Source organism: Cervus elaphus, chromosome 14 (genome assembly GCF_910594005.1).
Source record: "Cervus elaphus chromosome 14, mCerEla1.1, whole genome shotgun sequence".
NCBI lineage: Eukaryota > Metazoa > Chordata > Mammalia > Artiodactyla > Cervidae > Cervus > Cervus elaphus.
In genome coordinates, this window is record NC_057828.1 from 41,197,146 (window position 1) to 41,341,324 (window position 144,179).

General features: G+C 39.3%; 2 protein-coding genes and 1 pseudogene across 17 annotated transcripts; 1 reads left to right on the forward strand and 2 right to left on the reverse strand.

Annotated features, from left to right (window-relative positions):
* Positions 1-18,349: 18,349 nt before the first annotated feature.
* Positions 18,350-113,422, forward strand: PRRC2C (proline rich coiled-coil 2C). Of its 16 annotated transcripts, XM_043924658.1 has the most exons (36): positions 18,350-18,480; positions 45,374-45,539; positions 46,444-46,621; positions 47,959-48,068; positions 49,159-49,284; positions 50,974-51,194; positions 53,999-54,081; positions 54,712-54,845; positions 54,926-55,013; positions 57,416-57,560; positions 59,082-59,135; positions 62,095-62,728; positions 68,941-69,110; positions 69,543-69,792; positions 71,050-71,260; positions 72,460-74,718; positions 76,941-77,164; positions 81,365-81,519; positions 82,572-83,391; positions 83,794-83,879; positions 84,947-85,135; positions 85,277-85,528; positions 86,837-86,929; positions 89,901-90,002; positions 94,010-94,211; positions 96,309-96,512; positions 101,799-101,911; positions 102,147-102,283; positions 105,078-105,309; positions 105,535-105,657; positions 107,174-107,392; positions 107,732-107,835; positions 108,213-108,339; positions 109,194-109,430; positions 110,975-111,027; positions 111,499-113,422. In XM_043924658.1, the coding sequence occupies exons 2-36, from the start codon at positions 45,428-45,430 to the stop codon at positions 111,569-111,571; spliced, it is 8,520 nt and encodes a 2,839-aa protein (XP_043780593.1). In that variant the 5' UTR covers positions 18,350-18,480; positions 45,374-45,427; the 3' UTR covers positions 111,572-113,422. The 16 variants fall into 16 exon arrangements, with proteins under 16 accessions (XP_043780593.1, XP_043780582.1, XP_043780599.1 ...); XM_043924647.1 differs by lacking the exon at positions 110,975-111,027; XM_043924664.1 differs by lacking the exon at positions 109,194-109,430.
* Positions 99,595-99,806, reverse strand: LOC122708021 (annotated as a pseudogene).
* A 13,836-nt stretch (positions 113,423-127,258) lies between the features above and the next one.
* MYOC (myocilin) lies at positions 127,259-141,097 on the reverse strand. The gene is made up of 3 exons (XM_043924071.1): positions 140,395-141,097; positions 130,766-130,891; positions 127,259-128,653 (listed from the first exon to the last, which is right to left on the reverse strand). The coding sequence occupies exons 1-3, from the start codon at positions 140,954-140,956 to the stop codon at positions 127,869-127,871; spliced, it is 1,473 nt and encodes a 490-aa protein (XP_043780006.1). The 5' UTR covers positions 140,957-141,097; the 3' UTR covers positions 127,259-127,868.
* Positions 141,098-144,179: the final 3,082 nt, after the last annotated feature.

Genomic DNA, 144,179 nt, shown 5'->3' on the forward strand with positions numbered 1-144,179 from the left:
TGAGCATTGGAAGAGAAAATAAAGGGTGATTGGCAGGGAAAGGACTGCTATGAAGGGTATCCTATCATCAGATGAAGGATCAGGCACCTGGTTCCAAATCACCTTTATTAAATGCAGATGTATATGAAGTCTAATTGTTTACACTTTCAACCAAAAGATCACTAGGGTCATTATTCCCAAGAAGCTAGATTCAAAGACACTTAGAACTGGAAGGGGATTATTGAGATCATCCAGTTTAGTTTGCTCGTTTTCCAAAAATGAAACTGAAGATTAGAAATGTGACTTGCTCTCAGTAGCCAGATCACGTGCTCCTTTTGAATCCCCTAACCTCAGCAGCAACTGCGCCAAGCATAAGTTATCCAGTAAATGTGCTAAATTTATATTCATGAAAAAAGGATGGGAAGGGTCATTCTCACGATGTTTATATTCTAGCTGTTCTTTTGGAAGAAGGTTTGCCAAAAGAAAGATTTCTAAAATAGGGAAAAGCAAGAATATGACATAGAATGTGTCACTGAGAAAAACCTTAAAAATTTTTTTATTGTGGAAATTTTTAAAAATTAATGAAAAGAGAATACAATGTATGTCTATGTATCCATCACCACCTTAAATAATTATTGACATTCTGCCATTCTTATTACAATGTGTATTGTTTTTTTTTTCTTTTGCTTTGTTTGGCTAGAATATTTTTAAAGCAAAACTGAGATATTGTATCATTCTATTTATAAGTATTTCTATATGTATCTATAACAGATGAGGATTTTTGAACAACATAACCACAACTGAAACAGAAGGCGGCTTCCTTGGTGGCTCATTGTTAAAGAATCCACCTGCCAACACAGGAGACACGGATTTGATCCCTAGTCTGGGAAGATCCCATATGCCACAGAGCAACTAAGCCCCTGTGCCACAACTATTGGGTCTGGGCTCTAGAGCCCAGGAACTGCAATTACTGAAGTCCATGTGCCCTAGAGCCCATACTCTGCAAAAAGAGAAGCCACTGCAATGAGAAGCCCTCATATAGCAACTAGAGAGTAGCCCCCACTCTCTGCAAAGAGAGAAAAGAAAAGCCCTTGAAGCAATGAAGACCCAGTGCAGCCAAAAATAAATAAATAAATAATTTTTTTTTTTTTTTTTTTTTTTTTAAGAAAAGAAACAGGAGAGAAGGGGGCAAGGAACAACCTTTAAAAGAATGACATAAAAATGCATGCATGCGGGCTAAGCCACTTCAGTCATGTCGAACTCTTTGCAACCCTATGGGCTACAGCCCGCCTCTGTCCGTGGGATTCTCCAGGCAAAAATACTTACGTGGGTTGTCATGCCCTCCTCCAGGGGATCTTCCCAACCCAGGAATCAAACTGGAATCTCCTGCGGTTCCTGCACTGCAGGCAGATTCATTACCCCTGAGCCACCAGGGAAGCCCGACATAAACACAGGACATGAAAAAAACTGGTTAGAACCAACTAGGTCCAAAATGGCAGAAAATCTGACTTGCAGTGGACCTTGAGCCTCATTATAAATTCATTATAATACATTAGCATAAGTTAAGTGACACACCCACCATTGCCAAGACATTCCAAGTATAACCATCAGAGATCAAAAAACGGGTGATTAAAAAAAAAAATGCATGGCAGCCCAATTCCTGTAAATCTCTGCCCCTTCCCCAAAACAGTTGGAATAACCCTCCCATCATTAACCTATGAAATTACCCAGTCCATAAAAACTAACAAAGTCATATTTCGAGACCTCTCACTTTCTGAGATGGCCCACACTCTATGGAGTGTGTTTCTCTCTAAATAAATCCATTTCTTACTTATCACTTAGTCTCTCACTGAATTCTTTCTGCAATGAGACATCAACTGAGCTTTAAGTCGTGAAACCAGGTGTGTGATCTCAGTTAAAAAACCATGGGTTCAGGTCCCAATTTGAATTGCATGGTTTCACAGTAATATTATCATACCCCTTAAAATTAACAATAAACCCTTAAAAGGCTAACATCTAGTCCAGGAGAAATTTAGCTGTATGGAAGTTTTCAAGAATGAATCAAGATTGCAAGTCTTTCAATAAGGCTTGATAACCTTTCAATAAGGCTAAGAATTCAGAAGAAAAGAACTTCAAAACTAAAGACTGCAATCTCATTTTTTTTCTTGTGCTGCTCTGCAAATATAAATCTGGACACTCAGATTCCAGAAGAAGATAAAAATAGTCTATGAATCAAAACCATTAATCATATCCTGTTATTTTTAGTTATGCTTCTTCCTGATATTTTAACTCAAAATCAGTTTAATATGTTTAATCACACTTTTATTTCAGGGAAAAAATATTTTAGGTTGAGGTGGAAAATTCTGACCAAAAGATACACTGAAAGCTAAATCAGGGTGGTTGTCAGACTCTGTATCCACGACCTTGGATGAAGCGTTACTTAGTCACTTGGAAAGTCTTGTATTAATAATCTGTCCTATGACTCAACTATCTGCCTCAGAGAGAGAGCACAAAACACCCTCAAAATATTCACACCTAGAAATGTAAAAATGTCACAAAAAATTAATGGTAATTGGGTGAGAGGTCACAATACCTTCCATACTAAAAGCAGAGCTAATAACAGAAATTTTGAGATAGCTTGTAAAAAAAAAAACTTTGGCTCTGAGTAAACTTTAGAGCCAAAGTACCAGTGTTTTACTTCCGTTGGAAGACCCCCTCCATCCACAGAAGGTGCTCAAGAATACCTGCTGACTGGGTTTAACACTGGAACCAAACTTTTTCAACATAGTAACTATTAAATTCCTGATTATGTAAAACGCAACAGGTATGTGTTACTTCACATTCTGGAGCCGAGTAGGAGAAAAGTTTTTTCTCATAGGTGTTTTGCTCTGCACTCAGCACTTTTTCTGCTGTCCCCAGTGTATACATTCATATTCAGGGTTCGTGCTGAATTTGCATCTGTGCGGATGGAGACTGAAGCATCTCTACTTCAACCCCACTCCCAAATTTCAGGAAAGTCAGAGGACTGTCCACGGGGTAGGCGGGCATTTTCTGGACACTGATACGAAGGTACTTGTCAACATTTATTTTTACACTAATTCTTCTGGATAGAAAGTCTACTCAGTAAGAACGTCAGACCTCTCCAGACAATTCTGCTTCATCTTTTCCTGACCTAGAATTCACTAGACCTAAGTAAACTTTACATTATCATGTATGCTTCTAATCACATACCAGCTTATATATAAACAGATTCCATCAGCCCACGTATCAGTCTGGGAGCACACCTTTACTCCCAACAGTAACATGAATTAAACAATAATAGCACTTGGCCTCTCTCTGAAGCTAACAATTTATATTACCCAGAGCCAAAATCAAACCAACCAACCAACCAACAAAAACTGATGTGGCTTGGGCTTCCCTGGTGGGGAGATCTCACATGCTGTGGAGCAACTCAGCCCATGTGCCACAACTACTGAGACTGTGCTCTAGAGTCCAGAAGCTGCAACTACTAAAGCCATGAACTCTAGAGCCTGTGCTCTGCAACAAGAGAAACCACCACGATGAAGATTAGTCCCTGCTCGGTGCAACTAGAAAAAGTCTGCACACAGCAACAAAGGTCCGGCACAGCCAAAAACAACTAATTGAATAAATTTTTTTAAAAAAACTGATGTGGCTTGACTAAGGTTTTCTTATTAGCTATGCTCCTTTCTCAGTCATCTTTGTGAATAGGAATAATGCCTTCGGTATATTTGCTTTCTTAGAACACTACATCAGAATCACAGAAAGAATTTCTTAAAAACATGAATCCCCAGGAACCCCCAGCCCTTTATCACAAATCCCAAAGTGTGAGACCCAAGAATTTGTGATCTTAAGTTCCTCAGATGCTTTTTCTGTGACCAGCACCAAGAGTGTGTGAGAATCACGGCCCAGAATATCACTCTATATACAGTTACTTTATATAATTTTTTTTAACATTTATTTGGCTACACTGGGTCTTAATTGTGGCATGTGGTATCTAGTTCCCTGACTAGGGATCAAACCCAGGTCCCAGGTCCCAGGTGCCCTGCATTCTGAGGGTGGAGTCTTAGCCACTGGACCACCAGGGCTATAAACACCCTACAAATGTTTTATACACACACACACATACACAGAGACATGTATTTGATGAATGAATAAGTCAGGATTGCGGAAATCAGCAACTCTCTGAGTTCTAACCACACCCAAGATCTACTGGTCTAGTCTTTTTTTTTTTTTACATGTATGATTTCATTTAACTTTCCTAAAGAACCTTTGATCTCATCCCTCTTGTACAGATAAGGTCTAGTCTCTTCTATCTTGCAACTTGTATTGTCTGACCTAGACAGATGCTGACTGAATTCTGATCTGTGTGACCTCACCCCATTCCACCCCAAGCAGCCACCAACAATCCTACTCAGCCAAAAAACAGCGATAAGAAAACTGCTTTATTTTTACCCCTCGAATGGTAAAGTAAATAGACTGAAATCATAAACCCTGGCCTCACAGAAATACCTCCTGATATTCAACAAAAGATCTTCATGACCCAGATAATCACAACGGTGTGATCACTCACCTAGAGCCAGACATCCTGGAATGTGAAGTCAAGTGGGCCTTAGAAAGCATCACTACAAACAAAGCTAGTGGATGTGATGGAATTCCAGTTGAGCTATTTCAAATCCTCAAAGATGATGCTGTGAAAGTGCTGCACTCAATATGCTAGCAAATTTGGAAAACTCAGCAGTGGCCACTGGACTGGAAAAGGTCCGTTTTCATTCCAATCCCTAAGAAAGGCAATCCCAAAGAATGCTCAAACTACTGCACAATTGCACTCATCTCACACGCTAGTAAAGTAATGCTCAAAATTCTCCAAGCCAGACTTCAGCAATATGTGAACTGTGAACTTCCAGATGTCGAAGCTGGTTTTAGAAAAGGCAGAGGAACCAGAGATTAAATTGCCTATATCCGCTGGATCATCAAAAAAGCAAGAGAGTTCCAGAAAAACCTCTATTTCTGTTTTATTGACTATACCAAAGCCTTCAACTGTGTGGATCACAATAAACTGTGGAAAATTCTGAAGGAGATGGAAATACCAGACCACCTGACCTGCCTCTTGAGAAACCTGTATGGAGGTCAGGAAGCAACAGTTAGAACTGGACATGGAACAACAGACTGGTGCCAGATAGGAAAAGGAGTAAGTCAAGGCTGTATACTGTCACCCTGCTCATTTAACTTATGTGGAGGGTACATCATGAGAAACGCTGGGCTGGAAGAAGGACAAGCGGGAATTAAGATTGCCGGGAGAAGTATCAATAACCTCAGATGCGCAGATGACACCACCCTTATGGCAGAAAGTGAAGAGGAACTAAAAAGCTTCTTGATGGAAGTGAAAGAGGAGAGTGAAAAAGTTGGCTTAAAGCTCAACAGTCAGAAAACTAAGATCATGGCATCTGGTCCCATCACCTCATTGGAAATAGATGGGGAGACAGTGGAAACAGCGTCAGACTTTAGTTTTGGGGGCTCCAAAATCACTGCAGATGGTGACTGCAGCCATGAAATTAAAAGATGCTTACTCCTTGGAAGGAAAGTGATGACCAACCTAGATAGCATATTAAAAAGCAGAGACATTACTTTATCAACAAAGGTCTGTCTGGTCAAGGCTATGGTTTTTCCAGTGGTCATGTATGTATGTGAGAGTTGGACTGTGAAGAAAGCTGAGCGCCAAAAAATTGATGCTTTTGAACTGTGGTGTTGGAGAAGACTCTTGAGAGTCCCTTGGACTTCAAGGAGATCCAACCAGTCCATTCTGAAGGAGATCAGTCCTGGGTGTTCATTGGAAGGACTGATGCTGAAGCTGAAACTCCAATACTTTGGCCACCTCATGTGAAGAGTTGACTCATTGGAAAAGACCCTGATGCTTGGAGTGATTGGGGGCAGGAGGAGAAGGGGATGACAGAGGATGAGATGGCTAGATGGCATCACCAACTCAATGGGCATGAGTTTGAGTAAACTGTGGGAGTTTGTGATGGACAGGGAGGCCTGGCGTGCTGCAGTTCATGGGGTCGCAAAGAGTCGGACATGACTGAGAGACTGAACTGAACTGAACTTGTTGGTTATCTACTATAGGCTGTATATGTGGCAGGCACAGTAGAGGATACAGAATGATTACAAGACTGATACTTAACCTTGAATATTCAAGTTGATAAGACAGAAGAATGCGGCACATCCTGTGCTGGGAGCCTTTTGATATCATCTTATTCATTCCTCAGAGCAATTCTACGGGGGAGAAAAGTGTTATCATCTCCAGGTTACAGGTAAAGAAGTTGAGGCTTAAAGAGGTTAAATACCATCTCACAATTATTTACTGAGAGCGTTTGTATTTGAATTTCTCTTCTTTCTGACACTAGAATTGAAGTTATAGATCCTAAACTACTATATATTGTTCAGTGGAGATTACTATCCATTCCATGTTATCCACTCCAGAAGTATGCCATAAGCATATACTACATACCAGGTCCTGGCATAGAGGCAGATACACAGGATCTCTGTCTTCATACAGTTTCTAGTTTAACTGGGAAAGGAGGTATTTAACAGTAAATGCAGTAAATGCAGTAAATCCTATTATAAGGGAGAACTACAGGATATTATTCAGGAGCTGATAACCAGGAGCTTATTTTGGTCTAAGGATTCAGGAAGTAGCCAAATCCTTCTCAAGTCAGGAACTTCACTTCCCAGCTGCAGGATCTGGGGAGAATTACACTTCCTTATTTGCAAAATAATGACAATAACACCAGTTACAGATTTTGTGAAGGTTAAGAGATACAGTGTATGTAAAGCACAGAACCGGACAAAAAGTAACCACTCAATAATCATTAATTAACAGCTATTTAAAATTTTCATTCATATTTAAGAATACACAAAAGCAGGGGTAAAACAGAGAAAAGAGCAGTAGGAGAAGGAAAATGCAGGGCAAAGGCCCTAAGGCAAGAGGGGCAAAGTATCACATAACTTTAAGATCCAGTCCTGGAGCAGGTCCCCAACCTTTTTGGCAGCAGGGACCGGTTTCATGGAAGACAATTCTTCCACAGGCCTGGGGAAGGCAGATGGTTTCAGGATGATTCAAGTGCATTACATTTATTATGTACTTTATTTCTATTATTATTACATCAGCTCTACCTCAGATCATCAGGCCTTAGATCCCAGAAGCTGGGGTCCCCTGCTGTAGAGAGCTCTGCCAGAGAAAGCTGGACAGGCAGGTGGGGACCACATCAAGCCTTCAGGTAAAGATGTTTATCTTTGTACAAAGGCAACTGAAGCACCTAGAGGAATTTAAGAAAAGAAGAGACTTGTTGAGATTCAAATTTTAAAAGGCAACTCCAAGGGAAGGTAGAGAGAATTTCTGTTTCATTATATGTATATATATATATGCTTCCCTGGTGGCTCAGTGGTAAAGAATCTGCCTGCCAATGCAAGAGACTCAGATTCTATCCCTGGTCCAGGAAGATTCCCCTGGAGAAGGAAATGGCAACCCACTGAAGTATTCTTGCCTGGGAAATCCCATGGACAGAGGAGGCTATCTGGTGGGCTACAGTCTGTGGGGTCACAAAGAGTGAGACAAGTCTTAGCAATTGAACAACAACTATATATGCATGTGTGTGTGTAATAATTTCCAATTAGTTTGCACACGCAGCTTTAGTAATTTCAGTGATGAGTGGGTTACCTTGATTGTGGTAATAGTTTCACAGGTATATACATAGGTCAAATTTTATCAACTTTTACACTTTAAATATATGCAGTATGTCCATGTGTGCTAAGTCACTTCAGCAGTATCCGACTCTTTGCGACCCTTATGGACTGTAGCTTGCCAGCCTCCTCTGTCCATGGGATTCTCCAGGCAAGAATACTGGAATGGGTTGCCATGACCTTCTCCAGGGGATCTTCCCTACCAAGGGATCGAACCCATGTCTCGTATGTCCTGCATTGACAGGTGTGTTCTTTACCACTGGCACCACCTGGGAAGAATACGCAGTATATTTTATGTCAAACATACCTTTCACTTTGACCCAGCTTTCTGGAGCTATTAGTAATTGCCCTCCGCTCTCCCCAGTAGCATATTGGACACCTTCTCACCTGGGGGGCTCATCTTCCAGTGTCATGATCTTTTTGCCCTTTCATACTGTTCATGGGGTTCTCATGACAAGAATACTGGAGCAGGTTGCCATGAACTTCAGCGAACCATGTTTTATCGAGACTCCTCTATGATCCGTCCATTTTGGGTGGCCCTGCACATAGCTTCATTGAGTTATGCAAGCCCCTTCACCATGACAAGGCTGTGATCAATGAAAGGGATTAAACATAATAAATTATTTTCTTAAAAAATAAGCAATTTTTATCAAAGATAGGAAGACAAATTAGCAGTGGTCAAAATACTTAGATGACGGATGGTGAGGGCTTTGATTATGATGGTGGCAACTGGAATGGAGAAAAAATCTTGATTCTTGATTGGATATGGAGGGTATGAAGGATAAAGTCTGAAAGAGAAGAATTTGGGGGTTTTCCAGATTACTAGTTTGAGCAATTTAGGTAGATGGTGGTATTGCAAGTTAAGTTCCCTAGAGAAGAAACAAAAACTAGCATGCAGAACTTTAACTAGACTGCTCTTGGGATCAACACCAGTGAAAGGGGGAGAAGAAAGCAGAATTAGACTGAGAATTAGCTAGCCCTTTGGGGAGCTCTGGAATGGAGATGGCCCTTCAAACAGTCCACAGAGGAGGTGGAAAGGTCAGACCTTTACACCATCACACCAAGGGGACAAGAGGAAGGAGGAGCAGCCTTGGGCAAAGCAGTTCTCTTCAGATGAGGCAATCCCCAAAGAGGACTCATATCTGCAGGCCACTGCCAGCCAGCCATCTCTCAGGAACTGGAAAAATAAGTCATTCCTTTCTAAAGGGAGATTTGGGCAGCATATATCAGGGTCCTCCACTGTTGGGGGCCCTCTCACTGAGAGACACAGGACACTTAGTTCTTAGACTGATAACAACTTTACATATAATGAAGGCCCAAACAGCACTCAAGGAGGATTCTATAAATAGTTTGATAACAAAGTCTAAATCTGATGGTTACAAAAGGGTTTTAGAAGCCTTACTTTCTGAAATCACACCACTGCAGGAAAAACTCTCCAATTTGTTAAGATGATAATGATGAAGTTTCTTTGGAAATAAAAACAATCTAAGAAGACTGACTCTGCCTATTTCTCTATTTCTCTCCATCTACACTGTAGGATTCAAACCCACCTCCCCACCCCAAGCCCTGACTGCTCCTTTGATTATCATTCTAGCCTCCTAAATCTGTTGCTCCTATGCCCAGCCAACCTGTTCTCTACCTTTCAAATACTAACCATTTATACTAACTATTAACCAGCAGCTAGCACAGCGCCTGGTGCATAATACCTGCTCAATTAACACTTATTGAAAGAAAAAAATGACTAAGGAATAATATACATTACACTGTATTCAATGTGTAATGCCACGAAAATTCATGAATTTCACCTAGACTAAATAATATCCCAGTGTAAATTCATCCAAAGGCTCCTCTTGCCCCTGGGGTAGAATCTGACCCAGTTTATAAGGCTCTTGGCAGGATAGTCTCTGATCACCTCTGCAGTTTTGCTTTTTACTCCTACCTCTCCTCTTTCTCCTTAAGTCCTCAAGGAGTCCTCAAACATGCCATGTTCCCTTTGGTTTAGGGGTGTGTTTCCACATGATGTTTCCTCCACCTGGACCATTCTTCACCCTTCTCTATATACAAGCCAACTGCCTCTCTTTCCCTAAACACTGTCCCAACCAAATATTGCCATACCTCCCCCATCACAGACACACACTCTCTCTTAACATACACCCACATATGTAGCTAATTCCTATACAATGTGAGGCTTCATCTTCTCTGACCAGCCGTCTCGGCAAATCTGGTTTAGGTGCCCATTCTTTCAGCTCACATGCTACCTTTTGATTCCCTCATCAGAGCATTTATCACCATTAGTTATAAATGTTGTAATTTTTGAACCTCACCCCTTTCTCACCCCACTTGATTATACTCTCCCTGAGAGCAGGAGTTTAGACTGTCTTGTTCATTTTTATCTCCTTTGGGGCTGGCACAGTGCCTAGAATATCATGCATGCTCAGTCATGTCCAACTTTTTTTGATCCCAGGGACTGTAGCCCGTCAGGCTCCTCTGTCCATGGGATTTCCCAAGCAAGAATACTGGAGTGGGTTCCCATTTCCTTCTCCAGAGGATCTTCCCAATTCAGTGATCAAACCAGCATCTCCTGCATTGGCAAGCGGATTCTGCACCAGTGTGCCACTTGTTAAGTTCTTAATAAATATTTGTTGAAGGAAAAAGAAAGCATAACATATATTAAAAGTTACTTATTAAAATCAAAGCAAATAATACAGATTCATGATACATATCATGACATTTACAAATAGACAAATAGCAAATATGCCATTTGAGTAATGTATTAAGAACTCCCATTCCATTTATTTTCTACTATCCACTCCAAAAAGGTGAATTCTTCCCATGACATGAGGTCATCTCATTGACCTAATGAAGTTCTACACAACACTTACTTGCAAGATTGATGTCAATTCTTTAAAGCAAAATTCCCTCTAGGCTGATTTAGGGAAACTTTCTTCTAATACAAGGTGACAATAGTTAGTTATGATTTGTTAACAATCCACTTCATCTTAATAAGCCCTTAAACCCTCAACTATTACCAGGGGCTGGCTGGTCAGCACAGAAGTCACATTGCTAGAGAACAGGCAACAAGTTGTTGCTCCTTGTTTTTTTTTCTCCACTGTACCTGGAAAAAACTTATCTTATGCAAATTTGAGTGAACAAAAAGTAATAATGATAATCTTGAGCCCAAATTTTCTTTCATACTTTGACCTTAGATAAAGGTCAAGAAGCTTTCCTGGTGGTCCAGTGGTTAGAACTCCTCACTTCCACTGCAAGGGCACAGGTTCACTCCCTGGTCAGGGAACTAAGATCCTGCATGTTATGTAGCCTGGCCAAAAAAAAAAAAAAAAAAGTCAAAATGTCAAGCAAATAACTAGAACTTATATTTGCATGGTACCAAATAAGCATAAATACTTTCTCATTACCTCCTCATTTCATAACACTGGTAAAGTTGGATAATTAATCATTGCTGAATTGTTGATTCAACTTGAATTTTAAGGAGAATGACTGGGGATTTCACTCTCTAAATCAATAAGCTAGTTCCTTCAGTGTTTTATTTGTATCAGACCCAATTACTGATGATGTATCACTTAATGATTTTAAGCAACAGTATTTCTTGCTTTTGGTGTTGACCTTTTAACAATGAATAGTATTTGTTCATGCTTATTCTTTCTGTGCTTTTTAAATAATCACTTTAAATCACGTCCTGTCATTGAGTTGAGGGACATTTCACTAGTAATGGTCATGTGGCATAATGCTCTACTGGTAAGAAAAGAGCCTAATCTAGTCAATAGCATCATCACTGTCCCTCCAGGTTAGACAGCAAGTGATGAAGAGATACAGTCCTTGAGTGAAGGGTCAGAGAAAGTATGCAAAGAGCCTTCCAGACAAGCTGGGAGAATGATGGCATCAGCCTTGCTTGAAGCTAGACCTAAGTTCAAACACCAACTCTAGCACCGATCAGCACTGTGAGCTCAAAGTAAGCCCCTGATCCTTGTGAGCACAGTTTTATCAACTGCATTGCCACATAAAATGATATGTGTAAACTATCGCATAATTGCACTCATCTCACACGCTAGCAAAGTAATCCTGAGAATTCTCCAAGCCAGGTTTCAACAGTATGTGAACGGTGAACTTCCACGTATTTAAGCTGGATTTAGAAAAGGCAGAGAAGTCAGAGATCAAATTGCCAACATCCGTTGGATCATCGAAAAAGCAAAAGAGTTCCAGAAAAACATCTACTTCTGCTTTATTGACTATGCCAAAGCCTTTGACTGTGTGAATCTCAACAAACTGTGGAAAATTCTTTAAGAGATGGGAATACCAGACCACCTGACCTGCCTCTTGAGAAATCTGTATGCAGGTCAAGAAGCAACAGTTAGAACTGCACATACAACAGACTGGTTCCAAATCAGGAAAGGAGTACATCAAGGCTGTATATTGTCACCCTGCTTATTTAACTTATATGCAGAGTACATCACGAGAAATGCTGGACTGAATGAAGCACAGGCTGGAATCTAGATTGCCAGGAGAAATATCAACAACCTCAGATATGCAGATGACACCACCCTTATGGCAGAGAGTGAAGAGGAACTAAAGAGCCTCTTAATGAAAGTGAAAGAGGAGAGTGAAAAAGCTGGCTTAAAATTCAACATTCAGAAAACTAAGATTATGGCATCTGGTCCCATCACTTCATGGCAAATAGATGGGGAAACAATGGAAACAGTGACAGACTATTTTGGGGGGCTCCAAAATCAATGCAGATGGTGACTATAGCCATGAAATTAAAAGACGCTTGCTCCTTGGAAGAAAAGTTACAACCAACCTAGAGAGCATATTAAAAAGGAGAGACATCACTTTGCCAACAAAGGTCTGTCTAGTCAAAGCTATGGTTTTTCCAATAGTCATGTATGGATATGAGAGTTGGACTAAACAGAAAGCTGAGTGCCGAAGAACTGATGCTTTTGAATGGTGGTATTGGAAAAGAGTCTTGAGAGTCCCTAGGACTGCAAGGAGATCCAACCAGTCCATCCTAAAGGAAATCAGTCCTGAATCTTCATTGGAGGGACTGATGCTGAAGCTGAAACTCCAATACTTTGGCTACCCGATGCAAAGAACTGACTCATTGGAAAAGACCCTGATGCTGGGAAAGAATGAAGGCAGGAGGAGAAGGGGACGACAGAGGATGAGATGGTTGGATGGCATTATTGACTTAATGGACATGAGTTTGAGTAAGCTCCAGGAGTTGATGATGGACAGGGAAGGCTGGCATGCTGCAGTCCATGGGGTCGCAAAGAGTCGGACATGACTGAGCGACTGAACTGAACTGAATTGAAAGGATTCAGAATAGTGCTGGCCCCCATTAAGCATGTGATAATTTTTTTAAGTTTTTATTGAATTTGTTACAATATTGCTTGTATTTTATGTTTTGCTTTTTGGTCACGAAGCATGTGGGATCCTGACCAAGGATCAAACCTGCACCCCCTGCATTGGAAGGTGAAGTCTTAACCACTGGACCACCAGGGAAGTCCCAGCATGTAATAATTTGCAGCTATAACAGGCTTATATGCAGTAGTTAATGCAGCACTAACAGCCAAGTGAGAAACACAGCACTGATGTGTTCAGTTGCTGCCAGGGGCTCCTCAGGCCAAACTTCTTGGTTTTCTGCAACCTGGCTAACTCCTCAAGATTAAAAGAACCTTCTCTGTTTATCAGACAAGGTTCCCTTCCTTTTACATGCATACATGCTAAGTTGCTTCAGTCATGTTTGACTTTTTGAGAACCAGTGGGCTGTAGCCCGCCAGGCTCCTCTGTCCACGGGATTCTCCAGGCAAGAATACTGGAGTGGGCTGCCATGTCCTGCTCCAGGGGATCTTCCAGACCCAGGGATCAAACCCATGTCTCTTATGTCCTGGCAGGTGAGTTAGTGGTCTCCAGAGAGGGCATCTTCTCAGCAGATCATAGAGATCAAAAGGAGACTTTAATGTAGAAGAACTTTAGAACTAAGATCTATGTCTCCGCTTCATTGTGGCCAGCATAGGGTAACTAACTGCCCCATTCTGCCCTGGACTGTTTCCTGGATCATGGGACCTTCAGTACTAACACCATGACAGTCTCATGCAAACTCAGATGACTCATCATCCTGGCATTTTCCAAGGTTGGGCAGGTGGCCTGATAATATGTAGCCTAACAGATGGTGGGATGGTTAGACAGCATCACTGACTAAATGAACATGAATTTGAGCAAACTCCAGGAGATAGTGGAGGACAGAAGAGCCTGGCATGCTACAGTCCATGAGGTTGCAAAGAGTCAGACATAACTTAAGTGATCAAACAGCAACAACAATAAATTTTATTAATATTATAATGATTAAGACTTTCCAATTAAAACTCCCATGTAGGTAATAATGAACATCGAAATGAAGAGTTTCATTTCATTGCAACTTACCCAGGCTGTTAAAAACTTTGAGAAGTTTTTTCTCAATTCTCTTTGAATCACTATTCCTCTTTTCTTTATAAAGTTAACAATGGTCCAATCCTTCGAGTATTGTGCTTACTATTAATTCCCATTTGAAGCAATTAACTCACTGATACTCTCAGCAACACAAAGAACTATTTCTGAAATAACTGTTTAATTAACCCCAGCAGAAATAAGAATGGAGAATACAAAGAAACAGAATCTGAACTGGGTGTGAAATTTTGTACCACATGAAATTCTCTTCTTCCATAGAAGCCTAAAGGTTATTCAAAATATCTAGTTCTAGTGCTAACAAAGAAATGTACTATCATGAAACAATGCCATTTGCAGCAACTGTAGGTGGAATTAGAGATTACCATACCAAGAGAAATAAGTCAGAGAAAGACAAATATCATATGATATCACTTATATGTGGAAGCTAAAAAAAAGATGCAAGTTAACTCATTTTCAAAGCAGAAACAGACTTAAGACAAAACAAACATGATTACCACAGTGGAAGGGGTGGGGGAGGGATAAATTTGGAGTTTGGGATTAACAGATACATACTACTTTATATAAAATAGATATATGAACTATATCTTATAATAACTTATAATGGAAAAGAATCTGAGAACACAGATGCATATATGTAAATTAAAAAAGAGAAATGTATTATCAACCTTACTTCTTCTCATTACTATGTGGCAATAAATGATTTGAATTCGTGGTTTCACTTACACATTTTATATACAACTGGTTGGGCAACAAAAAAGTTAAAAGTGACTTATACTTTCAGAAACGCTTCAGGTAGCAACCAAAGTTAAAATTTTAGACATGATAACTGAGTACTGTATTTATGTTGATCAGCAACATCTCAAATTTCTCTTATCTGGCCTAAAACATTTAGAAATCACCTTTTCTGTGTTTTCAATTACCACCTGCCTAGCTTCTTTGTAATCATTTCTACTTTGCATTCCCTAAATCTCTCCCTTTCCTTTTGGCCTCTGGATCCTTGCCCTATAACATTACTCACTTCCTGACTTCAGTGAGTAACTTCCAACCTGAGGCAAAACTGTAAACCAGTTAAGTCTCTTTTCTCCATCTCCTTCCTCTTCCCTTCCTTTTTTCTCCATGATATTCTCAGTTCATTAATGACATACCCTCTTGACTTAAATTCACCGCTCCAAGAACTTAGTTTCCCTTCTCAGCTAAGAAAATTCTGGGGGATGGACAGTAAATCCCAATTATTCAAATTTCTCTGACACACATCTTGCAATAAATGAACAATGCTTTTAGCCAAAATGTACCTTCTATTCCATTATAAAAAAAAGGGCCTGCTAAGCAAATTAATAGTAGTCTGATAAATAATGAAAATCTTTAAAGCAATATTCCATTATTTTACACATAATGGAATATTTTTATATAACATTCAATATATTTAGTATATAACTTCTTAGAAGTTCACAAAAGTAATTTTTCAAAGCACTGGCAATATATTTTCTTTATTGGCAAATTAAAATATCTGTTGAGGTTTATAAAATGAGCTTACAATTTCATTCAGTATTTGGGAATTATGGTTCTCATTACAACAGGCTCATACTATTTCACACTTTACTAAATATGATTTGCTGGTCTATTGGTGAAAGGAAAACTACACAAACATTTAAGAAACACCATTACTAATGAAGCATAAAACCTTCATTGGTTCTTTTATTTTTCATCTCATACCTCATAAATTTTCAGTATCTACAGGTGTACAGATTCAATCCCAATGAGAAGGGTAGAAACTCAATGAAACCATTAGCAAATAAGGCTGGACAATCACAAACAAAGTAGGTCATATTGTTTGGAGAATCAATTTGTTTTCAGTAAAAAACTAGACTGCCCTTATTTCATATATCAATTGGCAATTTGACAATGTTATCTTAATGTTTAAAAAGCAGAACAGAAAATTAAATGTATGTTTTCATTCAAACTGTCATGAAAACATTTTTGTTATGACACATTTATCTACACACCAAAAGGGTGTTAGGGGAGATTTGCAAATAATCCAAAGCAAAATAAAAATTTTTAAAGAGTACTATTTGGCTTTGGACATTGTACCCATACCTAGTGATGGCAGTCAGATTTTCCCCAAGATATCTGAAACAGGGATAATAAGACCGCTTCCTGAAAGTTAAACTTTAAGATTATATACAATGGATACAAGCAGAAGTAGGCAAAGTCACCTTTAAAATGCAAACTTGCCTGACTTGATTGTGACTTGATTTTTATTGAAGAATATTGCTAAAAGGTTTGGGTAGCCATGGAAACAGAGAAAAGAGCATACAGAGGCACTTGAGGGCCAGTGTCCATCCAAATGCTGTCAGGAGAGAAGAAGCCCAAATCAACAGAGCAGCAAGATGTCCCTACTGTACTGGAGATCAATATATAAAGCTGCAACTATTGGAAACTGAGTATTTCTATCTTTGGGACAAAACTGTCCTGTCATGGAGATAGATGAATCAAGAACAGTCTATACACACAACTCAGCTTGTTCTGAATTTGTGCTCATCAAGCAACCTTCTGATAATGTCTTTGGTTTCCTGAGTAAGTTTGTCTACATAGAAAATGCACTGGCTTTCCATCATGAGTATTCAGGTATACAAATTACAGCTCTTGGAAATTAATAACTGTTCTGGTTGCACATGCCAGTCTTGTGATCTTGGTTAAGGTAAGTTCATCTGATTGCTGGAGCTGTTCCATATTGCTAATGAAAGATACTTCTGTTCTAACATACTCCAGACAACATTCTAGAGTATTCTGGAAAATTCACCGAAGTAAGGCTTCTTGTCTGCTTGAAGGTAGCCAACAGGCCTTTCCCTGGCTACACCAGCCAAGCACTTTCATTTCAAAAGATCATTGAGATCAGTGGTGTGGGGGCTGAATGCCTGTGGTTTACTTCTCATTATTTTATGTGTTCCAACACTGCTACAGTGACAATTTCATAATCATAATGGTGTAGAAGACAGTTAACCTGTTTGAGCTTTATTTAAAGCCTAAAAAATGCAATCTTTTAAAATCGGAAACACAATGCTACATAGTTACACATGCATGCACACTATATATACATATATATGCACTGCATATATGTACACACACATTTATCATTTGTTTCTCATAACAATTTTATGATTCATGAATTTTTTTCATTACACATTGAAACTCTTTCTGAGACTTCTCCTGTGGTTCAGAGATTAAGACTATGCCTTCCAACATAGGGGTAAGGATTCAATCCCTGATGGAGTCCCACAGGGCCGTGGGTGCAGTCAAAAATTTTAAAACAAAAAAAAACAAACCATTTTTCTGACTGTAAAATCTGGGTATTATAGAAAGGTGAACATAACATTTTTTAAAAAATCTGATGGCTCTAAAAACTATTAATGTGTTTGCCATTACAAATAGTTCAGAATACATTTTAAAGTTTTTTTCTATAAATATGCATGTGTGTTTTTTTAATAGGTGTGTTTTTATAGCATATTTACGGCATAAGCATATTATGGCTTAAGCATTTCCCTTATCTTTAGACATTACTCAGAATTTAATGGCTTCCAAATATGCCATAAATAAATATATCATAATGCATTTATCTCTATATCTTTATCAATACACAGGTTTTGGTGTTTTGAGTACTGAGTGTTGTGTTTGCACCTTTCTAGAAAATACCAACATATTGCCAAATATCAAGGTTAAATATTCATGCATGCAGTTTTAATTAAACTACCAAACTGTTGTTTGAACCAAGTCACACAACTATCCAGCACCTACCAAGAGTGCTCACTTCTCTGAGGCCTAACAACCTGTAATTGAGATCTCTTGAAGAGTTCTTGGAGAGATCTCAGACAAAATCTTTACCCTGCAGCGCGAACTCTAATCGTAGGAACTCCCTCCGTCCAGCGAGAGGCGCCGCAGGCTTCCGCCGGGGTTGGGCCGCCACGGAGTCTTCACGTGATCCGGCCGTCTCCGCGCCGTGGGGGCGGTCTTGCGGGGATTCGCCTTACGCACGCCGCCGCATGACGTCGTACGTAGGGGCTGGCTAGCCGCCATCTTGCTTCTTTTTCTCGCTCGCTATCTCCCTCTCGGGCGGCAGCGAAAGTGCTTTGGCGGTTTGTCCATCCTGTAGCTTCGGCTTTCCGGGTCCCGTGGTCCTTCCAGCCGCCCCCTACCCCTATTTCCCCCTCCCCTTTCCCCGTATCAGAACTCGGCGGAACCCCTCGAAGTGCGCAAACCCACTCAGCTTGACACTCACCCTGGCGGGTAAGGAAAGCGAAGGCGTAGGAGCTGCGATCAAAGCGGGCCCCATCGAGGAGGGCTGGCGTGGGGCGGCCCGGGGCGTGGGAGCGCACCCCGACCCCGGTGCCCAGCTTCGGGGAAGCCGCGTGCAGTGGGGCCTTGGGGTCGGGCATCACCTTTTTTCTCGTTTACTACCATCGTCTCTGCTTCTGGGGGAGCCTCGGCCTCCTGTTCGGGGAGCGGGAAACCGGAGTCGGATCCGCCCCATGTGGTCTGCAGCGGGAGTTCCGGACCCGTCGGTCTCCTCCCACTCAGGCCTTAGCTCAGGCCCTGCAGGGGGATTACGCGTGTTGCCGGTTAAGGGAAGGGAGTTTTCCTTCCCGCGGGATAGACGGGTGCGCGGTCTCTTTTCGTAGTATGGGCACGCGTCCCCCAGACTGAAGGGCTCATGTAGGCCCTTTAATGCCTGCCTCTTCTCCGCGTTCAGTGAGGGTGAAATTTGCAATGAGTCGGGTGCGGGAGAGACCGGGTTAAAGATCGGCTCGATCAGGGGCTCTTGAGGGAATCAGCACCATTCCTACTTCCGCTAGGGACGTGCCGCCCCTCCTTCAGAGGCGGGTTCGGATAGCCTTTTCTCCCCTTAGGCCTCTCCATCCCCTAACCTGCAGGGTGAATCCCACCCTGCAGCTTCTTGTGTTTGAGATAGCGTTAGTATTGGTGTTACGTTAAAGGCCCCACTTTAGGACGTGAAGAAAAAGGCTTGTGGCGGGTGGGAGCGGGCAATAGGAATCCTGTTAAATTCTTCCTTTCCTCGAGGGGCATGTGTCTAATTCCTTTAAAGGGGTGTAGGAGTGTATATTTATTTTGACCTGATCTGAGATTCTTGTGAGGTTTCTGACATGCCTGATGTTTGCTGGCTTCTAAGGCTACCCGGATTTCCGCATTGACCGATCTTCAGCCTAGGTCCATAGATTCATATCTCGCCAGGGTACTTGGAACTGTACAGTAGGCTGCTGTGCTGTGGGATTTTCATTTGGAATGCCCTCAGAAGAATCAGGATTCTCGATTCGAGGGCTTAATAGCTTACTCCTGCAGATAGGAATGATAGGATGATAACTTAAGCGCCCACCAAGTCCAACTCCAGCATTTGTTAAAAGTAGATTTAACCGCCCCTGTTGGTAATTAAGATGCTGCTTTGACTGGAGCCATTTTTAGGTGTGTGCCATCAGATGCACTGCAGCATCTTTTCTGGCCCACCTCAGATGCATTGATCTCCTAAAAAGAGGAGGAATAGATGGAATTTGAGTTTCTAGCATATAGTCAACTAATAATTCTCTCCTTTTCTGTAGTGGAATTTTCGGAATATAGACTTTTAATTTTACTTTTTTATTTTGGTCGAGTGAGTTCTATATATGGTTGTTTTCCCACCTCCACTAGTTGACCTTTACTGAGCACAGAAATATGCTCTTTACAGACATTCTCTTTGTTAATCTTACAACAAGCCTTTAAGGGAGGTACTATCATCATCCCCATTTTACAGATGAGGAAATGAAATTTGAGAAATTAAAGTGGTTTGACCAAGGTCACACCGCAGTTTTTGTTGGTGCTGCATAGATTGAAACCCAGATTGTCTAAACAGAAAGGGGATGCTGTGAGCTGTCAAGCTGTCTCCCTGTTCCTTGTAATTTTGTAAACTATGGTAACTAAATAAGATACAATATTAGCCTAGTTTTTGTTTTGCTTGAGTCAGTATAGAAACATTGTTGCATGTGAAGGTTAAAGTGTTGCAAGATGTAAAAAATAGATTACAGCTATTCTGGGGATGGGGTAGAAGCTAATTTTTGTACTTACTATGTTTTGAAGGCCAATTGAGTAAAACTCTATGGTATAACATGAGTTTTAAATTCTGATATCTGGCCTTTATAGATCAAATATTTTCTCATCTGTAAACTGGAGATGATGATGATAACTCCTTCAAAGTCTTGCTATAGGATTATCATAGATAATGTATGTAAAGGACCTATTGCTGTGCTCAATACATACTAAGAGGTAACTAGCAGTGGAAGGAGAATGGCAGGATAATGGTAGAAGAAAACAATTCTCAGCAGAGGGTAACCTGTATATTTTCAGAATAGGGTATACCTTCTTTGAGAACTTAATAGTCCCCCCCCCCCCAAAGATATTTTTAGACCTAAATATGTTTCTTACAAAACACTTGTGTGTTAGGGTTTTTTTCTTAAAGATTTCTTCATGTTCTGGAGTCAGTACACCTGGTATCAGTATATTGGGCATGGCTGAAAGTACAGAAGTTCTGGCTCATCCCAATTCCTGTCTCTCCTCTACCCTTACCCCTCTGTCTTTACTGGTATCTTTGAAGACTATATTATGTCCTCCAAGACTATATTAAACCTCCAAGTGGTTTCCTCCCTCTGTCATCCCCCAAACACCATTTCAGTATGTAAGTCACTTGAGTAACTTGTGTTTCAAATTCTGTTTATGCCATATTTGTGTTAAGGCAAGGATTGATCACTGATAAAATGTTAACACAAATTGGTATAGAATGCTATTCTTACCATGAAGGAGATCCAAAAGTTGTGTCTGCTTGAGTTATGACTAATATACCTTCAGTAAAGCAAAACTTGTCACTTTATGAACTGGCTAGTCCCGTGAAAATTTCTCTCAGTCTGTGTTAACTGTTGTTTAGAAGTCTTGAGAATTGATATGTTAGTTTTGAGTCATAACATTTAAAAATTCTCAATAATGCCATTGATGCATCAGTCAGTACATCTTTTGGGGTAAAAGTGTTCTCTGGGGAGGCTAACTTCAGTAAACTTTTTATTGTGTGTCCACCACCACCACCACCCTCTCCCAAGGCTAAATATAGTTTGACCTTTTTGCCAGTTATATTTCTAGTCATTATTTTGCTCTTGATTGACAGAATGCCTGTCACATTTGGGGGCCTGTGTGTGAACATATTTGCTGGCAAATCAGAAGAAAGGCTGTTACTGAGTTTCAACAGTTGTCTGGTTGGCAGACAAAAACTTGTATGTGGTTAGTCTGTACCTAGAGTTGAACACAGGATAGCAATGAAATTATTTCTGTCAGTGTAGTATACTGATCCATATGTGGTGGTGCTAGGTGTTCTACATTAAAGAAGAGCAGGACATCATCAGCATTTGTGGAGCACTTCTAGTTTTAAAAAACATTATTGGGTATTATTTACATAACATTATCTAGTAGTACTCTGATTACTTGTCTGTTCTGATACTAGTCTGTTTTCCTTTACTAGACAGTTTCTGTGTTCTTAATCACTTTGTACAATAGTTGGCATATTCCTAGAGTTTACTATATGTTAATGAATGAGATTAGGAAACATAAAGATTAGACCCACAACTAAGGTTCAACTGACAAATAGTGGGGCAAAAGAATACCCCATCATCCCCCCCGCCTTTATTTACCTATTGGAATCAAATGCTTTCAGGTGGTTTGTGTTTCTGTACTGTACCTTGTGAGATTAACTTGCATCAGATTATCCTTCCTAATTTTTAGATTTATTCAACAAACATTACAGATTCTTTTAATTTTGTAAGGCACAGTGCATCAGAGGAAAATGGCTTTTGGTTCCTACTGCCAAGATGCTCACAGTCTTTAATATTAATTACTGTGTGATCTTTGGATTCATACTAGAAAATTAAAAATATACAGGCAGGCAGTGAAAATTTGGGCCGAAAATTCATATATGGAAAACTCTCTATAGTATAGGTCAAGTGTCCAGTTGATTACAAGTAAAGGCATGATGGCCAGAAGAGACTAACTGTAGTTATTAATATTCAGTGAGCACTTACCATGCCAGGCACTGAACTAAGAACACTTTGAGGGTTCTCTCATTCCATACAATAAGCCTACAATATGGATTATTTTATAAACATGACACAAGTAGAAAACTGGGATTTAAAGAGATTTAGTAATTTTTTAAAGAGATTTAGCTAGTAAGTGAGATTTGAATCATTGACCCAGGGCCTCAGTGCTTAACTTGTATACTACATGAATTTCCCAGTGGCCAGTGTTTCCCAAACTTTAGTCATGTACAGTTTTTGCTTTATCTTCAAACCATCTGTCAACATTTTTCTTTAATTCAGCTTACTGTCTTTTAATTAAATAAATTTGAAAGAAAAATTTACATGATTATTTGGTTAGAGTTTTCCCTCAACATGTGTTGAAGTAAACATGTAATTTTAAATATCCCTCCGTGGACCACTTAAAATCATGTGATATACCATCAGTAGTCACTTGTATTCCACCCTTTGGAACAAAACTGCTGTAAGAAATAAATACTGCATAGAATCAGGCAGCAGTTGGAACTTAATGAAGGCCAGAAGTGATGAAAGTCTAGAAATAGATTCATCAAACAGGAAATAGTAGCATTGCAGGAGTAGAGATATAAATTAGAACCTTAACTACATACTTGGGTCAGCCATGACCAGGATAAACTGCAAGGTGGAATGGGTTTATTTAGACAGAGAAATGTAATAGGATGTCTAAGACAATCTATAGCAAGAGAAGGAGAACACTAATGAGTAATGTCACTACAAAAATCAAAGTGGAAGAGAAAAGTCTGAAAATGAGGTTTTGTTAGAGCCAAATGTAGCCAAGTTCAGAAAAATATGTGGGAACTGGCCCTTGGCTTTGGCTTGAGTGATTGGTGGTGGACCCTAAGAGAATATAGGTCAGGTAATGAGGTTGAAAGGTTAAGCCTGGAGGAATTAGTAGTGAGACTTCTCAATTTTTAGGTGGGTTGAATATTCAAATAAGCTCTGGACTTGGAGTTTTAAAACTTAGGGTTAGTCCTTTTGTCACTTTGTGCCAAAAGCTGTTAAACTTTTGGGGCAAGTGACTTGGCTTCTTCAAATTGTAGATACACTGTATTCATCTGGAAAATAAAGATAATACCTGTTTTCCCTATCTTAGAGGATTGTTAGAAAGATCACATTAAATGTGTTTCCTTTGCTTTCTGAATGTAATATTCTTTGATACCACATCAGTCTTCCCTGATGACTCAGACGGTAAAGAATCCACCTGCTGGAGATCCAGGTTGGAAAGATTCCCTGTAGAAGGGAATGGCTACCCACTCCAGTATTCTTGCCTGGAGAATTCCGTGGACAGAAGAGCTTGGTGGGCTGCAGTCAGTGGGATCGCAGAGTCAGACACGACTGAATGACTAACATGAGTCTTAACCACATTTAAAACAGAAAAACATGAAAAATAGAAATTTGAAGTCTTCCACTGAGGATATTCTCAATGAGACTGGAAGATCTCCTCATGGATGTATGTGTAGTTAGAGAATGGGTGTTTACAGAAGTTAAAATTGATCTTCCGTCCTCATTCTTTCCTGATGTATAATCTGAAAGTGCAGGGCTGCTGTATATGGTTCTACCATTTGTGTGCTGCACAGAGATGCCAGGCTGACGGAGGTAGCAAGGGCTGAAGTCCATCCCGTCATCTGCTTGCAGAGTCCTGTGCCCCGTGTAGGCCTCCTAGGGGAAGTTGTGCCTCCTCTTCTCCCTCCCAAGGCAGCGACCCCCTCACCAAGAGGGAGTACTTGTTTCTTCCCAGAGGGTGTGTTTTTCTGTTTGCACAAAGGCCCTATAAAGGCCAGTGCTCTGAAAGGCTCCTTAAGGAGAGATGTTAAGGATGCGTTTAGAACAACGTCAAAAACAACTGGGAGACTGGAGAAATGGTCTCTAGGAACAGAAAGCTTAGAACTTATTACCAAGATGGGTTAAGTAGTTGTGCAACAGCAAGTACAGAATTCCAGTTCATCTAGTATATTTTAAAGATGGGCACTGTAGCTTATTAAATATTTGTAGTAATTTGGGAACAGTATATTAAAATATGCATAGATCATCAGCTTTCAGAGAGGAAAGAGCATACATGAGTAAAACTATACTTACTATTTAATCTTTAAAAAAAAAACTTAAATATTTTGGCAATATGATTATTGTTGCTTGACCTGTACTTTTAAGTAACTTAATGTTTGGTTTAAATTTTGTAGATCTTAACTGAAGAATATTACATGAAAAATTGCTTCTGAAATGGGACAGATAGAGGAATTTTATTTCAAAAGCAGGGAAAGGATGTTATTGAAATAAAGCTTTTTTGACAGAGATATGGAAGGCTGGTTATATTGCTGTGTGTTAAAATTTAGATTAAGAAAAATTGGATTTTTCAATGTACAGTTCTGTAAGTTTTGATATGTGTAGTTACGTGTAGCCACACAATACAGAATGTAGAAAGGTGAGATATCTCCCAGCTGTAGAATCAGAGACTTCTGACATTTTGGAGACAGACAAATTATCTCTCTTGATGAAGAAAGAACTGTTGAATATGGATTGAAAAGTCAGGAACAGCTTACTTGTGCTGATTGCTTGAAATCCTGACCTCACCATCACCACCACTGCCCTCCCCCCCAATTTTTTTTTCTTTGGTTGTATTTGTCACAAACCTGAAAACATAGTACAAAAATGGAAGTAGAAAGAGCTGGGTAAGTTAACATGTCTCAAGACAGATCGTTTTAATGGTGGAGGAATAGAGCCAGTGCTTGATGGGGAGGGATGCTAACCAGTTTTCTACACTTAAAAATTTAAACTTTAAAATCCAACCCGTAAAGGCAGCTTTTTAGACATATGAAAAGTTTTGAATAATTAATGATGTTGGATGACCATCTTAAGAGAGTGCTTCTCTTTTTCTTCCATAATACCCACATACTTAACCTTGCAAAAAAAGAAAATTGACTAAGAAATTATTTATGTGTTAGTTTTTATTTATTACATATAAGTTTGAAAGTGTTAAATTACCATTTATCAAGCGCCTTATTAAGTACTAGACACCATTTAACAGCTCTATACACACTATACAGGCCAGAAGATGTAGCCCACAGATGGGGAAAGAAAAATTCAGAATTACATTTAATGACAGAAAATGCTTATGTCATAATATGTATATGCCACAATTATGCTATAAAAATATCACCCAGCTACTAAATGTTACAGCTGAGATTTAAACTGAATCTGTTTTTAAGAGAAGTAATTGTGTAATAGGAACGATTTTAAAATATTTCAGGTTGTCCAAAAGAGTGCCCTGACAGTCACCTAACAGAGGAAGTGATAGGCACCCAGCTTCACTTTGCTGGTTTATAGTAGTTTATAGTACAGAGGATTTGATAGCTACATTTCTTTTCTGATTGTTAAGGCTTTCTTGGCCCCAGAGTCTTAATTTCATGTTTCAGTTACTAAGAACAGCCTGAGTGCTTCTACCATTTTGATTAGAATGCCAACAGATCTATTTATATTACACTTTGTTTTTTAAAATGACAGTTTTTAATGCTTTTCCTGTAGTGATATTGTAGTAGAGGCATTCAACATATGGCGATATTCTTAGCTTTACTATTATAGAAGCAGATGATCTTAAGAAATATTGGCTGTCACTCTTTGCTTTATTTTTTTAATTTATTTTCTATCAAAATGTCGATTTACAATATTTTTGAGTTGCAGGTGTACAACTCAGTGACTCAGTTATACATATATATTCTTTTCTATTGTAAGTTATTACAAGATGGTGAATATAGTTCCCTGTGCTATACAGTAGATCCTTGTTTATTTCTTTTATATATAGTAGTATGTATTTGTTAATCCCAAACTTCTAATTTATCCCCACCCCCAAACTCTTTTCTCATTGGGAATCATGTTTGTTTTCTTTTGTCTGTGAATCTGTTTCTGTTTGGTAAGTCAGTTCGTTTGTTATTTCCCTAGATTCCACATATAAGCAGTATCATATCCTTGTCTTTCTTATCTGAGTTACTTAGTATGATAATCTCTAGGCCCATCCATGTTGCTGCAAATAGCGTTATGTCATTCTGACTTTAGAATTACTGATTATGAGCCTCCCTGGTTGGCTCAGTGGTAAAGAATCTGTCTGCATTTCAGGAGATGTGAGTTCAATCCCTGGGTCAGGAAGATCCCCTAGAGATGAAAATGGCAAGCCACTCCAGTTTCTTGCCTGAGAAATCCTATGAACAAGAAGAGCCTGGTGGGCTACAGTTCATGGGGTCACAAAAGAGTTGGGTACGATTTAGCGACTAAACAACAACAAAGTGATTATAACAATTAAAAATGAAAGTGACCATAGAACTTGACCAGTTCAACCGCTCATTCAAAGCAGAAGTTACCTTTTAAAATATTTTTGATAAAGGCTTATCTTGCTTCTGCTTGAATGTATCTGGTGCCCATGAAGATGCTGTAGTCGACCTTTAACATTCATATTTTAAGATCAAAGTTTCCAAATATTTGAACACCGTAGTAGCATTCAGACCTCTTCACTTTCTCTTGGCTTCCATCATCTGCACCAGGATTTGGCTTTCTTTTCAGAGCTCTTCTTCCCCTCCCTTCCCCCGCAAACAGTTATGTATCTCTTCACAAGAGTTACTGTTTCTCTGAAAACCAAAACAAACCATGGGCATGAAACAACAGGGGAGATAGAGAATATCTTAGGTTTATTTCCTAGAAGCACCCTTCTCTCACATACCTCATGGTATTGGATGCACATTTTGTGCCTCAGCAAAAATACGTATCACTTCATTTCACAGCTCTTTGATTTGCTTGGCTAATGGTGGAAGTAGAGAATGAATTTAAGTTATAACTTGTTCCATCTGTGGATAAACTGAACAAAAAGTTTTTCTTTTGTATCCAGTTTAGTTTGTTTTTATTGCTTATCTTAATGAAGACAAGATTTGAGGAAATACTCTATAAACAGTGTGATAAGCACAAGATTCAGTAGAACTGTCACAATTCCAGAGTTGTACATTAAATTTCTGTTAAAGTAGCAGTTGTTTTTTTTTTTTTAAGTAGCAGTTTTTATAAAACAGTATCACACTGCTAGCTGTCACTAACTGTCCTTTTTTATATGAACAGACTAGATCTGTATTCTGTATTTATGAAAGTCAGTTCTTGAACTATGACTGTATAGCTATTTATTAGATCCAGTTTAGTTCTACTCAACATTTGAAGATCTTTTTAAATCTTAAGAAAGTCATTTAATACATTGTTACTTTTTCAGATGTATGTGTCATATGTGATATCTACTTTCCAGGTCTTTATTGAGGTTTTTGACAAATAAGAAAAGAAAGGACAGGGTCCAATATATTCATATTTCTGGTCCCATTAATTCATATTGACTGTTCAAATATAAAATAATTTCCAGCCTCAAATATTCTGTGAGTCTCATTTGTCTTGTATTTAAGGAGTACATAAAGATTCGTATTTTGATTAGTGTGTTTAAAGTCAAGTAACTGGAGGAGGGATTAATCAAAAGTACGCTTTTTAGAAAGATAGTATTTTACAACATTGTAAATCAACTATATTCTAATAAAAGTTAATTTTAAAAAGAAAGGTAGAATTTTGTGAATGCTAGTTGACCTGGAACTCAAGAGTGTGGTGAATGTCTTGACTCCTTTACTTTAAATAGAAGATCTAGTTAAAATTTGAGTGATGAATGCTGTTTTCTGAAGTTCTATATCAATCTTCTCTATCTTTGTTATCTCCAGCTACCATAAGAAAAATACCATAAGCAAGGTGGCTTAAACAACAGAAATGTGTTTACCACAGTTCTGGAGGCTGGAGGTCCAAGGCCAGGATGCCAGCATACCTGGGTTCTGGTGAAGTCTCCCTGGCTTGCACATGGCTGAATGCCTTCTAGCTGAGTCCTCACATGACTGAGAGAGAGCTCTAATGTTTGCTCTAATGTTTCTTCCTCTTATAAGAGTTCAGTTCAGTCACTCAATCATGTCTGACTCTTTTTGACCCCATGGACTGCAGCATGCCAGGCTTCCCTGTTTATCACCCACTCCTGGAGCTTGCTGAAACTCATATCCGTCAAGTCGATGATGCCATCCAACCATCTCATCCTTTCTCGCCCCCTTCTTCTCCTGCCTTCAGTTTTTCCCAGCATCAGGGTCTTTTCCAGTGAATCAGTTCTTTGCATCAGGTGGCCAAAGTATTGGAGCTTCAGCTTCAATCCTTCTAATAAATATTCAGGACTGATTTCCTTTGGGATTGACTGGTTTGATCTCCTTGCAGTCCAAGGACTCTCAAGAGTTTCCTCCAGTACCACAGCTCAAAAACATGAATTCTTCAGTGTTCAGCCTTGTTTGTGGTCCAACTCTCACATTCATACATGACTACTGGAAAAACCATAGCTTTGACTAGACTTTGACTTTGTTGGTAAAGTAACGTCTCTTTACTCATGCTGTGTAGGTTTGTTTGTCATAGCTTTTCTTCCAGGGAGCAAGCATCTTTTAATTTCATGGCTGCAGTGATTTTTGGAGCCCAAGAAAATAAAGTGTCACTCTTTCCATTGTTTCCCCATCTATAGGCCATGAAGTGATGGGACTCGGTGACAGGATCTTTGTTTTTTGACTGTTCAGTTTTAAGCCAGCTTTTTCACTCTCCTCTTTCCCTTTCATCAGGAGCCTCTTTAGTTGCTCTTTGCTTTCTGTCTTAAGGGTGGTGTCATCCACATCCCTGAGGTTATTAATATTTCTCCAGGCAATCTTGATTCCAGCTTGTGCTTCATCCAGCCTGGCATTTCGCATTATGTACTCTGCATGTAAGTTGAATAAGCAGGGTGACAATATACAGCCTTGATGTACTCCTTTCCCAATTGGAAACCAATCCGTTGTTCCATGTATGGTTCTAACTATTACTTCTCAACCTGCATATAGATTTCTCAGAAAGCAGGTAGGGTGGTCTGGGATTCCCTTCTCTTTAAGAATTCTCCAGTTTGTTGAGATCCACACAGTCAAAGGCTTTAGGGTAGTCAATGAAGTAGAAGTAGATGTTTTTCTGAAGTATTCTTGCTTTTTATATGATCCAACAAGTTTTGGCAATTTGATCTCTGGTTCCTCTTCCTTTTCTAAATCCAGCTTGAACATCTGGAAGTTCTTGGTTCATGTACTGTTGAAGCCTGGCTAGGAGAATTTTGAGCATTACTTCGCTAGTGTGTGAGATGATTGCAGTTGTGGAGTAGTTTGAACATTGACGTTGCCTTTCTTTGGGATTGAAATGGAAACCGACCTTTTCCAGTCCTGTGGCCACTGCTGAGTTTTCCCAATTTGCTGGCATATTGAGTGCAGCACTTTCACAGCATCATCTTTTAGGATTTGAAACATCTCAGCTGAAATTCCATCACTTTCGCTAGTTTTGTTCGTAGTGATGCTTCCTAAGGTCCGCTTGACTTCTCATTCCAGGATGTCTGGCTCTAGGTGAGTGATCACACCATTGTGATTATCTGGGTCGTGAAGATCTTTTTTGTACAGTTCTTCTGTGTATTCTTGCCACCTCTTCTTAGTATCTTCTGCTTCTGTTAGGGCCATACCATTTCTGTTCTTTATTGTGCCCATCTTTGCATGAAATGTTCCCTTGGTATCTAATTTTCTTGAAGAGATCTCTAGTCTTCCCCATTCTACATTTGTCCCATTCTAACCCACATATATATATGTTCCCATTCTATAGTACTTATAAGAGTACTAATTCCATATGAGACCCACTCTCATCACCTCAGTTAACCCTAGTTTCCTCCCAAAGGTACCAGCTCCAAATACCTTATATTAATTGGTGTTTAGGGCTTCACCATGTGAATTTTGGGGAGACACAATTCAGTTGGTAGTCACCCCTCCTTTTACAGTCTATAGTGCATTGATTCTTATGCTTTTTGCATTGTTATACTTCAAAATGATGTTTCTACAGCAGTTGAAATACATTTGTTGATTGAGATATCACTGTCTTGTTGCTTTAACTTTTTGATATTCAACTCTATTGTAATAGAGTAAGTTTTGATAATAAAAACTTGAATCTTTTAAAATCTCTTAACCTCAAATATTTATTATTAAATATTTTAAATGGTATGTATTATTACATGTTTGATGTTTATTTCTTCTGTAATGAAAGTTGAGTTCTTATTTTCATATGGTGAGTTTGCCTTGGTTACTGGCTTTGACATCAAGTCATCACTTCCTACATTATGAGTTTTATTAAAGCTGTTTATCAGTAAGTTTTGGTGACTTAGGCTTTGAGTTCTTATATCCAACCTGATATTTTTACATTCTGCATCTCTATAGCTCAGATTTAAGTAACAATTTGGCTTCAAGAGACATTACCAAGTTAGAATGTATAGAACTTGGATCCCTCTTTATGTTAGAAATGGGAGACATAAATATCAAAGATTACTCAGGGTTTTAAACTAGAGGTTAGGGGAAATGGTTATGGTAAAATCAGGGAGAAGAACATGTTTTGGAAAGCAGATAAACTTGTTTTGAAAACTTCTTTTAGGGGAGGGGGAATAATCTTAATCTCCCAAAAATGTGTAAAAACATTTCCAAGAGTGACTTCCCTGGCTAAGACTCCGTGTTCCCAATTCAGGAGGTCTGGGTTTGATTCCTGGTCGGAGAACTAGATCCTCCATGCCTCAGCTAGGAGTTTACATGCAACATAAAGATCCTCAATGCCACAGTGAAGATCTCAAAGATCCCACATGCTGCAGCTAGTACCTGGCGCAGTAAAATAAATAATAAATATTTTAAAAAACAGTGCAAAGAATTTCCAAAAAGTCTCTGGAAATGTTTGCAGTTTCTTTTTAATGTTAAACAATTTAAATGAGTGGGACGTTGTGCTGTGTTTCCTAGAGAAACCAATCACCATAAGAACAATGAGGGAAGAGAGGTAAACAGATCTTGGATACCTAGAAGCTCATGGAGGCCAGAAAGATTATAATTCTGTTGTTTAATTGAATTTTGCAGGTTGGTGATTTACAAAAGTATGAGGTTCCCCCCCCCCCAATATACAAGATGTTATGTATCACTTAATATTTTTGGTATGGAATACTTATAAATCCTTTTGTAATTATAAATCAAGTCACCTTAGAACCTTACAATTTTTGGCACTGAAGAAATTTTAGAAATGGTACCTAATCTTTTGATGTGTGGATATCCCTTAAGATTTTTTTCCCGCAAATAATTCAGCCTGCAGTACCTATCCTTTCATGAAAGCCATCTTTGTGTTACCATTGTTCCATTCTTCCATTTCAAAAAGTTGTTTATATTATGGTAAACTGCTGCCTTTCAAATTTCCCTTAAGACCTTTTGAATACAGACTGTTTGCTTTGAAAGCACTGGCTTCCTTTTTTCCTCCACTCTCCTCCATTTCTTCCTTTCATTTTAACTTTTTTTTTGGTTTTTGTTCAAAAAAGGTAACATATTCACTGTTCAAAATTTAGAAAATGTAGGTGAATGATTTGCTACATCTCATTTCAGTTTGAAAAACAAGTAGTTTCTTACCAGCTTTGCTCAGTCATAGAACTTTGAATTTAGATGTTTACTTTTTCTTTCCTTAAACAGAGAAAGAGGATATATTATTCACACAAGCTTTGTTTTTGCAGACTGACCCTCAAATCATAATGATTTAGACTTTTAAGTACATAGTAGACAGGGTAGTGATATTTTATATATATATATATGTGTGTGTGTATATATATATATAAATTTTAAAGATCAGTTTTAAGTCCAGAAAATGCAGATATTCATGGTTTATGATGTATAAACCATATAAAATATGTATATATTAAATATAAATATGTATGTATATTTGTATTTTGGCCTCAGTGTGCAGCTTATGGGAATCTCAGTTCCCTGACCAGGGATTGAACCCGAGCCACCATGGAACTAAAAACTATTCTTTGTAGTATACAAATGATAAAAAGCTTTCAAAATTAAAAGGGATACAAGTAGAGGATATAGTTCTTTGGTCTCTCATAACTGTCAATGTGTTTTTTTGAAATCAGAAGATAGCAAATTTGAAGAGAGTATTCCTCTTGAGCAGACAGCTTCAAAGTTTTTTTTTTCCCCCTTAATTACTAATTTATGTAAATTGTACCCTTTTACTCAAGATGTGGGTCTGCTGAATGCAGCCATGCATTTACTCAGAAATTCAGATTTTTGGGGGGATTCTTTTCTCCTCGATTGGAGAAGGAAATGGCAGCCCACTCCAGTATTCTTGGCTGGAGAATCCACGTGGACAGAAGAGCCTGGTGGGCTACAGTCCATAGGGTCTCAAGGAGTTGGACACAACTGAGCGACTTCACTTTCTTTCTTTCTTCATGGCATTTAGAATAAACACATGGGCAATACTGTTTATCTTAGCCTAAAATATTCTGCAAAATTTGACCTCTGTCTACTTGACTTCCTCTCCTGCCTTGTTCTCAAGATCAGAATTGCTTTGTTTTTCTGGTGGTTCCCAATCATAACTATCCTTTAGAGACACTTGGGGAGCTTTTTAAGGAATGCCATTGTCAGACCCAGCCCCAGAAATTCTGATTTAACTGGTCTAGCACTGAGGCCTGGACATATATTATCTTTCAAAATCTTCCTGGGTAAGTCTGTGCAGCCTACGTTGAGAACCACAGGTGGATTTTCTTAACTCATGTCACCTTGTGCATAGAGGTCTTTCAAACCTTCATCATCCTGTGTAAAGTCTCTTTCCTCTCTTTGCTATCTCTTTACCCAGTTTTTTCATTTCCTTGTTTTCATTTACTTGTTTATTGTTACAAGTTCCATGAACACAGGGGCATCATGGGGAGTTGGTAATGAACAGGGAAGCCTGGCATGCAGCAGTCCATGGGGTCACAAATAGTTGGACACAACTGAGTAACTGAACATTTAAAACATTTGGCAGTTTCTTAGTTCTCAGCACCTTTGTTACATAAATGTTGTTCAATGAGTATTGTCACTGCATCAATTGGGAGGTACTTCAGAAGACTTGTTGTTTCTAGTTCTCAGCACCTTTGTTACATAAATGTTGTTCAATGAGTATTGTCACTGCATCAATTGGGAGGTACTTCAGAAGACTTGTTGTTTCTAGGTAACCTGTAGAGGGTTGCTTTGCTAAATTATATTTCAGACTATGCTAATTACTCCAGCAGGCTTTAAGAGAACATAGGTTTCATTATTTCAGGTTTTAGTATCCAAGGACAACAGCACACAAGAGAGAAGATATGTCGTCCCTTGGATACAGTGTTGTTGATGTGGGTTAGGTTCTCATGCCAGCGCTCAAAAGGTAGAGGCATTTTTCATTACCACACTTGGAAGCACCTTTTACGATATAGGGAGGAATAATGACAATGGTGTACTCAATGAACACAAAGTATTTTCATACATGTATTTGGATATTACTTTTTTCTGATTTTTATTTGTTGTGTAAACTACAAAGCAGATCAGGAGAAGTCAAACAAACTCACCAGCTTCTTTTGCTTTCTTCCCCTGTGCATGCATGGTAAGTCGCTTCAGTCATGTCCAACTCTCCACCAGGGTCCTCTGTCCATGATTTCTCCAGGCAGGAATACTGGAGTGGGTGGCCATGTTATCCTCCATGGGATCTTCCCAACCCAGGGATTGAACTCACATCTCTTAGGCAGGTTCTTTACCATTAGCATCACCTGGGAAGCTTCTTTCTTCCCCCATCTCTAAATCTAGTCTTTCAAAAAAAAAAAAGTCTAGTCTTTCCACCTTACTTACTTAATGTCTAGTTTTTCACGCTTATCTTTTTCATTCTTCTTAGTGTTAACGTAAACTTTGACTCATTGATTCCTTGTCCTTGACTCCTCTTTCCTACCCTCCTGTGTCTAGTCTCCATTTTTCAGCCACAGCCTATCATCCCTAGGCTGTGACAGTCTGGTATCTTCATATTCCACATATGGGCCCCTGCAGTCCATTCTCCACGTTGGTGCCAGAATGATGCATATTTATTTATTTATTTATTTATTTTGGCCATGCCAAGAGGCTTGTGGGGATCCATTCTCCACGTTGGTACCAGAATGATGCATATTTATTTATTTATTTATTTATTTATTTATTTTGGCCATGCCAAGAGGCTTGTGGGGATCCATTCTCCACGTTGGTGCCAGAATGATGCATATTTATTTATTTATTTATTTATTTTGGCCATGCCAAGAGGCTTGTGGGGATCCATTCTCCACGTTGGTGCCAGAATGATGCATATTTATTTATTTATTTATTTATTTATTTATTTATTTTGGCCATGCCAAGAGGCTTGTGGGGATCTTAGTTCCCCCACCAGGGATTGAACCTGGGCCACGGCACTAACAGTGCCGAATCCTAACCCCAGGACCACCAGGGAACTCCCAGAATATCTTTAAAACAAAACGACAGCCTCTACTCAGGGTTCATTTGCTTCAAAGATAAGTTTTTAAATCCTAATGGTCATCCAGCCAACCCTCCCTTTCTTAATAGCTTCCACTTCACCACTTTTTTGTTTTTGAACATGATTACCAGTCCATCCTAAAGGAGATCAGTCCTGGGTGTTCATTGGAAGGACTGATGTTGAAGCTGAAACTCCAATATTTTGACCACCTAATATGAAGAGCTGATTCATTGGAAAAGACCCTGATGCTGGGAAAGATTGAGGGCAGGAGGAGAAGGGGACAACAGAGGATAAGATGGTTAGATGGCCTCACCGACTCGATGGACATGAGTTTGGGTGGACTCCGGGAGTTGGTGATGGACAGGGACGCCTGGCGTGCTGTGGTTCATGGGGTCGCAAACAGTTGGACATGACTGAGCAACTGAACTGAACTGAAGCATATCAGTGTGGGAGGGCCTTTGCATTTGTTTTTTCTTAAGCCTTGAAGCTGCCTGCTTCTCTGTTAGATTTAAGTCAGAAGTTCTCTCTCTAGAGAGGCTGATAATGATCCACTCATCTAAAGTACTTTAGTTCTACCGTTTCATACTTTTTCATGTTGTCCTATTTGGTTTTATTTATGGTATTTGTCACCATGTGAAATGATTTTATTTACCTGTTATTTGAGTTATCAAACTGAAAAGATTTGTGAGAGCAGATTCTTAGCCCTTATATCTCCAGGCCACAGAATAATATACATATTAGATGTTCAGTAAATGTTTCAACATTCAGAAAACTAAGATCATGGCATCTGGTCCCATCACTTCATGAGAAATAGATGGGAAAACATTGGAAACAGAGGCTGACTTTATTTTGGGGGGCTCCAAAATCACTGCAGATGGTGACTGCAGCCATGAAATTAAAAGATGCTTACTCCTTGGAAAGAAAGTTTGACCAACCTAGATAGCATATTAAAAAGCAGAGATATTACTTTGCCAACAGAGGTCCATCTAGTCAAGGCTATGGTTTTTCCAGTGGTCATGTATGAATGTGAGAGTTGGACTATAAAGAAAGCTGAGCACCAAAGAATTGATGCTTTTGAACTGTGGTGTTGAAGAAGACTCTTGAGAGTCCCTTGGACTGCAAGGAGATCCAACCAGTCCATCCGAAAGGAGATCAGTCCTGGGTGTTCATTGAAAGGACTGATGCTGAAGCTGAAACTCCAGTACTTTGGCCACCTCATGTGAAGGAGTTGACTCATTTGAAAGACCCTGATGCTGGGAGGGATTAAGGGCAGGAGGAGAAGGGGACGACAGAGGATGAGATGGCTGGATGGCATCACCGACTTGATGGACATGAGTTTGAGTAAACTTCGGGAGTTGGTGATGGACAGGGAGACCTAGCGTGCTGCGGTTCATGGGGTCGCAAAGAGTCGGACACGACTGAGCAACTGAACTGAACTGAACTGAAATGTTTCAAAATATGGATCACTTAATGACTGACTTAGGTTATAAATAAATTTTATCACATACCATATCATAGTGAATATCCTTATGTATATGTGTATTTTGCACATTAGTATTTTTTTAGGATAGATTCTATTTTTTTTTCCATTTTTCCCACTTTTCTTTTTCCATTTATTTTTATTAGTTGGAGGCTAATTACAATATTGTGGTTTTTGCCATACGTTGACGAGAATCAGCCATGGATTTACATGTGTTCCCCATAGGATAGATTCTTAGACTTTGGTTTAGAACCCAGCAGCACAGCTTAAAACATTCTTGGTTCCCAAGCCTTACAAAACAGGCCGCAGACTGGATTTAGCCATAGGCCTTAGTTCGCCAAGGCCTGCATTTAGTTCACTGTAAATAGCATGTGAATTGTCTCTGTTTAATGTCAGAATTCTCTTGTGAAATCACCTGGGCCAGACACTGTTTAAGTATGGGCAGTTTTTGAACAACCTTGATTTTTTTTTTTTTCCCTTACTGTTTTTGCCTGTTTATTTTGAGCCAAATCTGGTAATTTCTGTTTTCCTAGAAAATACTTCAGAGCATTCTCGTGTGTGTACTTTATTGTATTTATCTCATTCTTCTTAGTGCTTAACTTAAAATTAGAGTGATTCAGCTAGTTTCTATATTATTTTTTCCAAACGAGCCAGCTCTTGAATTTATTAGTTGTTGTTATTCTGTTTTTTGTTTTAATTTGATTTTTCTTTTCTGCTCTTTCTGAGGTAACTTAAAATGATTTGTCTGGTAACGAAAGTACTTTAGAGCATTCCTTTCAATTACATGATGTATGCAACATAGTTTGACAAGAGTTGTGTTTATTTTTCATTTCCAATTGATTTTCTTGTATGTTTCTAGTTTTGTCCTTTGGTTATAACTTTATAGCCACAAGAATCTTAAACTGCTTTCTTATCAATCCCAGAAACAAAAGCAGTTTGTTGATTTCTTGCTTATTATGTTCTGACATTTTCTTTTGCTCCAGTTCAGTTCAGTTGAGTTCAGTCACTCAGTCGTGTCTGACTCTTTGCGACCCCATGAACTGCAGCACTCCAGGCCTCCCTGTCCATCACAAACTCCCGGAGTCCACCCAAACCCATGTCCATTGAGTCGGTGATGCCATTCAACTATCTCATCCTCTTCCGTCCCCTTCTCCTGCTGTCCTCAATCTTTCCCAGCATCAGGGTCTTTTCAAATGAGTCAGCACTTCGCATCAGGTGGCCAAAGTATTGGAGTTTCAGCTTCAACATCAGTCCTTCCAATGAACACCCAGGACTGATCTCCTTTAGAATGGACTGGCTGGATCTCCTTGCAGTCCAAGGGACTCTCAAGAGTCTTCTCCAACACCACAGTTCAAAAGCATCAATTCTTCAGCTCTCAGCTTTCTTTATAGTCCAACTGTCACATCTATACATAACCACTGGAAAAACCATAGCTTTGACTAGACGGACCTTTGTTGGCAAAGTAATGTCCCTGCCTTTTAATATGCTATCTAGGTTGGTCATAACTTTCCTTCCAAGGAATAAGCGTCTTTTAATTTCATGGCTGCAGTCACCATCTGCAGTGATTTTGGAGCCCCCAAAAATAAAGTCTGACACTGTTTCCCCATCTATTTCTCATGAAGTGATGGGACCAGATGCCATGATCTTAGTTTTCTGAATGTTAAGCCTTAAGCCAACTTTTTCACTCTCCTCTTTCGCTTTCATCAAGAGGCTCTTTAGTTCTTCTTCACTTTCTGCCATAAGGGTGGTGTCATCTGCATATCTGAGGTTATTGATATTTCTCCCAGCAGTCTTGATTCCATTGTGCTTCGTCCAGCCCAGGCTTTCTCATGATGTACTCTGCATATAAGTTAAATAAGCAGGGTGACAATACACAGTGTTGACATACTCCTTTTCCTATTTGGAAGCAGTCTGTTGTTTTCATGTCCAGTTCTAACTGTTGCTTCCTGACCTGCATACAGGTTTCTCAAGAGGCAGGTCAGGTGGTTTGGTATTCCCATCTCTCAGAATTTCCCACAGTTTATTGTGATCCACACAGTCAAGGGCTTTGGCATATTCAATAAAGCAGAAGTAGATGTTTTTCTGGAACTCCCTTGCTTTTTTGATGATACAGTATTAGCCCTATTTTTTACATTGTTTTCATTATTCCTTATCAGGCCTACTGATTTCTCCAATTTCATATCTTGCCAGCCTATTTCCCTCCCTGCTGTCCCCGTCTTCTTCCCTTGTACAAATGAAAAACACTATTTTATGTCTCCTATACTTTTAATATTCTATTTTACTTCTGAGATTTCTGGTTGCCTTGTTGGGTAGGGGGAGAGTCCCCACACCAAGCAATTAGATTCTCCAGCCGTTATCTGGGTATCTTAATAGCTAACTCATTTCTGACCTAAGTACCTGGAGATGGCATCAAATCCCAGAGATTAGTACAGGCTCAGTCCCACAGGACTGTCCCTCACCCCCCCAACACTTTAAATGCCAGTCAAAAGTCCAGATTGTTACCCATGCTTCTGACTGGCCGGCTGGCCAGGACTCAAACCCAGGTCTCCTACTTTGCAGGTGGATTCTGTACTGTCCAAGCCACCAGGGAAGCCCTCTCTTCCTTAATTTGCCCTGGTAGATTTGTATGGTAACATTCTTGTTTGCTTTCAATCTAGAGGGTCTTGATCTTTTTAAAAATGTTTTTTATTGACAAGTAATAAACTGTATATACTTTAAGTGTACTATTTAATATGTTGCATATACACATCATGAAACTTACCACAGTCAAGTTAATGAACATATCAATCAAAATTTCCTTCTGTTCCTACCCATTCCCTGTACCATAGATACGTTTGCATTTTGTAGTGTCAACTGCAACCTGAAAGTTGAGAATTACATTTTATTTGGTGGACAAAACTGAAGACTTAAGTCTGGAAGTTAGCTTTTCAGTTGGCTCTTAGAAATCAGTCCAAAGAGGTAAGGGAGGAGCCAGGATACATAGAAATCTTAGAAAGAAACCCAGGTAGTTGGAACATCAAAATATCACTGTTACTGGCATGCTGCGGTTCATGGGGTCACAAAGAGTTGGACATGACTGAGCGACTGAACTGAAAGAAAACCAGACATCTCAAGTTAATGAACTTAGTGTTTTTCTGTGTGTGATTCAAGGGTCTGGGCTCATTGAAAGCATTCCTTTTATATGCACCTTGACTATCTTGGGCCAGTGTCCTTCTTTTCTTCACACTGAATCCCCTCAGGGTGCACAGTTGGTGTTGGCAGCTGTAGCTGCTGGCTTGATGGCCGTAACATCCTTTGTTTACTGATAATGGAAGGCAATATTTTCACGTTGAGATTTACCAGCAGTTCATTCTTTTTTACTGCTTGGGTGTTCACTTCTTTTATGTATATACAGCAATGTGGTTTTCCAGTCACCTGCTGAACAGTTGGGGTATTTCCAGTGCTTGCCTGTTACAAATAAAACTATGAACCCAGAGTACAAGTCTAAGTCTTCATATGGACATATGTTTTCATTTCTCTTATATAAACATTATTAGTGGAATTGTGACTGTATGGTTGTTGGATGTTTTTTCTTCTTTAAGGACCTCCAAACTGTTTTCCCAAGTGGTTATAACATTTTACACCCCCATGAGCAGACTTTGAGAGTTCAGTTCTTCCACATCCTTATCAACACTTGGTTTAATCTGTAGTTTTAGCCAATAGAGTAGAAGTATAGAGGTATCTTACTGTGGTTTAAATTTGAATTTCCCAAATATTAATGATACTGAAATGCTGAGCATCTTTACATGTGTTTATTTGCCACCTGATATCTCTGGTGTCAAATCCTGTGCCCTTTAAAAAACAATTGGATTGTACTGTTATTAGGTCTGAGAGTTCTGTACATGTTCTAGATAAAAGTCTTTCATCAGATACATGATTTGCAGATTTTTTTTTCCCAGATAGTAGCTTGCGTTTTCATTCTCAACAGTGAGAACTTTCAAAAGGCAAAAGTCCAATTTAGAAATTTCACCTTTTATGTATTGTGTTCCCCACCCCCGCCCCATGTGGCTTGTTCCCAGACCATGGATGGAACCCATGCCCTCAGCAGTGAAAGTTTAGAGTCCTAACTACTGGACTGCCAGGGAATTCGCTATAGATTATGCTTTTAGAGTACTAAGCAGTCTTTATATAGTGTAATCCAGGGTCGCAAAGATTTTCTCCTGTGTTTTCTCTAAAGTTTTATAGTTTCAGGTTTTACATTGTGTCTGTGGTTCTTTTTTTTTTTTTAATAGTTGTTATTGACATATGATACTGTGTAAGTTTAAGGTGTATGGTGATTATGGCTGTAGCATTAGCTAAACCCTCCACAAATCACATGCATAATTATCATTACTCTGAGTGTAGTGACAGCATTTAACATCTTAGCAGCTATGCAATACATATACAGTATTGTTGACTATAATCAGAATGCTGTACATTAGCTCTCTAGAACTTAACCCATCTTCTTTTTTTTTTTTTTTTAATTAAATTTTATTTGTTTTTTGCTGCACTGGGTCTTCGTTTCTGCCCCTGGACTTTGTCTAGTTGCAGTGAGCAGGCTTCTCATTGTGGCGCCTTCTCTTGCGGAGCCTGGGCTCTCGGGCACGAGTGCTTCAGTAGGTACCGCACGCGGGCTCAGCAGTTGGGGTGCAAGGGCTTAGTTGCCCTATGGCATGTGGGATCTTCCAGACCAAGGATCAAATTCACGTCCCCTGCATTGGCAGTTCGGTTCTTGACCACTGGACCACCTGGGAAGTTCACAATTCTATATATAAGTGACATCATATAGTATATGTCTTTTGCTTTCTGACTTCACTTATTATGACAGTCTCCAGGTCCACCCACCCATGTTGCTGGAAGTGGCATTATTTCATTGCTTTTTATACCTGAGTAGTGTTCCATTGTGTGTATATACCACATCTTTATCCATTCATCAGTTGATGGACATTTAGGTGTCTTGGCTATTGTAAATAGTGCTGGTATGAAGTTGTGGGGGGGGATGTCTTTTCACATTAGAGTTTTCTTGGCATATATGCCTAGGAGTGGGATTGCTAAAAGTGCCCACACTTAACTGGCAAACCATTATGGTGCAGTTGGCTTTTCTCATGTATCCAGCATTGTTTATGGCTACAAATTCTTTGTCTTTAGAAATGCATATTCTCTTATAGAAATGGATACATTGTGATAGTTTCATCTTGGAATTATCTTTTGTTAATTATCATTTGCACTAACTTCAATCATGTGTATTTGCGATTTACTTTTTGGGAGAGTTAGTTGGTACTTTCTTGGGTTTTATATTAGAGAGACTCCTATGCATATAAAAGAATAAATTCTCTGTTCTGTTGGCCTGAGAATCTGACTCTGTCCATCTTTCTTACCTCAGAATACACCCAGTATGTATTTGGTTTATCTGTTCGGTGAAAGAGCAAGCACTGAGTACCATATAGGCAGTAGTTTATTAATAGTGGAAGGAGAAACTCTGTTCAGAAGTTTGAACCTTAAAAAGAACTACTCAAACAGAATTTTTTATATATATTTTCAGGAATTTTTCTTTTTCTTTCTATTTGGAAATTCCTTATAATTTCTAAGACATTTTTTTGTTTCATTTTACTTTTAAGTAGGAAAATTAAAGTTCATTTTGTGATTTTTTTTTTCCCCCCCAAGCTCTAAATGTTTTGTGATGACTGAATTGAATTAGATATTCTATCACCCTATGGTTAAATTGTGTTATGTTACTTTGTTTTCCTTGTATAAACATATGGACAAATTGAACTGTCCTAACTTGTTAGTTTTGTTTATTTATAAAACTGAGCATTTCAATACATTTGCTTAGTGGTATTATTTCTCTAGTGAATTGTCTGTTAACATAGCATTAATAATCGGGTTTCTTCAAGTTTTTTTCTTCAGTTTGTGAGTTCTTGTATAACATTTGCATTTTGTCAAATGTTGAGATATTTTTCCTGTTGACTCAGCTTTTGGGGGGTTGAACTATGCTGGATCTTCTCTGTAGTACAAGGGCAGTGAGTGGACTTAGTTGTCCTTTGGCATGTGGGATCTTAGTTCTGCGACAAGAGATTTACACTTGTCCCTTTCATTGGAAGGTGGATTCTTAACCACTGGACCACTAGGGAAGCCCCCTCAACTTAATTTTTTTTAATTTATTTATTTTTAATTGGAGGATAATTGCTTTACGTTACTGTGGTTTCTGCCATGTATCAACATGAATCAGCATATGAATCAACATATGAATAGGTATTTGTTCCCTCCCTCGTAAACCTCCCTCCCACCTCACACCCCACCCTATCCAACACCCTCTAGGTTGTCACAGAGCACCCGTTTTGAGCTCCCTGCATCATACAGCGAATTTGTGGTAATTGTATATGTTTCAGTACTACTCTCTCAATTCATCCCATCCTCTCTTCCCCCCTCTACAGTTCCTCACATGATTTGTAAACATTCGGTTGGTCTGCATCTGAAACCCTTAATGTGAAATAGATACCTGTGTTCCAGGTAAAGTTGAAACACTGCTCAAAACAAAGGAGAAATGTAAACAGGCAGTGGGATTCTTTAGGAACACAGAATTCTGGGCTGGAGATACAAATTTGACATATGCATTTGGTGGTTGAAGCTTAGAAGTGGGTGGGATTTCCTGCAGAGACAAATTTAGATGGAGAAAGAAAGTAGTAACAGGGTGGGTAGCACAAAAAGAAGGATTGGTCTTCGATGGAATGTAAGGAAAGGTACACTTCCTTTATTGCAGTGATTCTGAAGACTGCTTACATGTTTAGAATTGCCTGAGGAGCATTTTCAAAATAAGAATTGATCATCAGATCCCACCTCACAACTCTAGAAACTGATATGTTTCAAAATCCCCAAGTGATTTTAATTTGCAGCAAAGGTTAAGGACCACTGCTTAGCATATATATGAAGGTGAAAGTCGCTCAGTCATGTCACCTGAGCCACCAGGGAAGCCCGTGAATACTGGAATGGGTAGCCTATCCCTTATCAAGCGGATCTTTCTGACCCAGGAGTCAAACAGGGGTCTCCTGCCTTGCAGGCAGAATCTTTTACCAGCTGAGCTACCAGGGATGCCCTAGCATATATATATATATATGCTTGTAGTAAATCATTATATTTTGAACTTTCGTGGTTTTTTTTCAATCACTGGGAGGGCTTTCTAAGGCACAGTGGTCTTATCCTCAGTTTAATTCAGTAGGTATGAGTTGGATCCTGAGAATTTGCATATCTAACAAGTTTCTGCATGATCCTCAGAAACACTTTCAACAACAGGTGAAAGAAAGGCAGCTCTTCAGAAAGATGGATGTAGATGCAGGTGGTCTTGTAGGTTTGCCCTAAGGAAATTTAAGTTTCTTAATGTTACTGCTTTTTTAATGATGTAGACAGGTGAGGGTCTCCATGAGTAGTTGTGGTATTGAGAAAGGTTTGCAGTTTCTTAGATGTTAAATTGCCATCCAATGAGGGTGAAAGAAGTTGTTGGCAGTTTTTATTTTACACCAGTTACCTTATTTTCATCTGAAGAAAGATCCCTTTGAATCTTAACTTTGTCATCTAGTGAATATGCACTGTCCTCTTTTTGTCCTTGGAGAGGAATATTTTTCCTGTATATCTTTGTCCATGTTATTGGTAAAAATGTGTCAACAAGAGAGATTCTCTGAGTATAGCTGTCCTCACACTGTCATCATTAGCACCCTTGGGATAAAATTAATTATATACATCCTTCCATCTATGATTGCAAGCGATCTATATGTTAATGTAGTTCTTCTGGTTGCAGGTGAGTGGTTTACACAATTTATTTCAAAGAAAGATGCTCTACTGTAAATGTATACTTGGAGAGGTTATAGGAGGCAGCATGGTATAAACTGACTGGCCCAGAAGCCGTAATTTCAAAGCCAGTCTCGTTTACCTATGAACATCAGTTTCCTCATCTGTAAAACCAGAATACTAACTATATCAAAACATTTTTCGTCTAAAATGAGATAATAGATGTGAAGATTATGGATAAACTTCTTGGAACTACATAAATACTGTATGTTAGTTGATATGAATGTAAAATCATACCTCTGGATGTGATGCTTATTCTGTAATTGACAAATGTAAAACCAATACATGAAAGGATCTTTATGATGATAGGGTCTACTCAGGCATTCCTTGACTTTGAATGCTTTTTGCATTATATCCTGTTCTGTATTGTCTTTAGCGCCCATGCTTTTAGCTATTATTGGTTTCTTGTTAGATTCACTACCTCCTGCCCTACTTCTGCCCTCAAAACAAATAAAGCAAACTCACACAAAAAAACAATTCCTAAGATTGATAATGTATCCCTTATTAAATTGAAGAGAAATAGTATGAGAGCTAATCTGTATCTCCTCCCCTGTGTATTATTAGGCTAGTTTTTAATTAAGGTATATTAATTCCAAAGATGAACATTCTCTTTTATATGAATGTTCATTAAAATACTGTTTACTTCTCATATATACAGAGACTTTTGACAAGTGTACACTATTTCTTGAACACTACTTTTTTCTTTCACTACTCTGTAGTGAAATAGAATATTGTTTTTATGTATGAGGGAGTGTTCTACCCTTTGCAGAATGCAGAGAAAATAGAATGTTCTTTCTATTCTAGATTGTTAAACAAATAGATTCTTCTTAGACACATATTGCCTGAAAACACAGGCATGCAGTTTATAAGAAAAGGATGTTATCCTTCTGTCATGTTTGGATTCCATATGTGTAAGCTGATCATGCCAGTCATCTCAGTCCTATTAAGTTAAATAATATTTGTTTATTAAATAGAAAGACAGTCTCCATCAATTAACTGTAGTTCAACTGTTCATCTCAGTATGGATTAAAACCCTTATTCTTTACAGAATAGTTAAGTGGTTACAAACCATAAATAATATACTCACCAAGCACATGGCAGTTTATTTTGATTAACTTTGTCTCATGTTGGCTGTTGGACTTTTACAGTATTAAACAGGCTCATGAAATTATTATTAATGTGAGCTATTAAAGATTGATTTAACTTCTCTTTTTTATTTTTCAGAATTTCTGTGAACATTTGAATTTACTAAATTTTTAGTAAACTAATTCTAAAATGTTCCTTCTTATTTCTCTTTCTTCTGTTAATCTTACAGACTGATTTTAAGGGGTGTGGCAGAAGGTTCTAGACTCGATGAGTTTCCACCGAAATGTCGGAGAAGTCAGGCCAGAGCACAAAAGCAAAGGATGGGAAAAAGTATGCGACACTCAGTTTATTTAATACTTACAAGGGTAAATCATTAGAAACTCAGAAAACCACGGGTGAGTAAAATCAAGAGGCTTTTATGTTTTTTGTAATTTTCATGGCTTCATTGTATTACTATAAGTGACACACTGGAGCTATTGCTGTTAGGATCTAGGCAAACCTGTGTTAAAGCAGCTGTGTTTGCATTGGGCTTTCTATGTACATACACATCTTTGAGGGGCTATGAAGTTTTAAAAGTTAAAATTGTATAAATGTATTAAAATATGTTTATTTCTTTCCAGTTTGTTGTCAGCAGAAAATAAGTTAAACTATATGGTTCCAAAAGGGAGACTTGGTTAATGAGATTAATAGGTATAAAGCTAAAATTATTTCAATCAAGTAGTTGATGTACAGTGTTTGTTAATTTGTGCTGTATAGCAAAGTGATTCAGTTATACATATATATATACACTTTTTTAATATTCTTTTTCCATTATGGTTTATCACAGTATATTGAATACAGTAGGACTTTGTTTATCCATTCTATATATACTAGTTTGCATTTGCTGATCCCGAACTCCCATTTCACCTCCTTCCCCCACTTCCCCTGGGCAACCACAGGTCTGTCCTATATGTTTGTGAGTTTGTTTTGTATCATATTTATTGTTTCATGTATGAAGTTTTGAGTTTAAAATCAATTCCTTGGAAAAAAGTACAAAACAGCACTGTCAGTGTTTTCTTTTTTGTAGTTTATAGAGTTAGTTCACTGTTAGAATTTTTCAAGCATCTGTTCAGTAACTTGATAGTTAATTTGAATACAACTTCTACCTTGGGTTATGTTGCAGGTTTGTGGCTTAGTTTAAAATTTTTTTTCTTAAAATATTAGAAAATAATAATTCAAGATTCCATTAATTCCTATTGTCTTTTATGTTGTTTTAAGAATAAAATAGTTACTAAGAAAGTTGATGTTACTGATCTTTAGTTGCAGCTCGCCATGGATTACAGAGTCTTGGAAAAGTTGGTATTTCTCGGCGTATGCCTCCACCTGCTAACCTCCCAAGTCTCAAAGCAGAAAACAAAGGCAATGATCCTAATGTGAACATTGTACCTAAAGACGGCACAGGATGGGCATCAAAACAAGAGCAACACGAAGAAGAAAAGTAAGTCAGAGTCTACTGAAAAATTAAATTGTTCCCCATTCTTTATGTTTGAGTCCCTTCTATGTGCTAGGTGTTAGGCTATGTGTATTACATGTATCATGCCCTTTAAAATGTTTTATGTATAGTCAACTCTTGTGTAATTTTTACTGTGAGTGGGTTTAGTGGCAGTATTTTCAGGTGTCAGGGTAGAACAGATGACAGAAATACTGATCACAACTTTCCTTTTATCGTACACTGTGTTAGGCTCCCTCCTATTCCTCACCAAATCAGGCATTCTCTTTCTATGATTTAAGAGTTGATTCTGTTAAATAATTTCCACAAAGCTTAAGAGTTTCTGTCTGCCTCATTCATTGAAACTACCTAATATACATCATAGGTAATCAAGTAATACTATTTGAGTGCATAAAGAATTAACAAGAAAACTGGCATGGAATTAGTAATGTCCTTCTTAATCATAATTCATTCAATAAATATTTAGTATTCTGTGTCAAGAATTATTCAGGGCTCTTGGTTTATTGAACAACCAAGCCAAGTAGTGGTAATTTTTAAAAATAAGACTAGAAAATGAAGTACTTGATACTTTTTGTCTATAACTATTACTAAAGCTCTGTATTCTGGGGAGCTTTATATGATAAATGCTACTACTTGGGTGAAACTTATCAAAGGCTTATTGTTCTCTACTTCTTAGTTAATAGAATTATTTTGTAGTAGCAAGTCAGTTTTAGGTCTGAGTATACCAGAAATATATTGCATTTCTTAAGTCTGTTAACTATTTTATTTTTAAGCCTTAACTCATTGCAAGGATTGAATGAAACTGTAGACCCTTGTAAAACACCTTTTACTCGTGGGGACACATCAGGCAGGTTGCTATGACTTCTTTTGATTAACAGTAATATGTAGTGGTGAACCTGTTGACTGCTGAATGGAGAGCTTGCTTATTAGCCTTAGCTCCTGGCTAATCTCACCAATCCAGACTGTATGTATGCCTATAATGTTATTTCTAATTATAAATGTTTACTTCTTCAAAAGTAATTTTTGGTAGCTATATTCAATAATGAGTGCTTCTATTTTGTCTCTCTCTTCCTTCCCTCTTCCCTTCCTTTCCTTCCAAAATTAAAAACAAAGCTGTCATCTCCTTGGGCTATTCAAGGGTAGAAATAAAAGAGGACAAAAATAGCTGTACTTCATTTAAAGGAATGTTGCAGAGGGAAAGCATGGGGGGGTGCATCTGAGTAGATATGTAGCCAAAATCATTTGTATACAGATTTAGCTTAAATGTAATATTTATTTTGTTTAAACATATAATATCTGAAATAATGGATTCATATTTTTTTAAGAGCACCAGAAGTTCCACCAGCACAACCAAAACCTGGGGTTGCAGCTCCCCCAGAAGTAGCACCTGCTCCCAAATCATGGGCCAGTAACAAGCAAGGTGGGCAAGGAGATGGTAAGTAGACGTTAGCTGGGGAAGCTGGTTAGGCTTGATAGTTACTGAACAGCCATACAGAAGATAAGGGACAAATTATACTGTTTTGGCAGGGGCAATGAACACTGTCAAAAGATATTATTAGACCCTTAAAAAAAAGGATCCTTTAAAAAAAAATCTCTTGGGCTAGTTAACATTCAGTGTTAAGACCTATGTATGACCAGTAATAGGAATCAAAGAAGTAGTCTTTAAGATACCCCAATCCCCACATTACTCTATCTTTACCCTCTGTAACCAGACAAAATCTTGTGCCTTCAGCTCTGAGTCAGAAAATACCCAGACATTAATGTTGATTGCTGTAAACCATATTAATCTCCATCCGTGCCCTTCAACCTTTTCTGTTTCAAACATGCTACTCACAGTTTCCACGGTAGAGCAGATCTAGGAGAATAGCCATCAAGCACAGTAGCTGTAACACTTCCCTCCCTGCTAGGAATGATGGACTCCCCAACAAAATTTAATTTTCCCACTTGCAAACATGTCTGTAAAACATTATATAGAGAAACTCATCTAGGCCCTCAAGCTAATAAAGTCAGTTCTTTTAGTTTATGCAAGTATAAAATAAATAGGCAGGCAGATGGACAAATGAGTGAATAGTGAGGTGCCACCAGTATCTCAGCAGTTAGTTAAACAAAAACATCTTAACCTCACCATATTTGTAGTGTTGATTCATAAATTCTGTTTTAGTAATGTTGTTTGAACTGATTCTTAGTGTTATTTATTAGCAAAGAAATTTAACTTGTGTTGAAAATGAAAGGAGTCATAATAAAAGAGAAACAGAAGTGAAACTCTCCTCGTTTGCCACACCAATTTTATTGAGTCTGCCAGAATGATGTCTGGCAGATTCCTTTCTCAGATTTTTTCTTCTCCTCATGGCTGTTCATTAACTTTCCAAGGGATTCTAATTCTAGATAAATTGAAAATTTTATGGATATGAACAGTCACCATTGCAGTGTGGAATAAATTACCAAAAAAAGGAGAGAGCTCTATCCTGGGAGGATTTTTGAATTATCTTCAGTATTATATGTATTTTTTTTTTTTTAATCTGTAGGAATCCAGGTGAATAGTCATTTTCAACAAGAATTTCCCAGCCTACAGGCAGCTGGGGATCAGGAAAAAAAAGAAAAAGAAGCAAATGATGACAACTATGGACCTGGACCCAGTTTACGCCCACCAAGTAAGAATATTTTCTCTTAATAAAAATATGGAGTGAGATTATATTTGTGTTCTACCTCAATATAACCTGCCTGCTGCTGTTGTATGTAGTTTGAAAAGGCAGACAGTAACTATAGTTGATTGCCACTCAGGTATGGTTTTTACATGAACAGCATTAACTTTGAGAACTTGTTGGAAGTATATGTCTTGGCCCTCACACCCAAGCTACTAAATCAAAAGTTAGCATTTTAACAAAATGACTAGGGAACTTACGTCAGTATTTGGTTATTTTTACAATAGTAAAAATTTATAGCAAACTTCCCCAGTATGCGAATGTTTATGTATAAATTATATCCATTCATTTGCTTTCTGCTAATATTCAGGGATCCCTTGCTTTCTGAATTCAAACTGAGGAACTAATCAGTTTGGATAGTAAGAGATACTTGTATTATGTGCATTATAAAGCAGAAACTAAAAATAGAAATGTAAAATCTTTTGAGAGATTTTTAAATGTCTTATTAGGTTATGTTGGATTCATAGTGTTGTTACCAGATATCTCAAAGGACCCTGGGCCCTGTACAGGGTATTACTCTTTACAGTAATAGTTACAAATCCATGTTTTTTTATAACCTGATACATTTTGTATTTCTTTGGTTCATTGCTTGTCAGGTCTGAGTAGATGATCTTTTTTTTTTAATTATTGTTACATGGTTGATGAGTTTATATTAGGAGCAGAGTGTCAGCTCCACAATTTTCTTGTTTAGTTTCTTGTCACCAGTTATCTGTTGCTGAGTAATGTATTTGGCAGCTTAAGGTGACAAACTGAACTGGACATTTCAAACAGCTCTGAGGGTTAGGAATCTGGCAGCCACTTAGCTGGGGGTTCTGCCTCAGGTTTTGTTGGTTCTCTCTCATCAGAGTTACAGTGAAGCCCTCATCTGATGCTGACTTGACTAGGGCTGGTGTGTCAAGCTCTCGTGGCTCATTTGTGTGTGAGCAACTCACAGCATGACTTCCTCAGAAAAAATAAGGAGGGACAGACAAATATCTCTCACCCAAGATGGAAACCCCTAGGCTTTCATAGCCTGTTTCCAGAGAAGACCGCCAACACATCTGTCTTACTGTGCAGGTTACACAGACCGATCCTGGCACACAGTTGAGAGGGGACTACACGGGGTGTGAATAGGAGGAGATAGGGACCACTTGAACCAAACACGTTTTCCTTGTAAAACCGATCATCTGTTTTATTTGATTACGTGTGGTTGAATCAGGTTACACAGGCACTAAATCTGTGCACTTGGGCACATGTAATAGGAAGTAATAGAAAATGAATCATGTGTCACTATCAGTCCTTTTGGGTTATAGAACTCCTTTCCCTCAGGACTGCTCTCGTATAACTGTAATTTTAATCTCTGTATCAAAAACTGGTGAAGCTTGATAGGGAATTCCTAATATTTTCTTCCCCAACCCCAGTGTTTGCTTCTGGAGGTACCCTCTGAAGTATATCCACTCTATTTTGGAAGCCACTGCTCTGACTACCTAAACACCTTCTATGCTTACTTGATTTCTAGTACAGACTAGATTAGACTTTACTATTCCTTCACTGTGCTTACTTGCTTAAATATTCTTGAAATATGCCTCACTTAGTTTCACTCTGTTCCATTTTGAGATTTCCTTTGTTTTCTTATTTTCCTGTCTCTCTTCATACTAGATGTTGCTTGTTGGAGAGATGGTGGTAAATCTGCTAGTTCATCTTTAACATCTGACCAAGATGAAAAGCCTGGCCAGGATGAAAGCACAGCTGGAACATCAGAGCAAAGTGATATCCTCAAAGTGGTGGAAAAGAGGATAGCTTGTGGTCCTCCACAGGCTAAACTGAATGGACAACAGCCTGCCCTTGCTTCCCAGTACAGAGCTATGATGCCTCCTTATGTGAGTGTTGTTGAATCCGCAAGGGGTTAAGAGGTTTTTGATCTGGATTCCAAGGAAAGAATTGGGATGGGAAAAGTTTAGGTCTTTATTTTCATTAACATCTAACTAAAAATTAACATTTCCTTTGATTATGAATTTAGGAATCAATCACAGCAGTACCTGAGTTTTACCCTTAATAGGCATCATAGATATTTTCATATAACATTGCATTGTTTTAAGATACTGCAAATATTTTTTATACTCAGCATAACTTCAAAATAGTTATTAGTGTTACTTACTGAAGCATGCATGTTACTGTATCAAAATTTTTTTTTTTATAATATCATGGTGACAATTTTAGTATAATTAATTTCTTAGTAATCCTGTGTCTTCAATTATGCATTTAAAAACATTTTTATGAGACGAGGTCCATAGGATTTATCAGACTGCTAAAGGGGTTGTTCATGGCACAAAAAAAGGTTAATACCTGCTTTAATTCTAAAGTTTTTATTAATATACCTTTAAGTGTTTTTAAAATCTTTTTATGATGAAATATTTTTAATATTCAAAAACAGAAACGATTAAAAGAAAGCATGAACTTTCTTCCTCCCATATCTGCCATACATCCTCAACAGTTATCAATTTGTGGTACATCTTGTTTCACTTATATTTCTCACCACCTAGGATTACTAAACAAGTCCTAGGTATATCATTTCATCCATATATATTTTAGGTTAGATTTTAAAAGAGAAAGACTAGGGGGAAACTCACAGTGCCATTATCACACCTAAAAAAAAAATTACTCTTTAAATACTAAGGCAGTGTTCCAGTTTCCCTGATTATCTCTTAATTATGATCCAGATACCACCTATTCTTGAGATTGGTTGATATTTTTCTTAGCAATTTTGTTATCTATGGGTACTTCTTTTCCTCCATTTCTTATTTTCTTTGGAGCGTATCTATTACAGTTTGTTACCCTATGGAGTTTCTCATAGTCTGGATTTTGCTGATTCTGTCCTTGTAGTTTCATTTAATATATATTTCTGAGGGGACTTCCCGGCAGTTCAGTGGTTCCACACTCCCAGTGCAGGGGGCACAGGTTTGATCTCTAGTCAGCGAATTAGATTCCACATGCCACACATTGCACCCCCACCTCAAAAAAAAAGAACCTAAGAATGGCAGGGGAAATTTAATTTTTAAAGTGTATATTAGTAATTATACTTCTGACCCCCATATTGCTTGTAAATTTGATGCCCTCTTTTTGTTTGCTCTTAGTCTGCTGTGAAATTACATGGTGAGTTACATGTGTTCAAGTAAATAAATTTACATTTTATTTAACCATTCTAAAATAGAGGGAAATAAATTGTTAATACAATTGCTTGTTGAATATTTTCGTTAAAAATTGAGGTGTATGATAAGATCAGTCTTAAATGCTAACCTGACCTTGAATAATGATTTGTATCCAAATACTTGTCTCCTGATGTTTTTCAAGTTGTGCTTCCAAGGACCCCTGAATTTCCAGATGTGGGGGTGGGATAAGGGAAGGTAAGAGGGAAGACCAAGTGATCTTTGTTACCAATTTCATCAATGAATTTATTCAAATAAAGGGTTTCACTAAACAAAAATTTTAAAAAATATTATATATTGAGAACTTACAGTTGTGTCTACAGTGTTTTTGAGGCAAATTCCTAAATTTTAAACATTTAACACCACCCAAATTAATATCTATGCCTAAGTAATCAGCAGAAAGATCTAATGCAACTTAACCAATACCATTTGCCTCCAATTATCTGTTTGCAAATTTCAGTGTGAAAGTGGGATGGAACCAAAAATTCTCTGGAGTATTCTCCAAACACAAAGCTTCCCCAGTTGAGTTTCAGCTGTTGCTTATCTTAATTAACTTTTGCTCCAACCCTGCTTGGAAATTTTTTCTTTACATAGCACAATCATACAAACATAGCTTCTCTTCAAGTATGAAGTAATTTCCTCATCTAATGGTGTTTTTGTTTTTAAAGAAAAACTACTCTATTTCAGGATCTAAATTATGTATTTAAGGTAATGCTATTTCATTTTTTTAAAACATAATTTAACCTGGGTATAAGCAGAGTAAATAACCAAGCACTGCTTGACATTTCTTCCCTTATAAATCATAAAATAGTTCCTTGGTATTACTAGTTGTCTTCATAATCTATCTTACAAATTCTCCTAAAGTCAGTTTCACAGAGCTAAGTTCTCATGAAGAGCATCCTCTTTGGGCCTTTGTATGTAACTACTATCTGTGTAATAACTTGACTCAGAATCCACTTATGCCCTACCCAGAAAATCTCTCAACTAGCTGCCTGCCCACTTCCTCCCTCACCTTTCTTGGGTTATGGGCTATCCTTGTATCTGAACTGAGTTCTTTACCAACAAATCTGCTCTCCATTAATCTACTCTTGCGTTAGGATGAGGTTTCACATTGTATCCTTTCACATCCTTCAACTTGGTTAAGAAAATTGAAGTTTCCTGAAGTGCATGCATGTTGTGTTTGTTATATTTTCAATTCAGTGCACAGTTATTTTTATGTAACTTTGTTAATGAGGTAACAGGAGTTCTTAATATGATGTGTCCTAATTCTTACATCTTTGTAATGACTTGGTAGAGGCAGTAGTTTTATAAATGGCTTGTTATTGACAGTGAATAATCTATACCAGTAGATAAAATTTGATATTCACAGTGCTATTTATTTTAATCATTTCTATTTATTATAATTTCAGGCTTGGGGTAACCTTCTTTTTTTAATAACTTAGTAGCTAAATTTACCAGTTTTTCTTTCCTTTATACAGATGTTTCAGCAGTATCCTCGGATGGCCTATCCTCCTCTACATGGTCCCATGAGATTTCCACCTTCTTTATCTGAAACAAACAAGTAAGACTATTAAATGATTAAAGTTTGCAGGGTATAAAGATTTTCAGGAGGTTGAGTAGATTGTGGGGATTTATTATTCTGTCCTCAAGGTACATTTGTCATCAACAAGGAATTGGTTAGTTTTCGTCAAGATAGAACAAAAATACTTTATTCTTCTAAAACATTAAATCACTTGACATAAAATTCTGAAAACTAAAAACTGTGGCCCCAGAAATAGATGGCACTTGCTTACTCCTCCTTCCTTCCATGACATTGATAAAACCCCCTTTTTTTCCCTTAATTGTAAGCCTTGAGCATCCTCCTGAATGATGATTTTCCTTCAAGTTCTTTATTTTGAGATGAGTAGTACTCTTAGCCATGTAGACTTCTAATGTATATTTGTTTTATTTTAAATGCTTGAAAATTTTACTGTTAAATATCTGCATAAGAAATATCATTATGTATTGTCTTAAATTTGTGTGTTAATCTTACAGTCTCTTCATGTTGATGCAGAATACTTTGTATATCACTGTGTAGAAAGTTTACTAATGTTGAATTGAAATTAACTAAATCCCAAGCTTTTAATATTTTCCTAATTTAGTATCATTAAAACTTGGTATCCTTTTTCTCTCATAACCTGTCCCTGCTTAGAGGCCTTCGAGGAAGAGGCCCACCTCCTTCATGGGCCTCTGAGCCTGAACGTCCCTCCATCCTTAGTGCATCAGAACTAAAGGAGCTTGATAAATTTGATAACCTAGATGCTGAAGCTGATGAAGGTTGGGCAGGTAGGAGACAAGATTAATAAAGCACTTTTAGATTTTATACACTTTGAAACAGTCAGTCTGAATTCTCCTTAATTTAATAGGTGCTCAGATGGAAGTAGATTATACAGAACAGCTGAATTTCAGTGATGATGATGAGCAAGGAAGTAGTAGTCCTAAAGAAAACAGCAGGTAAGTTGTGATATCTGTTACTAATAATAGTGTGAATTTGTTAATGTAACATGGACCATTTATTTAATTTTATTTTTGCCTGCACTGGGTCTTTGTTGCTGCTCACAGGCTTTCTCTAGTCATGCACAGGCTTCTCTTTATGGTGGCTTCTTCTGTTGCGGAGCACAGGCTCTGGAGAGTGCGGGCTTCAGTAGTTGTGGCCTATGGACTTAGTTGCCTCTTGGCATGTGGAGTCTTCCTGGACCAGGGAGTTCAGGAAGTGAGTCCATGTCCCCTGCAGTGGCAGTTGGATTCTTAGCCACTGGACCACCAGGGAAGTCCCACGTAAGCCATTTATGCAAAGAGTTTTCATTAATAGTTATTTCCTCCCTGCTTATAGAATTTCTTCATTCTACTCCGAGGATTTTTATTGAGTGGGAAGTTGATTGATGAGCCAAATTTTCAAAGTATGAATAATCAAGGAATTAAGGGTCTGATATTTCTAAAGAAAATACTTATTTTTTAAAAAGAAGCTGTTTATATGGCTGAGTCCCTACCCCATTCACAACGTTATCACAACGTTGTGAATTGGCTATGAAGCCTGTATGCAGGTCAGGAAGCAACAGTTAGAACTGGACATGGAACAACAGACTGGTTCCAAATAGGAAAAGGAGTAAGTCAAGGCTGTATATTGTCACCCTGCTTATTTAACTTATATGCAGAGTACATCATGAGAAACGCTGGGCTGGAAGAAGCACAAGCTGGAATCAAGATTGCCGGGAGAAATATCAATAACCTCAGATATGCAGATGACACCACCCTCATGGCAGAAAGTGAAGAACTAAAGAGCCTCTTGATGAAAGTGAAAGAGGAGAGTGAAAAAGTTGGCTTAAAGCTTAACATTCAGAAAACTAAGATCGTGGCATCTGGTCCCATCACCTCATTGGAAATAGATGGGGAGACAGTGGAAACAGTGTCAGACTTTATTTTTGGGGGCTCCAAAATCACTGCAGATGGTGACTGCAGCCATGAAACTAAAAGACACTTCTTAGAAGGAAAGTTACAACCAACCTAGATAGCATATTAAAAAGCAGAGACATTACTTTGCCAACAAAGGTCCGTCTAGTCAAGGCTATGGTTTTTCCGGTGGTCGTGTATGGATGTGAGAGTTGGATTGTGAAGAAAGCTGAGTGCTGAAAAATTGAGGCTTTTGAACTGTGGTGTTGGAGAAGACTCTTGAGAGTCCCTTGGACAGCAAGGAGATCCAACCAGTCTATCCTAAAGGAGATCAGTCCTGGGTGTTGATTGGAAGGACTGATGCTGAAGCTGAAACTCCAATGCTTTGGCCACCTCATGTGAAGAGTTGACCCGTTGGAAAAGACCCTGATGCTGGAAGGGATTGGGGGCAGCAGGAGAAGGGGATGACAGAGGATGAGATGCCTGGATGTCATCACCGACTCGATGGGCATGAGTTTGAGTAAACTCTGGGAGTTGGTGATGGACAGGGAGGCCTGGCGTGCTGCGATTCCTGGGGTCGCAAAGAGTCAGACACAACTGAGCAACTGAACTGAATACAAAATAAAAAAGTTAAAAACTACATAGATGCTTGTCATCTAATGGAGATACTTTGAGAGACAGTATCAGGGATCATTTGAAACTTGTTCCTTGCTTGATCTGATCCATATTTATAAAATTGGAGAAAAATTACTTGGATTAGAACAGCTGCTTCAAGTCTTTTTTTTTTTTTTTTTAACTTAGCAAGCCAAGGAGCAACAAGTTCTTGGGAAATGGGAGCTTTTCCTCGTTTTTTTTTTTTTTTTTTAACATGGGGCAGTGAGGTCAGGAATATGTGGGTCATAAAGCATAAAAATTGGGCTCTTAAACAGGAGTTTGCATGTACACATTGGTATAGTTTTTCAGCCATAATGTTGTAATACATTGCTGTTTGATGATCAGCTGTGAGATGCTTGTGATTTGTCATTACTTTTAAAATACTATAGCTTGATTGCTCTTTTTCATTAAATCAGAACAAGTTAGAGTAAATGAGAATACATTAATTAATTATCTGGAGTATTAGTTGCATTCAGATGAGAGTTTTGATTGGGAATAATAGAATAATAGAAAATGATGGAATCATATCGTGTGTCAAGTGTGAGTGTCTGTATTTGACAAGTATTCTGTTGCACCTTATATCTTGTGATAATCTGGCCAAGCCCAGGCCCCATCACATTATAGATAATAGTGTATATTTCTTGAATGAATAAGTTAGCACTGCTCAATTAAAAAGCCACCTCATTCCTTGATGCATTTTCCACTGAAGCTGTATGAAAGTAATGTCTTTTTAATGTTGAAAAAATGCATTTACTTAGCGTTTATATTTTGTCCGTTCTACTTATTATTTCACTTGGGTTTTGATTCTTCAGTGAGGATCATGGTACAAAAGCCTCTGAAAACACTGAAAACCGAAAAGAACCAGATGACGTTTCCAACACCAAATCATCTTCTCAGATACCTGCCCAGCCATCGGTAGCAAAAGGTCCCTATGGGAAAGGACCGCCATTTAATCAGGTTTGTTGGAATCATGAGATTCTTGTCACTGCAGACAAGGGACAAGGATGAGTTAATCTTATAATCATAGAGTTGGAAAAAGACTTAGGAAATGGAAACTATATATTTTTTCTTAAAGAGACATAAACCATAGATTTATTGCATATGAACAGGAACTATCAATACTATAGTAGCTAAAACTATCAAGTAGAAATTAAAGTTTCACTCTTTTCCTTCTTAGAGCAGCTTGGTCAGGTCAGAGTGGAAGGATAAATTGTTTTTCCAAACTAGCATAGCTGAAGTGCTCTACAGTTTGTTGGCTGCTTTGTAAATCCTAATTAGCATTCATGTGTGAAATTATGTTATCCCAGTCGGAAATCACTCTCGGGAGTAAAGAAATCTATGAAGTCTGAGCTATTTTGAAGAACATTTTTTTTTTAAAAGAAGCATATGGGCAATAGATACACTTGATCTTGCTTCTAAAATGTAGTAAGAACTACATTACAATGCGAGAATTTAAAGGGGCTATCTTCCAGAAAGCCTACTTTAGTAATTTATGGTATATTCAGCATGAATTTGTTGAATTCATACAAAACCAATGGAGGAATGGTGCCCTCAGGGAGGTTAAAAATAAGTAGCTAACAGTGCAGTGATAGAGTGCACATAGTTCTTAGAAACTTCGGTGTAAAAGATTTCATAAAAGACTTGCTGCTTAAAGCAAGAGATAGCCAGTACAAAAAGGGAAGGGAGCAATTCCAAAGGGAAGGGACCAATTCCTACTTCAGAGTAGAGAAGTATGAAAACTTCATGGAGAAAACATGGCCCTTGAAGAAGTCCCCAGCAGTATGATATCAGAGAGGAGTAAGAGAGCTGTGTAAGAACTAGTAGTTGTTAAGTATTATATGCTATACTTATGATATAGTATATATCATAAGTGAGTCACTGGAAAATAAATTTGTGAATTCTGGAAAAGTAGGTTTTTTAAAGTAATTCTTAAGTAAAATCTGTATTTTGTGTGACTTTTAACTGGCATAATAGGGAATGATGAAAGAACAGAAAAATATAAACAATATCTTGATATATGTGTGTGTGATACTGATATATAAAAACAAGTGAATAGTCTATTCATATCTGGTTCCAGTGTTTTAGATGTTTCTTTTCTTTATATAAACTTAAAAAGTTTAGTCTGCCATTAGGAAAAAAAGTTCCATAAAAAGAATTGGGCCTGTATAAATAAAAATATGAAATTAAAGGCATAATTCTCCACAGCCGGATTACTTGGGCTACAATTCTAGAATTTTTACACTAAGACTCTACTCTTAACAAAGTTATTTTGTGATTGTAACTTTATTGAAATACCTGAGTGAGTCTATAGAATGTAGTTATATTATAGGGACTGATGTACTTTTATTTAAAAAGGAAAAGAGTAATGATGTTTTACTTTTTGCAGTCTTTTGGTCTCACTGAAAAACATTACAGTCAGAAATATTTGAAGTAGATATTTTTTGCCTTATTCTGTAAAAATTCTTTCCTTTATAATAGGAACGTGGACCATCGTCACACTTGCCACCACCTCCAAAGTTGCTTGCACAGCAGGTAAATCTTAACTAAATGCTTGTTAATGGTCTGTAGGTATTGTTTGCCCTATTTGTTATAGTGGAAAGGTTCTGTGTTTCTATTGATAATTTTTATGAGATAGTTATCGACTTCACCTTGTAGCTGCACCTCTTTCTTTAGCCTTTCCCTCTTCCTTCTCAGCTGATTAGCATGCTCCTAATTTTTCTAAGAAAATAAGAAGCACCTGTTCTTCCCAATCAAGTACCTTTCCTGTTCTTACTTTTTTTCTGTTGTCCTTGTTCCTTAGGACCACCTTTGTACTTGTTCCCTGGATCCCATCTTTGTCAGTTACCAGTAAATATTGTCTCACATTTAAGAAATGTTTTTTAAACACCAACCCTTCTTCAACTTCTACTACACTCCACGCCCCCCCATCACCACCACCAGTTTCTTCCCTATATCTCTGTTCTCCTTCAAGGCAAAATTGTTTTAGTGAGTTCTTTACACTTACTGCCATCACTTTCTCGTTAACCCTCTCCAGTTATACTTTCATCTCCCAGTATACCTTTGAAAATGTTATTATCAAGGTTAGTAATTACTGTTCCATCTTGCCACAATCAGTTCTCTTGTATTCATTTACTTAATCTCAGCAGCAGTTAGTATAGGTAATCTCTTCATCCCTCCATCCTTCTAAAATTTTGCTTTTGAGATATCACAGATATCTCAGATATTAACAGTTATTAACAGATATTAACAGTTCACAGGCCTTCTTTCCCTGATCACTCTGCTATGATAGGTGCACGTACCATCACCATCATCTCCACTAGTCATTTTCCTTTTAACCACTGTATGGTCTTTGAAGCATTTCTATACACATACAAGCTAAAACTAAAACATCTAGCAGAAAATGTAGAAGAAAGTCTTTATGAACTTGGGCCAACAAAAATGTCTTGGATGAGACAAAAAAGACATGAATTAGAAAGAAGAGATTGGTCAATTTGATTTTTGAAAAACATCTCTAAGGCAAAGAAAAGATATCACAGGAAAAATACTAGTAATTCATCTGACAAGGAACTTATATTGGGCGGGGGGGGGGGGGGGTGCACGTACATGTATTTAAAAACTTGCAATTCAACAATGAGACCAAAAAGTCCAACAGAATGAACATTGATTTCATAAAAGAAGGTATACAGATGGCTAATAAGCACATGAAAAAATGTTCAATATGTTTAGTTCCCAGCAAAATGAAAAATAAAACCACATTGAAATTTTGTTACACGTCCAGAATTTTCAAGGCTGATGGTACCAGATGTTGGCAAGGATATAGAGCAGGTGACACCCTCATACATTGCTGTTGGAGCCTTAAAACCTGTAATCACTTTGGAAAACAGTTTGGCGGTTTCTTATAAAGTGAAATACATAGTTGCTATATGACTTGGCAGTTCCATTCCTGGGTATTCATCTAAAGGAAACGAAAACATGCATTTACACAGATACTTAAGCAGGAGTGCCTGTAGCTGTCTTATTCCTAGTTAAAAAACCAGAAGCAATGTGAATGTCTGTCTGTCCACAGACGAAACCGTATGCCTGTGATGCTGTGGTATTCAGCAAAAGAATTGAGCAAACAGTTGTTGCACACAGTGACCCCAAAACCATTACCCTGAGCACCAGAAGCCAGATACAAAACAACATAACTTATTTTATCCATTTTTGTGAAACTTTAGGAAAGGCAGAACTATTCTATACTACAGAAGTAGATTACTGGTTGCATGGGGTCAGGTATTCATACAGAGGACTGAGGAAAATCCTCTATGTGTTGAATGGGGCAGTAGTTACATAAGTTTATCATTTGTCCAAACTCATAAAACTATACAGTTAAAATATATGCATCACATTTTATGTAAATTATACTTCAGTAAAGTTGCTTTTCAAAAAAATGCTTACCCTGTGAGTTTACAGTATGAATTAGGTGTGCTTATATAATTACTTTGTTTTTGCAGCTTGTCTTTGAGGTATAGATTAAGTAACAATACTAGAGAGATGAAGCAGTTTTTCTAAGATATCACTGTTAGTAAATGGTAGAGTCTGGATTCATGGTTTGGTTGGTTGGTTGGTTGTTTTTAGTATTCAGTCCAGTGTTTTCACCACATCATTATTTTCTCTTTTGTAGGAATTCTGAATAGTTACGTGGCTTTTAAGGTTTCTTCACCCTAGTAGCTATTAAAAATCAGTATTTTTAAAGCACATTTTTAAGTTCCTTGGTGTTTCAGCTCTTCATGTGCTTTTTTTCATTCTGCTTGTCTTTGCATAGTTGCTGGCATTGATTTTAGACTTTGTAGTAATTGTTTTAGAACACATTAATTGAAAATTAAATTAGTAAAACTCAGTCTCTCAGGTGATCCCCTCTCCACCATGGGCTCTAGATATGAATCTCTGTTTAAACATAGACTTCTCAAAAAAAAAAAAAGAATTCTCTACCCAGGCTGCTTTCTAGGAATTTCCTTTCCTTTGGCATGTCAGCAGCAGTGTCTCTATGTTCTTCACTTAGCATCTTTGACTATGCACTCTTTCCTTGTAACTGTACCCCGATCTTGGCTCATGTGATGCCATGTTGCATCTTTATGGACTTTTCTCCCTCTTTAGGCGTTCCGTCTCTAGCAGTTACTACTAAAGCACTCGTATTCTAAATTTCCTTTGTCTCTAAATTTAGATTTTGAAATACATGTTGTGGCAGCTTCTAATTTTACTCAGCAAATACTGAGTGAGCAGTAGTGTCTGGCACAATAGATAAGTACATACTCAGTAAATATTAGATGGCTGGATTAACTATTCTAGAAACTTATCTAGATATACTATCTTCCCCACATTGATTTTGCATTTAATGTGTATATTTTCCAGGGAAATTTCTGATATTCTGTGGAGAATTTTGCTCCTGCTATATGTCTGTGATATATCCTGTGTTGTCATACTCATCTGAGAATTTATTTTAAAATTTCAGCATCCTCCTCCAGACCGACAGGCAGTACCTGGAAGACCAGGCCCTTTCCCCCCCAAGCAGCAGGTCCCAGATGAAGATGAAATATGGAAGCAAAGAAGAAGGCAACAGTCAGAACTTTCTGCAGCAGTGGAACGTGCTCGTAAACGGCGTGAAGAGGAAGAGCGAAGAATGGAAGAACAAAGGAAAGCCGCATGTGCAGAGAAACTTAAACGACTGGATGAAAAGCTTGGCATAGTGGACAAACAACCCTCTCCAGAGGAAATTAGAGAAAGGGAGCGAGAAAAAGAACGAGAAAAGGAACGGGAACGTGAGAAAGAACTTGAAAAAGAACAAGAGCAGGAGCGAGAGAAGGAGAGGGAGAAAGAAAAGGAAAGACAACAGGAAAAGGAAAAAGAACTGGAGCGAGAACAGGAAAAACAGAGAGAAATGGAGAGGGAAAGAAAGCAAGAAAAAGAGAAGGAGCTAGAACGGCAGCAAGAAAAGGAGAAAGAACTGCAAAAGACAAAAGAACAGGAAAAGGAATGTGAGTTAGAGAAGAGAGAGAGAGAGAAAGTGGACGAAAAAATTGAACACAAAGAATCTACTTCAGAACCTGTGGTAGAAAAACCAGAAAGTGAAAACAACTGTAACAAAGGTATGATAGTCTTGTTTGTCCTTATATAAGCTTTGCAAAAGGCTTCCTATTACTTATATTGTGAACATTGAATGTGTTTTTTTAAAATATGTAATCCAAATAAAAGTGATTGATGTTTTTTGGTTATAGGTTGAATTTAATTGGATAGTTTTTTTAAAATTGAATACTTGAAAATGTGGGTTTTGTTCTGTAATTTTTTTATTATGATAAAATTCATATAACATACCTCCAACTAATAAAAAATAAATAAATAAATAAAATTCATATAACATAAAATTTAGCATCTTAACCATTTTTTATTAAAATGGTATTAAAAGCACTCATAATGAACCATCACTGCCATCTATCTCAGGACTCCTTTCATCTTGTGAAATCAAAATTCTGTATCTATTAAACAATAACTGGGTGGTGATTCTGCTTCCTTCCCGTGGGTGTGATTGTGACTCTTGTCAGTGCCTCATGTGGGTGGAATCATACAGTGTTTGTCTTTTTGTGACTGACATTTTTGTTTATCATAATGTCCTTAAGTTTCATTAGTTGTAGCATGAGTGAAAGAAAAAAAGAAAGGATAGAATTTCCTTCCTTTTTAAGTCTACTAATTCATCATATAAATGCACACACACATCATATTTGGTTACCCAATCTGTTGATGGACACTTGGGTTGATACTATGTTTTACATATTTTGAATAATATTGATGTGACTGTGAGTGTACAGATATCTCTTTGAGACCCTACTTTCATTTCTTTTCAGTCAGGCATACCTCAGAGATGTTGCAGGTTTGTTCCAGACCACAGCAATAAAGCGAGTCATGTAAATTTTTTGATTTCCCAGTGCACATAAAAGTTATGTTTGCACTATTCTACAGGGAGGCCTGGCATGCTGCGATTCATGGGGTCGCAAAGAGTCAGACACAACTGAGCAACTGAACTGAACTGATAGACTATTAAGTGTCCAGTAGCATTCTGTTTAGAGATGTGTATATATGTGTGTATATATATAGTATGTACATACCTTAATAATACTTTATTGCTAGAAGTGCTAACCATCACTAACCCTTCAGTGAGTCATGATCTTTTTGCTGGTGTGGGAGAGTATTGCGTCAGCGTTAATGCTGCTGATGATCCGGGTGGTGGTTGCCAAAGGCTGGAGTGGTAGCTGTGGCAAATGTCTTAAGAGAGCAATGAAGTTTGCTACATCAGTTGGCTCTTACTTTACAAATGATTTGTCTATAGCATCAATGCTGTTTCATAACTTTTATCCACAAAAAATCTTTCAAAATTGGAGTCAGTCCTCTCAACCCCTGCTGATGCTTTACCAAGTAAGTTTATGTAATAATATTCTAAATCTTTTGTTGTCTTTTTAACAGTCTTCATAGTCATCCCCAGGAGTAGATTCCATCTCATAAAACTACTTTTCTTCATTCATCCATTGGAAAGCAGCTTATTATCTATTCAAGTTTTATCATAAGATTGCAACAATTCAGTTGTATCTCGGCTCCACTTCAGATTCTAGCTCTTTTGCTGTTTCTACCACATCTGCAGTTACTTTTCCACTGCAGTCTTGAACCCCTTACCTCAAAATTGTCCAATACTAAGTTGAATAAAAGTAGCAAGAGGAGGCACCTTTGTCTTCTTCCTGATCTTACAGAACTTCTCAGCTTGTCAACATTGAGTGTGGTGTTAGCTGTGGGCTTCTGATAAGTGGATTTTATTATGTTGAAGCAGTTTCCTTCTATTCCTAGTTTGAGTATTTTTATCATAAAAATGTGTTGAATTTTGTCAAAAATCCTTTTCTGCATTAATTTTGTTGATCGTGTTATTTCCCCTTCATTCTGTCAATGTGTAGTATATTGATCAATCTGTATATATTGAAGCTGGAGAAGGCAGTAGCAACCCACTCCAGTACTCTTGCCTGGAAAATCCCATGGACGAAGAAACCTGGTAGGCTGCAGTCCATGGGGTTGCTAGGAGTCAGACACGGCTGAGCGAGTTCACTTTCACTTTTTACTTTCACGCATTGGAGAAGGAAATGGCAACCTACTCCAGTGTTCTTGCCTAGAGAATCCCAGGGACCGGGGGAGCCTGGTGGGCTGCTGTCTGTGGGGTCGCACAGAGTTGGACATGACTGAAGCAACTTAGCAGCAGCAGCATATATTGAACCATCCTTGCATCCCAGGAATATATGCCACTTGGTAATGGTAATTAGTATACTTTCAGTATATTGCTAAATTCTGTTTTCTAGTATTTTCTTGGGAATTTTTGCATCAGTGTTCATAAGAGATATTTGTATTTATCTGCAGTTTTCTTGTGTCCTTGTTTGGCTTTGGTATCATGGTGATGCTGGTCTTGTAAGTTAATTAGCAAGTGTTCCCTCCTCTTCAGTTTTTGGAAAAGTTTGAGAAGAATTGATGTTACTTTTTTAAATGTTCGGTGGAATTCATCAGTGAAGCCATCAGGTCCAGGACTTCTCTTTGCTGCAAGGTTTTTGATTGCCAAGTCAATCTCCTGACTAGTTAAAAGTCTGTTCACATTTTATATTTCTTTGTGATTTTTAGTCTTGGTAGATGTTTCTGTTCTGGAGACTTTGTACATTTCAGATGAAATGTTATTCAGTTCGTTGATGTACAGTTGTTCATAGTTCTCTCATAATCCTTTTTATTTCTGTAGAATTGGTAGTAATGTCCCATTTTCATTTCTAATTTTAGTAATTTGAGACTTTTTTTCCTTAGTTTACTCTCCCAGCTAAATACTTGTCAATTTTGTAGAGCTTGTCAAAGAACCAGCATTTGTTTTCATTGATTTTTCTCTATTTTTCTGTTCTCTATTTTCTTGATCTCTGCTGTGAATTTTATTTCCTTCTAGTAACCTTGCGTTTGGTTCTTATTCTCATTCCTTAAGTCATAACTCAGTTATTGATTTTGAGAGCTTTCCTGTTTTTCTTTAACGTAACCGTTTATAGCTATAAATTCCCTGCTTTGCTTTTCCTGCATCCTGTAAGTTTTTGTATGTTGTATTTTTGTTTTCATTCATCTCTTAGGTATTTTCCAACTTCCCTTGCACTTTCTTTTTTAATTTTTTGGTTGTTTAACAATGTTATTTAATTTCCTGGAGAAGGAAATGGCAACCCACTCCAATGTTCTTGCCTGGAAAAGTCCATGGACAGAGGAGCCTGGTGGGCTGCAGTCCATGGGGTTACATGACTGAGCATGCATGCATGAGGGTGGAGAGAAATGGGTTGGTAGCAATAAACTAGTAGAACTGGAAAAAAAAGTTATTTAATTTCCACAAATTTATGAATATTCCTCACTTCTTTAGTGGTTCCTAACTTCTTTCCATTTTGGTTAGAGAAAAAACTTTCTATATCTGTCTTTTGAACTCTCTTGAGAGTTAATTTGGGTCCTAACATTATCTATTCTGAAAATGACCTTGAAAAGAGTATATGTGCTGTTTTGGGGTTGAGTGTTCTGTATATGTCTGTGAATCTAGTTGGTTTGGTGGTGGTTTAGTCACTAAGTCTTGTCTGACTCTTGCGACCCCATGGACTATCACCTGCCGGGCTCCTCTGTCCATGGGATTCTCCAGGCAAGAATACTGGAGTGGGTTGCCATTTCCTTTTCCAAGGGATCTTCCCGACCCAGGAACCAAACCTGGGCCTCCTGCATTGTAGGCAGATTCTTTACCAACTGAGCTATGAGGAAAGCCCAAAGTTGGTCTAGTTGGTTTATTAAGTCCTTTTTCCTTACTTTTGTGTGGCTGGCTGTTCTGTTCATCACTGAGATGGGGTTGTTGAAGCCTCTAAATGTACAAGTAATGTATCCCCCAGTATTTTGCATCATAGGTTTTTTTGATGGTCCTGTTACTAGGTGTGTAAATGTTTATAATTGTTGTATCTTGCTGTATTGAACCTTTTATGAGTATTTAATGACCTTCTTTGTCTCTTGTAAAACTTTGATTTAAAGTCAGTTTTATCTCAGTGTAGCCACCCTGCTCTCTTTTGGTTATTATTTCCATGGAATATCTTTTCATTTTCAGTTTATTTATATCTTTGGATCTCAAGTGAGTTTATTGTAGACATCATATGGTTAGATGACCTTCAGTTCTATTTTGTCAGCAAAATAGTACTGGCTTCATACTTAGATGCTGATTCTTTTACCCTTTTCTGATTCCACAGCATCTAACTAAATGAAATCTCCTTTGTTTATACATGGGTAAATACCTCTAAAATTTAAGTTGAATAGAGCTTAGTGAGAATTTTGGATTGTCATAATTAAATGACTGCTCTGTTCATAATTTCATATTTGTTTTTCTACCAGCTTAGATATATAAAAGCTTTCATAGGTCATCTATATGCTTATCAAAATGCTTCCCACCCCCCCCCCCAAAAAAAAAAAAAAACTTTGCTGGACTTCCCTGGTAGTCCAGTGGTTAATACCTGTTGATGTGTGGGGGGTCCCCCCTTCCCCCACCAAAGAAAAGCCTTTGCTGGCTATAATTAGCTGATGTGTTCTTCCCAAAATTGGCTCATAAACTCTAATTAATAGAACTATGCTCGAAATTTAAAGTTTGATCTTAGTAAACAGTGATTTAAGATAGAAATAGTTTTATTTCAGTACATTTCTGTTATGGAAATACTGAAATTTTTTTTAACCGTAAAACCCGTGCTATTTCTATAAGACAATGCTGCTTGAAGTTATAAAGCTATTTAAAGTTTTCCTTTAAGTTTTTAGTCTATATTCTGAGTTACCTTCAAATTTGATCCTTAATGTCACTATAAAGAGAAGTAAGAGTGTTTTATCTCAACTTTTTCTTTACTCAACTTTTTTAGAAAATGAGATATAGCCCGTGCAGGTTGTTGAGTTACCAAATCTCACACATTTCTTATATTAAGCAGTCTAGAGATAATTTGATGTTGATCATGGGCTTTTATTATGTATCCTAAGCACTTAGCTCAAACACTTAAAAAAGGTAAAGCAAAATTTCTCACCACAGAAATGAAAAATATTTTTATACTTTAAAATTGATGAATTCTGAAAGAACAATCTTAGAGAATTTTATTCGCAGTTAATGAGAAAAGACCATGAATTAGAAATAAGGAAATTTATTTTAGTCATAGTTTTGCAAACAAATACTTGTATTGACCCTGATTAATTTACTGTCAACAGCAACTATATATTATACATGAACTAATTTTGGTTTTGTTTTTAGTGATCATTATTTAGTGGCACTTTTATTTTCATTCACATTTTATATGTCCTCTGATGGCAGTTTAACTTTAGCTGGGTTTACCAATAAAGTGTACCCATTTCATTTTTAAATGTTCCACCTTCTTGGCTCTCTTTTCCCTCTAATATTTTATCATTTTTAAAACATTTTTAATATTGTTTACAATATTTGAATACAAAGTGTGACTTGATTCGTTACTGCATGGTTTTACACTGTCTTTATGTTAGCTTTCCCCTTAAAACTCACCTCTGATTCTCTGAGAAAAAAATTTATAACATAACATGGCTTTGTAGTTGTAACAGTTGACATTTTCTAGAATGAATGTAACTGGTTTTCTTTGGGATGAGAACTTTTTTTGGGTGAGGGGATGTGTATGGTTCTGCTTTTTGTATATCATAATTTATACCCTTTACATAGAACAGTGATTTATATATTTGAAGATACTGGTGATCATTCAGTTGTCATGATCATTTGTTTTATGATCATTAAAATGAATGATCATAGTTAGATTCATTAGTTTTCTTTATAGATAATAATCCCCTGATCAGAAAAATTTTATAAACCAACATGTTCTATTTTAAGTATTTATAGACCATTCTTGTTTTCATCTAAATGCTAGTGAACCACAAGTACATGTTGACAGTAGTTTTAATATTTCTTGAAACAGTGAAAAATAGATAGAATTTGAAATGGTTTATTATCACAAAATATCGAGTACAGAATTTTGCGTGATAAAGCGTCTGGGCATGTGAGTTCTATCTTAAGAATCCAGCTTTGAGAAAATCTGAGGTTTTGTTAAAGTAATGTTACCTCATTACATTGATGGTTACCAATATTAAAATACAAAATGGTGTTTTGGAGTAAGGATACTTTCTTCCTCATTAACTTTTAAAATATATCTGATTATGTCACTCCAGTATGAAAAGCATGTATTAATGTTAAGTGTCATAGATGAGTATCATTATCTTTCACCTTTTCTTTGGGCAGAGGATGACCCAGTTTTCACTAGACAAGATAGCAATCGCAGTGAAAAGGAGACCACACAGATAGCACATGAAACAGAACCAGAATCAGGATCTCAGCCTCGGCCTGCTGTATTATCTGGCTATTTTAAACAGTTTCAGAAGTCTTTACCACCACGATTCCAGCGGCAGCAGGTAACAATAAAAACATTTTATCTTGTACGTGTGATTTAAAAGGTTTATTGTTCAGTAGTATGAGAAATAATTTACCATAAAATTCAAAATACCCAAAACATACAGATTTCCTCTGAAAAGTTTGCCTCTTTTAAATTAGTAAAAGTTTGTTGATATGGGCTTTATATGTTCCTTTTTTTCTTCTGCCTCATCTTCCTTTCTAGGAAATGGTTTCTTACAGTATAATTGATGAGTGATTAGTTGCTGAAGTATAAGGCAAAATGTCATAACTGAACCTTTGTTCTCTTGTCTTGCCATCTCTCACTGTCAAATGTGTTTTGAGTTCTTTTCCCTCAGGGTTTCAAAAAAGCCTGTTTTCCGATATGATTGGTTCTATTAATTTATCACATGGAACCAAAGGCTCAAAATGTGAGACCCTGCCTATATTTTCAGGAACAGATGAAGCAGCAGCAGTGGCAGCAGCAGCAACAGCAAGGTGTGCTTCCACAAACGGTTCCTTCTCAGCCGTCCAGCAGTGCTGTCCCTCCACCGCCACACAGACCCCTTTACCAGCCCATGCAGCCTCACCCCCAGCATTTGGCTTCCATGGGTTTTGATCCAAGGTGGCTCATGATGCAGTCATACATGGATCCTCGAATGATGTCAGGTAGACCTGCTATGGATATCCCGCCCATTCATCCTGGTAAGTTGGAATGGCATCGTCTCCTGGCTTACTTGCAGTTGTGCAAGTTTAGAGTTTTTCATTTTCCCCACAATTTTGGTCTTACTTCCTTTGAGAGTTAAAATCTAGTAAGAACTTATATAGGACTTCTTAGTCATAAAATGATGTATCTTCTTTCAGCACAGAGTAGTTAAATTCCAGATACTGTACCAACAGTGTGGTAAGACCAAAATACTGTACTTTCTGTTTTGTGATTATTATTTCAAAAATTACGGATGGAAAATTGCTATCTTAGTTATAATATCTATTGTTTGCTGCATTGTTTTCATTCTTTCAGGTGTTTCAGCATTTTAATTTTATCCATATGTTATATATTACAGCTATTTCCTCTGTCATTTACCAGCCTACCACCTGAATTTCCTAATAGGTTAGCTGAAAACAAATAAGATAGCTGTGTTTATCAGAATAAATTCAGATAATCCAGTACCAAGATGGTATAGAGGAAAATTTAGAGGTGATAAAAATATGACCAAAAATTACATTTTGATTTTAAAATTTATACTGAAAAAAATTTTTTTTTAATTTATTTATTTTAGTTGGAGGCTAATTACTTTACAATATTGTAGTGGTTTTTGCCATACATTGATATGAATCAGCCATGAATTTACATGTGTTGTCCCATCCTGAACCCCCCTCCCCATCCCATCCCTCTGGGTCATCCCAGTGCACCAGCCCCCAAGCCTTCTGTCTCATGCATCAAACCTGGACTGGCGATCTGTTTCATATAGAATAGCATTGAAACATGTATATTATCATATATGAAAATTTTAAATTTAAGAGACATAATTTATGGCATACTGATCAACTAATTTAATAGAATTTTCTATGGAAGATGTTTTTCTGAAAATTCATCACTTAGTGTAATTCTCAAAATGTTTAACATGCACAGAGTCATGGTACTTGTTATCTGATTTTTATAGGCATTATCTTTTCTTTCCTTTAAAGTAAAATAGGCTGTTCTTATGGTTTTGCTTGTCTTGCTTCCTGGATTTTTAAATCTGTTTATTTAACAGCAACAATAAAAATCTCATTCACAGAAAAATTCAGTTTTCACTGATGATTTTTTTGAGTTAATCAGTTTCACTTGCCAAAAGTATTTCTTTAAATATAGAGATGTCCAAATAGTAATAAAGTATTAACCTAGATTCTGTGTCTATAATGATTCTGTTTCCTTTGTTTTCTCCCTGCACTCCCATCTTTTTCTGATCTTTTGTATAGGAATGATTCCTCCTAAGCCATTAATGAGAAGAGATCAGATGGAAGGGTCACCAAACAATTCTGAGTCATTTGAGCATTTGGCTCGCTCTGCAAGAGATCATGCGATTTCACTCTCTGAGCCTCGAATGATGTGGGGGTCAGATCCCTATCCTCATACTGAGCCTCAGCGGGCCACCACTCCCAAGGCAACAGAAGAGCCTGAGGATGTAAGGTAATTATTAAAGTCATTAGCAAGCCAACAGAATATTGTTGGGAAATGAAAACTGTATAGTCTCCCTGGAGATCATTCTGACTTAGGGCTGAGCCACAGATTGGATTTTCTCCCATTTAATATGCCTTATTTCGTTCTAGGATGTATTTTCCTTTTCCCAGCATTTAGTAATGATTGATTAGGACATTTTGTAACATAGTTCTTTCTGTACACTTATTTAAATACTGAAATTTAGTGGTAACTATCAAAATTGTCAAGATTCTCCTATACTTGACATATAGTCTGACTAAAGTGTTGATATAATTCTTCCACTTAATGAGAAATGTTAGACATTTAATTATCAATATCTTATGGAAGTTTTCTAAGGTCAAGTTAAGGATAAACACTAATTTAAAGTTACTTTGAAGTATCAGACAATTGGTGATCTTCAGTAATTTATAATGATAAGTTAGAGCTTTTGCCCTTTTAAGGAATATGTTTTATGATGTTTTAAAATTCTGATTCATTGGGAAAGATGGACCTACTCTAGTATACTCTGCTTATAAGTGAAAATTACCAGTTTTGATGGATATAACTTTCACATAAGCATGGTCTAAACTTCTTTTTCTTAAGGACTGAGTTTCATTTCTTTTTAATTGAGGGGAGTAGAAACATAACACAATATCTACCCTCCTGTCAAAATTTTAAGTATATAGTACAATGTTAACTGTAAGCATAACATTGTATAACAGATCTCTAGAACTTTTTCGTCTTACACAATCAAAATTTTTTACCCATTTAATTCCAACTCATTTCCCCCTTCCTCCTAGTCCCTGGTAATTACTTCTTTATGGACTAGTTTTATTATATAGTTTATGTAAGTGGGATCATATAGTATTTGTTCTTCTGTGACTGGTTTATTTCACTTAGTATAATCTCCTCATCTCTGATGTAGCATAGAGCAGGATTTTCTTCCTTTAAACAACATGCTGTTGTATGCACATACATGTTCTTGACCCATTCATCTGTAGTAGACATTTAGGTTGTTCGGTCTCTTGGCTCTTACGAATAATGTTGCACTGAACTTTTTGTAGAGACATAAGGTTCTTTAGGATCCGTTTTTTGTTTTTAAATTGGAGGGATTATTTTGCTATACATGTACATGTGGAAAAGATTTTTGCTGTGATGGCTGTTATTTCTTTGAATTCTCATTATCGTAGGCCTGAAGCTCCATTGGATCAGGAACAGATAACTGCTGCTTATCCTGTAGAACATGGTCAGTTAGAGGCTCATCCAAAACCAGACTTTGTCAGAGAATCAAGTGAGACAGACATGCAGAAGTTTTTAAGCAGATCAGTGGAAGACATTAGACCTCGTCATACTGACACAAATAGTCAGTCTACTTGTTTTGATGTACCTGATCAAAAGACTATAGCCACTCCTCAAGAAGAGCGAATTTCAGCTGGAGAAAGTCAGCCTGCCCGGAAAAGAAGTGTTTGCCATGGATCTAACCATACTCAAAAATCAGAGGAGCTGAGGAATGAGCCATCTGCAAGCATTCCTAAAGTAACTAGCAGAGGTATTGATTCAAAAGAACCAGCAGAAAGGCCAGAGGAAAAACCAAAAAAAGAGGGCTTTATCCGATCTTCTGATGGACCAAAACCTGAGAAATTGTATAAATCTAAATCGGAAACTCGTTGGGGCCCAAGGCCTAGCTCCAACAGAAGAGAAGAAGGTAACGACAGGCCTGTGAGAAGATCAGGTCCTATTAAGAAACCTATACTGAGAGATATGAAAGAAGAACGGGAGCAAAGGAAGGAGAAAGAAGGAGAAAAAGGAGAAAAGGTCACTGAAAAAATGGTGAAACCTGAAAAGACAGAAAAGAAAGAACCTCTTCCTCCACCAACCGCACCACCTACAGCACCAGTTCAGCCACAGTCAGTTCCACCACCACCTCAACCAGAACCAGAGAAACTTCCTTCAGTAGAAACTTCGCCTTCAACTTTGGTACAAAAGCCACCTCAAGATACCGAGAAGCCTTTGGAATCTGTAAGTAGTGTTGAGGTAGAGCCTGCAGTTAAAACTGTGAACCAACAAACTGTCACAGCACCAACAGTCAAGGAAGAAAAGCAGCCTGAGAAAGTCATCAGTAAAGACCTTGTTACAGAGAGAACTCGACCAGATTCAAGACCAACAGCTAAAAAAGAATCCACTTTACCCCCTAGGACCTACTGGAAAGAAGCTAGAGATAGAGATTGGTTTCCAGATCAAGGATACAGAGGTCGAGGTCGAGGTGAATATTACTCCAGAGGGCGAAGCTACAGAGGCTCTTATGGAGGACGTGGCAGGGGTGGTAGAGGGCACACTCGAGATTATCCTCAGTATAGAGACAATAAGCCACGAACAGAGCATGTGGCCCCAGGACCCCTCAGGCAGCGAGAAGAAAGTGAAACACGAAGTGAGAGCTCTGATTTTGAAGTTGTTCCCAAAAGAAGAAGACAGCGAGGTTCAGAGACTGACACAGACAGTGAAATTCATGAAAGTGCAAGTGACAAGGATAGTTTAAGCAAAAGTAAGCTTCCCAAAAGAGAGGAAAGGCCTGAAAGCAAAAAACCTATAAAGCCTCAGTCTTCTTTCAAGCCTGAAAATCATGTCCGAATAGATAGTAGACCTCTAGAGAAACCTTTTGTAAGGGATGATGATAAATCTAAACCAGGCTTCCTTCCTAAAGGAGAGCCTACAAGGCGAGGCAGAGGGGGAACGTTCAGACGTGGTGGAAGAGATCCTGGAGGTCGCCCATCACGCCCTTCTACCTTACGAAGACCTGCTTATCGGGACAATCAGTGGAACCCAAGGCAGACAGAAGCTCCTAAACCAGACAGTGGGGAGCCACCAAGGAGACATGAGCAGTTTATCCCTATCCCAGCAGATAAACGGCCTCCAAAATTTGAGCGAAAATTTGACCCAGCTAGAGAGAGGCCCCGAAGGCAGCGTCCTACGCGACCACCAAGGCAAGATAAACCTCCCCGATTTAGACGACTAAGGGAGAGGGAGGCTGCTTCCAAAACCAATGAGGTGGCAGTGTCCACAAATGGCACAGTTAATAATGTGGTTCAGGAACCAGTTAATACTGCTGGGGATATTTCTGGGAATAAGACACCAGACTTATCTAACCAGAACTCTTCAGATCAGGCAAATGAAGAATGGGAAACAGCCTCTGAAAGCAGTGATTTCAATGAGAGGCGTGAGAGGGATGAAAAAAAAAATGCTGATTTGAATGCACAAGTGGTGGTAAAGACGGGAGAGAATGCTGTACCTCCAAAGAGGGAAATAGCAAAGAGAAGTTTTTCTAGTCAGCGACCTGGCATAGATCGCCAGAATCGGCGTGGTAACAATGGTCCACCCAAATCCGGAAGGAATTTCTCAGGTCCTAGGAATGAAAGGAGAAGTGGCCCACCATCAAAAAGTGGAAAGCGAGGGTGAGTATTTTATGTTACATATAATTACTTCTGCATCTTTTTGGGGGGAGGTTGTGGGTCATGTGACTCAGCTTGTGGGATCTTAATTCCCCATCCAGGAATTGAATCCAGGCCCTTGGCAGTGGAAGCACAGGGTCCTAACCACTGGATCGCGAGTGGCTGCTTTTGCACCTTTAGAGAAACTAGAAGTATACTTCTTGGTTGAACTGTGCAAAGGCAGCAGTCACATTCTTCTCCTGTAGGTTTTTTTTTTCTATTCTGAAAGTGTAAGAGTGCTTGAGAAAGAGGTTAGTGGATCACAGAAGTCCTTGCCTATTGTTTTGTTACATCTCCCAAAGGAGTCCTGTTAGAAATTTGTAGCTTTGGGAAAATCGACACACCCCAGAGGATAGGACATATACAGTGTCTTCCGTTGGGCAGACCATCTTACTGATGATGAGTAGCCTGTCTTTCTTGATTTCTCTCTGGAAAACTGTGGTGTTCACAGGTGCTCTAGGACTTACATTAGTATGTTGTAATCATATTCAGTCACTCTGTACTGGTTTCTAGAGAGTGAATGTTGAAACTTAAGGAAGGATACATTATATTCCCCTCTCAAGTTGCAAACCTACAATAAACCATCTAGCTTACAGAAAGGCCTAGGAAGCAAAGTCCTGCCCCACCTCCAGTAACACAAATAGCATGTCATTGGTGTTTTTAAAAGAATTTTTCTCAACTGTGCTAAATTTGGTCTGTTCTTTTTAAATATTAAAATGCTGGTTATAGCAAATTACTATTTTTTAGTACTAAGAATATTATAAAGTAGCATTATTTCTAGTTTTAAATCTAGGCTCTGGTACTTCTATTTATAAATTCTCTGCTTCCTCACCAGTAAAATGAGGAGAAAGCAGTAGAACTTTAAAAATGTGTGACGATTCAGTGACATATTTATGAAACAATGTAACACCTGGTATATAGTAAGCAACTATCATTATGGTGTGCCCATTTTTTAAAAAAACAAATCTCCAGATTTGCAGCCTGAGGTGATAAATTTATTCAGACAAAATATTATCTTAATCTGCACTGGTTAGTTACATTTAGCATGGCAAGTTACTATATCAGTCAGTAAAAAATACTTTTGCTTCCTGATAATTTAGAAAAAGGTTCCAGGGAACTAATACTACCAGTTGTGTTTATTGAGTACCAGTTTAACACAGAATTTAAACCTCCCTTTAAAAGACAAAAGAATAGGATAATATACATAGTTACATTAACAATGTGTCACATTTAGAAGAAATGAATTCATAGTTCACATGTTTGAGATCATGCTTTATGAAAGGCTCTTGATAAGCTTTTAGCTTGAGTAATACTATAGATTGAGCTGAAAATGAATTGATAAGCCCATTTTTCATGGTATATGTTCTTGAAGTTTTTATAAAATGAACACAAGAAAAGAATTTGTCAACAGGAAAAAACCCTGTAGAAATACTTGCGGTTTGTGAAGTGAATCGTTTCCATATTAAAACTGATTTTTAAAATGTTTATATATATATATGTATGTACATGTATAAATCTGATTGAACTATTAAGACAAAGACTTGGAAGCATAGAATTCTTTACACTTTTTTTTTTCCATATTCCGCCCTCTTGTGGAGAAGATCCACCAGTGAATACTTTGGACTAGCTTAGATCACAGAAATTTTCTGGTATGAACAATGTTGATTAGATCATTTATAAACATAATGAACATGGTAAGAATAGACACAGTAAGAACCTTCTGGGAATAATTAGAATTCTAGAATTTAATTGCTGGAAAGAACTCTGAGGAGCTAGTCTTATTTCCTGTATTGGGAAGCTCCATCTTAGTAAAGTTGTACCCAACAAAATCACTAAGACATTTCTATCCCACTGTTATTTATTCTTAGATTGAACTTTAGAAACTGCTGCTAAGGGCATTTTTCTTTTGATCAAGTATATGGAAACAGTGGGCTTACCAGGTTGTTCAGTGGTAAAGAATTCACCTGCCAATGCAGGAAATGCAAGAGACACAGGTTTGACCCCTGGTTTGAGAAGATCCCCTGAAGTAGAAAATGGCAACCCACTCCAGTATTCTTGCCTGGAAAATTCCATTGACAGATGAGCCTGGCAGGCTACAGTCTGTTGAGTCAAAAAAGAGTCGGATATGACTTGAGCAGCTAAGCCACACGCCACGCACACATGTGAAGCTAGTAACAAAATCTCAGATCATTATTTTGTAGGCCATTTGATGACCAGTCAGCAGGCACAGGTGGTGCTGATCCTGTCAGTGGCAGCTCTGCGCACCATCAAGAAGGAGCACCTAACGGTACAGGACAAAAGAACTCCAAAGATTCCACTGGGAGAAAACGAGAAGACCCCAAACCAGGCCCTAAGAAACCCAAAGAGAAGGTGGATGCGCTGTCACAGTTTGATCTCAACAACTATGCAAGTACGTTTCAGGCCACCTGTGTTTGTCTGTCCATCTGTTAACATTTAAGTAGATACTATAAGTAAACAAGTCATCAAAAAAAGAAAGTTGGACTTAAGTAGAGATAGAGACTGATTACGAATCACTGATAGAGCTTTACCTGAAATAACACCAACTTTTACCATACCTGTGAGTGCTTGATAAAATTTTTGTTAAAGATAATCCATAGTTTCACTTCTCTGAAGAAAATAAATTAACCACTCTTCCTTGCTAAACAGATGTGGGGGATGCACAGAAAACCAAATGAAGATGCTTTGTATATATGTGTTTGAAAGGAGAGACGTGTTAACCTCTCAATGAATTATGATCTTGAGAAAATTGGTATCTAAGATATGGTAAATAGAGAGTAAATAATAGGATGGGAGGTAGTGTTGCTGTGGATAAATACTTTCAGAAAGCCATGGAGTGATAGGATGTCAGATGTGAAGGATAACACAGCCAGAAGGAAATATATGATGAAGATGTTAACAAGGAATCTCTAAGAGTAGACACTCACGCAGACGAATATTGGTATTTTCCATTCATTCAGATGAGACTTAAGCTTGAAATACTGAATAAGATTGCGAGATTTACTAAGTTGAGACTAGATAGTAGTAATGGGAAACTGGTTAGGTACTGTTGTTATTGCGTATGAGAGATGTAGATGAGAGTTTTCTTTCATCTAGTTAATGGTTCGGAGAAGGCAATGGCAACCCACTCCATTACTGTTGCGTGGAAAATCCCATGGATGAAGGAGCCTGGTGGGCTGCAGTCCATGGGGTCGCTAAGAGTCGGACGAGACCGAGGCGACTTCACTTTCATTTTTCACTTTCATGCGTTGGAGAAGGAAATGGCAATCCACTCCAGTGTTCTTGCCTGGAGCATCCCAGGGATTGGGGAGCCTGGTGGGCTGCCATCTTTGGGGTTGCACAGAGTCGGACATGACTGAAGTGACTTAGCAGCAGCAGCAGCAGCAGTTAATGGTTCTTTATACATATTCAATTTGATTTGGTCCCAGTACCTTGACATTATTATTTCTAGACCAGCGATTTTCAAAATGGGGTCCTCAAACCATCAACATCACCTGGAAGTTTGTGTGAAAAACAAAATCTTGGGCCCTACCCCAGGTCTACTGAATCAGAAACTCTTGGCATGTGAAGCAATCTGTGTTTGAACAAGTTCTCCAGGGGATTCTAATTCCAATGCATGCAAACTTGAGAGCTAATTCTGGACTACCATTTTAGGATTCACATGGAAAAGAAAGAATCTTAGCTGTATGTTTTAAGAATTTTTAGATTCTTTAGAACTGTGGTTCTTAATAGGGATGATTCTGTTCCCCAGGGGCATGTGACAGTTTCTAGAGACATTTTTGGTGTTGCAGCTGGTGGCTAGATGCTACTGACATTTATATTTATATATATTTATCAGCCTCAGGTCTTTACTACAGCGCGTGGGCTTCTCTCAGGTTGTGGTGCACCGTCTCTAGCGCTCGAGGTCTCAGTAGTTGGTGCTGCACAGGCTTCGTTGCTCCCTGACATGTGGGATATTAGTTCCCTGACCAGAGATTGAACCACGCCCCCCTGCACTGGAAGATGGATTCTTAACCACTGGACCTCCACAAAAGTCACCTACTGACATATTCGTGGGTTTAGGCCCAGAGATGTTTTATAGTGCACAGAACGGCTAACTCACAATGTTAATAGTGCTAAAGTTAGAAAGCTTTGATTTAAAGTGGTTAAAGTAAGTCCATAGGAAATTTGGATGCTTATCTTGGTGTGGTCCATGAGAAGAGAGACTAGCATCCATCTAGACATCACAGTTGGAAAATGACAAATGAAGATAACAAAGTCCACAGAACATGGCAGATTTGTCTTCTCAAATAGTCGTTTACTAGTTTTTCCAAACAACTTCTGGAATAAGTTTGCAAGGTATTATTAAGACAATATAAAAAGGTAAGTATTTTTTCTGAATTGATAATGAAAATTGAGCTGTTGGTTTTAACTTGTTCAAGTTTTGCATTTCTTTTTTTATAACATTAAAAAAAATTATTTTTGGCTCTGCTGTGTCTTCATTGCTACAGACACCAGCTTCTCGTTGTGATGGCTTCTCTTATCGTGGAGCACAGCCTCTGGGCACACAGGCTTCAGTAGTTGCGGGACACTAGTTTAGTTGCCCCACAACATGTGGAATCTTCCTGGACCAAGGGTCAAACACGTGTGCCCTGCCTTGGCAGGCAACCTCTAAGCCACTGGACCACCAGGGAGAGGTCCTTTAATTAATTTTGAGTCATCTTTAGGTTCTTTAAAATAATCTAAGTTTCCTAAAATTAGTTCCAAATGTTACATAGCACCAGACAAAAACAGGGTGTTGATCACAAAGTATTGTTCTCTTGTCCATAAAGGCTTCACGTAGTTGAGTGAACTGTTCAAAAGGTTTCTAAAGGAGCTCTTTGGCAAGAAAATGAAAATAGTGATGGTATGACTATGAAGACAAGCTTTACACACACTTTCTAGTTTAAGTGAAAAACCAAGACATTTAGAATTATGAAGAGATCTCTTAGAGTGCATAACACCCTTTGAAATATTGAACTAAAACCTTGCTTTGAGATAAGCATATGCTCTGTTTTACACAGTTAATGACTTAAAGATTTAAAACACAAGTAGAAGTGCCATAGGTAAATCAGAATCAATATTTTTCCCCTTAAATCAAGTTTTTATTAACCAGACTAACAGTAGTAGGTTTGTAAAGAGTGAAAGCCAATCTTAGTATTTCTTTTTTTCCCTATCAGTATGTCTATGAATGTGAATTTTTAGCTATTTAAAAAGAACTGTTTGCAGGTAGCTTCCCTTTGATCTACTCTGAGTCATATTCTCTTGCCAACCCCTGCAAGTTATCACCGTTCTGAATGGTGTGTATATCATTGCCAAGCAATTTTTAATTATGTGTTCTGCAATCACAACATAGTATAGGACTTTCCTAATGGTACAGTGGATAGGAATCTGCCTGCCAATGCAGAGAACATGAGTTTGATCCCTGGTCTGGAAAAATCCGACATGCCCTGGAGCAACTAAGCCCATGCACCACAACTACTGAAGCCCTCATAGGGCCTGTACTCCGCAACTAGAGAATAGCCCCTGCTCTCCACAGCTAGAGAAAGCCCACACACAGCAACAAAAGACCTAGTGCAACCAAAAAATTACAGTAAATTAATTAATTATATTAAAAAAGACTCCACCTGCTAAAAAAAAAGAAAACCCATATATTTATGTTGTTTGCAAAATTAATTTATTTGAATTGCCTCACCCTTTTCTTATATTCATTGTGTAAGCTTTATACCTGCAACCCCAAATCACATCACCTGGACTATTTTTATTTTTCTTTTATGTGTTAATGGGTCTAAATTTCTTATACTCACTAGAATGTATAGGATAATTTAACAAGGTAGAATAATTGTTAGATAATGCATTGAAAGTATATCTTGAATTATTCTTCTGCTGAGTTATTATGATATATGTATGTCTATATCACTTTACATTCCCATGGAACTTTAACATATATTTCATGTTTTTAACTGCTCCACACTGTAGACAATAGTCTGTGTAAACTAAAGGCATTAAGACTCAAAAAGCAGCTTAGCTTGTCAGCAGCATGTTAGCAAATGAGCCTCTCAGAGCTTATTGCATCCTTTGAAAAGGGGAAACAATAGTAATACCCACCTTTTAGAATGATTAGATCCAAATAAGATAAAAGTGCTAACATAGATCTTTACAGCACTATACACATCTTGAGACTGGGAGAGAGAAAGTGTTTTGACTATAAGATAAAAGATTTTTTTGATTTTTCTTTTTTTAAAAAAAAGGCATTACCACTTCATTGCTTAAGAAAAAAAAAACATATCATTCACAGCAGGTAGTTTTAGGACTTGACCTCATAAACAGGGTTAAAAATAAAGTCCCAAAACTACCTGTTGTGAGTGATATACATCTTTTTTTCATATATCTATGAAATCTTCAAATTTTAGTAATGGCTATTTTATGGTGTGGAAAATGGGTTATTTTATGAATTATAAGTATTAGATTTTTGCCTTTTTTCTTTTATTTTTAATCACTATTGGATTAAACATTTGTTTTATCTTTTCAGTTGAAAAAAAATTTCACTTTAAATCTTATTCTATTCCCATAGGTGTTGTTATAATTGATGACCATCCTGAAGTAACAGTGGTTGAAGACCCCCAGTCAAATTTGAATGATGATGGTTTTACTGAAGTGGTATCCAAAAAACAGCAGAAGCGTTTACAGGATGAAGAACGCCGAAAGAAGGAAGAACAAATCATACAGGTTTAGTGTTTCAATTTGTTGCTGGTTATTTAGATTATTGCCCAAAATATACTAGGAAATGGTTGAGGTTTCTTCCCACCTATAAGGTCAGGGCTGTATTAATTATTCAAGTGCTGAGAATGATCTGACTTTTCACAACTTTAAACTGTTTTTAACCGCAGTGAGATCAATTTTAAATAAAATGTAATTACTGTATCTCACTATTTGCCTTAGAGAAGATCGTCTTTATTTCAGAGCAGCTTATTTGCCCCATCTTATTTCATTGCAGTGTTAAAGTTTTTAAATCATCTTGGAAATCTAATGAACACAACTGCCATGATCTCTAATAACTTGCAGATTCTTGACCTATATCAGTTTCTCTTATAGTCTAAATTAGTTTATTTAAATGCATAGTATGAATCAACAGTAAGTTAAATTTTTCTTTTTATCAACCCAAACACCCATTTTGCTAAATGCTGAACCAGTATAAACATAAATAGAGCACATGGGTCACAGTGATAAAGAGCCCTGATAGATTAGAAGGCTTTAAAACAGGAAGTCCTGTAAAAATCCTATGTGTGCGATAATATTGAGTTTAATTGAGCATAGTCCTTGAACTAGGTATCTTCAGAAGTCATTTATTGTTACTGTGTTTTAAGAAGGTAAATTGGTGTGTGCATTCTATATAGCATAACACCCACCAACACTCCCAGAATTAATGTTTCTATGGCAAACAACAGTTGAGTGGAACCAATAATTTTTTGTCAGGTAGAATCAGATTTTGCTGCCAAATGAAATTAGTGCGAATTTACTTAATTTCTTTAATTTCAGAATTGGGGAAAAGAGCTTGTGTACCTGTGTATCAAGAATATATGTTTTTTCCTCTATAGCATATTGGCTTCTCATAATTTAAAATCTCATTAGCAACCTTGATGTTTTTATTCTATTGAGAAGGCATTTTGTAAAGTAAAGGAACTAAATTAGCAGTAGGTAACTTTGTTGGAAGATCTGTTCATGAACTATTACATTTCAACTATGTTATTCACACAAATGATTCCTGCAAATTTTTTAAGGTCTGGAATAAAAAGAATGCAAATGAAAAGGGAAGAAATCAGACTTCTAAGCTCCCACCAAGATTTGCCAAAAAACAGGCTCCAGGAACCCAGCAAGTACAGCCTCCAGCTTCAGCTCTAACCTCAGCTCCGGGTCCAGGGTCAACTTCAGCTCCAGTTCCAGCCACAACCCCAGCTCCAGTTCCGGCCTCAACCCCAGTTCCCCTTCTAGCATCACCCGCAGCTTCTGTTCCAGCCCCCACTGCAGTCCCAGTCTTAACCTCCACCTCAGCTCCACTCCCAACCTTAGCCTCAGCCTCAGCTCCAATTCCAGCCTCCACCCCAACTACAGCCACAGCCTCTTCTCCAGCACCGGCTCCAACCCCAATCCTTGCCTCAGCTTCCTCTCCAACCTCTGTCCCCATCCTTACCTCAGCCTCAATTCCCATCCTTGCTTCAGCCTTAGCACCAGCTTCAGCTCCACCTCCAGCCATCTCAGCCCCAACTGTCCCTGCCTCAGCCCCGACAGCCCCAGCCCCAGCCCCAGCCCCAGCCTCAACCCCCACCCTAGTCCAAGTCCCAGTCCCATCTCCCACTGCCCCAGGTCAGACGCAGGGACAGACTCACAAGCCAGTCCAGAGTTCACTACAGACTACAACACAATCTTCAAAACAGCCACCTCCTTCAATCAGACTCCCTTCCGCTCAGACCCCTAATGGCACGGATTATGGAGCCACAGGAAAACCCATCCCGCCCTCGCAGTCACACAGCGCTCTTACGGCCGAATTGTGGGAGAACAAGGTGGCCCCAGCAGCCGTGCTGAATGACATTTCTAAGAAATGTAAGTGTGCAACGGAGAAGTGAGTGGTGGGGAATGGTGTGGCAGTTGAGAGTTTGTTTTCAGTTTTATCTATGAACTAGATAAACTAGCCATCTCTTTTTTTCTTACTAGGAAGCAGTAACAGTAATCTGTAATCTTTAGCTTCCTTTCTTAAAACTTTTATTTCTAAGACAAGTGTGTTACACTTTTAACAGCCATATTTTATGGACAAAACTTTTTGTTGATAAAACAATGTACAATGTTTTGGGGGAATCATTTATTTTGGTGTGCAAGAATCTCTTTAAATACCATGTGAAAAGTCATTCTTCTATTGTCTAGCTACCATTAAAAGAAAGGGTTAAATGGATTATGAATTATTAACCTCTAAATTTAATGGTCATATTTCCTGTGACTTCTTTTCAGTAGGTCCCATTAGTCCACCACAGCCACCTTCCGTCAGTGCGTGGAATAAGCCCCTAACATCATTTGGATCAGCTACTTCATCAGAGGTAGGAGCAGATTTAGTAATGGCTTTTGTGGGGTTATTGTGGCAGTTTTCTTAAAAACAGTTACTCACACTTTGGCCTGTATCAGAATCACCTGGAGAGCTTAATTCCTGATCCTCAGACTACATATTTGCTCTGCAAGAAACACCTTCCACTAATCTTGTATTTTAGATTCAGTTTCAGTGTGACCTCTTAGGGACCTTTTTCTAAGTGATTTAACCATATTTTAATTGTTGCACATCTTTTATCTAAACTTGTTACTTATTTTCTTTATCCATAATAATGCAAATTCTGCAAGTTAGATTGGTAGTGTCTGCCTGGATCAGCAGCTAGCGCAAACAAGGTGTTACATAAATTAGAAGTTTAATTGATGAATTCCTAGGGTGTGTGCACTCCATTACCAGTCACAAAGTGCTTTCATGTATATTTTTATTTTCAGAGCAGAAGTGGGTGACACTGGGATTCCTGTCTTTTTTCTGCTCCTCCATTAATTCATTCATCTATTTGTTGCTGTATTTGTTGTTTTATATTTGTTTTAAATGATTTTTTACATTTAAGTTGAAGGTGTGATTTGCCCTACAGTTCAGGGCAATTAAAGCCAAAACTTTAAAACTTAAGTCTTGCCCTAGTTTTTATTTTATCAGTTGTTTTCTAATACAGATCAGTAGTGGTTAAAGGAATACTTTATTAAAATGTAACCAATGTTAGTTATGGGACTTTTCAGATGGCGCTATAGTAAAGAACTTGCCTGCCAGTGCAGGAGATGTGAGAGACATGTGCTCAATCTCTGGGTTGGAAGGATCCCCTGGAGGAGGCCATGGCAACCCACTCCAGTATTCTTGCCTGGAGAATCCCACGGACAGAGGAGCCTGATGGGCTACAGTCCATGGGATTGCAAAGAGTCGGACATTACTGAAGCGACTAGCATGTATGCATTATCAATTAATCTCAATTAGATGTAGATTGCTTCAAACCTTCTATTGTACTTTTAAAATCTGTAGTATTACATAAATCATTCAGTCAAATTTGAACTCTACTTTGAAGCAAGTTTTTAAATGTACTTTTGCTAGGGAACAAAGAATAGCCAAGAAAGTGGAGTTGAAATTGGAATTGACACAATTCAGTTTGGTGCTCCAGCTTCAAATGGGAATGAAAATGAAATTGTTCCTGTGCTTTCGGAAAAAACTACCGACAAAATATCTGAGCCTAAAGAACAACGGCAGAAGCAGCCACGGGCAGGCCCTATCAAAGCCCAGAAGGTAAATACCGTTTGTGTTCCAGATATAATTGTATGAAAGCCACTAACATATAAGGAGAATAAAAAAGTTTTTTAATTGGATTTAGTTTTCGATGAAATGTCTTTGATCATGACATGTTTTTGTCATAAACGTTGAATTTAGCTTCCAGATTTGAGTCCAGTTGAAAACAAAGAACATAAACCTGGTCCTATTGGAAAGGAACGTTCATTAAAAAATAGAAAAGTAAAAGACGCCCAACAGGTGGAGCCGGAAGGACAAGAGAAACCAAGTCCTGCTACAGTCAGAAGTACAGATCCTGTGACAACAAAGGAAACCAAAGCAGTTTCAGAAATGTCTACTGAAATAGGAACAATGATCTCAGTTTCATCCACAGAATATGGCACTAATGTGAAGGTAAGCAACAGGCAGTGATTACCAAGTCAGTTGATGCAAGCCAGGTCTAATTATGAATGGGGAAAACATCAGCAATACAGTTTTGTTTTTTTTTTTTGGTTGAGGCATGTAGTTCTGTAGCTTATATGGGTTATTATTTCTACAGAGGTTTTATTTCATGGTGTGCATATGTGATCTAAAATTCCTTACAGTAAATTATTTCTTTCTGTGGAGACTAACTCCTAATTCTGGACTATTGGGTAGTTTAAAGTGAAAAATTATTTACACAAGATCAGAATGCTTTTCAGTGAGTTTATAGACTTTGAAAGAATTGCTATATATTTCTTTTTATTTTGTTAATGGATGTAATGGACCCCCTCCTTATCTTGCACACTAATGAGATTCTGAGGTCAGGAAATAACATAACTCCAGTTACTAAGAGAGGGAAAAGGAAATGGCAGCCCACTCTAGTACTCTTGCCCGGAAAATTCCATAGACAGAGGAGCCTGGTAAGCTACAGTCTATGGGGTTTCAAAGAGTCAGACACGACTGAGTGACTTCACAAGCCAGAGTAACTCCAGTATAGCCAGTTTTCTTCCAGAGTTGGAACAAGTCTTGTTTTATTGGTTGAGCACCAGAGGAATGACTGACTTGCATTTAGGGTCTACATTGAATGGAAAAACGCGTATCTTTAAAAATACTCATTAAGGCAAGATAACACTGAGTGACTTATGGGGACTGACACTTGTGGGAGTAGCAAATTTATATCTGCCATTTGGTGTTCACTCTGGAACATATGCTCACTGAAAAGAAAGGTGGATGGAACCTTTCATGTTACTTGAATATTTTCTCTTTTTAATTGCCATGCAGCTCAGTTCATGGAGGTAAAAAGCTCATGTGATCTAACTCTACCATGTTTAAAGGAGAGATTCATGATGATAAACAGAGTTTATCCTAAAATCTAATTGTGACAACTAAATCTTGACATTCATTTATCCATGTTTTATTCTGAAGAAAACAAAAAATCAATAGTTGAAAGTAAGCTATAGAGTTGAGTATAAGAACCACACAGAGTTATGTTAGAAATCCACAGAAGTATTTGGTACTATTGACAGCCTCCTATATTACAGTATATATTTTAAATGTATAGGACACTAGCGGTGGTTGAAATGTTTGTTTTATCCCACTGTTGGTCTCTAAGATTTGAGTGTTAAGGTTTGCTATCCTCTCCTGCTTTCTTCCAAAATAACTTTACGACTGTTAGGCTGTCATTAGAAAGTGACTAGTTCAGTTTAAAACTTTTTTTTTTTTTCTCTTATCACTTCACAGGAGTCTGTAACAGACTATACTACACCTTCTTCCTCTCTGCCTAACACTGTGGCTACTAATAATGCAAAGATGGAGGATACTTTGGTTAATAATGTAAGTAATCAACTGGAGATGTTGGCAGGTTTGGATAGAAACCTGGCTATTGTACCTAAAACACACTTTATGATTAGTATTTAACTCTTCTCAGAGTAAGAGTTGTCAGTAAGTTTGTATTTAGGAACACTGTAATGTAATTAGGGGAAATAGTCAAAGCTGAGTTGTTGTTTTTCCCCTGAAAGTCATCACTTTATATTTAATATCCAGGCTTGTGATGCTTCGGCTTGGTTTCATATCTACTAATCCTATTAACCTGGTTTTGGTAAAAAAAAAAAATTTATTCTTAGTTTTCACATTCTACTGATTCAGCATTTAATTTTGTTGGTAATTTTGTTCTTAAATGACACCTTTTTATAATGCTGTGAAAGGTCGTTCACTTAAAACAATAAGACAATTAGATTATTGCTGAAGATTTATGTGTTTCTTTTTTAATTTGAAAAATGATACTGAACATTAACAACTTCATTCCTGTTGTGAAGACTGAAGGGTTTATTTTCATAAACCCTTGAATACTTTATTAAAAGATGACAGTAAGTTATACAAATCTAGCTCTCGCCTCCCAAAGCAACCATATTATAATTTAAGAATCTGTTAAATATGGGTCCAGTCCAGTACTTTGCCTAGTTCACAGACTGACAGGTGAAAAATGGGCAAGCAAAAAAAAAAAAAAGAAAAGCATTTAGAAGTTACATGTGTGGCTCTTGTTTTGGAGAGCAGATAACGGTGGAAATTTGGTCATCTGCTCTCTTTTTTAAGTATAGTCCTCTATAAACAAAGGCTTTTCTTTAAAATAATAATAATAATAATAACCTTTACAGATACATTTAGAGAGCTCTTAAAAGGCTTCAGTTATATAACTGAGAATAAAAACTCTGAATTATGTTTTATTACAGTGTCTTTGCTGCTGTGTTTTCTGTTTTTCTCTTTAGTGTCAGGTATATAGGCTTTTAGGTGAAATGCATTAGGGATCATTTAATCCAACTTTTGTAGTCTGGCTGAAGGAAAAGGTATAGAAAGGAAGAGGTCACACATTTTGTCTTTGTGATAGGAGAGCACTTTTGGAGCTGATGAATATAATTTGTCCAATTTCCTCTTCCCCTGACTTTGTGAGGAAAGGTTTATTTAACTTTCTGTAGTAAGCAATGGAATACTAGGGAAGGGCAAAAGGGCTTAGTCAGTTTAATTCCTATTGTCACTACGTGAATTATCAAGTAATGATAACTGAAATTGAGTCAGTAAGGTTTAATTATATTTGAATGGTGGTGTCTTTTCTCATTTTAGAAAAATATAGAATATGTTACCTTTTGCAGAGTATTATAATGCCTTCTGCCAAACTACCCTTTTCTAAAAATTTAATTTATGAAATATGAATATGGAAGGAAAGATCATTAATCTCAAAACCCTTAAAACTCATTGAAAAATATCCTCATGAACATTTTAATGGTTTCCGTCTGATCTGCAAGGCTGATTAACATAGTGACTTGTATACAAAGGACTACTGAAGGGAAGATGCCCAGTCTTGTGTATAAGTAAATAGTCTGTTTGATTTTTAGCAGTGTATTCAGAATATATTTGAAAACAAGCTCAGTTTGGGTCAGGGAGCATTTATAAAAAGTCATCAGTTTGAAATGATTTCACAGTGTTGCTTATTTGTGCCAGGTTTGGTGGTGATTCTGAGCTTAATATAGTGTTAAAAACAATCATCCTATATGGGGAAATTTTTAGGACTTTTTGAAATGTCCCTTTTTTATTCATTAAACCAGGGGTTCCATTTTATGCATAGAACTGTGGTCTCTTTAAAAATTAAACTGGGGAAATCCTTGACAGTCCAGTGGCTGGGACTCTGCACTTCTAGAGTGCATGAGTTTAATCTCTGGTCAGGGAGCTGGGATTCCCACAAGCCACTTGGTGTGTCTAAAAAATTAAAATTAAACTGAAAGATGGCTTATTTCCCTTGTTGAGGCTTAACACACTTTTTTTAAGGATCTTAACTGATTTATTGGTTATAGTACCTAATATTACAGTTGTTTTGAATCTTGAATGATTCAAATCAATTTAAATCTTGAAGATTTAAATGCAGGTGGTCTTTTTGATCATTATAGCACAGCTATTTTAAAGATTTATCAAATAATCTCCGTTAGATTGCCCATAGTATCACAAAGTGATCATCTTAAACCCCTCCCCAGCATTTCATTTTATTTATACTGAGTGAACCATCAAAATCAGTCATGTAGTAGTACATAATAAAATCTTAAGATCCAGAGAATTAGAAGGAAAAAAGAGATAAAGGTAGCAAGTTTCCAATATCTTCAAGTTTCTGTTGAATAACAGTACATACCACAATTATGTATTGCTATCACAACTTGTTTAGTGTAACAAGGTGGAGGTGATAATTATATCCTTTCCTCCCAACATTACTTTTGTTCTTGAATCTAGTTATGAGTTGACTAGGTTGCTGTGAAGAGACTTTATTATATTTACTCTATCATGTTAAATGCTTTATATGGAACCTGTGGGTTCTGTAAATGGTAGAAATTATATTCCCTAGAGCTTTGCTTTACAATGTATGGTCCAGGGACCAGCAGCATCAGCATCACCTGGGAGCTTGTTGAAAGGCAGAATTTCGTGCCTTCCCCAGACCAAGTGAGTCTGAATCTGCGTTTCAACAAATACCCCAAGTGTTTTGTATATACATTAAAATATAGGAGCATGGCTTTTAAGTTTATACCTTATATATGTGACAGATTCTTTTTCTTTCAGTGATGTATAAATAAGCAGATAGTATTTCTTTTCAGAAGTTTGATCTAAGATGTCCAGAGTTATCAATTAGTATAAGTGCAGTGTAACTTCAGTCAAATATTCCTGTTGGCTGTAGTGAAAATAACCTTAGAATACATTAGCATTATCTTTAATGGGGCTTTTGTGGCAGACTTAGTTAGATTGTGATATGTGTTGCCTACCTTTTCAGGTGCCCCTGCCCAACACCCTCCCCCTCCCTAAGAGGGAGACTATACAACAGAGCTCCAGCCTAACTTCAGTTCCTCCCACTACTTTCAGCCTCACCTTCAAGGTATGTACAACATCCATCTCTAAAGGTCCTTGATTATTGCATGCAAGGGGACATAAGTTAATACTCTTGGTATTCTTACTAGTTTTGTGCAATAATCAGCAATACTAAGCTGAGGGAATGGAGTGATGTCAAATTACACCTTAGTTTTTAACACCACATAGTAGTAGCTTGATACCTTCATATTTAAAATGAGGCCTATGCTTGTGAATTTTGTCTTAAAAATACAAGAGAGCATTTTTTATTTGGTTTGTGTTGGGTTCCTCTTAGAGACTGTAATAGTTACTGGAAACATTAGTTGTGCAGAAAGCAACTAACCTGGTGTTGCATGTTTTTTTTTTTATCGTAAGTACCAATAATGGTTAAGAATGCTATTTTTTTGTCTTTCCTGTAAGTCATGTGTGAATTGAATGAATGCAAAGTGGTAGTTCTGAAGATGTAATTGATTAAAACAAGTAATTTTTTATTTGATTTTTGTTGGATAATTTTTGAATAAGAGTCCAAAAGAGATTTTACACAACACATGCTTTTTGTTGTCAAGAAATTTAGTCTTATTTTTTTTTTCATCTCCTGTTACAGTTAATATTTTGAGCTATGCTACATGTTACTAATACTCTTGTACAATTGAGTTATTTGAGAGTATTTTATATCAGTTCTTCACCCCAAGAGTAGTCAGTGGTTAAAAAGAACAGATGCACAGATATGGAATTAAGTGAGGATTATTTTTAACTGCATTTATTTATCTCTTTGGTGCTATGTATTTAGTTTTATAACCTGGACCAGTATTTATCCTCTATTATAGCAGGACTTTCTGATGCTGCACTGGTTGCCAGTGAATCTTTTTGATGATGGTCAAGAGAGGAAGTAACTAAGTTGTTTTATAATATGGTCAGTGTTTGTTTCTAGACTCTTGGTGTTTGATTCTCCAGCCTCCTGACCACTTGTCCCCTTGACCCCCACCAACTTCTTTTTTTTTTATACCCCCAACTTCTTTTTAAGAAGTTGCTTAAATATAAGTTTGAGACAAAATTTTTACAAGACAACCACTCTGCTTTGTATCATCTCCATCTTTACCCAGTCCTTACTGTTTACTGCCAGTTCCTCCTACTCAAAGTCAAAGCTGTGGTTTTTCCAGTAGTCATGTATGGATGTGAGAGTTGGACTATAAAGAAAGCTGAGCGTCGAAGAATTGATGCTTTTGAACTGTGGTGTTGGAGAAGACTCTTGAGAGTCCCTTGGACTGCAAGGAGATCCAACCAGTCCATCCTAAAGGAAATTAGTCCTGAATATTCATTGGAAGGACTGATACTGAAGCTGAAACTCCAGTACTTTGGCCAACTGATGTGAAGAACCAACTCACTGGAAAAGACCTGATGCTGGGAAAGATTGAAGGCAGGAGGAGAAGGGGACAACAGAGAATGAGATGGTTGAATGGCATCACTGACATGATGGACATGAATTCGAGTAGGCTCCGGGAGTTAGTGATGGATAGGGAGGCCTGGTGTGCTACAGTCCATGGAGTCGCAAAATTCGGGCACAACTGAGCCACTGAACTGAACTGAACCTCATACTCAGCCTTTTTTGTTGTTTTTCCCCTTGAATGACTGTCTCAACCTGTGTTTCGTACTTTTACATTTGCTGTCTCAAATAAGCAAATATAATATCATTAGTTATTCTTTAGGCTAGGTGTTGATTCTTCACATTGCCTTTCACTGGATGTTTTTAATACCCCCAAAAAATACAGTTGAATTAAACTAAATTTAAATTGTATTAGCTTAAGACTTTTTCTAGTTTCTTTATTTTTATTTTTTTAGTGTAATTTTATTTTATACTGGAATATAGTTGATTTATGTTTTGTTAGTTTCAGATGTACAGTGAAGTGATTCAGTTCTACATATGCATATATACATTAGTTTTCAGGTATTTTTCCCTTATAGGTTATTATAGAATAGTGAGTAAAGTTCTCTGTGCAGTACAGTAGGTCCTTGCTGATTATCTGTGTTTACTTTTTTTGTTAATGCCTCTATTTGAGAGATTTATAAAGTATGGAAATCTCTATTAACATTATATGGGTATTACTGACAGTATATTTGTCAAAAGGAAAAATGAATATAGTTAAGTAATTATACTTTTTAGGTTCTTTGAATTTCTAAAATTAGATTCTAAATTTTCTTGCTGCTTAAGAAATGAAACCAATGTGTATGGCTTAAGAATCATGTGAAATTGGTAAGCTATAATTTATTTCCAATACAACAAAACTGGTTATAAAAGGCATTGTAGTCTTTAAAATTGCTCTAAATCATAAAATCTCAATACTAGCAAATTGCATTTTGTTGGACTTCTTAAGTGGTAGTATGTGGGGTTTTTTTACTTTTGTTTCTTACTCTCAATAAGACTTCCATTTTAAAATAAAGCACATTTGAAATCAGCAAGGTGACTGTGAGGAAAAGGAAAGAAGCAAACCTGAAAGTGTCTTATAATTTGAATTTGTAGTAATGATATTAGCCATCAAGGTTAAATTGTATATAGTGTGTGTTTTAATAGGAAAGTAGGGAGATATGTAATATTTCTCAAATTATTAAAGTTAAAATCAGGTTGAATTTTTTATAAAGTTGGTACATCAGGGACCTACAAACTTCCCAACAGTGGTATTTTAAAATCTTATTTGTGAAAAGTGTTCTCATGGGGCTTACCTGGTGGCTCAGATGGTAAAGAATTTGCCTGCAATATGGGAGACCCAGGTTCAATCCCTGGTTGAGAAAGATCCCCTGGAGAAGGAAATGGCAATCCACTCCAGTATTCTTGCCTGGAAAATCCCGTGGACAGAGGAGCCTGGTGGGCTACAGTCTATTCGGTTGCAGAGTCGGATACAACTAACACATAGTATACATATACACATGTAAGTCATTGCTGCTGAATTTTGTAGATTATCTTGGATTTTTCCTTCCCACTCAATATTTTGACTAGTAGAACAAAAAACTTCAAAATTTCTGTTATCTGTTCCTTTCCTGTTCAAGGAGCCTCAGGATAGTTGAGAATCTATATCTTTGCTCTCCAATTCATTATCCACACACCACATGTAGTTACTGAGCACTTGAATGTGGCTAATCCAAGTTGAGGTGTGTGCTGTAAGTGTAAAAGGAAATAGATACTGGATTTGAAATGTTACTTTTTAAATTAAAACATCTCAATTTTTATATTGATTATAGGTTTTAATTATTATTGTAGATATATTGGGTTGAATGACATATGTTAGCAGAATTAGTTTTACCTCTTTATTTTTTAAAGTGTGGCAACTGGAAAATATAAAATTACATATGGCTTACATTTATGTCTGTTGAACAGCTCTAAATAGATTAAATAAGACCCATTTCTACTTTTTAAGAAACTAAGACTACAGGTAAAATCAGCACCCACAAATACAAATGGTGGCAGTAAGAACCTGAAATGCTTAATGGGGTCTGGACATGAAACAAGAAATATTTCTACTGTAACCAAGCCTAAAGCCTGCCTGGTTACATTGCCTTTAAAACACTGTGAACATAAAATAGCCAAACAGAAGATACATCTCACTTGCCTTAAGAAATGTTGGCTTAAAGGCTTAAAAAGAAAGATTGGAGAGAATGGATATTTAATGGAGGACCTTTAGTGTCTTGCTTACTAGAATCCTTAAATCAGTCCAAAAGGACATGGTATTTCCGTTTCCTTATTCACTGGTAGGAATAAGGACTCATATTTAGATGATTAAAGCTGTCTCTATGTTTCACTGACCTGTTTGCCAGAGCCTTTAACAAATTCTATAGAGACAGAATTAAAACCCATTGCAGTTTGAGTAAAAGAGCGGAGATAAAGAGAAAGTGAAAGGTTTAAAAGCCTTGTGGTACTAATCTGAAAGATTGTATTTGGAATACACTTATGTATATATGTTTATGTATGTGTATTAGTTCTGTGTTACGATAGTGATTTTTTTTTTTTTTTTTTGGCTTTAAAAAATGTTCTTTTTGTTCCAGATGGAGTCTGCTCGCAAGGCGTGGGAGAATTCTCCAAATGTAAGGGAAAAAGGATCCCCGGTAACTTCCACAGCACCTCCAATTGCAAGTGGGGTCAGCAGTAGTGCCAGTGGACCAAGCACTGCTAATTACAATTCGTTCTCAAGTGCATCGATGCCTCAGATTCCTGTTGCTTCAGTCACTCCCACAACTTCACTATCAGGTAGAAATCCTTGTGTACCTTTTCTTTAACTATCTTAAATTATTTAAAATTTCTTTAAGATCTTTTCCTATTTACTCTCCCCAAAAATATATTTATAAAAGATGTAAGATTGTACATGAGATAATTATCAGCTCTTTTATAAACTTAGCAGTTTGCCTTCTTCCCCTCTCTTTACCCTCTCCCAATTTTAGCTTGGTAAATATTTAAGGATGGCTTACTAAAGTACTTCAGTTGATCTTTTCTTCCCACCCCAATTGTCAATACAGATATCCAGAAGTAATTGGTGGGAAATTTCCTCTCTTGTTCCTCTAAATTTTTTTTATAAATTTTACCTTTTGATTTTTATTATTTAACTCATACAGCTAATTAGACCCATTCAGAAATAACACAGAATCACAAAGCTTTTAAGTTTTCTGTGATCTGTATCTAATTTGAAGGAGCTCTTGGTGTGAGTCTATTGATTTGACATATTTTCTGGGGAAGAGTTACGGGGTAGAGACTTCCCAGTCTGTTATTTGAATAAATGATATCCATCGGCTTTGGTGTTTTGGGTTATGTTGTTTTTAAGGAGAGTCTGTCAGCACCCCAAGTTAGAAGGTGTTTTTCTTAAAATGTTTCACTAGTGTGTAATCCTTTATCTCATATGGGGCTTTATCATTCTTAAAGAACCAGAGATGAAGTATTTGACTCTGTGAAGGTACAGCCTTTTACAATATGCATAACCATGTTTCTTCTGAAAATAGAAGTTTCATTTTAAGCTTTCCTAATACTGTCTATATTTCCGAAACAGTGGGAAAGTCCTTTTCCAACACATGTAAAATGTGTACAGCACAGAATTTACTTTCTCTGGCTAGTTTTCATTTAGTGATGGCAGTAATGATTTTCAGTATTCCAGCTTTCTGTGCTAGTTTTAAGCACCAAAAGGACTATACTTTGGGTTGTACTATAGTCATTTGATATTATCTGGAATCAGACAATTGTCTGGAATCAGACAAACCCATAGGTTCACATCAAAGACAGTATTCCAACTGTACTTCTTCCACCACCCATTTGCAAGACATCTTCATTATATAAATATTAACAGCTTAGGCCCCAGACTGCTTGGGGATAGGGAATGATGCTGCAAAGGAACCAGGAGGAGAGTACGGTAGGAAGATTAGGAAATAAAGAGATCGAGAAACTTTCTGCTGTTTTCTTTGGAACCCAACTACTTCCTTTCCTCGGGGCTAGTTTCCCTACACTTCCCTCAACTAGTATAAGTTTTTAACAAGGACCTTCTTGCCTGGTCATCCAAATGGAAGAAAAGAGATACCTCAATCTTAGTCCTCTCTTAGAACATCATTTGATGTCTGAAAATAATAATAACTATTACGTCTGACTTTTGAATCAAATACCTGTATTGTTATTTACAGTAGTATTATTAATAGTTTTGTTTTTAAAGTATTACTAAATACAAGGAGAGAATAGTCTTAAGTTTGTGTGTCTTTCTAGGAGCAGTTTACATTAAATTTTTATATTACATTAATAATAATTATTCTTAAGGTATAGCACTTTTTCCTGTGTTTCTTATGTTTATGCCTAGCCTTTAATAGATGTTCAAATATGTATTTGACATTCTAAAGCTCCTTAAGGTATTTTGCCACAAAGAGGAAAAAATCTAACCTTGAGTTTCTGTGACATTTGGGGAGCAGTTGTGGTCTGTCAAGGCCCATTTATGTGCTTGTATTTATGTCTCACCGTAAATGAATAAGTTCTTGATTATCCTTTGTGATGATTGAAAACTATGTATTAGTTTGACACTAAGCTATGACAAATGTTATAGACTCGCAGCCTTCTTGTTTTATGAGTTTATATTTAAAGTTTCTATTTATCTTTCTCCAGATTTTGTAGTCCTGTTGCATCTGATAATTGTTTCTTCCTATTATAAGCCACTTCATATCCACTTTTGGTCTGAGATGCAGTATATAAGTACATAATAAGTACTTACTCGGCATAAATATTAATTTTCCAGTTTCCAATTGATGAATTTACCTGAATTTGCTTGAATTTACTTAAATATATTACACTTCTCTCATTTTATCCCTCTCCCCAATGTAGGAGCTGGTACATATACTACCTCTTCTTTGAGTACAAAATCTACAACCACATCAGACCCTCCTAATATCTGTAAAGTGAAACCCCAACAATTACAAACGAGCAGCCTGCCTTCTGCAAGTCATTTTTCACAGTTAAGCTGTATGCCTTCCCTTATTGCTCAGCAACAACAGAGTCCACAAGTCTATGTGTCTCAGTCTGCAGCAGGTAAGATTTTTAAGATTTGAATATAAGGAATTTAGAAAATGAAGATGTTTTAATGCTTCTGCTTTTTTTTCTCTTTCCCTGTTCAAGTTTGTGTTTTTTTATTTGCTTTGCAAATTTGTTTCCTTATAGAATTGAATGCTGTCTCTCTTTGGTACATCTTCAGGGGCTTGTGACAGGTGTTTCTTATACATATGTTACATAGATAGTAGACAAATTAGTGTACCCGTGGATTCCAAGTCTGCAGATTTAATCAGCTGTGGATTGAAAGCATTTGAAAAAAATTTCAAAGTTCCAAAAAACAAAGCTCGTATTGTCTGTGTATGGATAACTATTTATGTAGTATTTACATTGTATTAGGTATTATAAGTAACCTAGAGATTTAAAGTATATGAAAGGATATGCTTGGGTTATATGCAAACAGTGTACCCAATTTTACATAAGAGACTTGAGCATTTGCAGATTTTGGTATCTGGGCCAGGGACAGTGAGGGTGGTATCCTGGAACCAACCCTCTACAGAGAACCAAAGTTTGTTATCTGAAACCTGACAAATTGATGATAAAGTAGATGAGGGAAGAATAAACCTAAGAACAACAAAGAAGAAAATTTATATATTGGGAGGGGTAACATCCTACTAAATTCCACAACATTCAGTTCAGGAGCTCAGTTGTGCTGACTCTGTGACCCCATGGACTACAGCACTCCAGGCCTTCCTGTCCATCACTAACTCCTGGAGTTTACCCAAACTCATGTCCATTGAGTCGGTGATGCCATCCAACCATTTCATCCTTTGTCGTCCCTTTCTCCTCCTGCCCTCAGTCTTTCCCAGCATCAGGGTCTTTTCAAATGAGTCAGCTCTTCACATCAGGTGGCCAAAGTATTGGAGTTTCAGCTTCAACATCAGTCCTTCCAATGAACAGCCAGGACTGATCTCCTTTAGGATGGACTAGTTGGATCTCTTTGAAGTCCAAGGGACTCTCAAGAGTCTTCTCCAACACCACAGTTCAAAAGCATCAATTCTTTAGCACTAAGCTTTCTTTATAGTCCAGCTCTCACATCCATACCTGACTACTGGAGAAACCATAGCCTTGACTAGACAGACCTTTGTTGACAAAGTAATGTCTCTGCTTTTTAATATGCTCTCTAGGTTGGTCATAACTTTTCTTCCAAGGAGTAAGCGTCTTTTAATTTCATGGCTGCAATCACCATCTGCATGTGATTTTGGAGCCCCCAAAAATAAGTCAGCTACTGTTTCCACTGTTTCCCCATCTATTTGCCATGAAGTGATGGGACCAGATGCCATGATCTTAGTTTTCTGAATGTTGAGCTTTAAGCCAACTTTTTCACTCTCCTCTTTCACCTCCGTCAAGAGTCTTTTTAGTTCATCTTCACTTTCTGCCATAAGGGTGGTGTCATCTGCATATCTGAGGTTATTGATATTTCTCCCAGCAGTCTTGATTCCAGCTTGTGCTTCATCCAGCCCAGCCTTTCTCATGATGTATTCTGCATATAAGTTAAATAAGTAGGGCGACAATATACAGCCTTGACGTACTCCTTTTCCTATTTGGAACCAGTCTGTTGTTCCATGTCCAGTTCTAGCTGTTGCTTCCTGACCTCCATACAGGTTTCTCAAGAGGCAGGTCCAGTGGTTTGGTATTCCCATCTCTTTCAGAATTTTCCACAGTTTATTGTGATCTACACAGTCAAAGGCTTTGGCATAGTCAATAAAGCAGAAATAGATGTCTTTCTGGAACTCTCTTGCTTTTTCGATGATCCAGCAGATGCTGGCAATTTGATCTCTGGTTCCTCTGCCTTTTCTAAATCCAGCTTGAACTTCTGGAAGTTCATGGTTCACGTATTGCTGAAGCCTAGCTTGGAGAATTTTAAGCATTACTTTACTAGCATGTGAGATGAATGCAGTTATGCAGTAGTTTATTCTTTGACATTGCCTTTCTTTGGGATTGGAATGAAAACGGACCTTTTCCAGTCCTGTGGCCACTGCTGAGTTTTCCAAATTTGCTGGCATGTTGAGTGCAGCACTTCCACAGCAGCATCTTTTAGGATTTGAAATAGCTCAACTGGAATTCCATCACCTCTTCTAGCTTTGTTCGTAGTGATGCTTCCTAAGGCCCACTTGACTTCACATTCCAGGATGTCTGCCTCTAGGTGAGTGATCACAACATCATGGTTATCTGGGTCATGAAGATCTTTTTTGTACAGTTCTTCTGTGTATTCTTGCCACTTAATATCTTCTGCTTCTGTTAGGTCCATGCCATTTCTGTCCTTTATTGAGCCCATCTTTGCATGAAATGTTCCCTTGGTATCTCTAATTTTCTTGAAGAGATGTCTAGTCTTTCCCATTCTGTATTTTTCCTCTTATTTCTTTGCACTGATCGCTGAGGAAGGCTTTCTCTCTCTGTGCTATTCTTTGGAACACTGCATTCAAATGGGTATATCTTTCCTTTTCTGCTTTGCATTTCACTTCTCTTCTTTTCACAGCTGTTGGTAAGGCCTCTTCAGATAGCCATTTTGCTTTTTTGCATTTCTTTTTCTTGCGGATGGTCTTGATCCCTGTCTCCTGTACAATGTCACGAACTTCCGTCCATAGTTCATCAGGCACTCTTATCAGTTCTAGTCCCTTAAATCTATTTGAAACTTCCACTGTATAGTCATAAGGGATTTGATTTAGGTCATACCTGAATGGTCTAGTGGTTTCCCTACTTTTCTTCAATTTAAATCTGAATTTGCCAATGAGGAGTTCGTGATCTGAGCCACAGTCAGCTTCCGGTCTAGTTTTTGCTGACTGTATAGAGCTTCTCTGTCTTTGGCTGCAAAGAATCTAATCAACCTGATTTCGGTGTTGGCCATCTGGTGATTCCACACGTGGAGTCTTCTCTTGTGTTGTTGGAAGAGGGTGTTTGCTGTGACCAGTGCATTCTTTTTTTTTTTTTTTTAACAAAAGTTTATTCTTAAATGTACGATAGGTTCCAAGACAACACTTCATTTTAGCTATAGGCAGCAACAGATATCATGGCAGGGAATCCAGGTGTTTTGACAGGAATGGAACTAAGGGTCATCATTGCCTCAGGCACAAGGAACAGCTTGCTTTTTGCCAGATTTCTTAATTCCACCGGTAGCCAGGGGGCCTTTCCCCACGGCCTTTGCTTTTAGCTCCTCAAGTTTCTTCTGCTCCTCTTTCTGCTTCTGCTTGAATGACTTATCTTCCTCGTCCATCTCCTTGACTTGCTTCTTGGGCTGCTTCAGGGGCTTTTTTTGCCACCTTCGCGGCCCGACATGGCGCCTGCCACCCCTTCCCCAGACCCTGCCACCAGAAGCGGAGCTGACCAGTGCATTCTTTTGGCAAAAGTCTATTAGCCTTTGCCCTGCTTCTTTCTGTACTCCAAGGCCAAATTTCCCTGATATTCCAGGTGTTTCTTGACTTCCTACTTTTGCATTCCAGTCCCCTATAGTGAAAAGGATATATTTTTTTGGGTGTTAGTTCTAGAAGGTCTTGTAGGTCTTCATAGAACCATTCAACTTCTTCAGCCTTACTGGTCGGGGCATAAACTTGCATTACCGTGATATTGAATGGTTTGCCTTGGAAAAGAACATGTTAAGCAGAGTTAAATTGTAAATAAATGATTGAAAAATATTCAGGCTCACTCATAATTTAAGTTCAGAATAAAGGACAGTGAGGCTATTTCTTGTCTTTCTATTTGGGAAATACTAGGATGATTGATAATACTTAGCATATTTAATACCCAGTATCTGTAAGGATCCATAGGTATTTTTCCTAGGTTCTTAAAGCACATTGCCAGTGAGCGTTTAAGTTGGCATAATTCTTTTAGGAAAGTATCTCAGAATGTTTTGTGTGTTCATCATCACTGTCTGTGGTTTGAAGGCTTCTCATTGCAATGCCTTCTTTTGTTGCAGAGCACAGGCTCTAGGCACTTGGGCTCAGTAGTTGTGGCACACAGAGGTTTAGCTGCTCTGCAGCATGTGGGGTCTTCCCAGACCAGGGATCAAACCCATGTCTCCTGCATTGGCAGGTGGTTTCTTTACCACTGAGCCACCAGGGAAGCCAGTGTGGAGTCTTATCATATAGATAAACCTACTTGTTAATCAGAGATATATGTATGAGGGTGTTCATTCACTGCAGGACTGTTTATAATGATAATGAAAGCAATATGGAAAGTTCTCCCAAACATACTGTTATATAAAACAACATAACGCAAAGCAGTGAGTATCAACATGGAGGAGAAATCTGTTAAGAATCTATACCAAATTCTTTCAATTATTAGGCTCTTAAAGCACATTGCTAGTGAGCATATAAATTGGCATAATTCTTTTGAAATATTTTGCCAAATTCTAGTTGGTTCAGTTCAGCCCAGTCGCTCAGTCATGTCCTACTCTTTGCGACCCAATGGACTGCAGCACGCCAGGCTTCCCTGTCGATCACCAACTCCTGGAGCTTGCTCAAACTCATGTCCATTGAGTCAGTGATGCCATCCAGCCATCTCATCCTCTGTCGTCCCCTTCTCCTGCCTTCAGTCTTTTCCAGCATCAGGGTCTTTTCCAGTGAGTCGGTTCTTTGCATTAGGTGGCCCAAGTATTGGAGTTTCAGCTTAAGCAGCAGTCCTTCCAATGAATATTCAGGACTGACTTCCTTGAGGATTGACTGGTTGGATCTCCTTGCAGTCCAAGGGACTCTCAAGAGTCTTCTCCACAGTTCAAAAGCATCAATTCTTCTGTCTCAGCTTTCTTTATGATCCAACTCTCACATCCATACATGACTACGGAAAAAACCATAGCTTTGACTAGACGGACCTATGTCAGCAAAGTAATGTCTCTGCCTTTTAACACGCATGTAGGTTGGTCATAGCTTCTTCCAAGGAGTGTATAAATTGGCATAATTCTTTTGAAATATTTTGCTAAGTTCTAATTGGTAGATTTAAAATTAGGGTGGATTCGCTGGTTCATTTTCAATTTTTGTGGATTATATAAAGTTTTGCTAGTTTATACCCCAGTGGCAGTATATGAGTGTTTTTTTCCTACCTTCCACAAGTACGAGAGTGTCATTGTTTTAATTTGCATATACCTGTCAGGTAGAAGTGTTATATCTTTTTCCTTTTGCATCTTTTCACATTTCTAGTTTTTCCTTAGCTATATGAATTTTCAGAAGGCTCACTTAATATGAAGTCTGCTTTAAAGTTTGGTTTGGGGTTACTGTTTGGAAGATTCTGAAGGTGAGACACTCACTGCTTCTTGTTTTTCCTGCTAACCTGTAGCTCAGATCCCAGCTTTCTACATGGACACAAGTCATCTGTTCAATACCCAACATGCACGACTGGCTCCACCATCCTTGGCTCAGCAACAAGGCTTCCAACCGGGTCTCTCTCAGGTAAATATCACAGGCTTCTTTCACCCTATCATGTTTATGGTGTAATAGTATTTGGGGGTTCAGTTTAGAGCTAGTAATGGATTGAAAAGGAATTTTAGATGTTTACATTTTGTTTTGTTTTCAGAAGGAAGTGATACGTAGCATTAATGTTTTGTTTCATGTCTCACATTTTTATTTTCCAAGTGTGTCGCTTGTGTATATGGTGTTCACATACTGTTTTTACATTGCATTGCAGCCAACTTCAGTTCAGCAGATCCCAATCCCTATTTATGCCCCACTACAAGGACAGCATCAGGCCCAGCTGAGTTTGGGTGCTGGGCCTGCTGTTTCCCAGGCTCAGGAACTATTCAGTTCTTCACTTCAGCCATACAGGTAAAGCTTTAAAATTATGTTTGTGATGATGTTGGAAACAATGTAATTGCTGGACCTTCTTGCCATATCCTGTCTGTCCCCTCCTTCCCCCCAAAAGCAAGATGACCTTCTTATAAACTTCATTATATAATTGTGTTGCATGTATGTCATGAACTTCAGCCTCTGGTAATTTCTCTCAGACTTTATTGAACAAAGTGAAGCTTCAAAGCTTCTTGAAGAAGAGGCTAACATCAGCCCCATAAAAATTAGAAATCACAGAGAAAAACTTACTTAAGGACCTAACGGTGTAAGTGCCACCTCGCTGCTAACAACTGTAAATCAGACTTGCTGTGTGTAAGAGCTAAGGTACGGCACATGATAGCAGTGTGTAAGGAGGCAGAGGCCAGGATGGAGTGTAATAAAAGCGAGAGAAGTAGAGTGTTTAAAACAGGAAGCAGAAGTAGTCGTGATGAGTATAGTATAGAAGAAACCATTCTTTTTAAAGGTTCATCCTGTTATCTTTGCAATTAAGCAAGTAATAAAAACTGATCTTTATCGAACTTTATATATATTACTCAGCCCTTGACATACACTAACTTAGTTTTCCCAAAACCAGATAAAGTAGATTAAGTCATCCCCATTTGACATTTGAAGAGGTTGTGGGTTTTGTTTTGTTTTTATCCTAATGTTACAGTACAAATAAGTGGCAGGTCCTGGATTTAACCCAGGTGTCTCTCATCTCCAACTTAATGAGACTGGCAGGGTGGGGTAAGAGTTGAATGATAGCAGTGATCATGGCATAACTCATTCATCATCATGGTACACCTGTCATCAGTACTCATGGTAATGGCTCTGAACCATCAAAAAGAAAAAGAAATCCCTTTCAGGACATGTAGTGTATAAGCTTGCAAAATTAGGCATTTCCTTTTAGAGATTTGCCTTTTAAGTGATTCAGGTAGACTTTCCATACTTAATAGATTAAAATTGGCATCAGTTGATACAGCTCATTTCTACAGATCACATTTCATTCCTAAAGAAGGTGGTCTTCAGCTAGTCACACTTTCTCAAAGGAGCAGAATTATTAGTAAACTTAATAAATGTGGCTCTTGCTTTTGTTTTTTATTAAAGATTATTCAGTAGCATTGAGTACATCTGTATAATTAATACTAATTATATAATTCTGATATTACTCTTGTCATTTAGTTTGGTTATTCCAAAAAATTCTCAGTACAAGTAAAATTATTTACCCTAACTACAACTATAGGCAGTCTCTCATGTTGTTAAATTTGAGATTTTATTGAAATTTGTAGTAAAACTTGAAAGTTGAGCAGAGAGACTTCCAGTGGTTAAGATTGCACTCAAAACAGCAACGACGAAAACCCAGGACTCCACAAGCTCAAACATCCAGAAAACACGTGTTTATTAAACGCTTTAGTGGATTTAGAAATAGCAAATAGATTTAATATCAAAACCAATCTCCTTTTAATTGGCTGTTTGAAACAATGTTGAAAAGTTTGCTACCTTTGAGCTATGTTAAACAGTTTCAGTAATTAGTAATGTCTTCAATAGTCATGGGAGATGGATTTGCAATGCACTGACATTTCTGTATTTGTAACTCCCATTTTAACAATTGCCTTAGAAGATGAACTTTTTAAGTATATATATGGTGTGTGTGTGTGTGTGTATAAATGTATATGTAATTGTAACAAATGGCTACCTGGAAGGCACCAGTTTCAACTTTGAAAGTAGTTGTTTGTAGCCCTTCCACGTCATTCTGCTGTTTCATGTTCTGAACCTAATTAACGTAGTATTTATTAACAGGGAATCATTGGAATTAATTTCTGCCAGGATGCGGTAGTTTTAACTGTATCCTGACGTTTTCACATTTTATGTTTGAAGCATTATAAGTAGATGTAAAAATTAGTTGCGTCCTTAGAAAGGTGTTCCTGCTTAATGGGTTTTGTTCCTGCCTCCATCCCAGAAGTAATAGGGTAGTCTGGGGTTAGATTTCAGCATTGTATGTTTTTAAAAACCCTTCAAATATGCGATACAGTATTATTAACTATAGTCACCATGTTGCACATTACATCGCCATGATTTATTTTATAAGGGAGTCTTATAACCTTTAACAGTAATACTGTTTGACTATTTGAACATTGCTAAGAGAATAGATCTTAAAAAGTTTCTCATCATAAGAAAAAAAATGTGTAACTATGTGTAGTGACTGATGTTAACTAGACACATTGTGGTGATTATTTTGCATATGTATGAACACCAAATCATTACATTGTACACCTGAAACTAGTTATGAGTCCATTATGCTTCAGTTAACAAAACAGAATTTTGTGGGTCCTCCTATTGTTAACTACTACTCTGCTTTATTCCATAGAGGTCTTGAAATATGTGTACTATATGTTTATGTATGTATACTATGTATATATTATCTGTAATGAAGTACAGATATTAAAAATCAGAGCTGTTGGTGCTATAAATTCAAATAGACTGGTAATATCAAAGAGAAAAACAACAGATTTGGTTCTGAGCTTGCTAACACAGGAAAATAGAATTATTCCCATTGTTAAAGAGAAGAAAATCTTAGCATTTTCTCAGCAAGAGTAATAATAAGCCTTTTCCCAGAAGTTTAACGTGCGGAGCTTCACTGTATATAGGGCTCAATAAATCTTGAAACAAGTGCTTTAGACAGTCTGTATTCTCTGCCTCGTTAGTTATGCTAAGTAGAGTATTTGGTCATTTGAGATACTCATTCTTAAAAGTCCAGATTAAAACATGCCTTTTCTCTTTAATACTTCTGTAGATCTCAGCCAGCCTTTATGCAGAGCAGTCTGTCCCAGCCATCTATGGTCCTTTCTGGTACTGCCATCCACAACTTTCCAGCTGTCCAACACCAGGAACTTGCTAAAGCACAGTCAGGTCTTGCCTTCCAACAAACTTCAAATACTCAACCTATTCCCATATTGTATGAACACCAGCTGGGTCAGGCATCAGGACTAGGAGGTTCTCAACTGATCGATACTCATCTTCTCCAGGTAAGGCAAGAGCTAGATTCATGCACTGTTTTTGTATTCCTGTTCAGCAAATTATTTAAGAAAAAGTTTTGAAAGAAAAAGAAAAGTGTTAAAAGACACAATGAAAAAGACAAGATCTTCATTTCTGTCTAATGCTAAGATTCTTTGAGATTACTTTGAAGTCATAACCTTTGATACCTGAATTGGAAAGTATTTCAATCTTACTTCTTACAAAATATTTTCTAGGCTAGAGCGAATCTTACCCAGGCTTCAAATCTTTATTCTGGACAAGTACAACAGCCTGGTCAGACAAATTTTTATAACACTGCCCAGTCACCAAGTGCTCTCCAGCAGGTAAACTATGGCATGGTAAATTTCCTCAGTTTTCTTTATTATCACTGTTGTTGCTGTTGCTGCTGTTGGGGGATTCAAGTAGAACCAAGATGGGGAGATGGTGCGGTGGCCTCAGGCTTTTTTTCTGAGGAGTTTAGGAATTCTCTGGGGTCCACTGGTAGTGGGACATGTTTCAGTCTTACACCACCCCTCTTCCCACCCCCACTTCCCATAAAATCAGTAATGCTCTTTACCTCTTTTTTTTTCCCATTTATTTTTATTAGTTGGAGACTAATTACTTTACAATATTGTAGTGGTTTTTGTCATACATTGACATGAATCAGCCATGGAGTTACATGTATTCCCCATCCCGATCCCCCTCCCACCTCCCTCTCCACCCGATTCCTCTGGGTCTTCCCAGTGCACCAGGCCCGAGCACTTGTCTCATGCATCCAGCCTGGACTGGTGATCTGTTTCACCCTAGATAATACCTCTTTTTAAAGGGGACTTTTTAAAATTTATTTATTAATAAATATTTATTTCGTATCAGTTGCGGCACACAAGGTCTTTATTGTGACATGCAAGATCTGTAGTTTGGCATGTGAGATCTAGTTTCCTGACCAGGTGTCAAACCTAGGCCCCCTGCATTGGGAACATGGAGTCTTAGCCACTGGTTCACCAGAGAAGTCCCTAAAATGGATTTTTATATAATCAATTATTTTAACAAAAGATTCCACAAGTCTAAAGATTTGAAAACCATTGTCCAGGACATGCAGTTACATGTAAGTGTGGTAAATGCTTTACCCATTCATGCTAGAGGTGAAGGAAGACCCTGAAGACCACCCACACTGGTTAATATAATACATAGGACTGTGTAGCAGAGTATGATAGGGTAAAAATAACAAAAACATTTCTGAAGTATATGAATGTAATAATAATTTTCAGTGAAATATATATTTTTATGAAACTGTCTCCTGACAATCTCATAAATTGGCTTACTCTTTAAAAAGTTGGTGGAGGGCTGGAGGAGAGAGGCAAGCCATTAGTCATTTTCTCATAGCTATTTTTGGTGGGTATTTTAGGGGGTGAAAATTAAGAAAATATCACCATATTGACATTCAAATTAAATATCGTATGACAACAGAAAGGTTTTTTTTTTTTTTTTGGTCAAAGCTCATTTTGACCACACCGTAAAACAATATAAAAAACATTTATTGTAAAAATGAAAGTTGTAACTACTTTCTTAAAGTGTATGTTCATGATTTTCTTGTATTCTGGGGTTATTAAGACATACTGTGGATTAATTCAAAGACAGTCATAATTATTTCATACAGAGTTTCTCTACTGCTAATCTGTTTTATTGTTGCACATTTAATAAAATAATGGAGGTAGTCACTAATCAAGATATTTATTTGTGAAATATATTAATAGATTGAAGTATTCTGTTTAAAATCTTACTCAAAAGTATTTGAAGAGTCATGTATATAGTTAAAGAGATATTTGTACAACAGATTAAGCAAATTGCTGCAGTTTCTGTTTGCTTACTTTCTAGGTTACAGTACCTTTACCAGCATCCCAGCTTTCTTTGCCTAATTTTGGATCTACGGGGCAGCCTTTAATTGCTCTGCCTCAGACTCTTCAGCCCCCATTACAGCATACTGCCCCACAGGCACAGGCCCAGAGCATGAGTCGTACTGCGCAAGTCAGCCAGCCTTTCAGGGGGTTGATCCCCGCTGGGACACAGCATAGCATGATCGCAACCACAGGAAAAGTAAGTGAAGAGAAACGTATGCAGTTTCTTTGAGAATTTAAGGCCATGAGTTTAGATTTATGTATCTGTGTAGTCGATAAGAATCAAGTCCATCAGCTTCTTCCACTCCCCAAAAAATGTCAGATTCAGTATACTTATTTTTTAATCTACTCACTATTAATGTGTTTAGGCCTCTCTGTTTTTACCTGATAACAAAGAAATCATAAAATCTTGTTCTAAGGTTCTTTGCTCTGTGCCAGATGAAATTATCATAGATAAAATACTAAACACAGCACTTTAATTTATGGAATTGCAAAAATGTTAAGTTTACTTTACATTTTATTTTACGCTCTTCCTCAGATGTCTGAAATGGAACTAAAAGCCTTTGGAAGTGGCATTGATATAAAACCAGGCACTCCTCCAATCAGTGGCAGAAGCACCACACCAACATCTAGTCCTTTCAGGTAAAATGGGCATTTAAATTTGCTTACAGAATTTCCAAATAGCTGGGTACCATGTTTCTGTTAGGTACTTAATATAAGCATAAGACATTCTCATGGTTTTACCCACAATGTTAAGCTATTATTTAAGCTTAATTATAATAAGGAATGTATTTGTTACACTATATTTTTGAGGGGGAAAAAATTTTAACCCTGGGAAAATCAAGCTAGTATGCTTTCTCACATCTGCACTTTCATTCCCAGCATAATGTTTGGTAACTCCAGTAAATTTTCATCAACTACCAAGTATGATGAATCTACCAAAAGCAATGTCTCTAAAAATCTAACAGCATTACTTTTGTGGCACTACTGTTACTGACCAGTGATGGCTTCTTTCCAAGGGCTACTTCCACAAGTCCGAACAGCCAGTCCAGCAAAATGAACAGCATTGTCTATCAGAAGCAGTTCCAGTCAGCCCCTGCCACTGTGAGAATGACACAACCATTTCCTACACAGTTTGCACCCCAGGTGGGCAGATATAAATGAGAAATGAGTATTACTTAATTGCAAGTGATTGCTAATCTGGCTAATTCTCTGATTTTATAATCCTGCCATATTATAACCAGTTTAGAAACAGTTTTTAGTAAATTTATGACATTCAAATATGTTCTGTACAATTTTTAGCTAGACACAAGTAGTAACCATATAGTTCTAAAGCAGACAATTGAAATATAGTCAAAAGATTCCCCACACAGCTCTAAAAACTTATTTCAGTCCCAAACCTTTTATCTTTTGAAGAAGCTGACTTTTCAGAGAAGGGTCCCAGTGCTTAACGTTTTCTAGTTTTAAAGTTGGGGGGGGGGGGGGCCGGTTTGGTTTTTGTTTTCTAAAGGTAACTATATGCAATTGATGTAGAAATTCTAAAAGATGTTCTAATATATGTGTAAACGTGTTGGCTTCTCTTCCCTTTGATAATCATATGGAAGGACTAATTAAAGTTGATAAGAACTCTCATATATTTGTTGATTAGTACTATTTTCATTTATCTTCAGATTATATTTAGTATATGTGCCTTTTCTGCAGTTATATCTTTTTTAAAAGATATCCTATTTAATAGCTTTTCTATTTCCCCTTCAGAATTTGTAGCTGAAATGCTAGAACCAACTGAAGTGCCATAGCAAGCTTTGCCTAATTTTTGTTAGATTCTCCAAGCATGGAGAATGTTTCTTCTTGGTCCTGTAGTAGAATGGCACAAACCCATACACTTCCTTTCACTGGCAGAATGGGCACAGATTTACTCTGGGATAAGCCAACCTAGTCTAGTTGGCTTTTTTTTTTTTTTTTAACAGTTCAATGTTGTATGTTTTGTTTTTTTCACTCAGATTCTCTCTCAACCTAACCTGGTCCCTCCATTGGTAAGAGCCCCACATACTAACACCTTCCCAGCGCCCGTTCAGAGGCCGCCAATGGCACTGGCCAGTCAGATGCCTCCTCCGCTGACCACAGGCCTCATGAGCCATGCTCGTTTGCCACATGTAGCCAGGGGTCCTTGTGGATCACTGTCTGGAGTCAGAGGTAATCAGGCCCAGGCTGCGCTGAAGGCTGAACAAGACATGAAGGTTAGTACAGTATTAACAGCCAACAGAGCACGGATCTGTCTCTGAACCATGTCTTAAGATGCCTCTGGACCCATAACTGCATATCCAGGCATTCATTGTCTTAGCAGACTTAACCAGACTAACTACTTTTGTTCATCCCCACCTCCTTTTTTTAATTTAATTTTTTTTCTTCTTACTCCCCCCACCCCACACACACACACACACACACACTTTTCTTTTTCTTTTTTATGTTTTTGTTTTTTGTTTGTTTCTTGTTTTTGCAACTCTAGTCAGCAAAGAAGTTAACATTTTAAACTCTGTGGCCAAATGAATTGTTTATAGAATAAATATTTGAGATCTGAGTTTAGCTGCTACATTTTTTGGGAAGAGCAAATAAATAATATGTATTATTACAGGATTCCCCATTTTCTTTCTTTTTTTCCTTCCCTTCCCACCTCCACCCCCATCCCAAGATATAAATCATTGTTATGTGAAAACTCTGGAATGGGTAAGGCATGTTATCTTGATTTTTCTTCCTTCATGAGTCATCCAAGCATCCAAGTATAGTTTCTTCTCAAACTGGTTTCATATCTTTTTTTTTTTGCCTGCCATCTGAGGCTTCCGTATTCCACAACTGATTGTGTAGTTGTAAATGAAGAACTCAAAAAGCACTTTGGGATCCTTCATGATAAAAGGCACTGATAAACATGAGGTTTGCTAAACGCAGAAGGGTGCCTTGAGGAGTCTGTGTGGGGACAGTTCTTGCAGCATAAACTTAACCTGTCTGCCAGTACAGCTAGCTGAATAATTTATTTCTGTTTCTATATTTACTTATACTTGACTTTTGAAGTCTTAGTACTTTTGCCAATTTTGTCACTATATATATCAGGCAAGATGAGAACAAAGAAAAGCTTACTGCTCTCAAATGGGAAATGTCCATAGTCACGCTTTATTCTGAATTAGAAACATGTTTAGGACAATCCTGTTAGAAAATTCAGTTGATTCAGTAAAGTTTCTTTCTGGGTTGATGTCCCTTGTTTGTGATCCTAAATAATCAAATTTAAAGATTGCCCTGCAGTGAAACACTTGTTGAATGTTATCTACTTTTATTAAGGCTGCGTACCTAGGATTTACATCCATTCATAACTATTAAAAATACTATATGTGTAGAAATCTTGGGAAACCATTTGGCCTTGGTTTCCAGTTCTCTTGCCTCCTTGCCACTTGATTTTCCTACATCCGCATGTTGGAAATGACATTAGAGCTTAATAATGGGGTGGAAAAGGATACAGATGTCATGAAATTGCTTCAGATCTTTGAATAGTACAGGTTACCTGTAGAACATGAAGAGCTTTTGTTATGTGCAAGAGGTGTAGAAACTTTTAGTCTTAATTGTGTATGTTATGGTGATATAATTTACAGATTGACGTAAGTATATTCTTTGGGGGCACAGCGTCAATAAAACTAGGAAATTATTTTACCAGCTCAGAATGTGGTAGGAGCTATCAGAACTTAGTGATCAAGTGAAGTTGTAGTTACTAATTTCTGATGCTCTTCCCCTGCAGAAGAGAGCTGTGGGAAGAGGACTCAGCCACAAGACATTTGGTCCTAGGTGTTGGTAATGCCACAATATAAGTGCTTCCTTTTCATTTTATTGTAGACCACATATTGATAAATAGAAGTTTTAAGTATTAAATTTATATGTTTTCAAATTTGCAAGCAGGCTCCCTAAATAAAATTTGATATCAATAAGTTTTCTTCCAGAAAAGATATAAACCAACAGCAATTTATATTTTATTATTTTTTTACAAGGGCAAACTTTGGAAAGATGGTGGGAGGTGGTCCTATTCTTTTCAGTTTTTTTTGTTTTTTTTTGTTTTTTTTTGGTTTTTTTTTTAAATCACATGGAATGTTTTCAAAAATAGGAAGAAATCTATCCATTAAAAGCTGACAGATCAATGAGGTACTTTGGGGCCAAACCAACATGGGGAAAACTGATTTGCGATTGGTAAAAAAATTTGAACTGAGATTGATTGACAGGCTTTGGTTATACTGCAGCATTTTCAGTTGTTGTTTCTCATTTTTTAAGGCAAAGCAGAGAGCAGAGGTTCTTCAGTCCACGCAACGGTTCTTCTCTGAACAGCAACAGAACAAACAGATAGGAGGCAAAGCCCAGAAAGTGGACAGTGACTCAAGTAAACCTCCTGAAACCCTGACCGACCCTCCTGGTGTCTGTCAGGAAAAAGTAGAAGAAAAGCCACCCCCTGCACCCACCATAGCCACCAAACCTATTAGAACTGGACCAATCAAACCTCAGGCAATCAAAACCGAAGAAACAAAATCTTAAAGGCTGTGGGTTATTGCAGGGGGTAGGGGAAGGGAGAGGGGAAAGAGGGAGAGTGAAGTTAGACAGTGCCGTCAGCCAAAGGGGTAGAGTGGTCTCTGGCATTATCCTATCCAGAGCTTGGAGGTGCACAAGGGACATAGGAGCAATTTACACTGACACACAGCTGCTACACCAGTAAAATGAGGCTTTGCCAGCTTGCACCTACTGTATAACATGCGCTCTGTTGACAGCCATGCATCTTCAGTCAGAATTTGTACATGAGTATGTGCACACATTCCTTGAGTGCATATAATGTAGAACTGATATCCTTATGGTTAGATGAAACACCAGAAATATGAGGGAAATAACACCACAGAGGAATAGCTCAGCCTGAACAATGTGATGATCCCAGCTAAGACATCAGATGTGGTTTCTTTGCTCCCTCATGTTCTTGGGATATGGTTATAGCATTTAGGGGCTTGGTGGTGAAGAACAGAAGATAACTGGTGCTGGATAGAGGAGCCTTATTTTTTATTATGGCAGCTTGCTATTTTTGTAACATGGTGATTGAGTTGAACACAATCAAAGTACAGTAACTGATCTCCCCTTCTTCCTGGATGAGTGAGCAGATGATGAAATACTGATGTCAACATCCTTGAACATATCCAAGTGGGCAGTGTTTGGCTACTGCTTCTGTTTGAAATGATGCTGTGTTTTGGTTGTGGCCCAAAGCTTTGAAGTGCTACTTGGCATCTCCTTTCTTCCATGAAGCTCTTAACCATTCAGACATGACGGAGTTGGTCAAATACTACTTAGGTTGAGTCCTGCTTGCCTCTCCTCAGTCATCTTTGTATGAATCCAATGGTGGTTTTTTGTTTATTTTTTTAAACGGTTTTTAGCTGATGTTCATGAAGAGCAGTGAGTACCTAGAACTATGCCAATAAAGAAAGGAAATCCTATCTAAGAAGGTGCATTTATGTACCAGAGCTGTGTCATAACCATCCTTTGGGCCCTCTGCTGGAAAAGTAGAATCAAGTCTCAAATAATGCCTTTTTAATTATATCCTCTAGTATTATAGATGTAGGACAGTACTGTATCATACCTCTGTGAATGTAAAATATCTTGTACCTGCTTTATGATATGTAGTAGTGACCGTGCTTTATCAGATCTGTTTTTAATGACGTTATTCTAGAATGTTTTCTTTCCAGATGATGATTGAGAAATGTAATTTAAAAAAAAAATGGTGCCAGGTACCACAACAGTAACAGAAATTTGCTGTTTTCTGAGGTTTTGTTTTTTACCTTTTTTTTTTTTAATGGAGTGTGCTGGATGTCTCTATAATTTTGTTCAGATGACTGCAGAACTTGGAAAAGCTGTTGCTGCTATTGATGCATAACATACTGCTATTGGTCTTTTTATATAAATAAATAAATCTATATATATATACATATATATATATATAATTTGAACTTTTGGAAACTTTAGCTGTGCTGTCAACTTTGGAAAAAGTATCCCAGTTGTACCGTGTTGGGTTGGCATTGTACAGAAATTAACAGCCATATTGGTCTAGAAACGTTAAACATAATTTTTTCCATTTGTACAGGGGTAACGCACTGTATTAAATATGTAAGGTCTTATCTACATGGGTTTGATTACAGAAACTAATAAAGTATTCTCTAAATAATGAGTCTTGGAGCTTCCTATCCATTCCTAAAATCTGAAGTAAGAGTACATTATGCTCTAGGGGGAAAAAATATCACCCCAAAACTTGATTTCTGACTTTGAAGAACTATAAAGCTTATTCAGTCAAAGTAAAGACTGTCTTTTGAGGATAGTATTTATGGCCCCTGTTCTCGAGGTAGCCATGTTCATTTGAAAACAATCTGTCAACCTGTAAACAGTCTGTTTACAACCGCTGAATGTAGACAATAGAATCACCATTCTTCTGGCTGGAAATGGAAAGACCCAAAATAAATCTCAGTAAAGTTTGGGTAAAACTCACTAATTTACTCCATATGCCAACATAGAATTACTCCAAAGAATTATTGTCAAAAACACATTTCTCTGGACAGAGAAATATCAAAGGAGAAGGATATTTTACCTGAACTAGAGTTTAAGCAAGAGATGAGGCTTTGATATAATTTAGTCAGCTGATCAGGTACATATATGTGTCAGGGGCTGAGAATGTAGAAGACAGTTCGTACTTGAGCATAGTCTTGTGGTGGCTTAAAGTCTTGAGGTTGTGGTCACTGATACCTGACCTCTGTTTCCTGGAACCATTTTCCAGTCACTCTGTCTTCCCCCTGCCTATATATGACCATACTGCTTAACTTGATTGTATGATTAAAACCTTCTAAAATTATTTGGGTAGTACTAATCAATTATTGACATGCTAGCTAATAAGTAGATTTATATGTAAATTTTGGTCTTACTGGTTTCTGAGCAAAAAAAGCAAAGTCAACAATTTATATTCACCTGAAATGAAAAGGGAGCTCCCAAATGCATTAGTATTCAGTGGAGAATTGAAGAAAGTTTTATTAATCAGGCTTGAGATTCCAGATGAGAAAGTCCTAGGTTCAAGGATGATGTAGAGGGACAGAAAGAGGATGGATCAGTGTATTCTGGCCCTTCTTTGCCAAGAGATGTGTTCAGTTGTGTCCAACTATTTGTGGCCTCATAGGGACTGTAGCCTGCTAGGATCCCCTGTCCAGGGGATTATCCAGGCAAGAATACTGGAGTGAGTTGCCATTTCCTACTCCAGGGGATCTTCCCAACCCAAGAATCAAAACCACTTTCCAAGTCTCCTGCATTGGCAGGCGGGTTCTTTATACCACTTAAACCACCTGGGAAGCCCTTGCCAAGAGGGAGTGTTCAAGTCTCACGGGGGAAAAACAACTACTCATAGATATTACCAACTTTTCTTCCTCAGCAGCCCAGAATGACATGGTTTGTTTTTTTTTAACCTTCCTGCCAAAGGTACATTGAGGTATAATTAGGGAGAATAGAATGGCCAAGTAGGCCTCCCCCACAAAGCAGTCACTTTCTTAGCCATAGGGAAAGGCACATGGGTACTCCTGTGTATTCCAGGAATATCCAAAAAAAGCACCCAAGGCAGAAGTCACAATCTTTTTATAACTTGGTAGTGTTGTTCAGTAAGTCATGTCCAACTCTGTGACCATATGCACCACAGCACGCCAGACTTCACTGTCCTTCACTATCCTTGGAATTGCTCCATTGAGTCAGTGATGCCATCCAACCGTCTCCTCCTCTGTCACTGACTTCTGCCTTCAATCTTTGTCAGCGTCAGGATCTTTCCCAATGAGTCAGCTCTTCCCATCAGGTGGTGAAAGTATTGGAGCATCATCATCAGTCCTTTCAATGAATATTCAGGACTGATCTCCTTTAGTATTGACTAGTTTGATCTCCTTGCTGTCCAAGGGACTCTAAAGAGTTCTTGAGCACCACAATTCAAAAGCATCAGTTCTTCGGTGCCCAGCCTCCTTTATGGTCCAACTCTTAAATCCATGCAAGACTACTGGAAAAACCATAGCTTTGTTGGCAAAGTGATGTCTCTGCTTTTTAATACACTCTAGGTTTATCACAGCTTTCTTCCAAGAAGCAAGCATCTTTTAATTTCATGGCTGCAGTCACCATCTGCAGTGATTTTGTAAGCTCAGGAATATAAAAGTCTGCCACTGTTGCCATTTTTTCCCCATTTATTTGCCATGAAGTGATGGAACCAGATGCCATGATCTTCGGGGTTTTTTTGTTTTTTTTTTTTTGTTTGTTTGTTTTTCCATTTATTTTTGTTAGTTGGAGGCTAATTACAATGTTGTAGTGGGTTTTGTCATACACTGACATGAATCAGCCATGGATTTTTAATGTTGAGTTTTAAGCCAGCTTCTTCACTCTTCTCTTTCACCTTCATCAAGAGGCTTTTTAATTCCTCTTCAGTTTGTACCATTAGGATAGTATGCAATATTTTGGCCACCTGACGTGAAGAACTGATTCATTGGAAAAGACCCTAATGCTGGGAAAGATTAAAGGCAGTAGGAGAAGGGGATGATAGAGGATGAGATGGTTGGATGGCATCACCGACTGGATGGACTTAAGTTTGAGCAAGTTCCGGGAGTTGGTGATGGACAGGGAAGACGTGTGCTGCAGCCCATGGGTCACAAGGAGAGCCGTGACTGAGTGACTGAACTGATCTGCATATCAGGTTGTTGATACTTCTCCCAGCAGTCCTGATTCCAGCGTGTGCTTAAGCCAGCCAGACATTTTGCATGATGTTCTCTGCATTTAAGTTAAATAAGCAGGGTGACAATATACAGCCTTGATGTACTCCTTTCCCAATTTTGAACCAGTCTTGTTCCATGTTCGGTTCTAACTGTTGAGTCTTGACCTGCATACAAGTTTCTCAGGAGGTAAGTAAGGTGATCTGATATTTCCATCTCTTGAAGAATTTTCCAATTTGTTGTGATCCACACAAAGGCTTTAGGGTAGTCAATGAAGCAGAAGTAGATGTTTTTCTGGAATTCTCTTGCTTTTTGTATGATCCAACAAGTTTTGGCAATTTGATCTCTGGTTTCTTTTCTAAAATCTGCCTTCTCTAAATCCAGCTTGAACATCTGGAAGTTCTCGGTTCACATACTTGAAGCCTAGCTTGGAGAATTTTGAGCATTACTTTGCTAGCATGTGAAATGAATACAATTGTGGGGTAGTTTGAACATTCTTTGGCATTGCCTATCTTTGGAATTGGAATGAAAACTGACCTCAGTCTTGTGGCCATCGCTGAGTTTTCCAAATTTGCTGGCATACTGAGTGAAGAACTTTTACAGCTTCATCTTTTAGGATTTGAAATAGCTGGAATTTCATCACCTCTACTAGCTTTCGTCCTAGTGATGTTTCCTAAGGCCTGCTTGACTTCATACTCCAGGAAGCGTGTGTGTGGACTTCACACTCCACACGCTCTAGATGAGTGATCACACCATCATGGTTATCCAGGTCGTTAAGACCTCTTTTGTACAGTTTTTCTGTATATTCTTTCCATCTCTTCTTACTCTCCTCTTCTGTTAGATCCTTGCCATTTCTGTGATTTATTGTGCCCATCTTTGCAAGAAATGTTCCCTTGGTATCTGTAATTTCCTTGAAGGGCTCTCGTCTTTCCCATTCTATTGTTTTCCTCTATTTCTTTGCATTGTTCACTTAAAGAGGATTTCTTATTTCTCCTTGCTAGTCTTTGGAACTCTGCATTCCCCTTCTTTGCTTTTCACTTCTCTTCTCAGCTATTTGCAAGGCTGAGAGATACCCTTGGTCTATGTTCCACACAACTAAGGGAGCCTAAGAGAGAAATTTCGGTGCCCTTGCTGTAAAGTTAGTAATAATATTGATAGTTGTACATTTTTCTATTACGTTACAGAGAATACATGTTCTTGTTTTATTCTACGTTGTGAGTGGAAAACTAGTCATTAAATTTGTGAGGAATTTGTAAGGGTTTGTGAGGAAAAGCTTACATTCACGGTAGTACATGAGGGGCAGTATACATATATGTTCATATTCATCCTGGGTTTTATATATATATACATACACACATACACATATATACAGATATGTTTATATAAACATGCATTTAAATACTTAAAACCAAAACAGGGTTAAATTAGGGATTTTTGCAAATATTTTCTTGATCCTCACAACTGCCCTGGGAGAGAATATTGCTTCTTTTTTGTAACTGCAATATACTTGATTTATAGTGTTAATTTCTGCAATACAGCAAAGTGGTTCAGTTATACACCCATATATTCTTTTCCATTATGTTTTATCAGGATATTGAACATAGTTTCATATGCTATACAATAGGACTTAATTGTTTATCCATTCTTTATATTATACAGTGCTTTGTATCTGCTAACCCCAAACTCCAGACCCCTCCCTCCCCATCCTCCTCCCCCTTGGCAACCACAGTCTGTTCTCTCTGTCTGTGAGTCTGTTTGGTAGATGGGTTCACTTGTGTCATGTTTTAGAGTGATAGCATATGGTATTTATCTATGTCTGACTGACTTAGTGTGGCCATCTCTGTTTCCATCCATGTTGCTGCAGATGGCATTATTTCATTCTTTTCTGTGGCTGAGTAGTATTCCATTGTGTTTGTGTGTGTGTGCCCCACGATGGACCCTTAGGTTGTTTACATGTCTTGGTTATTATGAGTAGTGGTGCTATGAATATTACTCCTCTTTTACAGGTAGAAAAACCTAGCCTCATAAAAGCTAAAATTAGGGACTTCCCAGATAATCCAGTGGTAAAGAATCTGCCTCCCAATGCAGGAGACATTGGTTCAATCCCTGCTCGGGGAACTAAGATCCCACATGCCATGGGGCAACTAAGCCCCTGTGTCACAACTAAGGCCTGATGCACCCAAATAAATTTAAAAAATAAAAAAATGAAAGCTAAAATTACTTGCTCAATATCTTTTGGCTCAAAAGTGAGAGTCATGAAATCAATCAACCCCTTTTATTTGAAAGCCAAAGCACCTGCCACCTGAGCAGAAGTGCTGAGTCATCAGGAAGGAGGGGGAATCAATCATGATGATGCTGCTGGGAGTGGGGTGGACATGAATTAGTTTTTAAAATGTCAGTAGGTAACAAGTCAAGATGTCATGCTTTCTGGCCTCTGTGCTTCCTCATTGCCCATGTGGCTGAAATCCCTTCCTCTGTTCTGCATTCAAGACCCATCTCCCTGCAACATCTTTGAGGATTTCTCGTCAAGGTCACAGGGAACACCTGTGTCAGCTGTTACCTTCGAAGGGCATGAATCAATCTACTAACACACGCTGCTGAGAAAGATTGACTACAGGAGGATAAAAAGGCCCAGGAGGCAGTTGGCAGCAGTGAGCTGGTTTGGGCCTTTTCCTTCACGGAGGCTGTGGAGTAACTGATCTGTGGAAACAGAGTCTGTGCAGAATAAGGGTGTTTCTTTAATGACCATGAGCTGAGGTGTGGAAGGGGTCATATCCTGAGCTGATCTGACATCAAAGGTGAGTCCGTTGGGCTTCCTCCTGAGAACAAACTTTTGCAGACAGAACATCAGGCTGGTGAGTTCAGGCCCTTGCAACTCCTCTTCTGAGAACAGCCATGTCACCTCAAGAGTGTGACTGGGTGTGCAGGAATGGAGACTCACCTCTCATTCCTTTGGAAATGGCTTGGCACTGAGGCAGAACTGGAGTCGCCTGGCTCTGCAGTGGTGTCTTTGAAGCTGGACTGACCTTAGGTTCGGATTGTAGCTCTGTGCCCCCTGGGGAAGCTGCCTAACTTCTCTGCTGCTCAGTTTCCCCATCAATCGGTTCAGTAGGGATCATAATAACTTATATTGCAGTTACTATGGTTATCAAGTGGGATACTGTAAAAGGATATCCCACAATGTCTGAGTCTTAGCTCCCACTGCTGCCGTTTCCCTTCTCAGTATCAAGCCTCCAGTGCCTTTGAACAACTAGCCTTGTCCACCCCACGTCCCTTTTCTTTTCTTTCGGCTGTGCTGGGCCCTCGTTGCTGAGTGGGCTACTCTAGTTGTGGTGTGTGGGCTTCTCGTTGCAGTGGCTTCTCTTGTTGCGGAGCACCACCTCTAGGGTTTGACGGCTTCAGTAGTTGTAGTGCGCAAACTTAGTTGCTCTGCGGCATGTGGGATGTTCCCGGATCAGGGATCAAACCCGTGTCTCCTGCATTGGCAGGCGGATTCTTTGCCACTGAGTCACCAGAGAAGCCCCCTTTTCCTGTTGTTTAGAAGTGTTCCAGGAAGAGGGCTCTGTGTGCCTCAGTGATGCCAAACAGCCCTGTGAGGCTGTGAGTGGTGCTCGCTACAGGGTGGGGGGCAGCCAGGACAGGGCTCAGCTGTGCAACCCCGGGAAAAAGTTTACCTTTCTGGGCCTCTGCTTTCTCTCTGGGGGGCGCCATAGCTGCCCTGGGTTTCCAAATCACCAGATTGGGGTGATAATACCGGCTCTATCTCATTGTGGGGAGACCTGGCTCTTCCCCAGGGCAGGCCTTGGAATGAGAAAACGTCTGCCTCAGGACAGGGGTAGGGCGGGGAGTGGGAGAGGGGTGAGCTCTGGGGGAACCCACTGAGAACACAGACAGGAGAGTCCTCTGCAAGCCCTGCCAAGCTGGACCCAGACACAGCCATTTCGACCCCTGAAGCAGATTTGCTGGTGCTTTTGTTTTAGATTCACAGGTGCTGGGGAATCTCAATCCTCTGAGTGCAAAGCCATGGCTGAGAAAGGCTCCACGGGCTACAGCATTAACCTCCGCTACAGAGACCTGGCCTCCGAGGTGATGAGGCGCAGGATCACCATGACCAGGAGGTACCCCCTGGGATCTGCCGTGGGGGCGGGGATGGAGCACACATGCTGATGCTCACCAAGGGCCAAGGATGGCCTCTAGATTCAGGTTTATGTAAAGGCATCCATCCATGCAGCAGGGCAGACATTATGGATGAGAAAACACTTTGTCACCCATGGTGGGAAGCAGACTTCTGTCACATGGTCCTTCAGTAGACGATAAGGGTACTGGGATGGACTTCAGATCAGTGGCTCTTGACTGAGGCGTGAGGATCACTTTGACAATCAGATGGAAGTTATGATGTGTCCTCCCAGTGTAAAAATGTATGACGCTGCAAGGTTTGGGGAGAGCATGGACGCCCAGAATCTTGTCCTCCCTCCGAAGTAGACGGTCAGCTCCCTGTAAGGCAAGGACTGTTGTCTCCTTCACCACTCTATGCCTGATGCTCAGGACTGGGCTAGCACGCCCTTAGATAGTGGAGACCTCAGCAGGTTGTCTGGCCTACAGAAGACAGTTTGCCTGCCTTGGAGTAGCTAACCACCTGAACTGCATGTTGGAGTTCTCAAAAAGTCCCCCACCTGACACCTTCCCCAGATGGTAGGGTCAGTGGATAAAATACAGGATGCCTCGTTAAATTTGAATTTTAGGTGAACAGAAGGAGTTTTTTTTTTTTTGGTCTAAGTTAGTCTGTGTGATTTGTGATATACTTACAGTAAAAGAGGGGAATTCCCAGGTGACTCAGTGGTAAAGAGTCCTCCTGCCAATGGAGGAGACACGGGTTCTATTCCTGGGTTAGAAAGATCACCTGGAGTAGGAAATGGCAACCCACTCCAGTATTCTTGCCTGGGAAATCCCGTGGACAGAGGAGCCTGGTGGGCTATAGTCCATGGGGTCACAAAGAGTTGGACATGACTGAGCACACGCATCAAATAAAGTAAAAAATGTTAGTTGTTTATCTGAAATTTACCTGGACAACCTATGTTTTACTTTGCTAAATCTAGCAAGCCTACAATGTCCACAGTGGGCTGCTCTGTCTTCTCTCTGGTCTGAGATCCCCAGATCCAGCAGGATGCCCAAGACATCTCATATATAAAGTTTTACAACAAAAACATTAGGACTCCAATTTCTATGAAAACTGAGCTCTTTTGAAATTGTTGTTTGACTTGACTTGATGCTGTACCTTCGCTGTGGGTCAGGAGGTCATGTGTAGATTCTGAGACTATCCCGATGGAAGGGTGGGAGATAAAAAGCTGGAGGAAGTCCAGCTCCATTGGCCTGCTTCACTCACTTGTAGCACACGCTAACATGTTGCATTTTGTCTGGGTGGTTTCTGTGGTTTTAAAGTTATAGCATCTAGTCTCAATGAATGTAACCCTCAGTAGAGACAAGTGGCCTAACATAAATTTCTGCCAAGAAACCTGGGTTGAAATAATTCTAATAATTCAAATATGGGTAAACAACAATTAGCAGAGCTGACACTTTTGAGTTCTATGGATATAGTATGAGCTTAAAAATGGTGATTTTATAAAACCTGACAAATTTGGCCAAAAGTAAAAAATTTGAAATAGGGACCTCCATCCAGTTTGTTCAGTGCTTCTTGACTTCAGTGTTTATTGGAATGTAAGATTTTAGTGAATTGATTTTAGAAATCATGTACAATTTCTTAGTTATCATAGATATGGAGGTGTTAAGGGCTTCTCAGATGGTGCAGTGGTAAAGAATCCACCTGCCAATGCAGGAGATGTGGGTTCAATCCCTGGGAGGGGAAGATCCCCTGGAGAAGGAAATGGCAACCCACTCTAGTATTCTTGCCTGGGAAATCCCATGGACAGAGGAGCCTGGCAGACTATAGTCCATGGGGTCACAAAGAGTCAGACACGACTGAGCAATACCCCTATCATCGAGGTGTTAAATTTTACTGATGGGGTTACATGGCAAATTTGATGTGACTGATTAGACTGTGAGAGTGGGCATTATCTCCAGGGGGCTATGGTTACTGTGCTTTAACATCCACTCAAGAAGAAAGAGATTTCACAGTTCTGGGGCCTCTCCTGACTTCCTTCCCTGTTATCCGCTCCCCCATTACCCCACACCCCCTCGGCAACATTAGGGATCAGCTCTGACTGGGAGATGCAGCACTGAACTTGTGGTCAGGAGAGGTCTGAGTTTGGATTCCAGTTCTGTCTTTTACTGGCCACATGACCTGGGTGAATGACCTTCTGTCTCAGCTTCCTCAGCTGAAAAAAACTGGGAGGGGTGAGCTGTCATTGAGAATCTGAATGTAGTTAGTTTCTAGTTAATTTCCAAGTCCTAGCCCACAGCGGGTACTCCGGGAACTGTTAAATCTGAATCTGGAATCACTTGACTGACTAGTCCTATTCCCTTGAAGGCAGGGTTTGCCCAGCCCTGAGTAGAAGAGATGCATGGTGCATTCTAGCAGAAGGGGAGGAGAACCAGCAGACTGGGTGTGGGGCGGGGAAGGGGTGTATACAGGGTGGGGTAGGATCTAGGCAGAAAGAAGAGCTGAAGTGAACCTAGGCTGAACTGGCCAGAGAATGAAAGTGGAAGTCATTCAGTCGTGTCCAACTCTTTGAGACCTCATGGACTGTGTAGCCCACCAGGTTCCTCTGTCCATGGGATTCTCCAGGCAAGAATACTAGAATGGGTTGCCATTTCCTCCTCCAGGGGATCTTCCCAACCCAGGGACCGAACTCAGGTGGCCAGATGCAAATAAAATCTTGAGAGAGAGAGCCTGCCCTAGAGAAACTACAGAGAGCTGGCTGGTAGGGGTTGAACCCCAGCTACGTTGGTTCCGTGGGACCAGAGGAGATGGTGCAACTCTCTTTGAGAAGAAATGACAAGCAAAGTGTAAATAGAGAGTACGTCATTTTAGGGGGGGCAGGATGTCATCTCAAATGCTGAATGCTCCCTTCAGGGGCTGGGATCTGGGTGTTCTTTCTTCCTTCTGTTTAAAACTCCCAGTTTTATTTAAATAACATTCAGTGTCCCTTTCCTCCCAGAGAAGAAAGATTTACCAAGCAAATTGATGACGCTGGGGAAATACCCTCAGATGTGGAATCCAGACAAGCCCTTCCGAGTGCAGCTAGCCCCAAAGTCCCCCCAGCCCCACCTCCCTCTCCAGCTGAAGACTTCCTAAGCACCTAAAACATCGGTCATTTTGAGCTGGACTTTGACAGGAAACTCCAGAAAACTGTTTCGGCGAAGTCATTGGAGTTGATTTTGAAGAATGTCTTGGAAAATCTTTATTCTTTCTTTCCTAGTTTTCTTCTACAACCACCATTGAGCACTGTTTACCATTCCTCCAGCACTTAACCTTTGGTCTCAAGCCAAGTCTCTGATGTTTATATTCAGTAGTCAATTTTTGTTGTGCTAGAGAACAGTTATGGTAGTCAGTTGTATTTGAATTTTTAAAAAAGTGATCAGGCCTTCAATGTTTGTTAATAAATTTGGATGAATGAAAAGGCCAGGCCTCTGTGAATTTAAAGGTCTGAGTTCCAGGGAACTCTGAGGGGTTTGGGTTTTCAAAGCTCAGCCTGGGGCACAATAGTTTTATGTTCTTTTGTAGCTACATCCTGTCTTCTGGGCTGGGACTGGGCTGTATTTCACATTTATGGGCAACATTTTCAAATTTTATTTCTCGGAGGTTTAAGTAAACTTCAAACTCTAACAGAAGACACTTAACTGGAAAAGCAGTCAAGTGCAAAGTGACCTAGTTAGGGAGGAGAAGAATACTGCTCAGATCCCATGCTCAAGACACCCCAAAGCACCTCTAAGGACTCCCAAGGGCTCTTGTGAAGAGCCTGAAAGCATCAAAGAGGTGATCATCCACGTCCACATCTGAGAAATATCCTCAGGTGCTGTTGGGGAAGAGGAAATTCCCTCCTCTATCCCTCTTGAGTTCTGGTGACTGGATTAATAATAAAATTGATGCCAGGCAGATGAACAGAAAAAAGAGAAACAAATTTTGATTCATGCATGTGAGGACATCATGGAAATGGGACAAAAGCAAGAAGTTTTTATTCTTTTTAGACAAACAAAGAAACAATACATTTGTGAGGAGTGGACAGGATAAAACAATTTAGGTTTTGGGTGCTCAATTAATGAATCTAAATGGAGTTTGGACTCCAAGTAGTAAATTTTAAAAAACACAAAGATTTGTTTATATAGGCTTCTCAGCCTGAATTCTCTCTCTGACCATAAGGGTGTCCTTTTACACGAGAGGTTTATTTCCTACTTTTAGGGTCAGACAGAAAGGAGGGTCAGAGTATTCCTCTTGCACTGGCCCCTTATTAAGTAACTTTAATTCAAGATAATCCATATTCCATTGAGTCACATTTTGGGGAAAACTGCCCTGGGCCCCAACAAGGCCATCTTTTATTGCATTCACTTCTTTATAGAGCCCCTGTGGGTGTTCTCTCTCCAAGTCCACCCTTGTTAAGTGTGCTCATGTCCCCCTCCCCACCTAGTCAGAGGGCTCTGCTATTGATGTGGAAGTCAGCTTCCTCCCCTTGTGTCCACTGCAGCAGCGTGGGGTCGGGGGAGCATGCCTGGAGCTCCCATCCTAGCCAGCTGGGGACCCAACACACATCACCTCATCCTCAGTCAGATGAGAGAACACACTTAAGACACTCCAATAGGGTAGCCTTTAGCCACATATGGCTGCTTAAACATAAATTCATCAAAATTACATAAAATATAAAATTCAGTTCTTTGCCCTAGTCATATTTTAGGTGTTCAGTAGCTTCATGTGACTGGTGGCTATCATAGTGGGTGTTAAGATAGCATGACTATCATTACAGAAAGTTCTATTAGCTCTGGAACAGGGATTAAGTGACTTGTCTAAGGTCACACAACCAGCTAAGAGTAGAATCAAGGAGGGGAAAGGGTGGAAAGGGATACCCCTTGTGGTAGCTTTATTTTCAGTTTTTTTTCTGAGCAAGTTCCAGGATATTTTTTCTGTTTGTTTCTTTGTTCAAAAAGTATCAAGTACCTACTATGTGAGCTGAGCACTGCTCTAGGGACATATTATTGAACAAAACAATACCTGCCCTCATGGAATTTATGTTCCAGTGGGAGAAGACAGAAAAAATATTTAAAAATAATGGATTTATATGTTAGGAGATGATAAATGTAAAGAAAGAATTAAAAATGATAAGACAGGGCAATTACTACTGGGCATATACTCTGAGAAACTCATAATTCAGAAAGATGCATGTACCCCAGTGTTGACTGCAGCACTATTTACAATCCCCAGGACATGGAAGCAACTTTGATGTTCACTGACAGATGAATGGATGAAGAAGTTATGGTACATATACACAATGGAATGTTCCTCAGCCATAAAAAGGAAAAAAATTTGAGTCAGTTCTAGTGAGGTGGATGAACCAGAGCCTGTTATATAGAGTGAAGTAAGTCAGCAAGAGAAAAGCAAACATCATGGATTAAAGCATATATATGGAATCTAAAAAAATAGAACTGATGAACCTATTTTCAGGGTAGGAATAGACACACAGACATAGAAAACAGACTTGTGGACACAGTGGAGGAAGGAGAGAGTGGATAAATTGACAGAGTAGCACTGAAACATACATACTACCATGTGTAAAATAGATAGCTAGTGGGAAGTTGCTCTATGACACCGGGAGCTCAACCTGGTGCCCTGTGACAAGCTAGAGGGGTGGGATGGCTCGGGGGTGGGAGGGAGGTTCCTGGATATGTATATACCTATGGCTCATTCGCACTGTTGTATGGCAGAAACCAACACAATATTGCAAAGTAATTATTCTCCAATTAAAAATTTTAAAATAATAAGAGAATAGAAGTGGCATGGAAGCACCAGGTGAGCGGAATTTTGAAGATGGTGGTCTGGGTGTGTGTTAGTCACTCAGTCCTGTCTGACTCTTTGTGATTCCATGTACTGTATCCCAGTAGGCTCCTCTGTCCATAGAATTTTCCAGGCAAGGATATTGGAGTGGGTTGCCATTCCTTTCTCCTGGGGATCTTCCAAACCCAGGGATCAAACCTGGGTCTCCTGCATTGCAGGTAGATTCTTCAAATTTATATCCTCAGCCCAGACGTCTCCTGAAATCCAGATGCATGTATTAAAAATCTAATAATCTAATTATTCATCACTAATTAATACATGAATCTGGATTTCAGGAGAAGTCTGGGCTGAGGATGGAATTATACCACCAATTTTCCTGGGTTTCCAGCTTGCAGGTGGCAGACTGTGGGACTTCTCCCCAATTACATGAGCCAATTCCTCATAATAAATCTCTTTTTTACATTTGTACTTATACCTATATATCTCCTATTAGTTCTATTTCTTTGGTGAACCCTGACTAATACAGACTAGAAGGAGGAACCAGCAAACAAACAAAACCCCAGAAGGAACAGTCCACAGTGGAGGAGTAGTCTAATGCCCTTTCCTTCTCCTTTCTTTACTCTCTTCTTCTGTCCCAAAGTGAAAGCAGTAGCTGGTGGAAGGAAATAAACATGGACAGGGCTGTGCTAGCAGGGTTTGCCTCCCCTGTGTGTGTGCTGTGATCACTCACCACCCAAAGGGGTCTCCTCACCTTCCACTTTTTATTCAACACCCGGCAGCTAAAGGTGCTTAGAGGTGAATGAGTTCATGCACTGACTTCTGGATTTTCTAGTCTTTAAGAGTTTGCTACCAGTGGAGTAGAGTGGTAATACCCAGTTGATATGGGTTGAATTGTCTTTCCCACCTATTCATATGTTAAAGTCTTAGCCCCCAGTACCTCATATTTTGATGTCTTTGGAGACAGACCTGTAAAGAGAGAATTAAATTTAGGTAAAGAGGTCATTGAATTTCTTAGGTCTGCTCACCTGAGGTCTTGACTTTTGGAAGTTATACCCATGACAGCAAATAAAAACCAAATTACAGATGGGGTGAAAGAGGGTAAGTTGGAGAAAAGATGGATTGTTTGAGAAGGATCAAAAGCAAAAGGAGATGGGGGTGGGAAGGAATGAACTCCTCAGTTTGCCTGGTGTCATCATGGGCAAGACCTCAAAACCAGGCACAAACCTTTCAGTTACACACACACACACACTACATAACTTTAGCATCCTGCAATCACCGCTCCCAACCCAAAGGAATTATCTGATGGTTAGAATCTGTACTCTTCTCTTCCACAAACTATCACACAAAGTTCAAGGAGAACATTGTGTAAGATTATTTTATTTCATGGGGCAAAGATTCTGTCATACACAACTGGATCCACCTGAAGCATTAGAAGCCAACTATAGTAAACACATATTATGCATGTTCATGCTGCCACAAGAACTATCCCTTTTCCTTTAGAAGTGCTGTTTGTTATTATAGCTCATGGTAACCAGGCAACATGCAAGGGCAGGCGTTGGCCCTGGGTTCCCTGTGGGGCAACCTGTTTTTCCCAACCTCCTCTCCAAACATACATTCTTTAGCCAGTGAGGCCCATTTATCAAAAGTCTTGTGGTTTTCATGAAGAAACCCCCTACACATTATAGCTTTTGCCTCAAATCACCAGAAAGTCACACTATTTTGATTAAGTATCCCTTTAAGAGCAGACAGAGGAAAAGAATATCTATGATAACGTGGAATCGTCTCAATCCCCAGAAGGCTCTTCCCACCCAGTCAGACCTGGTGACCATGCACATTCTTCTGGGTTAATGCAAGCTTGGAGAGCAGAGGAAAGCTGTGTGGGCCTTGGCTGACTGGCTCTCCCTTCAAGAGCCCTGAACATCATCTCCTTCTGCCTTTTCTGACAGCTTGGCAGCTTTTCACATTCGGGAGAGCTTGATGTCATAGGTGACCATGTTGAAGTTGTCCCAGGCAAAGAGCTTCCTCTCCAGGGGGTTGTAGTCGATCATGCTGCTATACTTGTAGCGGTTCTTGAACGGGACGGTCAGGGCCTTGCTGCTCCCCGTGCCCGTGTCATAGGCGAAGTTGACAGTGGCGTCGGGCGAGGAGTAGCTGCTGACCGTGTACAAGGTGCCACAGATGATGAAGGCGTTGGCGACAGACTGCTTGCGGATGTTGGTCTCCCAGGTCTGTTCGAGCTCCAGCGTCTCCGGGTTCAGCTTGGAGAGGACGATGGCGCCTTTGGCCGCCTCGGTGCTGTAGATGACCCAGAGGCCTGTCTCGTCCACGGCCAGGTCGATGTCGGTGTAGCCGCCCCAGGAATAGGGGAACTGCCCGTGGTAGCCGGCCCCGGGGATCTCCTTCTCCGCCTTCAGCGTCTCGGCGCGCAGGTCGTACCGGAGCAGCGTCCTGGACTCGGCCGCCTGGAAGTAGAGGCTGCCCCGGTAGACCACGGCGCCCGTGCTCTCCAGAGGCCGGGGCAGCACGTGCACCTTGGACGGGTAGCCCTGCGCGAACTGCCTGCTGAGGTCGTACTCAAACACCTGGCGGATGTCCGTGCCCACCGTGTCGATTCTCCAGGTGGTCTCCCGGGTATAGGGGTAGGCGGCCTCGGGGTCTCTCATCCACACGCCGTACTTGCCCGTGATGGTTTCAGCTGTTCTCAGAGTGACAGGTTCTCCTACCCAAACCAGTTCTCCGCATCCTGGTGAATGAAAACAAAGTTAACAGCTTGTATTCACCATCGTTCCAGGATGTGGAGCATGGCAGAGCCCGCACAAGTGAGAACCCCAGAGACAGGCAGTCCAGGTTTAAACCTAAGCTTTTTTTTTTTTTTTTTTTCTGTGTGTGTGTGTGTGTGTGTGTGTGAGAGAGAGAGAGAGAGAGAGAGAGAGAGAGTCAGTGGCTCTGTCGTGTCCAACTCTCTGACCCCATGGACTGCAGCCTGCCAGGCTCCTCTGTCCAAGGGATTCTCCAGGCAAGAATACTGGAGTGGGTTGCCATTTTCTTCTCCAGGGGATCTTCCTGACCCAGGGATCAAACCCACATCTCCTGCATTGCAGGCAGATTTTTTTTTACTGTCCGAGCCACCAGTGAAGCCCCCTCAATTTTGAGATATTATAAAAATTCAGTTGTTGGGGAGGAAACTGAGGCACACTTGCCCCCCACCCCAGGCCTCTATTTGCCAGTCCAGAGAAGCACAAATGGGTGGTTTCAGATTATGAAATATCATTTTCCACAATACTCCAAACTGTCCTCAAATATTTTCCTCAAACTTTATCCTGGCTAGTGAATGACATTAAAAGTTAACATTCTTAAAGTGTTAGTGAAAGTGTTAGTCACTCAGTCTAGTCTGACTCTCTGTGACCCCATGGGCTGTAGCCCTTCAGGTTCCTCTGTCCATGGAATTCTTCAGGCAAGAATACTGGAGTGGGTTCCATTCCCTCCTCCAGGGGAGCTTCCTGAGCCAGGGATTGAACCCAGGTCTCCTGCACTGCAGGCAGATTCTTTAGCATCTGAGCCACTAGGGAAGCCCCGACACTAGTAAATAAAATGCCAAAAAAAAAAAAACCCTGGGCTCTGCCATCTGCCATTTGTGTGACTTTCAATAAGTTACTTAACTCTCTAAGATTCAGTATTCTCATTTGTAAAGGGAGATAAGAGTAATGTTTTGGGTAGTAGGGTTGTAAATTTTACAAGTAATTATACATGTTAAGTGCTTGGTATAGAGTAAATGCCCAGGAAATATTATTTGATCACCATGTAATGTGAATCCAAGTACAGCTGACCTTTGAACAACACAGGCTTGAATTATATGAGTCCACTTATATGTGGATTGTTTTCAATAAATACCCCAACTTGGTATTGGTTGTAAAGATAAAGGCTGCACAGAGCGCTTCACACTATATTTGTATATTTTTCTAAACCTGGGCAAGTTCTCATGGTGTTCATTATATTACTCTTTATGATTTTTATGTCTGGTTTATTTTATAATTATAAACAGTGAGATAAAATCAAATCATTATAATAATCTCAATAAAACAAAGTTTTTCAAGCCCTTCCCCAATGGACCACATACTTCAGCCATCATTTTAATATAATAAAATCTGAATATGATTTTTAAAATGAGATGTTTGAGAACTATTTGAATCACAACACATCTTTGTATTATAATGGGTATCTCAGTTTTCTTAGAGAAAGTGGAAGCTCTTTGTTGCCCATATCTCAAGGAACCTTATTTTGAATATTTTAAAACTCCCCATCCTCCTGCATGCCTTTCTGTGCTAGCAATAACTGTCAATATTACCGATAGTCCCTGTTTCTGAAAGACAGAGTCTTCATCATCTTAAAGTCAGGCTTTCAGGGAATACCTTGGAGAGGGGCAATGCTACTTTTCCTCAGTACCCAAAATTAAAGAAGGATACCTTCAGTTAACAGTATGCTGGGATGGTACATGGTGTCTGTCTGGCCCCAAGATAAAGATATGAAGGATCAACTTGAAAAATGTCATTTTTCAGACGCAATCCATATGACAACCAAGTGGGAAAAACGGATACATCTCTCATCTTCCCCTGGGGCAGTGCAGTCTCCATGAAAAGTGTAAGTGACAAAATACAGAGCTTTGCTAGGAAAGACCGACTCCCTGCCAGTATACCCTGGAAAGGGAGCAGAAAAGGGGTTCTGTTCTTTTTCCCCTTTCCTGCCTCTGCCCCCAGGGAGGTTACTTGTCCACCCGCCTCCCGCATAGTGAACTGACCAACTCTGAGCACAGAACTAGACCATGTGGGTACAGAAGAGGAGAAACTTAACTCCATACCAGTGCCTTCCTCTTCATTCCTGGGATGGCCGGACAGGCTCTCCTTCAAGATTTGGGAAGCAGGAACCTCTGTTAACTCTGACTTCAGTTCCTGGAAGTCCACCTTCTCCAGATTCCATTTAGCAACTGTATTAAAAAAAAGAGACAACACTGTACTGTGAGGAAGAAGGTCTAAAGCTAGACTATATTGAGGATGGGATTTAAATAGGGTTTCAAAGATATGACCATGTTTGAGATTGGTTTTAAGATAATAAGTGGGGTTGGGGAGGGGGAAGGACAGTGAAACAAGACTGGGCTGGGCTGACAGCTGTCAGAGCTGGGTGATGGGCATGTTAGGGTTTGTGTTATTCTCTCTACTTTTGTGAATGTTTGAAAAATTCCATAATAAAAAACCCGTGCATGGGTACTCAGTCGCTAAGTCATGTCCAACTTCTTGTGACCCCACAGACTGTAGCCCGCCAGGCTCTTCTGTCCATGGGATTTCCCAGACAGGAATACTGCAGTGGGTTGCCATTTCCTTCTCCAGGGGCTCTTCCTGGCTCAGGATTGAACCCCCATTCCCTGCGTCTCCTGGGAAGCCCATAATAAAAAGCTCACAAATAATAAATTGGATAGCAACATGCCTAGCACAGAGTATATTATTCAAAGTAAAGTAAGCTTGTACACAGTTAAAATGGTTCCCATTAGAAGGTTTGATTTATGAGTAGGTGAGGTCTGATGCTAGGATATTGGGAAGATCCTTAGCATCTTCTGGGATGTCTGAAATTCAACAATGAACAAATTCCCTGCATGACTTGCTTTCCCCCCCCCCCCCATCACAATACAGATGTGTCTGTAAGACGTAACATATTCTGTCAGATCCCTTTCCAAAGCTAGCTTTGGACAAGGAAGGATTCCTATAGGAATTTGGTAGGGGTTTGAACCATGGAGAAGGGGAGAGGTGTGGATGACATTGGTTAAATATTAAGTCACTGCTATTACTTCTTTGATTAGCATTATGGCATATAGCAGCCCTTGAATATAACAGGAGTAGCTGTTTTAAAATGTGGGATGGATTATGGTTCACATATGGTGAGGTCAACAGGCTTCCCGGGTGGCTCAGTGGTAAAGAATCCACCTGCAATACAGGAGATGAGAGTTCGATCCTTGGGTTGGGAAGATTCCCTGAAGGAGGAAATGGCAACCCACTCCAGTATTCTTGCCTGGGAAATCCCATGGACAGAGGAGCCTGGTGGATTACAGTCCATGGGGTCAATTACAGTCCATGACTCAGACTAACAACGACAATGGTGAGGCCAACAGATCAGGAGACATTGCCATTGAAAAGACAGTTGTTAGACTCACTGATCTCTAGAGGAAGGGGCACATGACTCCACAGGGGGCCACCCAGGGAAGCACCAGAATTGGTTAGGAGGGAGGGGGAACATGGGCGAGCACTTTACTGTGATTTCCAAGGGAAGGAATGAGTGAGGCAAGATAATCAGGTTTAGGATTGGTTACTTTGGATAATTTCTGCAAGGTTTTGAAGCTGTCCCTAGGAGTTGTCCCCAGTTGTCTGGTACCTGGCCCCCATTGATCAGGGTGGAGGAATAGTGGCCCTGAGTGTGAGTTTGAAGGAAGAGAGGATAGGTTGTGGGCTCTGGATTGGTTGGTTTGCATCTGAGAGATGTGCTTACAGTTGAGTTATATATTATCGTTAGAAATACTACCCTGTGAGAGGCAGTCCCTTCTGTAGCAGCAAGGCCAAAAGTCAAAGTATTGGAATAAAAAAGATATGCTTAAATCATCGGCCTTTCCTCTTGCAGACCACGTCAGGCAATCGGACCTGGCTCCCAGCCCAGAGTTCCCCGGTGTGCAGGACGGTGGGGTAGGGTGGTCAGTGCAATGCCTGAGGCTACAGCCCAGAGAGTCAGGAAGACATTCTCTGTCTTTCATCACTTGTTAGCTTAACCCTTCTAAATTGACCTCTCAGGTAATGGAACTCAGCCCTCCTGGATGTGCCCACATTTCAGTAACCTTTAAGCCACACATTCTTTCACATTTTCTCATGTCTGGAATCAAGGCGCCCTCTCATGGTTGCTGGTATTTAGCTTCAATGAAGCACTTCCCTGGTGTCTCAGATGGTAAAGAATCTGCCTGCAATGCAGGAGTTCAATACCTGGATTGGAAGGATCCCCTGGAAAAGGAAATGGAAACCTACTCCAGGGTTCTTGCCTGAGAATTCCATGGAGAGAGGAGCCCCGTGGGCTACAGTCTATGGAGTTTAGCTTCGGTGAACTACAGTACTGGAAATGTCTCTCCCTGGAAGGAGGCAGGGAAAGCACCCAGCTAAGAAGCCCTGAGGCTTGGGCTGGGCCAGGGCTCCGGGGGTGGTATTTTTGTGTGGCCCGGCAGCACAGCCAGCCCTGACTCATCCTGATCCCCGAACCCTGATCCCCAACGCAGTCTCCACCCTTCCTTTAGTGCAGCTGTTCACTTGACCTCCTGGAAAGTGTGTCTGCCCGGGGGTGGGGGTGAGGGTGGGGAGTGGGGGGCGACATCCTCACACCCGCGAATGTTCCTAGGCTGGGCTGCCTGAGCAGTTAAAAGCTCTAAGTCAAAATGTGTAACCAGTTGAGGTCATCCTGGTTATACACCCAAACTCCAGGGGTAACTGGGAGCACCCCTAGGGGTGTGGAAGGTCTTCCTTGTCTGCAGCCTGGGCAAGCTATTGATCCATCCCATCAGCCAGCCCCTCTGGAGCACCTCTGATGTGCAAGGCTGCTGCTGCTGCTAAGTCGCTTCAGTCGTGTCCCACTCTGTGCGACCCCGTAGACGGCAGCCCACCAGGCTCCGCCGTCCCTGGGATTCTCCAGGCAAGAATACTGGAGTGGGTTGCCATTTCCTTCTCCAGACATGCAAGGCTAGATACGGAGAAAAAGGGTGAATAAGATACAGTTGGTTCCCTGGTTCCCTTCAGAATTCCCAGAGGAATTCACAGTCTGGCAAGTCCTCTTGGCCAAGAAGTAACATGGGTTCATTTTGGGAATCAGAAACATTTGATCCAAATGGTTCCTGGGGAGTCTTGGGACATTAATTCGGTTCCCCGAATCACCTCCCTGTCTGCAGAGCTGTGGAGGTGAGGTTTCAGGTGAGTGAGAAATATCATCGCAATGGCATCTGTGCAAAGCTAGAGCATTCCCTCGCCCCTCTCTAGCTCCCTGCTTGTCAGCTCCGTGACCCACAGTTGCCATCCATCGAGGGTCACTGTGAGCTCGCCCTCCCCTGCACCCAGCTCCTTCCTCTGTGCATCTGATACAAATTATTTCACTCTCTGAATGTAACTAGGATGGTCATATAATTCAGTGAGAAATTTTACTGAAAAAAAAAAAAAGATGTATAGTGAGAAAAGTAGAGGCATATACCTGCCAGTCAGTGAGAAGAAAATTAAGAAAAATGGGGGCTTTCCTGGTGGTCCAGTGGTTAAGACTCTGTGCTTTCAATGCAAGGGGACTCAGGTTCAGTCCCTGGTTGAGGAACTAAGATCCCACAAGCTGTGTAGTTTAGCCAAACAAGAGGGAGAGAAATAAAAAAGAAAAACCCCATCTTTAGCCACAGGGAATAAAGAAATGTGAAGGGGGAGGAACCCAAAGTTACAGGCATTTTCCCAGGTAACTTCCTTGAAGACAGCTAAAGTACTGGCACTGAAATACTGAAAAACAGTTTATTTGTGAAGAGATGATTAAGAGGTATTTATAGCTCTTTCCACATTTCAAAGCAGTTTTATATAAATTATTTATGTGATCTGTTGCCTTCACAAGTTTTAGAGAAATATAGAATAAGGCTTTAGAACTGCAGTCTGCACCTAATGTAACTATGGCCACTTACTCAGTGCCTCCTATGAGCCAGGTACCATCCTAGGCTCTTGTATTCCACATAGCAGTCCTCAAAGGGAATGTTATGATCCTCACTTCGCAGCAGAGGAAACAGGCTCAGAGAGGTTAAGTTATTTGCCCAAGGTCACACAGTTGGTAAGTGGTGGGACTGGGACTTGAACCCACATCTGTCATGGTCATGGCAGCTGTGAACCTTTCCACCCTATGGTGGGGTTGTGTGTCAGTTACAAATGTGTTGCCTGTCAGCGCTGAATGCATAGATGATGCACCCTTTCATAGATGCTCTCTAAAACACAAGGCATTTCTCTTCTAAAGTGAGCACAATGCTGAGCTTTCTCAGTAGAGGGTGCTGGAGGGACACTGCAGGGGAGGTGAGTGGGTCTCCTGCAGGGGCTGGGCTGGTGGGCACCAGTGTTAGGGCAGCTGGTGGAGCCCTGCCCAGGCACGAGCCCAGGGCCTGGTTCCTCTGTGACCTTGCCACCTCAGATTGGCCATAACCTTTCCACAGCCCTTGCTACATGGCACCCCGAGTCCCTGCACAGAGACCCCCCTACTCTGTGGACCTCTGCAAGCCCCCACACAGGCTCTGCAGGGCTCCTGCAGCCTGGCTCAGACTCAAGAGGTGGCCTTTCAAGCTCCAGCTCAGGCTAACCAACCAGCCTCTCTGCTGTCTCATGGGTTGACCATGAAGCCAGGACCATTCCAAGACTGTGCTCCCTCTGGTTCCCCTCACGCAGACCTAGGGTGCCAAGCGGAGTTTACTTTGTCTCATAGTTGCTTCTCTTTCATCAGTTATTCTTTATGTGAAGCATCCCTGACTTAGTCTGCTGTGTGGTTTCTGACTCCAGGTTGAACCCAGACTGCTACCAGAAGCTCTACAAGAGCCTGGAAGGTGCTGCTTAGCTCTTTGGATAGGGGCAGTGACCCACTCCTGGAGCTGACTCAGATTCCAGTGGATGACTCACACATACACAGCTCCCAGGTGGTGCACCCAAAGAGCTATCTTGCCATCAACTCTTCTCCCCCTACACATGCCTGACTGGTTCCCAGTTCCTTTCCTGGTCCCACCAAGGCCCTCAGGGCTCTGACCAGGGGCCTTTCTGCCTGCCTCCCCCCCAATCCAACCCCTTTAATCACTTTTTGCAGGAACCACGCCTCATGGCTTTCTTTGGAGTAAACAAGAGTCACAATAAAACATAATGTCAGGGAAAAGCTTCCAGAATGACTGCAAGGCCAGTTCTCACTTGGCAGGTGGGATGGCTGGCTTGCAAGCCTGCTGGCTGCTGCGTGGCTGTGTCAGCCAGGAGCATCTGGCAACAGTCAGATTCCCAGAGCAGAGCCGGGCATGAGAACTGAAGCCTGTGGGAGAGGATACAGAGCCCAAAACGCAGGGTAGCTGTTGTGTGAAGGGGCCTGGCAGGGCTAGAAGTCATACTTTCCTAATTCTGTCCAGCCATGTACCAACTGTGTGACTTTGGACAAGTTCCTCAAACTCTCTGAGCCTCAGAAGTCTTAGCTCAAACTGAAAATGAAATGGTCCTCAATAAAAAATGTAACAAAAAGCTAAAGTTTCTCTGGAATGTTTCAGAATCACTCAAATTTCATTCTGAATGTGTGTAGGGGGGAAACAAAAAGAGGTTATGAAAAGATTAAGAACTATATTGTATCGGACAGCTAAAAAATTTTAGGGGGTTGTTTCTATGAAAATCCAGTCTTTCTATGGTTGAAAAGTTCACATCGGTTACAAAATTTTGGAAATATTTTCTTCATGCTCTGTCCTGACTCCCTCACCACTGCTTTATAGACACATGCTAGAGAGCTTAACCTGAGTTGATTAACTTGTTTATATACCATGTGCGCACACACACACATACACACAGGCAATATATATATATATATATGGTACATAAGGTTGCATAACATGTATATGCAAATGACATTATAATAATTATTGTAGCTATTTTCTATCTGCCTAAAAAGTTAGGTCATGAAGAAGATGAGGAAAAAGAAGGGTGCTGACAAAGTCACAGGTTGTCATGAATACTCTAGGAAACTGAAGATTTGCTAGCAGACTACTCTCCTGAGTGCTGCTCCAACACCTATTGTCTCTGGAATCAACCCGTGTTACGGAAACGATACATACGTGTTGACGTTTTGATCTATAAATGACATTTTTAACTCCAGCAAAAGAAGCCCTTCGTAGTTAGAGTCCATTCCCTGGCTGGTCACTGTGTGCCAGACACCTCAGTGCGTGCTTTCCACTTTACCTCCAGTTGGTGGTCATCCTCTGCATCCTGGGTTCGATCCCTGGGTCAGGGAGACCCCCTGGAGGAGGGCATGGCAACCCACTCCAGTATTCTTGCCTGGAGAAATCCATGGACAGAGGAGCCTGGAGGGCTCTGCAAGAACCAGCCAGGTACCTCCATCTGTGGATCAGGGAAATGCGATACATCCCATAGGATGATCCCTGGCCAACAGAGCATGGGATCCAGGGAGGAGTGCTCCCTTCCTCTGCTGCATTCCGCTCCTCAAGCCCCGTGGGGTCGAGCCTTTGCTGCCCCCCATGGGGACCCGCTGGAGAACGCCCCTCACCGCCACCCCTTGTTGGTTCTCTTTCCCTCCCTGTCACATTCCCCCCAGCCCTGATGCTTCTCCCTGGGATGTGGCCATACAAACGCTGCCACAAGCCCACATGCTGGACTCTGTTCTCTGAGACGACGAGTCCAAAGCAGAGGAGAAATAAAGGAGGAAGTAGGGCTTCTCTTGTGACTCTGCAAGCAACTCTAATTTTTCACTAATAATCTGTGTTTTCTACTTAGGGGTTATTTAAAAGATTTCCAGACATTTTATTAAATTTTTGGGCTGGGTTGTGAGGCATGTGGGATTTAATTCCCTGACCAGGGATCGAACCCATGCCCCCTGCAATAGGAAGCAGGGAGTCTCAAGTACTGGACCACTTGGGAAGTCCCTCCAGACATCTCACTACAAAACTATTAATACAACATTTTATATGTGTGTTTTATTTCAACTCATACACACACACACACACACACACACACACACACACACACGCAAAAGCAAGTGTCTTCCATAATTCTATGGAGACTTTTTTCCCTATGTAACAATTACCCAATAAAGTGGTGGTGACAGTTTGAATTACAGGTGGAGTAAGAAAAAGTCCACCTACTTAGGCCTTTCCCCTGCTCACCCAGTAAGCTCTCACCCCCCACCCTCCATTCCCCAGGTATTGCCTCCCCTGCATATGGTACACCCACATCTGAGGCCCAGCACCCAAAGCACCCTTTACTCTCAAATCTAGGACCATGAAGCACATCTTCTTTTCCAAGTGTTCCTTTCCCTGTCACTTCAATGTAACCCTTGTCTTTCATCTTTAGGTTCTACAAACTAGAGGTCCCATCAGGGTCCTAGGAGCCTCTGAACCTCAAGGTAGGGCTGAATTCTAGTCCCAGCTCTGCCACCAATGGGCTGGCAACTGGGGACCACTGAGTGACCTCTGTGGGCCTCAGTTTCCACATCTGCCCAAATGAGCCAGAGATGCCAGATGCTCTCGAGGCCCCCTTTCCATCTCTACATTCTTGTACTAATGTAATTTCCTGCTCACGAAAATCCCACTGCTAGAAAAGAGCTTCCAAGTCTGGACTTCACTCTAATAGGCTGTTGTCTTGATTTGAAAAGTAGAGCGGCTGGAAAGGACAAAAAGAAATATAAAATCAGAGAACACATAGAATAAATTTCCAAAGATTTGTTAAATGACCACAAGACAATAAAAAAAAAGTTGCCTCTATTTTCATAAACACACACTGCTTTCGTTCATTCAGTAAACAGTCTGAAATACATAGTGCCTCATTAACACTTGTATTTATAATAATTCTTTCATTAGTGCTGAAAGACCAAGTTCAACAAATCTTAGCTCTATCACTGATCAGCTCTTCAACCTGGGGTCCCTTGGCATCTTACTTTCCTTCACTGTAAAATTTAGGGGACTTCCTTGGTGGTCCAGTGGCTAAGACTCCATGCTCCCAGTGCAGGGTGTCTGGGTTCGATCCCTGGTCAGGGAACTAGATCCCACATGCCACACCCAAAGATCCCGTGCACTGCAAACAAGACCCAAAGCAGCCAAATAAATATACATTTTTAAAAAGAAAATTTAGAACTGAATCTCTTCCAACTCTAGCAATATAAAAATTTTAAAAATCCTTTATACCTTAGAGTCATTTCCCTTGAACCCCACCAAAATCATTATTTATCATAGGACTTTTCATTGCCACGTTATAGGTGAGAAACCACGATGCAGAGACTAGATGACTTGCCTGAGGTCATACCCAGGCATCAACCCTTGGGTTTTCTGATCTCACACCTGCCTCTCTTTAAAAAACAGTTTCCCATCATCTTATTTTGAAGATTTTCAAACCTTTAGAAAAGTTGAAAGAATAGTATTAATACAATAAACCCCTATGTGCTGTTCACTTAGATTTACCAATTGTTCAGACTTTGTCAATTTGTATTCTTTTTCTTTCTCTCTTTATATATTCATAATCTTTGTCAGACCATTTTAAAGTAAACTGTAGACATTCTGACACCTCACACCTAAGTACTTGAGTATGTATCTCCTTAGAACAGCGCTATTCTTCATAACCACACTACCATCTCTCATCCAAGAAACTGAACCTAACCCAATAATGTAATCTGATAAGTAGTCTATATTCAAATTTCTTCAAGGATCCCAAACCTGTTCTCTGCAGCCTTGTGTCCCTGGATGCAGGAGCCCCTCCAGGGTCACGCACTGCACTTGGTCACCACATCTCTAAGGTCCCCTTTAATCGAAAACAAGGTCCCCCACCTCCCTTTTTTTCTTTCTTGATGTCAACATCTTTGAAGACACTAGGGTAGTTGTCCCATAATTGGATTTGCTTGTTTATTTCCTCATGACTGGAAAACTTATTAAACAGCAAATATTTGGGAGCACAATTTCACAAAAAGTAACAAAGATACTGTCTTCCCAGCTACTGAGAAGAGCCCCCGCCCCCAGCCCAGACACTCAGGGACTCACCTTCTGGCAGAGGCAGGATGAACAGAACAGCATCTGAGGTAGCAAAAGCCACCTCAAACTGACTTAAAGGCAGAGGTTCTCAGACTGAATCAAGAGCTGGAAAACTTCCAGCATCGATCCTGTTAAAATGGCAATACTACCCAAAGCAGTCTACAGATTTAAGTCAATCCCTATCAGATTACCCAAAGAGCAGGAAAACTTCCAAAACAACATAGTGAGGGAACGCACAAAAGGATTGCTGCCTCTTTATTTTGCTAAGGAAGGACATAAAAAAAACCCTATCACCTATAATCATTTCGTAAATAGAGGTCATTTTAACAACAAAAGGCAAGAATCAATAACCTCTGAACAAAGATTCACAAAAGGAGAGTTTTCTAAAAGGAGAGTTGGCAACTTTCTACTGACCGTATATATAGGCATCTCATCTGGTCCTTCTATTTCTCATTTTGCTGTGAATGGTGAAAACTGTCACGGGTGAGCACAAGAACCCAGAACCACTAACCTCAACAGAATTTTCAGGAACTAATGTACTAGGAATATGTGAAAGTGGTTGCTTTGCCCTCCTTCATTTGTCTGCCTCATGCTACATGTGAGTCTCTGGGAGAAAGGATAGGGTAGGAAGGATAGGCCTGGGCCACCTGTAATAGGTCACCATGAATCCTGTCACCTTCACCCCACTTTACCTTCCCTGGAGCCTGATGGCACGTCCTGAGAGCTGCTGTGGGCCTGGGGACACTGGCCCCTCCTCAGGCTTGCAACCACCTGGCTGCTGCTTTCCAGCCTCCTGGCCAGATCCTTGTTCTCCGCCTGCAGCCGCCTCTTCTCCTCCTCCAGAGCCGACTTGTCACGGACGAGGTTGCTGAAGGCTGACTCCAGCTCCCGGGTTTGGGTTTCCAGCTGTTCTCGCTCTCTCCTCAGGGCTTCCAGCTCCTTCTGCAGCCCCTGCTGGGTCTCCAAGGGCCCAGTGGGCTGGCCGGAGGTCAGGCGGTGGAGGATGGCCTCTAGGGAGCTGAGGCGGGCCTTGGTGGCCTCCAGGGTGGCACGCTGATCGCTGCTGTCTCTCTGCAGCTCCTGGATGGCTGACATGGCCTGGTCCTGCTCAGGGCAGCTGGACTCACTGGGGCTAGCCACCCTGAAGGTGTACTGGCATCGGCCACTCTGGTCGTTGGCCTTCTGGAACTTGGCTGTCCTGGCCCCCACACCCCCCACCAGGCAGGCCAGCAGTAGCAGCTGGACTGCTGGCATCTTGGGACTGTGGTGGCAGCGATGTGTTCGGAGGCCCTCAGTGCAGAGCCTGGGTGAGGCTCCTCAGACACTCTCCCCTCGCTGAGAGGTGTCTGGATGGGCCTTGCTGGTTCCTGCCCCAGCTCCACAGAGACTCATATATGCCAGGAGCCAGCCCTGCGTGGGGGGAGAATGAGGTGGCCACGTGAGGCCGGGTGGGGCCATGCACAGGCGGGGGCGGGGGGGGGTGTTTTCACACTGCCAGCAAGATTCTTAAAAAATGACCTTCTAGAAGTCTGTTTTGAATTTCTTTTAAAAAAGAATGCCCCACTTTCCGCAGCCCACACCCCCCAACACAGTCCCTGTATCCCCGGCCTGTTTTCTCACACACCCTCACACGAGCCCACTTCATCCAGCACCACTACTTGTGTGTCTGTTTCAACAAGGATTTATTTCTAGTTCATATTTCCATGTACTCTGCAAAGTTTCTCGAGAACCCGCTCTGTGTCAAGCCCTGTCCTAGAAAATGAGGATACATCCATAGTTAAGACAGGCCCCTCTGTCCCTGTAGCACTGACAGAGATGAAAGCGGCTGGGCAGGGTACAAGTGCAAAATGCCACCAGGTTTCGGGGAATAGCCATCCTCTAAAAGCAGTTGGAAGCAGAATTCTTCCCCTGTCCCTCACTATAAAACAAGAGTGGGCGTGTCTCCAGGAGGACTTTCTGACTTCGGTCTTGTATCTCAGGCACCAAAGTCAATGATCCCCTCTAGACTACTTCTCTTACTATGAGTGTGCACTCGTGAGTGTGCAAATGCCATCAGTCTCGCTGATGACATCTGTGGACCCCTTCCCAGGAAGATGTTTTTAAATGTATATAGGATTGTAAAGAAAACATATGATATTTAAATACTACTACTGAAAGATTTAAAAAATTGAAATATTCATGTCCTTTTCATTATTGTATTTAAAATAAGATCGGGGGGGGGGGTGTGTGTCTAATTTCAAAGTAGTTTTGAGTGCAAATGCTGTTGTATGCTATCTGCAACAACTGTAATTTGAAATATAAAATGTCTATGATCTCTATTGGTGGTGACAAAGTCACAGATACTGCTGATACAATTTTGGATTTATGGAAGGAAATGTTAAAGTCCAATTTTAGTTTAAAAGTGGTAAAAAAAAATAAAGATGTAATTTTTTTCCATTTAAATTCACAGGATTTCTGAACCATAGGTTAATAATCCTTGCTTTATATTAATAAACCTAAAGAGAAAAATCCCCCCCAATAAAACAAACGAAATCTATCAAGTATACAAATCAGAACATGTGTAACAGCCTCATCAGTAACTTTTAAAATAATGTTTGCATTGAAGCAATTGATGTTGTCTGATAGCAATAACATCTTCAGTATTAGTGAAATAAATATTTCAAATGTGTCCTGGGGCAGACTCAAGACTGAGAAAATATATTTTGCTCTAAAGAGTGTATTCTTATTTGATTGGTTCTTAAGTTAGCCTTGAACTTGAGATACTTACAAGTAGGTGTCTGTTTACTGCTAACTAAAGGTTACTATTCTCGGTTCCTGAATCAGATAATAACATTACCAAAATGATTTTTTTAAAATACCTTATAGTCAGCAAGAACCGATTCAAATCTGTTTGGCTTTACTCTTATGTATGTTTTCTTTCTGTTGGAAGGACTAAGATCATTCTTGGGCTGCCAGCTTCATGGAGGAAAAAGAGTTCTGGATAAAGAGAAATGTAAGTACTTTTACTGCTTTCAATTTGCTCAGTATCACTGCTTGTAAACGAAGAACACAGGATTGATGTTGAGTCGCTAAGTCATATCCAACTCTTTGCGACCCCATGGACCGCAGCACACCAGGCTTCCCTGTCCTTCAAACGTAGGACTAGAAATCAGGTTTTCTGACTTCCCTTATATTGATTTCCTTTTTGCAATACAGCTCTGCCTTGGATAATCCAGAAACACACAATCTATATTTCTCAGGGCTTTACCAGTCGGTTCCCACTGCCCTTTAGTGAATTTTTGTATTTTTTTACCCACACTTCATCTCTTTTTCGCTTTATCTCCCCTAAGCTGCAGGCCAGTCACTGTTGCGCTGTGTGGGTGCCAGTCAGGGGTGAAGAGTTTAACAATCCCTGGCATTTTCACTTGGACCAACCCAGTTTTTGAATGCCAGGCGAAAGCAATCATTCTCAATGTTCTTCATGGTTCCTGGCAAAAGTCATTGTGCTTAGGGAAAGAAATGTGACTGTTGGGTTGTTGACCTTTTTTCTGTCACTGTGGTTCACTGTCCTGTCTTCCCCTGGAGCCTGATGTGATAAGGACTGACCAGGCCCCCACATCCTGCTTCCCCTGACCTGCTACCACCACCTCCACTGGAGCTCTGCTCACTGCTTGCTCCCTGAATCTCCCTCTCAAAGCCTTCAGGGAACACTAGAGTCACAAGGGTACTTCCAGAGGAGAAAGGAAGGCCCAGAGAAGGAGAGGAACTTGCCCAAGGTCACACAGCCAATGAGTGCCAGAACCAGAAAGAAAACCGGGTCTCCAGATTCCAAGGTTTTCCATCTCCTCACATAAGCCAAGTCCACCCAAGAGCCCACTAATTGCCCAGAATACATGAAAGACTCCAGACACTTCTTCCAGGAATCAATGCTCTAGGAAAATGAGCTACCTTGCCATGTGTGCTAAGTCACTTCAGTCGTGTCTGACACTGCGACGTCATGGACTGTAGCCTGCCAGGCTCCTCTATTCATGGGATTTTCCAGAATACTGGAGTGGGTTGCCATTTCCTCCTCCAGGAGATCTTCTCAACCCAAGGATTGAACCCATGTCTCCTATTTCTCCTGCATTGCAGGCGGATTCTTTACCGACCGAGCCATAGAGGAATTAGCTTCCTATAATCCCATTAAACAAAGGCCTTCAAGTGAAGGGAACTCATGCATACCCTTGAGTTTTCACAGTTGATTTTAGAAAACTACATCCTTTCATGAAATATTTTCCTAAAAGCAGAGAAGAGGACTCACTAGACGACACAGGAAACTTTCCAGTCCCCTGAACAGCAGCAAACATCTGATTGGCTGCCTCCTCCCGCCCTTTTCACCTTTCTGCCTTTCACTATCCTCTGCGGCCAGCGCCCAGAGTCCCCACCTCCGGGAACTCTGGACGTGCAGACCCCTTTCTCTCTGAGGAAACCCGGTCCACTCCAGATTTGCCGTTAAACT

What these genes read in the sequence shown, in the direction of transcription:
- MYOC (XM_043924071.1), bottom strand. Translation starts at nt 140,956, where the DNA reads ATGCCAGCAGTCCAGCTGCTACTGCTGGCCTGCCTGGTGGGGGGTGTG. An exon ending in GCCATCAGGCTCCAGGGAAG is followed by an intron (nt 130,892 to 140,394) that starts GTAAAGTGGGGT and finishes TTTTTAATACAG; the next exon opens with TTGCTAAATGGAATCTGGAG. An exon ending in GAATGAAGAGGAAGGCACTG is followed by an intron (nt 128,654 to 130,765) that starts GTATGGAGTTAA and finishes TTCATTCACCAG; the next exon opens with GATGCGGAGAACTGGTTTGG.
- PRRC2C (XM_043924647.1), top strand. Translation starts at nt 45,428, where the DNA reads ATGTCGGAGAAGTCAGGCCAGAGCACAAAAGCAAAGGATGGGAAAAAG. An exon ending in GAGCTATGATGCCTCCTTAT is followed by an intron (nt 51,195 to 53,998) that starts GTGAGTGTTGTT and finishes TCCTTTATACAG; the next exon opens with ATGTTTCAGCAGTATCCTCG. An exon ending in AAGGACCGCCATTTAATCAG is followed by an intron (nt 57,561 to 59,081) that starts GTTTGTTGGAAT and finishes CCTTTATAATAG; the next exon opens with GAACGTGGACCATCGTCACA.